Genomic DNA, 129,974 nt, shown 5'->3' with positions numbered 1-129,974 from the left:
TAACAAATGCAACAATCAAATTCATCTAGAGTTTTTCATTACGGGGGATACAACTAAAACTAATGACAAGTCCGTAAACAGCAATAAAATAGTTATAAGTAAAGAGTTAATCAAACAGCAATATAACCTTACTGATCCAAATGTTGTCTCTGAAAGTCTCTGGGCAATGTAAATTACTAATACCTCTAAGATAAAACAATATTCTTAAATCAATTCCACCTTTATAAACCTGAATGATGATTGGTCTTAGAATGTATAATACATATATCTAATATATAAAGTAGAAAGTAAGGCGTATGTATGTATGTATGTCCCCGCATAGAAAACAAAACCGTTTCACCAATCTTGATAAAACTTGGCAGAAATGTTCCTTTGGTACTAACTTAGACCGTAGTGTATGTATTGTAGCCCTAAAACTAACTTAAGACCCTCAAAAAAAAAAAAAGTTGCCCAACTCTATAAAAGTATTGTATTTTATAAATCTAGGCCATGTTTACATGCTGTGTCTTAAAGGAGAGGTCACGCATGCGCAGAGATGAAAATCTCTAGACCTAAATTAGCTCTCATTCAAGAAAACATAAATTTGTTATTTTACACATGAACATACAAATAGGTGTCTATTCATTTCATTATTTGATGCACAATTAAAATCTGAGTTTACAAAACATTTTTTTAAACATAAAATCGTTCTCTCTAAATTCGAATAACTTTAGCCGCATTGACACACTTTTCCATAGCTCGCGCGCACCATTACTCTGGCCGCGTAGTGATACGAATGAAATGAACGTCAGAGGTCATAATATCATAATATTATAATATAATAAACTACTTACATAATGCAATTTACTTTCCAATGTTTTATTAAAGCATTTAAGCCTACAGTTACCGATTCGGTTTAATTTTAAGTCTTTATTTTCAATTTACTTTTTTCTTTCAGATTTACTTATGCGCATTTAGACCTCTTAGCAACTTAGCTACGAAATGATGTAACACGGCTAATGTATCTAGGTCAATACATTACACTTAGGTCGACACAAGCTCACATCACAGTGTTTACAGTCTTTTACTTTAATAGTCTCAAAGATTTTATTTCTTGACTAGACTACTGTGGCATTCAAATTGTTTAGAGCTACATAAAATTAAACTAACAATGTTATATAAACAATTACATTCTTTGATTTGATTATAAAATATATTTTTTTGCTATTTGTCACCTATACGCCTGCAGTATTCACCGATGCAACGCGTATTGAGGTCATGAACTTTCGGTTCTATATAAAATTGATGTTTGCTTTTGACTATATAATAAATTGAATAAACTCTATTTTGCGTTATATTTAGATTATTGAGAGTTCAATATGTTACTCTCTTAAATATACGTTTGACTATACTTTTAATTAAGAATACATACACATTTTAAAAATAGATCTAAAATCTACTTCCATTTTATAAAACGTAAACAAGACAGCGAGATTTATACTAGATCTATACCTTTACTTATTATAGATCTACACTATTAATACTTATACAGAAAACATTTTAACTTCTATTGGTAGGTTCTATTTGTCTACGTATAGCTTACATAATGGAAACAAAATACAAACAAAAACTATTTATTTTATAAGTAGATCTAGGTCTAGAATATAGATCTGTACACAATCATTCTCCGCTTGGGTAAACTATCTATCTCTGTCATCAATGTAGCCTTTAGATGATACTTATCTTACTAGAAATATCTAGATCTAGAAAGTCTAGATCTACTTATAAACTTACACTTTATACATAATAATAAAAAAATATTACTTACTTATAACATTATTATTTCCTTTAATTGTTTACAAAACACTCTCAGTGACTACATCGAAAGTGGTACGCAAATTAAGACCCTCAGACCGCGGGTAACATATGGCTAGTATATATATATAGGCTTATATCTTTTCAGTAAGTTTTGAACAATTAAGTTCTTATAGTAACAGTCGCGTCAATGATTTGACAAGGGCATGTGGACTGGAATTTCATGACCTTCTATTTATTTATTTAACTATTTGCTAAATACATTAGAGTCGAATGCGGTAATTCGCGCCAAAATTGTGTTAACAAAAAAGATATAAGCCAAATTAAGATTATATTTTTAAAAATTATAATAATCTACCCAGAGCTCTCGTTGTGTGGCCAATCAAGTAGTGATTGTTTTCCCACAAAGCATGAATAAACATGACAATGACCCTATTCACTATACAAACGCAATTTTAAATAGTAAAACAACAACAATAAACAAATCACTCACTCACATCAATTTCTAGAAAATCATTACAGACGGCTTTTTTTTTTTTCTAAATTAGCCGTTCTCTCCTTTTCTATCCAAGAGTTTGTAAGCTTATTGGAGGAATTGTACAAATACATAAATACATACAGTGTCTTCTTATGGTACGACGTTGTAGTTGATTTTATTCTCATTGACTGTCCTATGTAGAGTTTGTACGTGTGCCAAATCTGGTGACCTTGGTCATTAGGTTGTGGTCACTCATGTCAACTCATTGAAGGGCCGTGACCAGAGGTCAGCATTCAACTCATCTTCTACCTGAACAACACTTGAGAGTGGACACTATCGAAACACCTTTTTTTCTCTTCTATTTCTTCCATTCCTCCACATCTGCATCAAGTTCAAGTTACCCCCCGACACGGTCGGTGGACGTTCGTCCAGGTGAACCGGATTGCTGAAGATGTTCCAAGTTGGCCCTCAAAGAAAGACTTAGTCAAAACACACCTAAAAGACTTTTGACGCTGAACAACCCTTTAAGTAGTATTCCCTCCCACCCCTGCGACTTTTAACTTACGGTAAAATAATCCAAGTTTCTTCTCTATTTCATTCGTTGTGGATCTCTGGACAGTGATGATTCTTTTATTCTCTTTTATAGCTATTTTTGACAATATTCTTTCTTCTTTTACTTCTGGAGATCGGGAGGACAAAAGAAAAAAAAAAGTTGTCCAAACATACCAATGGGATCACTGGTCCGTGACCACAAACATGCATTGATGCGTGACAAGGTTTTTTCAATTTGAGGTATCGAAAATGAGAAATGTACGTGGCGTTATTGGCCTTCAGGTATCTGGTCATTAAAATAATTTTAGAATGTTTTTAACAGTGAAATAAGAAAATGTCTATTTGAGTCTAGCACTTGTATTATTAAATAATGGCACCTTAGATCCTCTGATAAGTGCTGGAAAATGAAACAAAATTGTCCCTGGCCTTAGTGATGACTTGGGTAAATGTTATTGACTAAAATATTTTATTTAATTTCTAAAGCTTGCATACATTCACTCAACAGTTAAGTTCAAGGTTACATCCCAGTATTTTTTTAGTGGCGCCCGAAAGGGAAAAGCCGATATTAGTTTTGTGTGGTCTGTCTGTCTGTCCGTTCGTCTGTCACACTCAATTTGCAAAGTTCTGGTGAAACGGCTACTTTCATTTTCTAAAAGTATATAGAAAATCATAATGCAAGCCATTTATCCCTAACACTACACCACTATAAGCCTATAAAATAGGTCACAGACTTTTTTATTGATAGCTCTGACTTCACCCGCTTCACTGATGGATTCGTACATTGGTGCACACAAATTAACAACTAAGAAGACAATGGAAAAATATTAATGTTTTTTTTTTTTTCATTTAATGATTAATAGTAAAATACTTATTTAAATATATATGTGTGTGTGGGGGGGGGGGGGATATTTTCGATCCGAGCATTCACTTCGATCTTACGTCTAGAAAAGGGGAGATAACTTTTTTTTCGCGCACTACATGGAGCCCAGATCTAAATCATACCTAACAATTCTAAATCACTTTTTTAATTTCGATCTAAACAATGAACATTAAATAATGTAAAGATTAAACGTGTTAGAGACGCGATATGAAAAGTAATTAAGTGATTAAAGCAATTATATGTTATCATGTATATCTAGATATCGACTTAGATAGATCTAGACTCTAGACTAATCTAGAGCTATTGGGCATAGTCTAAATTTATTCCAATATGGCGGTAGCTATAACTGAAACTCCTTTACTCAAAGTCTAAATCTAGACTAGATCCAAATGTAACTTTGAATCTACAAGGAGATCCCTAGACAATCTAGATTAGATTTAGATAGATGTAACTTTGAATCTACAAGGAGATCCCTAGACAATCTAGATTAGATTTAGATAGATGTAACTAAACAAATGGGCTGTAAGCGAGGGACGCACTGGATATCCAAAACGGCCCTGGCATTTCTATAGCATTCGGCCCATAAATAGTATATTATAAGATGGACATCCAATTCTAATGTAAATGTCCTCAAAATCATTATGTTAAGTTTGAAAATGTATCGATAACAGTACAAATGCCTACCGTGAACAATGTATCCTTATAAGGAATATAGGTTTCATGTTGCTTTTTAATCGCAAAGTGTGTAGGCCCTAAATGGATGAAGCCTACTAGCAGCACTGTCTACGGATGTAGGCTATTACATTATTAGTGAAAATGTGTTAGATTCAATTAGCAGGCCCTAGTAGAGTCTGTACAAGAGTTGTTGTTTTTTTTAAATACGTCGCCCTTGAATAGAATAGGCCTGCTGTAAAACCTTGAACAATTTAATACGTGCCATAGTGGCATCCTTGCGGCCCTTATCTTTTAAAATACACACGTGATTAAAAAAAAAAGATGCTTACTGTGGTCATACCGGCCCATTTGGGTACCCGCCCAACGGACATTTGCCCGAATGCCCATATAGCCCGCCCCTGCTATAAGCTAACAAAAAAAAACACTAAAAAAGACCTTAACGATGTTTTCAATGTAGAGAATAAAGACATGAAGAACTCTTTGTTGAAAGTGACTAATATCTGTGGCTGAATTTCAAAATGCACTAGACTTCAATTTCACCAAGTTTATGCTTCCATCAAGGGGTATCAAGTATGAAACTTGATGTGATTGAGTGATTTGTTTATTGTTGTTGTTTTACTATTTAAATTGCGTTTGTATAGTGAATAGGGTCATTGTCATGTTTATTCATGCTCATTGCACTATAGTCCGAAATCTTTTGTGGACCTGTTGGAAACTGATTATCTGAGAGATCTCCGTACTGCCTCCGTGCTTGAGTTCAAATCCCGATTCCAGAAGCATCCCGTACATTGATAAGCCGCTATTAGTTTTGTGTTGTCTGTCTGTCGGTTAGATAGAAATAAACTAAAAAAGATATTAAAAAGCTGATTTCTTCTTTAGGCAGTATTGAAAATATGTTGAGTTTGTTTTCAGTTTGAACAAAAATGATACTTTGAAATCGCTCATCCATTACATTATGTTTGCTCACCGAAAAGAGCCAATAGTCTCATTATTAATAATAGATTGTCCAGTTTGTTTCCATGTGAAACTAAATTATTCTTTAAAAGTTGTTTTTTTTTTTTTTTTTTTTTTTACTTTAAACAATCAAAAACAAAAACATGACTTAAATATTCTTATCCATGGGCGGAATCGGTGGAGGCCGCCGCCACTAAGTTTATGTAATAACACTAACTCTCGTTGTTATCTTGTTGTTTTTTTTATTAAAGAGTAATCTGATAGACCTTGTTCATACATAAAAAGTAAGCTTATTTTTTGTGATAGACGTATATAGTTTTTGAATTTTGTTCACTTTTCTCTTTTCGATTTCATCCTATTTTGTAATTAGCTAACTTTAGTTTCACAGACTTCTTTCAATCTTCTGAAAGCAAACCTTTTTGTTTTAAAAATTAGTTATGAAAACTTTTTTGTATGTTAATACACATTTCTGTAACAATACGCATACGAGTTAAATAGTCTCTCCACGTTTCCATAGCTAGTTGTTGTTAAAAGCACCTGCCGCGCGCCTCTCACTAAACGTGTGTGTTCATCTAGGATCAAAACGTAACTTTATAAACTTTCACAAGACTAGACACACACACACACAGTTGAATCCACACAGTTGAATCCACCTTCGCACACACACTTACACATCCCATTGTTTAGAACATGACTTGACCAAAGAACAGATGCCCAGTGTGTGTGGTGCGCGGTCCTTCATGCTGACAGTCAACCAGAAGACACGTCAATTTTGGTATGATCCCTGTCTTCACCGCCATGTCTGGACACCCTCATTTATCAACGTTAACATTCAGAAGAACTAAACCAATCAATCCTATGGGTTGGATCACAAGCAGGGGACTTCTGCTACAGGACCGTTACAGGAATATACCTTTGGCTTACTTCATTGGAAGTCCTAATTGTCATTTGTAATGAATGTGACTAGTGTGAACTTTGTACACTAATTTGTTTCATTTACAATTTTAGTACCATTAATTCAACAAATACAATTATTATTCCTACAATTGTCATATATTTAATACCCATACCGTTCTTACTACTTACAATATAGACCCTAAGTCTTCTAAATAGCTTTTAAAAGGGTGTATTATATTTGCATAAAAATAGTTATACACCAGTTAGTTATACAAAGTTGATTCGTATTTTAATCATTGTCTAGAGTTGTAGTTCCCAAACGTATACCTTCAAACAGTAAATCTGGTCATCTGGTGTTTGATGTAGCGCTTGTCTATCCAAAGATTAAGTGTCAGCGTTCGGTCATAACTCATCTACAACTTTCATTGTATCCAATGACACGACTAACAAATGGCGTAGCGCTACTGACCAGACTCGGAGATCACTGCCCAGTGTGGTCAAAATAATTATTGGAAAAGCTATCAATCGAGAAAAGGGAAGAATCTTGTCACTTTCTTTTGATTAACAATTGGCTAGCCGCTAGTCCAACCCAAAATTACCAACCCAAGATGACCAGCCCATGATGACCAGCCCATGATGACCGGCTCGATAATAACTTTCATATTATGCAACTAGAAAAAAAAATGTCAAGAAGTTGACTCATATGTTGTAACGATTTTCCTAGAAATTGAACAGTTGATGTACATCGCTGAAGTATTTGACCTTGGCCTTGAGAACGAAAACGTATTTATCTGTCTTCTAAGTGTATATGTAAAAGCCCATAATTGGAATATTACAAAGTGTAATACCATGATCTATACATTCGCTTAACCAACATTTTTCTTGGGAGGGAGGGAGGGAGGGAGGGGGTAAAAAATATCCATTAATTTTAAATCTAACTCTCGTTATATATATATATATATATATCAGTGCATACTGTAAACGTATACGATATACTAAATTTATTTTTAGTCATATAAACCAATAGGCTAAGCATACAATCAATCATTTCTGCTCATCCATATATGTTTAATCTCAATGTCCTTCCCAAATGGCTACTTTGAATTGACTACTTGACCACTAGGGTCCAGATGTTAGGGAGGCCTACAATAAAACATATAAGGAATGAATTAGTCAGCATCAATCCTCCCAACCCACCCCCTTTCTCCCTGTCCAACCAATCTCGATGTCTTCTTTACACTTGCCAGCACAAAGTTCTCAACTATTTGCTCACTCGGACAGCCGGCCACTGCTATGATTGATAATTATATGGACGCTGTCCGTGCAATTTAGGAAATGAATATTCTTTGTAGTGACCGCCATTCAGATATGAGTAGACGTGTCGGCCAAGTACTATGAGTTCGTGAATCCATGAACCACTGGCGGATCCGGGGGGGGGGGCGGACGAATTTTAGTATAGAATTTACACAATTTGTATACGAATTTATTACTTATGTTAATAATATATACTAATTATTTATATTTCAACCTATTTATAGATTATTTCGCCCCCCCCCTCTAGTATGTTGGCCGATTTGGTGGGGTCGGAAGGGAGCGATGGTATCAATCCCGACCCCCATACACTTTCGAGGGGAGGCGGTCCAATTTATTTGTAGAAATCACAGCTTGCTAACAGAATCAATTAAATCTCTATGTGATTATAAATTGTTATTGATATTTTAACCAATCTTTATATTATGTCGTTCCCTGTTTACCGATTGGTGTGTGGGGGGGGGGGGGCGAATACCTCTACTGCCCTTCCCACCTAAACCCTTTGAGTGGGGGGGGGGGGGTGCGGGCCTACTTTTATGGAAAAATCATAGTTTGTGAACAAAATTAGTTGAGTCGCCCCTACCCTATTCTTTAATGCCAAATGCAATCTTTAGCAGAAATTATTAAAGGAGCGTTAATTCCATTATTATATAAATTTTATATTATGTCCATCCCTTTCTGGTATCTTGCCGATTCGGTGGGGTTGGGGGGAGGGCGATTGCATGTACTGCCCTCCCCACTCTAGCCCTCTAAGTGGAGGGGCGGTCCTATTTTTTATGGAGAATTATAGTTTGTGAACAAAATTAGTTGAGTCGCCCCACCCCTATTCTTTAATGCCAAATGCAATCTTTAGCAGAAATTATTAAAGGAGCGAGGATTAATCGTTTTAACTCTACCGCCCTTCCCATTTCCAGACAGAGTTTATGTAATTTCACATTAATTTATAATAATTATTTTAAGAAAGTTAGAATTCAAACGAAATGTTTCAGTATAAGAGTCACGATTGAGATGAGTTCTAAACCCAAATAACCATTTCATAGTCTCTTTTCCCAACCTTTACTTAATTTGATATTTTGCTAGTTAAATAAATTTGCGACTATAACTCACAATTTATACTTATATACTTATATTTTATTGAATATTATTTTTTCGGCGTCGATCCTCAAAGCCAAAACCTAAATATGTGGGTTATCTTATTTTTTCAAGGAAAAAATCGGTTTTATTTGCAATGTATTATGGGCTTATAAATTCATATTAGAATACTTTTCAAGTACAACATTATTTGAAAAGTCCTTTTTTAATAGTATGAATAATGAGCCTTTGGTCAGGAGAATGCGTTTCTTTTGTGAAGAATGCAAGAAATCTTTTTTGGCGTCGGAACCCCACTGATGAATAATGAGCAGTAGATGCCAGGAGAATGCATTTCTGCATTGAAGAATGCAAGAAAACGCTTTTGGCGTCGGGCCTTCGCCCCGAGCCCCACTAGGAAACCTTATAGCGCTGCCCCAGTTGTTTTGTTTTTCGCCGGAGGTGGAGAAATCCTGCTTTTTTTTATTCTCATATATATATATATATATATATATATATATATATATATATATATATATATATATATATATGTGTGTGTGTGTGTGTGTGTGTGCTGTACGCACGTTAATGCATAGGGTTAAAGTTTACTGGGCGTTAGGGTTAGGGTAAAAAAATGCCCCCCCCCCACTCCAAAGTTCTGGATCCGCCAGTGCCATGAACACAACATGGGACTTGTAAATGATCTTCCAGTCACGCTGTTTCAATACTAGACTTTGACCATCCAAAGACGTAAGTAAGTGAGAGTGTTTTAGTGGACGATGTCCAAGTCATATAAAATGGAACCAAAGTAATTAAAGTAAAAAGTCCCCATTCAATTTAATACATAATACATTTAATAGCATTTATAATACATCTAATACCCTATCTTTGATAAAACATATGCTATCCTCTCATAATATGCCTTAGAAAAATCGAAAAAATCGGCCACCCGCTCCATCAGAACTACGCCCGGTCGTCGCGAAGTGGGCGACTGCTGTCAATCAAAACAAGAACGGAGCGGTACAAAAACTCGTTCGTACCTCACTCGGTCAGACTCTATCACCGCCACTCATTGATCAGGGAACATGAAATGCACCAAGATACCTGTGTGTAGTCGCTGAATGAACTCTTCATGTTGTCTCTTGTATTTATGTGTATGTTTCTGTTGTGTTGTCTTTATATGAGAAACGAGTCCTTGTAATCACAACAAATTTCCGTAAGGATCAATAAAGCAGTCTTAGTCTTAGTCTTAGTCTTAATACATTCCATTTTCGGAACCAAAAATTAATTTTCAAAGGGTTAACAGTTGTAGTGTTGCTAATTTAGAAAACTAATAGAAAATAATTAATGACATTTGCAGTTTAGAGTTTCTTGTCAAGTGAATGAAATAAATCTTTACTAAAAAGAAAGTTTCATTTTAAGTCACAACTATGCCTTCTAGCGATACAGAATCTTTGACCGGGATTTTGACCTAGTAAACCCTATGTACACACACACACTCACAGACACACACATATATTGGTCCGACAGTTGCGCAAGATAGGGCACGTATCCCGAATGGGAGACGAACGTATGCCAAAGGCAGTCTTTTTTGGTGAGCTAAAAGGTGGTCGACGTAACAGAGGCGCCCCACGGAAACGCTTCAAACACCAGCTTAGGCGTCAACTTTCCATGGCTGACATAGAAGAGAGCACCTGGTTGCATGCGGCCTCAGAACGAGACAACTGGAGGTCACTCACGAAGGCCGCGGGATACACATATGAGACCAAAAGAAAATCTGCTGCCGAGGACAAACGCAGACGGCGAAAAAAAAATCTAAATCGACCACCTGCGGACAATGCTTGCCCTGGGTGTGGCAAAATATGTAGGTCACTGCTTGGACTGCGCAGCCACGGGAAATACTGCATTCCTCACTAATCTTCGGACTCGAAGACTAGCCTTACTATATATATACTAGTCGGCCGGCGGCGTAGCATACGCCGCTATTTTGCATGGCCGGTCTTAAGCCACTGCAACCTATGCGACCGCAGTAGGCCCCCATTTTCATAGGACCCGCACTTTCATAGGACCCGCGCTAATTCAAGGTGTATAAATTATTTAATTAAACCATTTTATAAATTAAACAGATTTACCGCGCCCTCCTGTCGATTTATCAGGAGCTCCTGGAATTCTCCCGAAATATCAAAATATACGAAAAAGTACTTAAAATAAACGGAAATATATAGACAAAAATTGTCATTTTGGGGTGTCATTCAATATGGAAAACAATTCTCAAAGATAGATTGAAACATTTGGTAATTCTTGCTATTGAGTGTGATCTATGTAGGAAACAGAATTATTATTATGTACTGTATGATTTTGCTACACGCAATGCTCGTAAAGTAATTCTGTACGTAGTAAAGAATGAATAAAATGCAAAGACGAATTTATTTTCTAATACAAACTCTTAAATTTTACTTATTATCCGCTTCCTTACCCAAACTTGCCCCGCGAAATCCGTTTCGCATAGGGCCCCACAATGGTCCGGCCCTGCTATTTACATATAGTAGATTATTTAGTTTAGTTCCTAGTTCAAACCTACCTCAGGACAAAGGGGGATGGGAGCGGGCAGAGTTTGATACATCTAAACGACAGTCAAGCGCGCAGCAAGTCATCCGTAGTGTGAATGCTACTCTTGTTTTCTCGTGGGCAGAAATACTTCTTACTACTCGACAAAACTCTTGAGGGAAGAAAAGAATTATATATATATACTAGTCGACCGGTGGTGTAGCATACGCCGCTATTTAGCAGGGCCGGCCTTAGGCCACAGCAACCTATCCGACCTCAGTTGGCCCCACACTCTGATAGTACCCGCACTAATTCTATGTGTAAATTATTAAATTAAACCATTATATAACTTATAACAGATTTCTCGCGGCCGCCTGATTTTCCAGGAGCTCCTGGAGATCTCCTGAAATTGCAAAATATGTGAAAAAGTCCTGGAAATCTCCGGAAATTATTTAAAATCTTTTGAAAACCCATACAAATCTCATGAAATATATAGACAAAAATTCTCATTTTGGGGTGTCATTCAATATGGAAAACACCTATCCTACGGGCGATAAATAAAAACGGCATTATGCATTAGCCGTAATTGTGTAATCTGGTGAAAGAAGCTTCTAGCGCCTCAACTAATGAAGAATTACTTTAGTTCAACAATTCTCATAGATAGATTGAAACATCCGTTAATTGTTGCTTTTGAGCGTTTTCTATGTAGGAAATAAAATTTTCATGATAAGACTTCGCTACACTCAAGGATCGTAAAGTTTGTGGGATAACTCTAATAAAAGAGTGATCTTTCCTTTACTTCTTCTTCTCGTCCAAACTCTTGAGCGAAGAAGAGAATTATATATATATATAGATTCATAGGACCCGCACTTTCTTAGGACCCGCTCTAATTCAAGTTGTATACATTATTAAAATAAACCATTGTATAACTTTAAAAGAGATTTCCAGGCCCTCTTGTCGATTTACCAGGAGCTCCTTCAAATCTCCCGAAATCGCAAAATATACAAAAAAGTCCTTAAAATATACGGAAATATATAGACAAAATTGTCATTTTGGGGTATCATTCAATATAGAAAACGCCAATCTTACGCGCGGCATTATGCATCAGCCGTAATTGTGTCACCTGGTGAAAGAAGCTTTTCGCGCCTCAAACTAAGGAAGAATTACTTGAGGTCAACAATTCTCAAAGATAGATTGAAATATTTGGTAATTCTTGCTATTGAGTGTGATCTATGTAGGAAACAGAATTATTATGATATTCTCTATGACTTTGCTACACGCAAGGTTCGTAAAGTAATTCTGTACGTAGTTAAGAATGGATAAAATGCATAGACGAATTTACTTTCTAATACAAACTCTTAAATTTCACTTATTGTCCGCTTCCCTACCCAAACTTGGCCCCGTGAAATCCGTTTCGCATAGGGCCCCACAATGGTTAAGTACGGCCCCTGCTTTTACATATATATACATAGTAGATTACTTAATCTCTTTCCATGTCTTTTAGGTCACAATGGTTAAGTCCGGCGCTGCTGTTTGTGTTTGTAAAATGTTTGTTTGTAAAAATTTTACAATGTTTCGAATGTTCCGTCAGAGTTAAAGATACTTTACTTTCTAGTCCAAACCTTCCACGGAACAAAGGGGAATGGGAGCGGGCAGGGTTTGATACATTTAAACGACAGTCCAGCTCTCAGGCAGCCTCCCGTAGTGTGAACACTACTCTTGTGTTTTGTCGTGGACTATCATTAGAAATAAGAGAGTGATCTTTCCTTTACATATAGTCTCAACTTTTAAGGGAAGAAGACAATTATATATATAGATAGATATTGTAACGATTCTCAGTATCCATGTACTCTGCAAGTACTGCACACGTTGACAACTCAAGGCTCCCAATAAGTACCCCTTGAAGATGATATTTAGTTCATCTCTTTCTGTGGCCCAAGGTTGACGAGGGTGTTATGTGGCCAGCACAACGATCAACCGCCTTTCCTTTTTCCCAACTAATGTCAGGACCCCGAGTTGCCCTTAAGATCTTGAATACAAAATCCCGGTCTTCACCACGATTAGAACCTGGGGCTCCCGGTTCGGAAGCCGCTTTACCACTCAGTCAGCGCGCCGCTGCAAATAGCATAACTCTTTAATGTCTAATACAGCACAGCCAATAGTGTACAATACGTATCACTGACTGTACACATGTTTCAACGTAGATAACCGTACTTCCGTGTCCAGTTTGTACTGTTGTACCTAAACTCAGCTCCAAGAAAAAAATAAAAAACAACCTCAACGTGAATTTAAAAAAAAAAATTTTTGTCTTTTTTGTGTCTTTTTTTTTACCTTACATTTTTTTTCTTTCCATCTGTTATCCCCCAACGTGAGAGGGCGGAGTAATTAATCCGCCAGGTGAAAGTGAACCTGGGGTGGCCACGATCTTCGGCCGTCTAGCGGAACGAGTAAAGCTGAATGACCCATCACTTTCTTTCATGTCTTGTCAGATTTATATAGTGTTTTACGACTCGGGGGCTTCTTTCTCTGACACTAAAGCCATTGTCATCGGCGCGGCCTCCGTCTATTAGACCCCATGTTTACAACACTTAAAAAGAGCCGCTCCTATTCAGGAGGGTCAAAATAAAAAGGGAAGGGGAAAAGGGGGAGGAAGCTGAATTCAAAACGTCACATTTCTAGAGTAGTTTATGAGTTGAACATTTCTTCACACTAAAATATTCTATTGGACAGCCTCGCTTGGTGATTTGTGATGTCCGAATGAGTTATCTGAGCATCGCTTCTGTTGTCTACGTATACAATTTACTACAACTTGATTGAAGCGTTTAGTGACGACATTTGATTCATTAATCAAAGAGAATATCAACATAGCAGTGATCTATGTATCTTCCTATCTTTGTCGTTGCACAAATGACTAGTTCGTAGAATTGAGATTTCTCTTCAAATAAACACAAACGCACACACACACACACAATGTGGATCTCTAAAAATTCGATCTATTTTGTTTGAATCATAAATGTAATTTTGTGGAATGCTTAAATTTCATTCTCATCCGCAGTGTTCACTTCTAAATTGCTGAAGGTTTTAGTTCATTTTCTTTTTTAGAGTCATACTTTTTGTGTATGTGGATATTTTGTACATAAAGATACATGGAAACTTTTGAGCTGTCAAGTAAACGAATAGCCTGTATAGTAAAAGTAAACGAATAGCCTGTAAAGTAAAAGTAAACGAATAGCCTGTATAGTAAAAGTAAACGAATAGCCTGTATAGTAAAAGTAAACGAATAGCCTGTAAAGTAAAAGTAAACGAATAGCCTGTATAGTAAAAGTAAACGAATAGCCTGTATAGTAAAAGTAAACGAATAGCCTGTATAGTAAAAGTAAACGAATAGCCTGTATAGTAAAAGTAAACGAATAGCCTGTATAGTAAAAGTAAACGAATAGCCTGTAAAGTAAAAGTAAACGAATAACCTGTAAAGTAAAAGTAAACGAATAGCCTGTAAAGTAAAAGTAAACGAATAGCCTGTAAAGTAAAAGTAAACGAATAGCCTGTAAAGTAAAAGTAAACGAATAGCCTGTAAAGTAAAAGTAAACGAATAGCCTGTAAAGTAAAAGTAAACGAATAGCCTGTAAAGTAAAAGTAAACGAATAGCCTGTATAGTAAAAGTAAACGAATAGCCTGTATAGTAAAAGTAAACGAATAGCCTGTAAAGTAAAAGTAAACGAATAGCCTGTATAGTAAAAGTAAACGAATAGCCTGTATAGTAAAAGTAAACGAATAGCCTGTATAGTAAAAGTAAACGAATAGCCTGTATAGTAAAAGTAAACGAATAGCCTGTATAGTAAAAGTAAACGAATAGCCTGTAAAGTAAAAGTAAACGAATAACCTGTAAAGTAAAAGTAAACGAATAGCCTGTAAAGTAAAAGTAAACGAATAGCCTGTAAAGTAAAAGTAAACGAATAGCCTGTAAAGTAAAAGTAAACGAATAGCCTGTAAAGTAAAAGTAAACGAATAGCCTGTAAAGTAAAAGTAAACGAATAGCCTGTATAGTATTTGGTCAAGTTGAAGTAAGAAATGATGAATTAAGGCGTTTAGTGCATGAGTGCTGATTTTGCTGGTTGAGTCTGTAGGTTACAAGGTGGAGTACAGTAGTAGAGTTTAACATTGTGGAGGCAGAGTTAAAAGTGAAAGCAGTAGAGTTTAACATTGTGGAGGAGAAGTAGAGTTAACATTGTGGAGGAAGTACAGTAGAGTTTAACATTTTGGAGGCAAGTACTGTAGAGTTTAACATTGTGGAGGCAAGTACAGTAGAGTTTAACATTGTGGAGGAAAGTACAGTAAAGTTTAACATTGTGGAGGGAAGTACAGTAGAGTTTAACATTGTGGAGGGAGGTATACTAGATTTTAACATTCTGGAGGGAAGTACAGTAGAGTTTAACATTGTGGAGGGAAGTATAGTAGAGTTTAACATTGTGGAGGGAAGTACAGTAGAGTTTAACATTGTGGTGGGAAGTACACTAGAGCTTAACAAGTGGAGGGAAGTACAGTAGAGTTTAACATTGTGAAGGGAAGTACACAAGAGTTTAACATTGTGGAGGGAAGTACAGTAGAGTTTAACATTGTGGAGGGAAGTACACTAGAGTTTAACAAGTGGAGGGAAGTACAGTAGAGTTTAACATTGTGGTGGGAAGTACACAAGAGCTTAACATTGTGGAGGGAAGTACAGTAGAGTTTAACATTGTGGAGGGAAGTACACTAGAGTTTAACAAGTGGAGGGAAGTACAGTAGAGTTTAACATTGTGGAGGGAAGTACTCTAGAGTTTAACAAGTGGAGGGAAGTACAGTAGAGTTTAAAATTGTGGAGGGAAGGGTTAGGGAGGGAGGGAAGTTCGATGGAGTGACGTATGTTGATGATAATAGAGTTAGATAATAAAATCATAAAACATCTTAAGAAAAAAAAATTCTTTTACTTGATCTTGTATAAAGAAATTCTCATAAATCTGAATGTGTATTTTCAAAGAAGTGTATATCTTTGCTACGGATGTTATATATGCTTTGTAAACTTAATTCTAAATCTTCCCATGATCCAATAGACCAGTAGCCAATCCTAAATCTCTCCCTACCCAAGTAGTGCAAGGTAGAAGAGACCATCATGAAAAACCTATTTATAATCTCGTACCCCTCAGGAAGCCATGTTTGTTGCTGTGCTGTCAACGCGATCAAAATGATGAGAGTTTATGATTCCAACTGATGAGAGAATGCTGTTGGTTAGAGTCGAAACATGTAGCACCCACTAAATGGCAGAGATTCGGTGGATTAAGACTCCTCGTCAGCGCCATCTGTGCTCAAGTTTAGCCCCATGTCAAAAGTGAGGACAAGGGAAGCAATAAAACAATATTTATTCGACTTTCTTCCCACGATCTGAAAATAATATTTATGACCCAAACTAAAGAGGATGTGTTAGTTTTGTTTGGGGAAGAGAAGACGGCAGAATAACAGATAATAATTTTCAGAATTTACACACGAGAGTTTTGATTAAAGTTACACCCAGACATACAAACCCTTTTTTTTTAAAATTAAAATGTTATTTATCTATAAACTTGTGTGGCTATAAATATCTTCAATAAATTGATGCACTAGGAGGGAGATGGAGAGACACGAGTGAGACATTTGAAAAGAGACAGATGGTCTTGAGAAATAAAAAAAAATATTGATTTTCGCATGACAAAATGTTACTGACCGTATTAATGGATAAAAAAAATAAATACATTTGCAAAAAAAAAACAAGGTTACAAAAGACAGTTTGTGTGGAAACACAAACTCAAAATCGGCCCCCGAAGTAAAATGTTTTACATAATTCGGATAATCCTTCAGAGTTGAAGATAGTTTACTTCCTAGTCCAAACCTCCCGCAGGACGACGGGGGATGGGAGCAGGCAGGGTTTGAACCTTCGATCGTCGATAAATCCAAACGACAGTCCAGCGCGCAAACCGCACGACCAGTGGTCCACCCAGGTAGGCTTCAATATTTTCAGAAAGAACATCCGAATGAAATTATATCAAAGACAAATGAGAGATAAGAATGGAGAAAGAAGGTTAACAGATCTTGTGTAGTGCCCCAACCGTCCCGCAGATCAAAGGATACGTGAAAGTGAATGTAAAGTTAGATGTGATCCTGGCCTAACTAGTTTGTGGTCTATAGGGCAGATGATGTAAAGTTCATCTTTTTTTGTGGCCTACGGTCAACGAGGGTGTCATGTAGCCAGCACAACGACCAACCGCCTTTGCTTTTCCCCAACTAATGTCAGGTACCCATTAGAGCTGGGTAGACTCAGAAGTTGAAAATCCCAGTCTTCACCAGGATTCGAACCCGGGACCCTCGGTTCGAACTAAATAAGTTAATTTCTTTGAAAAGGCTCAATCTCATTTTCGAATCCTATTTTTTTTTCTTTTTTCTTTTTTTAAAGGAAACCTCAGAATTTGCGCTATTCAGTTTTAGCTTTGTCATCATAGGAATCCTTGGGCTTTATGCCTCTTCTCTTTGCCTCTTTTATGGGCCATCTTGCCTCTTTTGTGGGCTTTTTTTAATATGTTTTTATTTCCTAAGAAAAAAAAAATTAATAAATTCCACTATATAGAAAAATGTTCACGAAAATGATGTTTATAAGATTACTATTCGTCTTACATTAGGTTTAACATTTAATGCATACTACTTAGCTTTTTGTTATAAAAAACTGCTTGCATAATTGATTTTAAAAATTATAATTTTCGCTTTCAGGAAAAAAAAAAGTAGCCGTTGCATCAGAACTTTGAATGGTCTAAAATATTGTGAAGTCGGATTTTCAATATCTCTTCTAGTTTACGAGATCTAAACGGGACGGACGGACAGTCGGACAGACGGACAGACATTTCCCACAAAACTAATAGCGTCTTTTCCCCTTTCGGGGGCCGATAAAAAGCGTAATAATTGTTTATCTTCTTACATCATTTTCTTACCAATTTAAAGTAGATTGTTCAAATCTTAGGCTCCGTTCACTGTGCAGGCTGAGGAAGACTTCAGAGTCTACAAAAGCTTTCATTTTTATCTACTTATTTTGGTGCGTTTTTTTTTTAAGTCAATTTAAACATGACAATCTGGCACACACGTTATCTCTTCTACCGGCGTCTTGTTTAGTGTTGTCAGTAATCGCCTACTCTGGTAGAGCTTACCACGTGTAAATGTAGGCTTACACATTTTTTACACATTAAGTGTAAATGTAATTATGTAAACATTAAGTGCAAATTTAGACTTACACTTTGGTAAAATCTGCGTTACTGAAAGTGTTGTTTAGTGGTTTGAGACAAACTGGCAATAAATCTATTAAAGTTCACTTGCCTAGATTTTCATGAGAAACAGAAGACCAATAGTAGTAAGCTTATTATATGATGCCTACGATGTTTTCTTTATCTCTAGGCTTTTATTTTAAAAAGATTATATTTGTCATGTACTTTATTTGTTACCGGGGCGGGGGGGGGGCTGAGTGGTTAAGCGCTTGGCTTCCAAACACGAGGTCCTGGGTGCCTCTGAGTCCACCCAACTCTAATGAGTACCTGACTTTAGTTTGGGAAAAGTCAAGGCGGTGGGTTGTCGTGCTGCTCGTTAACCGTTGGCCAAGGAAACAGATGACCTTAACACCAACTGCCCTATAGATCGCAAGGTCTGAAAGGGGAACTTTAATTACTTCACTTATTAGTTACGCTTTTAACTTCACAAAATCATCAAGTCATTAATTGAGAGGAAATGAAACTAAATTAATCGATGATGGCAATACGACATGTTGACTTCTCTTGTACGTAGAGATATATATTATAGTATTGTTTTTTTTTTAGAGTGCAAACGTCATGATTAGTTCTACTGTTTCTTAATGACACTTTATATTCTTAAATATATGTGAATTGGTTTGGAGCTATTTTTGAACTCTTTTTTTAAACAAAGTAACTGCTCTAACACCTGAAAGTAATATAATACCACACTAATCACAACATTATTGACTCAATTATTATTTAAAACAAACTAGAAAAGCAAAAGTTTAAACTACCATCTTACAGAGAAAAGGAAGATATTTGACGTTTGTTGTCTCAATAACCGAATAGCTTCCATGGTGGGACTTTGTTTGGAAAAACAAACACACACACACAAGAACCTAGGGAGATAACATGACATATGGTTGATACTAAAGTAATCAAGCCTTCTTCCAATACAAACACATACTGTGGCCCACCTTCCAAACATACTGACCTTATCAACTGGGACGACAGGTTAAGTGTTGTTGTTTATCTTTAAAACATTTCCCTTCATGTCAACTGGATGTCTGAGACATGATGATGTCTCCAAGTACTAGGAGATAACACCGACAATAGTTCTTTCCCTTCTAACCCTAACCCTTCTACCCCACAAATAGATTGTTCTTCAATGTTCCGAATCCACTGTTCTCAGTTACAGGTACTTATTGCGTTTAGTTACCTAGGATTAAAGAGATTTCAATCTTTAGAATCAGTATTTAGTTCAAAAAGCATCAAGAAAACAAGAAAAACATGTAAAAACTTTTCATTTCAAAAGACAGCATCTCCTGTATACAACTTAGAGAGCGATGTTTTTTTCTCTTAAAAACAGATGAATGTCAGGTTAAAAAACAATGGAACAATTTTTTACCCCGTCTCTTGTTCTCTAGTCAAATCTATTTCTTTTTATGTGTAAAACCATAACGGTCAAACTAGAGTTTTCCCAGTCGGACAAACGAGCTAGTCATTGTTTTCCCAGCGATATACAACAGTTGTCAAATTTCTAAGAAAATCTTTTGAGCCGTTTTCGAGATCCGTGTCCACACAGGTTCCACCCACCCACCCACGAATGTACGAGTTGAATGGAGGTATTGTAATGAAGTTATGAAGGATGCTTTTTAAACAACATTTTGTCCCGACTGTTGATCTTAGACTGTCCCAAGTAAAAATATTTACTTTATAGCCTTATGAGATGACTTCTCATTTTTGAGTTGCCCAGAAAAAGGTAAAAGCCGTTATTCGAATTGTGAAGTTTGTATGTCTGACTCTCACGTTTTGATGTGCTAAAAATAGATGCAAACATTACGTTTGGACTTTGATTTTCAGTAGTTGCATTGCACCTTGCCCAGATAAAGCTAGATCAAACCTTGCACACATAAATCTAAATCAAACCTTACACAGATAAATCTAGATCACACCTAACACAGACAAATCTAAATCAAACCTTACACTGATAAATCTAAATCACACCTTACACAGATACATCTAAATCACACCTTACACAGATAAATCTAAATCACACCTTACACAGATAAATCTAGATCACACCTAACACAGACAAATCTAAATCAAACCTTACACTGATAAATCTAAATCACACCTTACACAGATAAATCTAAATCACACCTTACACAGATAAATCTAAATCACACCTTACACAGATAAATGTAAATCACACCTAACACAGATAAATCTAAATCAAACCTTACACAGAGGCTATAAATCACACCTTACACAGATAAATCTAAATCACACCTTGCCCAGATAAAGCTAAATCAAACCTTGCACACATAAATCTAAATCAAACCTTACACAGATAAATCTAGATCACACCTAACACAGACAAATCTAAATCAAACCTTACACTGATAAATCTAAATCACACCTTACACAGATACATCTAAATCACACCTTACACAGATAAATCTAAATCACACCTTACACAGATAAATCTAGATCACACCTAACACAGACAAATCTAAATCAAACCTTACACTGATAAATCTAAATCACACCTTACACAGATAAATCTAAATCACACCTTACACAGATAAATCTAAATCACACCTTACACAGATAAATGTAAATCACACCTAACACAGATAAATCTAAATCAAACCTTACACAGAGGCTATAAATCACACCTTACACAGATAAATCTAAATCACACCTTGCTCAGATAAATCTAAATCACACCTTACACAGATAAATCTAAATCACACCTTACACAGAGGCTATAAATCACACCTTACACAGATAAATCTAAATCACACCTTGCTCAGATAAATCTAAATCACACCTTACACAGATAAATCTAAATCACACCTTACACAGATAAATCTAAATCACACCTTACACAGATAAATCTAAATCACACCTTGCTCAGATAAATCTAAATCACACCTTACACAGATAAATCTAAATCACTTCTTACACAGATAAATCTAAATCACACCTTGCTCAGAACCTTTTTGACGATGTGTAAAAGAAAAAGAAAAGCGCCACTTTCATACTTTGCGATCTGACGGGCAGATGACGTTCATCTGTTTCTTTGGCCCATGGTTAATGAGGGTGTCGTATGGCCAGCACAACGACCAACCATTTTAGTTCCCCCCCCCCAAATTATGTCAATAGGAAAGGAATATTATATATTACAAAGTATTTATGGAAGATATCCTTCTGTAGGATAAAAACACTAGGACATCGCCATAGACCCATCAAGTCAACAGTCAAACATTTTAGTATATAGTTCACACTTACTTATTTCATATTTACAGATCTTTGGGTACAACTTTTAAAAAAAATATTTTTTTTACTTTTCATATCCCTTTTTACAAATTTTATATCAACTCACTCTGTCTGTCTAGTAAAAAGTTTGTACGCGTTATTTCTCCCACACCCAATCTCGGATCAAGCTGAAATTTTGCTCAATTATTTATTTTACCTGACAACACAAGAATCATTTTAAAAAATGCAATTAGTTAATTAACTATTTGTTGATGTTTTTTTGTGTTTTTTTTTTTTTGTATCTCGAACAAGTGAAGGAAATTGTATGTATTTGACTGAAAATGTGGTATTAACTGAATCACTCCCCTTTATAGGTCGTCGTCTGAGGCCTAGTGAACACAAACATGAAATAAAAACAATAGATAACTACAAAATCTTCCATGTTCTTATGCTAGCAGAGTGGTTAGGTGTTGGCTTGAGAAGCATGAGAAGGCTTTAGTCTACAAGTTCGAATTCAGGTCGTTCATTTTTTTTTTTATAAATACATTTAAAAACTATCACCCATATACCCGGTTCTTTCTCCACCACCCCTTTCCAACTGATCCAGACAAGTGATAAGATCATAGCGTAGTGAGAAAACTAAAAGCTGATCAAGAACAATTGATAAAATTTCTAATCGCACAGTTTTATTATTGTTAGTCTAAATATATTTGTAATTCAATTACATGACTAATCCAAACAAATTGATTCACTTAATTTTTTTTTTATAAAGTATTTTTGCATTTAGCTTGTTTTAAAATCTGGGCTGTGGTGATGCAGATTATGGATTAACTGGCCAATCAATCAATAATATCTACATTTAAATTCTCAAGGCTGGGTCGCTTATGGTTTTCCTTTTTGTTTACTTCCAGGACACTTACTATGTTTTCTTTATTCTGCCGTCTTGGCTAACACAAACACTAGAATGTATGTTATTGTGAGCAGAGAGTCCTTCAATCTTCCATTGCTATTAAAATGTTAACGTCTAGTTTTTGATAAAGATACAAACAATAAGACAAAATAAAAACTAATTGCTTCCGTTTGGGATCGAATGTTTATTGAACCTCAATAGAAAACCATTACAAAAATAGTGTAAGAAATATATTTGATTTACCAGGAAATTAATTTCAAAACACATTCTAGCATACAAGCACACCATGTATCATTTGAAACTACAGTCACCCCAAACCGAGTATTTCTTGCCCCCCCCCCACCCGAGTATTTCTTTACCCCCAACCCGACCCAAACTCAAATGTCCAGACATCTTTATTGCCGTTAGAGGCCAGAAGGCTTTGAACAACGAACAACGTTGATTCCTGGAGAAGATAGTCGGTGCATATATACTTCATAGATGTTTTCTTGTCAGCGTTGAGCGAAACACAATACTTAATTTTATCCAATAGTAAACTGTATAAGACACTTGAAAATATTTTATTTCATCATTTTGCTGCATTAAATAACAGTATAAAAAAAATTGCTTGCAATTAGAAACAAACAAAAATGATAAAGCTTCAAAATAAAAGAATACAATCAAAATATGAGAATAATGTTCATTACAAGTAGGAGAATGTCATTGATTTCTACTTTACATCTTTGTTAATAGTTTAATTAATGATGATAGAATTGCAGTCAATCTTAAGACAGGACACTGTAAGTTGAATTGGAGGTCAATTCTGGTCAACAATATTGACTGTGTTTTATTTACCCAACTGTATGTAAAAGTTTATATTCAAAAGTAAAAAAAATGTCACTATTAGCTGCACTCCACTAGGATTCAAACAAGGAATGTAAGTAGAGAATGGGAAGTTCATCAAAGAGACAGATAGTGATTGATTCCATCATCGTGTCTTTGAGAACAGTGTCTTTGAGATTGGTTGAAAAGTCTGTAATCCACTTCTTGATGCATCGCAAATAATATCAGTTCAAAAAATCTGAGTTTCCTTTTTTTTTTGGAACATAAATCAAGTTTTGGCTTTTAAAGGTTTACTCACCACTCAATGTATTTATGTACATATTTACACTTGACAATTATAAATAACAGACTGTATGTACAACATTCTAATATGGTTTTACTTTGAAAGTATTAGCCAAAGTCTTTTTTGTTCGTCTGTTTTGCTATTCAGAAAATAAAATCCATTCTCTGGACATGCTGAGTATTATCTCACACAGCCAATCGGTACTGAAGATTATGAATTATCTGGCCAAGCACACAGCGGATTGGTGATGCAGATTATGGATTATCTGGCCAAGCACACAGCGGATTGGTGATGCAGATTATGGATTATCTGGCCAAGCACACAGCGGATTGGTGATGCAGATTATGGGTTATCTGGCCAAGCACACAGCGGATTGGTGATGCAGATTATGGATTATCTGGCCAAGCACATGGCCAATTGGTGATGCAGATTATGGATTATCTGGCCAAGCACAGGGCCAATTGGTGTAGAATGTTGCAGTGATTCGTGTGCTAAAGAAATGAGCTTCACCTAAGCTGCCACTGTGAATGAACATTTCATTCTATGTTCATTGCATAGTTGACTACTGCTGTGAGCAGTGACTAAACAGATTGAAGAAATATCTAGACTATGATGTCTGAGCCAACAAAAGTTTCTATTTTTAAATCGTCAGGATTTATTATGTAGCTGCCGGAAGTAGTTGTGGTTGCATCATCATCAATGGACGTCACGGACAATTGCCGAGGCGTGACAAATGGAGCCGTTTTTTGGTTGTATGCGATATTGTTATTGGAGCTTTTTGGCGCCCCCATGTAGTTAAGGCATCTACTGTCTCCACGGGGTGACCTAATAAATGGCAAGGCGCCTTCGTAGTTAATCTTTTGTTTTGGAGGTAATTCTGGTGGAGGAAACACATCAGACGATGGACTGAATCTAACATGCTGATTGGGTGGCCTTTCTGATGTAACAAATTTTCGCCCTTGAGAAGGATAATCTTGACTTTGACCGTGTAAATTGAATCTAGGCGAAAGATCTCCTAAAAAAAAAAGATATTAAAATGTTTTATGAGAGTTCAAAATGAAATTGCTTGTTACTCAACTAATAATTAAAGAACATTTCCATAGACTAATTGTGACAACAAGGGCTAAAAGAAAAATTATGCTTAGTGGATATAACACTAATGTGTTCTACATTTCTTTGGAATGCCATTTGGTTTTAAGCTCAGTAGGAAATCAGCTTCTTATTGTCAGAAAATTAAAAACACTCTTGATATCAGTTTTTAGAACCAGTGAGTAAAATCAGTGTGTCAATCATTTCTGCTAGGAAGGGAAGAGCCGTAGGTGACACTAGTGATGTCATTACTGTGTGTATACAATCCAAGACAAACTATTTCAAGTTGGATGTCAAGTATTCTCATTGTATGCCCAAATAACATGTGCAACGTTAATTGCTAACTTTAATAGATGAATATAAGAACCGATAATTTGCTCTAAGCCTATTATTTAGCCTTGATATTACTGGACATGTCCAATTGAGTTGTAGTTTCCTTCTAAATCTATTGGAATGTCAAGTAAACTAAAGCTCTCCTAAACGTATAATTAATACACAGGACATGCAGCACCCCCCCCCCCACCCCAATTTGACCCACGGGCATCCATCAATAAATACAAAATAATAATGAATACACAGGACATGCAGCACCCACACCCCAATTTAACCCACGGGCATCCGTCAATAAATAAAAAATAATAATGAATACACAGGACATGCAGCACCCACACCCCAATTTAACCCACGGGCATCCATCAATAAATAAAAAGAAAAAATTTAATACACAGGACATGCAGCTAACCCCCCCCCCCCTGGCCAATTTAACACACGTGCATCCATCAATAAATAAAAAAAAAAATATAAAAAGATTACCTTTCATAATTTGATCAAAGTTGACGTCATCTATACTGTTTCCACGTCCACTGTCACTTGTAGTGGTGTCACTGGTAGTGGTGTCAGCTGATGTATCACTGGTCACGTCATCAGTCTGCAAAAGAGAAGAAGTTGATCAAGAAATCTTCATCAATTGTTCAGACAAAGAGCTATGTAACATCGCGATTAAAATAGTAGAGTAGATCTTCATTAGAGTCACTAGTCCAAATAGTTAAATGAGAAAGAAAAGATTTATTATGTACAGGCTAGTATTGATGTATTTTAGTTTGTCGTGTTAGGACAAGAAACAAGTAACAAAACAAAGACAACTACTTGTTCAATGTTTGATCAAACTGACGTGACATAGACAGAGTCATTACTTCGCTCTAACTAATCAATGAATGTTACAAGAGAAAAGGTACATTTTTTACCCCGCCCTAATCCTCCCCCCCCCAACCCTTTTTATAAATCTACATAGATTATAGAAAGTTATAGTTGGTGATTTAGACTTTCAAGCATTAAAAGACAGTATAGTCTAAACTAGAATACAGTATCTAGTTAGAAAATAGTATTGATATTTGTGAATTTATCAGTTTTATACTTATGTAAATTGTCACAAATTCTAGCAGTCCAGCGAATGATTTCTACATAAGACTGTGCACAAATAGTTCCGGCGGGCGACTCTCGGTAGAGGAATCACACAATGTATCAAACTATTTGTGTACACAATTATTGACTTATCTTAATAATATATACTTATTATTTATATTTTAGCCAATTTAAAATAATGCCACCAGCCCCGCCCCTTTTGTATTGGAGATTTGTAGACATGGCAGAAATACTATAAACTAGCCAGCTTGTTGGTGTCTCTGGTGTGGGTGGTGGTGGTGGTGGTGGTGGTGGTGATAGGCTGGTGGTGGTGGTGGTGGTGGTGATAGGCTGGTGGTGGTGATAGGCTGCTGGTGGTGGTGGTGGTGGTGGTGATAGGCTGGTGGTGGTGGTGGTGGTGGTGATAGGCTGGTGGTGGTGGTGGTGGTGGTGATAGGCTGGTGGTGGTGGTGGTGGTGGTGATAGGCTGGTGGTGGTGGTGGTGGTGATAGGCTGGTGGTGGTGGTGGTGGTGATAGGCTGCTGGTGGTGGTGGTGGTGGTGGTGATAGGCTGGTGGTGGTGGTGGTGGTGGTGATAGGCTGGTGGTGGTGGTGGTGGTGGTGATAGGCTGGTGGTGGTGGTGGTGGTGATAGGCTGGTGGTGGTGGTGATAGGCTGGTGGTGGTGGTGGTGATAGGCTGGTGGTGGTGGTGGTGGTGATAGGCTGGTGGTGGTGGTGGTGGTGATAGGCTGGTGGTGGTGGTGGTGGTGATAGGCTGGTGGTGGTGGTGGTGGTGATAGGCTGGTGGTGGTGGTGATAGGCTGGTGGTGGTAGTGGTGGTGGTGGTGGTGATGATAGGCTGCTGGTGGTGGTGGTGGTGATAGGCTGGTGGTGGTGGTGGTGGTGGTGGTGGTGATAGGCTGCTGGTGGTGGTGGTGGTGGTGGTGGTGGTGGTGGTGGTGGTGATAGGCTGCTGGTGGTGGTGGTGGTGATAGGCTGGTGGTGGTGGTGGTGGTGGTGGTGGTGATAGGCTGCTGGTGGTGGTGGTGGTGGTGGTGGTGGTGATAGGCTGCTGGTGGTGGTGGTGGTGGTGGTGGTGGTGGTGGTGGTGGTGATAGGCTGCTGGTGGTGGTGGTGGTGGTGGTGGTGGTGGTGATAGGCTGGTGGTGGTGGTGGTGGTGGTGGTGATAGGCTGGTGGTGGTGGTGGTGGTGGTGGTGATAGGCTGGTGGTGGTGGTGGTGGTGGTGGTGATAGGCTGGTGGTGGTGGTGGTGGTGGTGGTGATAGGCTGGTGGTGGTGGTGGTGGTGATAGGCTGGTGGTGGTGGTGGTGGTGGTGATAGGCTGGTGGTGGTGGTGGTGGTGATAGGCTGGTGGTGGTGGTGGTGGTGGTGATAGGCTGGTGGTGGTGGTGGTGGTGATAGGCTGGTGGTGGTGGTGGTGGTGGTGGTGATAGGCTGGTGGTGGTGGTGGTGGTGGTGATAGGCTGGTGGTGGTGGTGGTGGTGATAGGCTGGTGGTGGTGGTGGTGGTGGTGATAGGCTGGTGGTGGTGGTGGTGGTGATAGGCTGGTGGTGGTGGTGGTGGTGGTGATAGGCTGGTGGTGGTGGTGGTGGTGGTGATAGGCTGGTGGTGGTGGTGGTGGTGGTGATAGGCTGGTGGTGGTAGTGGTGGTGGTGGTGGTGATGATAGGCTGCTGGTGGTGGTGGTGGTGATAGGCTGGTGGTGGTGGTGGTGGTGGTGGTGGTGGTGATAGGCTGCTGTTGGTGGTGGTGGTGGTGATAGGCTGCTGGTGGTGGTGATAGGCTGGTGGTGGTGGTGGTGGTGGTGATAGGCTGGTGGTGGTGGTGGTGATGGTAGGCTTGTGGTGGTGGTGGTGGTGATAGGCTGGTGGTGGTGGTGGTGATGATAGGCTGGTGGTGGTGGTGGTGGTGGTGATAGGCTGCTGGTGGTGGTGGTGGTGGTGGTGGTGATAGGCTGCTGGTGGTGGTGATAGGCTGCTGGTGGTGGTGATAGGCTGGTGGTGGTGATAGGCTGGTGGTGGTGATAGGCTGGTGGTGGTGGTGGTGGTGGTGATAGGCTGGTGGTGGTGGTGGTGGTGATAGGCTGGTGGTGGTGGTGGTGATGGTAGGCTTGTGGTGGTGGTGGTGGTGATAGGCTGGTGGTGGTGGTGGTGATGATAGGCTGGTGGTGGTGGTGGTGGTGATAGGCTGGTGGTGTTGGTGATAGGCTGGTGGTGGTGATAGGCTGGTGGTGGTGGTGATAGGCTGGTGGTGGTGATAGGCTGGTGGTGTTGGTGATAGGCTGGTGGTGGTGATAGGCTGGTGGTGTTGGTGATAGGCTGGTGGTGGTGATAGGCTGGTGGTGTTGGTGGTGGTGGTGGTGATAGGCTGGTGGTGGTGGTGGTGGTGATAGGCTGGTGGTGGTGGTGGTGGTGGTGATAGGCTGGTGGTGGTGGTGGTGGTGGTGGTGATAGGCTGGTGGTGGTGGTGGTGGTGGTGATAGGCTGGTGGTGGTGGTGGTGGTGGTGATAGGCTGGTGGTGGTGGTGGTGGTGATAGGCTGGTGGTGGTGGTGGTGGTGGTGGTGATAGGCTGGTGGTGGTGGTGGTGGTGATAGGCTGGTGGTGGTGGTGGTGGTGGTGATAGGCTGGTGGTGGTGGTGGTGGTGGTGATAGGCTGGTGGTGGTGGTGGTGGTGGTGATAGGCTGGTGGTGGTGGTGCTGATGGTAGGCTTGTGGTGGTGGTGGTGGTGATAGGCTGGTGGTGGTGGTGGTGATGGTAGGCTTGTGGTGGTGGTGGTGGTGATGATAGGCTGGTGGTGGTGGTGGTGGTGATAGGCTGGTGGTGTTGGTGATAGGCTGGTGGTGGTGATAGGCTGGTGGTGGTGATAGGCTGGTGGTGTTGGTGATAGGCTGGTGGTGGTGATAGGCTGGTGGTGGTGGTGGTGGTGGTGATAGGCTGGTGGTGGTGATAGGCTGGTGGTGGTGGTGGTGGTGGTGGTGGTGATAGGCTGCTGGTGGTGGTGGTGGTGGTGGTGGTGGTGGTGATAGGCTGCTGGTGGTGGTGGTGGTGGTGATAGGCTGGTGGTGGTGGTGGTGGTGGTGGTGGTGGTGATAGGCTGCTGGTGGTGGTGGTGGTGGTGGTGGTGGTGGTGGTGGTGGTGGTGGTGGTGGTGATAGGCTGCTGGTGGTGGTGGTGGTGGTGGTGGTGGTGGTGGTGGTGGTGGTGGTGGTGGTGATAGGCTGCTGGTGGTGGTGGTGGTGGTGGTGGTGGTGGTGGTGGTGATAGGCTGCTGGTGGTGGTGGTGGTGGTGGTGGTGGTGATAGGCTGGTGGTGGTGGTGGTGATAGGCTGGTGGTGGTGGTGGTGGTGGTGGTGATAGGCTGGTGGTGGTGGTGGTGGTGGTGGTGATAGGCTGGTGGTGGTGGTGGTGGTGATAGGCTGGTGGTGGTGGTGGTGGTGGTGATAGGCTGGTGGTGGTGGTGGTGGTGGTGGTGATAGGCTGGTGGTGGTGGTGGTGGTGGTGATAGGCTGGTGGTGGTGGTGGTGGTGATAGGCTGGTGGTGGTGGTGGTGGTGGTGGTGGTGATAGGCTGGTGGTGGTGGTGATAGGCTGGTGGTGGTGGTGGTGGTGGTGATAGGCTGGTGGTGGTGGTGGTGGTGGTGGTGATAGGCTGGTGGTGGTGGTGGTGGTGATAGGCTGGTGGTGGTGGTGGTGGTGGTGATAGGCTGGTGGTGGTGGTGGTGGTGGTGATAGGCTGGTGGTGGTGGTGGTGATGGTAGGCTTGTGGTGGTGGTGGTGGTGATAGGCTGGTGGTGGTGGTGGTGATGATAGGCTGGTGGTGGTGGTGGTGGTGATAGGCTGGTGGTGTTGGTGATAGGCTGGTGGTGGTGATAGGCTGGTGGTGGTGATAGGCTGGTGGTGTTGGTGATAGGCTGGTGGTGGTGATAGGCTGGTGGTGGTGGTGGTGGTGGTGATAGGCTGGTGGTGGTGATAGGCTGGTGGTGGTGGTGGTGGTGGTGGTGGTGGTGATAGGCTGCTGGTGGTGGTGGTGGTGGTGGTGGTGGTGGTGATAGGCTGCTGGTGGTGGTGGTGGTGATAGGCTGGTGGTGGTGGTGGTGGTGGTGGTGGTGGTGATAGGCTGCTGGTGGTGGTGGTGGTGGTGGTGGTGGTGGTGGTGGTGGTGGTGGTGATAGGCTGCTGGTGGTGGTGGTGGTGGTGGTGGTGGTGGTGGTGGTGGTGGTGGTGGTGATAGGCTGCTGGTGGTGGTGGTGGTGGTGGTGGTGGTGGTGGTGGTGGTGATAGGCTGCTGGTGGTGGTGGTGGTGGTGGTGGTGGTGGTGATAGGCTGCTGGTGGTGGTGGTGGTGGTGGTGATAGGCTGGTGGTGGTGGTGGTGGTGGTGGTGATAGGCTGGTGGTGGTGGTGGTGGTGGTGGTGATAGGCTGGTGGTGGTGGTGGTGGTGATAGGCTGGTGGTGGTGGTGGTGGTGGTGATAGGCTGGTGGTGGTGGTGGTGGTGGTGGTGATAGGCTGGTGGTGGTGGTGGTGGTGGTGATAGGCTGGTGGTGGTGGTGGTGGTGATAGGCTGGTGGTGGTGGTGGTGGTGGTGATAGGCTGGTGGTGGTGGTGGTGATAGGCTGGTGGTGGTGGTGGTGGTGATAGGCTGGTGGTGGTGGTGGTGGTGGTGGTGATAGGCTGGTGGTGGTGGTGGTGGTGATAGGCTGGTGGTGGTGGTGGTGATAGGCTGGTGGTGGTGGTGGTGGTGGTGATAGGCTGGTGGTGGTGGTGGTGGTGGTGATAGGCTGGTGGTGGTAGTGGTGGTGGTGGTGGTGATGATAGGCTGCTGGTGGTGGTGGTGGTGATAGGCTGGTGGTGGTGGTGGTGGTGGTGGTGGTGGTGATAGGCTGCTGTTGGTGGTGGTGGTGGTGATAGGCTGCTGGTGGTGGTGATAGGCTGGTGGTGGTGGTGGTGGTGGTGATAGGCTGGTGGTGGTGGTGGTGATGGTAGGCTTGTGGTGGTGGTGGTGGTGATAGGCTGGTGGTGGTGGTGGTGATGATAGGCTGGTGGTGGTGGTGGTGGTGATAGGCTGGTGGTGTTGGTGATAGGCTGGTGGTGGTGATAGGCTGGTGGTGGTGATAGGCTGGTGGTGTTGGTGATAGGCTGGTGGTGGTGATAGGCTGGTGGTGGTGGTGGTGGTGGTGATAGGCTGGTGGTGGTGATAGGCTGGTGGTGGTGATAGGCTGGTGGTGGTGGTGGTGTTTTTGTAAAGCTCTCACGAGACTTTGTGTGTGTGCACGACAGGATCCAAAATGTTCGTAGCTCTTCCATGTTCTAACACAGGATCAACTCGTAATGGAGGAAGTATTTGATTCTCATTCTAGGACAGGGGCGCAGCTCAAAACTTAGTACAAAACTAATGGACAACTACCTAGTGGTAATAAAGTTGATACGATGATCAATTGGGTTCAAACGGACACTTCTCAAATGTGTTAAATTTAGTTTCATCATTTTGTCAATAAATTAGAATTAGATTAGATCTATACTATGAAGATCTTGTCAGGCATTGACAAAAATAGAAAAATGACGTCAACAATTGATCTTGTTTACCTGCAGAAATAGCACTAATATCTCTTTCTACTTAATACTTTAGACTTATCTGAATAAAGCACAGATGTAATGATTTATTAGCAAGCTATTACAAATTATAATAGGAGTTAAGTTTCATTATATAAAATTGTGCACTATAGAACTCTAGACAAGTCACTCGTGTATTCTTAAACACTAAGAAGTTAAGCGTTTTTTGTTGTTGTTTTTTGTTTGAGTTGTCAACATTGAGGCTCGAGCTGCTTTGAGAGTTTGTACAACTTGAAATCCTCTAATGTTGGCCGATTTTTTGCATTTTGTCAAATATCTATATAATAGATAGTAATTAGCACTTATCCAGACGCTACGCCCGTTGATTTCTCCCCCCAACTCTCCGTCCTAACAAAAAGTCTTCTTTACACTGACTGTATTTCTGCTTTTCAGTTATTTTGAAAATAGTTGATCGGTTCTATGATATGTTTTTGGGGCTGATCTTTTTTTTCACTTCCTGCTTCCCTCCCCTACGGAAAACTTGTATAAACTGTTACTTCTTCTTCTTCTTGAAACTGTCAGGTAGAGTTGAGCCTTCGCCTCTTGGAACTCTAGGCCAGCAAAAATGAACAAGAGCTCCCTCTCACCGGCCTGTCTGGCGGGTGGGTCAGACTCGCGGCAAGAGGCCGCGTACACTAAGATCCCCGCCATTTTCCTTTTCTATACCAGGCTAACTGTGCGGGACACACCATTTATGTAACGGCCCCTTGAGGAACAGCGCCTGGATTGTGACAAGGTTGTGTGAGCTTTTTTACAACTCCGCACAGTGCCATGAGGATGCTCTCGCACCCCCTTAGGCACCCCCAAGGGAGTCTTGTTTACTACCCTTTAGCCTAATCGTTTCCTCCTACGATAGTTTCCACTCGGGCGCCAGTATGAGGCAGGGTAGCATGCCCTGGGTAAACTGTTACAACTTATTAGCACAGCCATCATACCCCTCCCAGCCATATACTTTATAGCCATGGATTCGATTACCGGTATCACGTATCCCCCCCCCTCCAACCTACGCCTTAGGAAATAGTTTTAGACACAATCTCTGAGTATTCATCGACTTTTCAGCTCTTTATCGAAATATAAAAAAAAACCAACTCTCTGGTGCTTTTTGGCATGAGCTTTTTTCAATATTGCATCCTGCGCATCTAGAACATACCCCCTGTCGTGCGCATCTTGGTTGGTATTTTCTTGGGTTGTTTTTAATTATGGCCGTCTGGTGCACAAAAACGTCTTCCTTTGTGTCATCACGGTAGATAAATCCGTATCCACTTTTAACGTTTAACCATTTGACTGTCCCTGTTACGTGGCCAGCAATTATTTTCTTTTCTTTTTGTTCTACTTTTTGTTCAGGTGCCGGCTTGTTTTCAACCTCAGACTGATTTTCAGTGTCGGCCATGGCAGATGGTAATTGCCGTCAGTTGGTACTACAAAAAAAAAACACCATTATATCTTACGGTCTTTCCCTTACCATGACCTTAATCTCATTGACTTAGTCGATCAGGGCTCACAACGCCCCACCCCAACGCTACGGGCAATAGTCAAATACCAAGCCTACAACTCAGACTCGACTCCAGCAGAGTCCCAAGCTTGCGTCCCCAATACTGAAGAAGAACACCACACAGAGAACTCCATCTCAAGGCAAAACAATAGAAAAATGACACCAATATAGCGCATCCTTACGAAACCTTATGGTGCTCAAAAGAAAATACCAACCAAGATGCGCACGACAACCCCCCACCCTTTCATTAAACTGTACTCTCATATAATTTTGGCTCATGATGTATAGTTTATTCAGTTAGAACGGCCCCCTTATATCGACCTCCCATATATACTTCTATATAATTCTAGTTTCAGTTTTTTAACTTTCCCCGTCACCAGCCGTAAAAAAATAAATTTCTCAAACAAATCGCTGAATTTCTTCTTAACTTCTTAATTCAATATTTAAATATGCCAAACTTTTGGTCGGACCCATATATATATATATATGTCGCAATCATTGGTAAATTTACAATGAAAGAAGGTGGTCGGTACCAGGTTAGACCGTTGGGGGGGGGGGGCGGCTATAAATGCGGTACCCCCTCCAAGACAGACTGCATTTTATTGGATTACAAAATGTGTGTTTAAAAAACAACTTGTCAATAATTTAAGTTGTATATGTAATATATTACATTCTTGTATCGTGTTCACTAAATGCAATCAAATGGAGAGAGGGCCACAACACCCCCCCCCCCTTTTTATTCTACCGCCCTATCACATTTTTCGACAACAAAGGGGGACATAAAACAGGGTAGTCAAATATGGCGACAGTTTTAATGGAATTTTATGTAATATGATTTTTATTATCGGGCATGAATGTATCCCAATTATTTGAAAAGATTTAGTTTATGAATATTTAGATTTCATAAGAAACATCTTATCTTATCTTATATAATACAGACGTTACTCCAAAAAAGAAGATGATTACGTCCTACGCGTCATGCATTTAGTCATGCATATTAACCAATGACTTAAATTCTGCCAAGTCACTGGTTTTCCTGGCTAGCTCAGGCAACCCATTCCATGCTCTAATAGCACTAGGGAAGAAGGAGTATTTGTACAAATTTGTCCTAGCATATGGGACGAGGAATGTGCCTTTATCTTTGTGTCTTTCAGAGTATTTTATTAAATTTTGTTTTTGTATTTGAAGATTGTGGTTCAGTGTTTTATGTATTATTGCTACTTTACTTTTCAGTCTTCTGTCCTGAAGACTTTCTAAATTTAGTGATTTTACTAAAGGTGTTACTCTAGTCAAATGTGAATATTCGTTTGTTATGAATCGCACTGGTCTATTGTGTGTCTGTTCTAGTTTCTTAATGTTTTCTTGAGTTGAGTGGTCCCAAACAGAGGATGCATATTCTATTATTGGCCTAACCAAGGTTAAATAACATTTTAGTTTTATGTTCTTATTTGATTTATAGAAATTTCTTTTAATAAATCCTAATGCTTTGTTTGATTTTTTTGTAGTTTCATCAATATGTGGATTCCATGACAGTTTTTCATTTATTATAACACCTAGGTATTTTGCGTTTTTAGTCTGTGTTACTGGTTTGCCATGAATAAGATAAGTGGAATTAATTTGTTTTAGTTTTTTTGTTACTCTTAACAACTGACATTTTTCTGGGTGGAAAGACATGCTCCAATTTGATTCCCATTTCTGTAATTCATCTAATTCTCTTTGTAAAATATCTGTGTCTTGTGTTGTTTTTATTGTTCTATATATTATGCAATCGTCTGCAAATAATCTGACTTTTGTTCCTGAACTAATGCAATTTGGTAAATCATTTATGTAAATTAAAAATAGTAGTGGACCCAAGACTGTTCCTTGAGGTACACCTGAGTTTACTGTTATCGGTGTTGATTTAGAGCCATTTATTATTACAGTTTGTTCTCTCCCTATCAGAAAGTCTTTAATCCACTGATGCAGTGGACCATTAATGCCGAAATATTTTAATTTTTTAAGCAAACTATGGTGGTGAACTTTGTCAAAAGCCTTAGAAAAATCTAGTAAGATAGCATCTATTTGTTCACTATTATCTAAACCTTTTGAAAAATCATCAATTAGTCCTATTAGTTGTGTTTCACATGATATATATTTCCTAAAGCCATGTTGGTATGGTGTGAGGACATTATGTTTGTCTAAGTGGTTTATGATGTTGCTACATATTATGTGTTCTAGGATTTTACATGTGATGCTGGTAAGTGATACTGGTCTGTAGTTTCCTGGGTCAGATTTTTCTCCTTTTTTAAATAGGGGGGTGACATTAGCTTCTTTCCAGTCCTTTGGTACTCTGCCCTGGTTAAGTGAAGCCTGAAAGAGTATTTTGAACACTGGGGCTAGCTCACTACTTAGTTCTTTGAGTAATCTAGCTGGAATACCATCAGGTCCAGAAGCTTTATTTGGTTTGGTGTTGGCTAATAGTTTTTGAATTCCATTTTCTTGTACTACTATATCTTCTATATTGTCTACTTGGTTCAAATTCAGTAATATGTCTTTGTCTCCTGGGGCTGAGAATGCTGATGCAAAGTATTTGTTTAGAATGTTTGCTTTAGTTTCATTATCATTATGTATTATGTTATGTTCATCTTTTAATGGCGCTACGCCTGTTGTTTCCATTTTCTTAGACTTAATGTATGACCATAGGTTTTTGTTGTTATCTTTAGATATTACATTGTTTATGTATTCACTCTGCAGCTGTCTGCTTACTTTTTGGGTTAAGTGTTTAATTTTTATATACTTTTTGTAAACTCTTTCTGCATTAGTTTCTTTAAATTTTCTATAGAGGTTTAAGTATTTTAACATTTAAGTATCAGGGGGAAGAATGGGATGAGTTTTGAACCCAATTACTTTTTTCCACAACTTTTCTTCAGATCAGATTTTTTTTTAAAAGTAACTTTGTGACTCACTTGAAATGTATGCATAGCTTAGCTTATGTTTAGCATTAAGAGTACTAGACCTACTTTTACTAGTTCGTTGGTCACACTGGGAAAACTCTAGTTTGACCGTTATAATTGTTCAAAGTATAAAAAAAAATATTTAAAGTTGGCTAAAGAACTAGACAATCTTTGTCCTGAGCAGACTATAGGTATACTGGTATTTCAGCATTTCATTCAAGATTTTAATAAAATAATGTTCAGGAATATTTTGTCTTCTAAGTCTAGATCTTAAGGCCGATCATTAGAATATTATAAAGTCTAGAAGATTTATACACTCGCTTAGCCTGGACTTTTTTCTCGGGGGGGGGGGGCGTTGTAAAAAAAAAAAAAGTTTCTTTTTTTTTAAATCTAACATTCATTAGTTGTAAAGAGCATAATAACCGCTTTTAAGTTGGTCACAACATCCCTGCTGACCCCCAACAATTTAAGACTACTGTACAACAGTGTACCTACATGCACACAAGTGCTGACTGGAGAATATTTCACACCACTGACCTGACGAGTCATCGATGACCTCTTTTGATGATACAAGTCGCCATCACAAGGCCGACCATGAGGAGGCCCAAATGTTGAGAACAGAGGCGGCGAGCTAGGCGTGGAAACTTTCTCGGTCTCCAAGTTAAAACTCACAGCTTTACCTTTTGAAGGAGGATGACATTGCTCAACAGACCATGTCCTTTCCTCCACTGGATACTTCTCAGCACTGGGAGGGGAAGATAAGTTATTCAGTGGGTAAATGTTTTGACTAGGAAACACAACGGGCTCAACTGTCTGTACCTTTTCTTCTACTGTAACACTAGTCATTGTCTGCATGTTTGGAATAACTAATTTAGAGTTTGGCTTACTGCGACCGCCTCTATCCTTCTGAAAGACCACGCATATAGCCACAATAATCAAAGTAGAGAAAATAACAGTGACAGCAGCCACGACAGCTACGATGATGATGTAATCTTCTTGTTTCTGTGGTCCAGCTTGAGCCATGTCCTTCGTCATGTTCTCGTACTGGACATCAATTTTCAACAATGTTGTGCTAAACTTGGAGGGCATGCCTCTGTCCGAGACTGTAATGGACACTTCATACGTTTTCATGTTTCTCAAATGCGACGCTTGAGAAATCTTGAATTCTCCGGAGGATTCGGAGATCTCAAAACAGTTATCTTCATTGCCGGAAATTATTGCAAATCTCAGGCTTCCGTTATCTCCAGAGTCATCATCATAAGCAATAATTCTACTGAGAATAATTCCAGAGTCTGGAAATGTTGAGATAAGAATTGTATGATTTTGAGACTTTGGGAATAGAATGGTTGGCGTGTTATCATTTATATCCAAGACCTCAATAATTACACTAGCTGTCACCGAAAGAGAAGGAACTCCTTTGTCTCTCACCATAATCGAAAATGAGTAGTTCACCCTTTCTTCTCTATCTAATTTGGAAGAACACTGAATGGAACCGTTCTGTAAAACAGTAAATGCACCATCAGCGCCATCAAGCGAACCAGTAAAGAAATATTCCAATTGACTGTTGACCCCATCGTCTGGGTCAATGGCGGTGATGTTGCCTATGATACGAGTTCCCCCTACTTCCTCGAGCGTTTGTATTCTAAATAGTGGTTGAGTAAACTCTGGCGCATTATCGTTGACATCTTCGAGAATGATGACTACTTCAGCAGAGCTAGACAAAGGGGGGAATCCTTTATCTTCAGCGAAGACATTAAATGTCATCACTGGGTAGGTTTCTCTGTCAAGGTCACCTACTGCTGTCAACGCCCCTGTTTTACTGTCAATAAAAAAGAATTTAGCATATTCAGGGTCAATAGAATAAACGATAACAGCGTTCTGTCCAATGTCTTTATCACTGGCACTGATCTGCAAAACAAACTCGCCATTTTTCTTTCCTTCTTTCACACTTCTGGTGAATTTCTTCTGCGTGAACTCAGGTGCATTGTCATTGGCGTCATCTATTTTAACAGTGAATGAAGCAGATGTGGTATACGGGGGCTCCCCACGATCAATGCAGGAGACAGTAAGATTATAAGAGTCTCTTGTTTCTCTATCCACTAGACTTTGCAAGACGATTGTATAACCTTTGTTCTGAACTGGCTCCATCTTAAACACTTCGTTGCTAATATCACACGAAACGTCATCGATTTTGTCATCATCCACAATGACAAAGGCAATGAAATAGCCTCGGGCCGCGGGCTCGAGAACTGATACCACGTTCTGATCAGAGAACCCGCTGATTGTTGTGATGGAAACACGAGGGGGCGTGTTTCCGGTATTAACAACAGTCACTCGTACTACAGTTTGTGCCTTTAGGCTTGGGTTCCCGTGATCCTGGGCCTCGACTATAAACTCAGTTGTCCCTGACCTGAGTGGCGCCACTACTGAAATGTTTCCAGTGGATGAATTGATGCGAAACAAATTTTCAACGAATGGTTTCTGGACGCTGCTGAAGTCATAGCTGACTAATGCATTATAACCTTCGTCAGCATCAGTAGCTGATACCTGCAGGACGACGGAACCGGTTGAAAGTTTTCCGTCGAGGAAAACATTGTAGGAACTGTTGACAAATACCGGTGCGTTGTCATTGACATCGGTGACTTCAACAGTGACAGATAAAACAGCTGATAGTGGAGGTGAGCCTCCATCGTAAGCAGTGATAGTAAACTGGTATTTCTGCACCTGCTCTCTATCCAGTGGCTTGTTCAATCTTATCTCTATCTCCGAGCTTCCATCTAAAGATTTGGTGGCGTTGATTTGGAATACCTCTTGTTGTGAATCCAAAGTGTAGTTCCTAACTTTATATATAGGATTATAGTCCCTGTCGTTAGCTCCACTAATCTTCAGCTCCATTGTGTTCCCTTCTGTCACTTGGAGAACTTTAGTATCTTTATCAAAATATGGTGGGTTATCATTGATATCACGAATCTTGATATTCACTGTAATAACTCTGCTTTCAATGTCGCTGTTCACTAAAATGTTGATTGTCTGCGTGCACGTCTCAAGAACCAAACACAAAGACTCTCTGTCTATTCGTTTCGCCACGTACAGCACGCCTTCTGAACGAGAAATGTTGAACAAATTTCCAGGTAAACGAGTCGAGTCTAGAATTGCAAAGACAACTTTAGTATTGGTGTAATTCCAGGATTTATTAGCTATGCTTCCAATCATGGTAGCTAGTGGTAGCTCTTCATCGATTTCGAACTCAGCGTCCGGGCTTTGTCCGAGGGTACTAATAGGGAGGTACAGAGATAAAACCAAAATATAAAATGTAAACATGATGGTACTGATGTTTTCTGAAAAATGAATGCGTTTGAAATTAGAGTACTATCATTGGCTTTTACTGTGATTGCGTCCCACACAGCTGGTAGACAATGTTGATACTTGGTCATTCAACTATGACCAGTCATTGGAAACTATCAGTTCGCATCGTTTTCTTGACTACGTGTATAGGTGATCCCTTCCACGCTTGTGCAGGTATGTACTAGTTTTGGCTACCTGACGTTCACACTTGGTTGTTCAAACAGCGTTAATTCTGGATTATCCTAAGACGTCAGAAGACAACTTTCTTGACCAAATGTTTGAAAACAATGACCAAGTGCAGACAATCGGTGGTGAACTATTATACATCAAATTGTCTTTCTTTATTGATGTTCTGGAAAAAAAAAAGGAAATATGGGATTATAAAATAAACGAAATTTGAAAAGAAAAAGAAAATTTATTGTGGGATAAATTTTAAGATGGTAAAAAGAAATGCACATTACGATTTAACACACACACACAAACACACGTTTTGAACTGAAAATGAAGAGAAATAAATGGCCAGATCAGTTTCCCACATGAATATGTGTATCTTTTGGAAGGTGAGAGTTGACATCATGACATGAGAGAATGTACTTAATAAATATAGATGTCTTAATTCCAATTGGTATAGTATATAAGTAAAATTTTTAAAAATAATCATTAAGACTCCTTTACCGTTGTTTATTGGCGAGATAATGCACCAGTGACAAATCTCTTAGACTACTTAGTCACTGTGTTTAGACAAGACCAACGTATGGGGAAGACTCCTATCTACAGGTATTTGTTTATTTTGTTGAGCCACTAAGTCAACTGACAGTGACCTACAAAACAACTATTTCTGACAATGATCTACTAAACATGACTATTTCTAACATTCCCAATGAACACACTGTACTAGGAAACTTCCTATAACATTCCCAATGAACACACTGTACTAGGAAACTTCCTATTTCTAACATTCCCAATGAACACACTGTACTAGGAAACTTCCTATTTCTAACATTCCCAATGAACACACTGTACTAGGAAACTTCCTATAATATTCCCAATGAACACACTGTACTAGGAAACGTCCTACCGTATTACAAATGCACTAAGAACTAAAACTAATGAAGAAAAGAATGAGAAGTACCGAATCTTTAGGACAGGGGCGTAGCTAGGGATTTGGAGGTCTTGGGAGCTTGACCTTTTTAGAGGTTTCTGCATTTTGACATTCGACATCATAACATGAGATAATGTACTTAATGAATATATGTCGAGATAATGCACAAGTGACACAACTCAAGTTGTGCTTTCTGTGCAGCAAAGGCATCTATAACATCATCTAGATCAACTGTGTCTAGTAGTTTGGACTCCACGTGAATAGCAAGATTATATGGCAGTGTCGTAATATTTATTATTTGATGTAAAAACTATTAAGGATATTCATTTGGGGGCCTCCACTTCGGGGGATTTTCAAATTTGGACCCCCCCCCCTTAGCTACGCCACTACTTTGGGAGCAGACTGAAAAGCAGATACATGACTTCATACAAATATCTTTATATTTTTTTTTCTTAAATCCTTTAAAATAAATACTATAGGCCATAGGCTATAAAAATGACTTAAACTCAGCTCCAATACAGGACTAATTGCCTTGAACTCAATTCCTCTCCAGTCTAAGAGTGTTAAGAGAGAGCACTATCGTCCCCCACTCCCTTCCCAACCATTAGTGTTCTAGTTGTACACTGTATGTCAAAAGCTCAATTATTGTATATGGAAAGTTTCAAGAGTATAACTAATTGGTGCTCTCTGTCTAAATTGTGAAGTGAAATTATGGAATGGATATAGTCGTTTTATAAATCAGTCCGTATCATGACCGTATGGAATTTTTTTTTTTTTTTTGGTTGGGATTGACGTCTGACACTTAGCCATGAAAAATGAGCATTTTGTTTCGGGCCCAGCACAAGAGCACATTCTCCTGATTCAATTGGCCGACATGTTGAAGAATGTCCCTTGATTAGAACAAATGTCAATTAAAGAGTTTTCTGACAACATGACATCTGAAAGACATGAGTGAATCAAGAACAGAACAGCATTTCATTTTTAGATTCCATTGGGGGAGGGGCTGGTTTCAAAGGAAAAAAAAACGTTTATTGAAATGCAATTTGTTTTATGGGAAGACATTTTGGGGTTACTGTTCATGCTACAACGCTCGCATTTATCTAAATCTTTTGAGAAAGTCACATCGATTTGTGAACAGAGATTTTCTTGTGTAGTCGCCCAGTTGCATTCATCAAATCTCTCTCAATTCTGTGTGCAACAATACTCGAATAGAACTCTATGAATTGTTTTGTAGTACATTATTTCATTGCTGTTTTGTTTTTGTTTTTAACCAAACTAGCGCCGAAGTAGAAAATAAAGAACTGAAAGGAGGGGATAACTCCATGAATAGAGATGAGAACGAACTATTGGCTCCTGACCAAGCTTCACGAGAAATTCCCATGCGTAAAGATAAGGCTGGAGCCAGCTGATAAACTGGGAAATAAGGTAATTTTTTTTTCTCTCTTTTTAAAGAAATACCCAATAGGATGAATAAATTTCTCGTAAATGAACTCTCGACTAGCCCTTTGAGAACAATTAAACACTAGCTTGAGAGGGTACATGACTTTACGCAGCTATCATAGCGAGAGAGGTTCTGACTATAATCTATAAAATAAAAAACTATTATAATAAATATTGTAGGTGAGATTTTAATGTTAAATATTCGCTTGCCCCAATGCAGCCATTGGGGGTTTGGAGTTTAAAACCCCGCGCTTCAAGAAAAAAATAATAAAGCAAACAAGTCACCAAATTCTTTAAGCGTAGCCAAGGGAGCCACAGGACATCCTGTATGGTGATCTAATTGAAGGCAGGAGAGCCGCTGGTCGCCCACTTTTACGTTATACGGATGTATGCAAACGCGACATGAAGCTCTTCAAAATCGACACTGGCAACTGGGAAGAGGTGGCACTGGACAGATCCACATGGAGAGAGAGCATAAAGGAAGGGTCACAGATTGCAGATGTCATACACAACAGAAGCAGAAAGAAGGGTGAAAATGCAATGGCGCCTGGTGATTTTATATGCCCAACCTGTGACCGCAGCTGTGTATCAGGAGATTGGCCTCTTTAGTCACACAAGAAGTTGCAAAGGGAAAAGATCGTCTCGCGAGACGTAAAATGCCACACAGCCAAGGGAGTTTTTAGTTTAAAAACAGAATTTTGACGTTAAAATCTCCCCCTTTCTTCAATAAAAAATAAAGCAATCTACAGTTATCAAATTCTTTGAGCCAAGAGGGTTTTGATTTAAAAAAAACAACAACTTAAGGTTGTTTTGAGTTTAAAACCCACAACAGGTGGTTTTGACGATAAAACGTCACTTTTCGATACAAATCTAGTTACCAAATTCCATGAGTTGTTTTGAGATAAACCCCCTTTCCAATAAAAGGAAAAGCAAAGCTACAATTACTAAATTTCATGATCTTAGTTACCCTCCCCCTCCAATAAAAAACTAAAGCAAAACTATACTTATCAATTTCTTCTGGGCTCCATAGTTTAGTGCAATGAATTGCTTAGTTGATTTGCGACCTACAATTTGTAACTAGAAGAGTAGCAGGATAATGCACTGTAGATACCTCAGAATGTGTATTTGATGTAGTCTTTAATACCAGAAATAATGCTTGTCGCAGGAGCCTTGAACACCACTGGGCGAGCTCTCAGCGCACCCCCAGACCCCCTACTTGGTATGGGCGGGACGTCAGCTGTCCAGAGGCGTAGTGAGCAAAACTTGCGCACGGGGCAAGCTTCTTTTATTGGCGCCCCCCCTCCCCATTTTCCATGAACGTCACATAGAAATATAGGCGTATAAATAAAATGTATTTAATAATAAACAGAAAAAAACTAAGAATGTATTACCTAACTAAAATATTCTTATTCTAGGTTACAAAAAGACATCCGAAAGAATGAAGGGTCAGAATGTAATAAAGATCAATAACATACACACACATATATATATATAGAAGCGGGGAGAAAAAAATCCCTCCCCCCCCAAAAAAAAAATCCTGACAGAACAAATGCTGGGTATCAGATACCAGGCAAAGCAAACAAATGCTGGGTATCAGATACCAGGCAAAGAAAACAAATGCTGGGTATCAGATACCAGGCAAAGAAAACAAATGCTGGGTATCAGATACCAGGCAAAGAAAACAAATGCTGGGTATCAGATACCAGGCAAAGAAAACAAATGCTGGGTATCAGATACCAGGCAAAGAAAACAAACGAGTTTCTACTCTTACAAGTCAACAATCTGGTTGGTAAAGGGGAGAGAGCTCTCAATAATGTAAAATAGACGAAAGCTGAGCAGGTTTGGTCATATTGTAAGACATGCCTCATTGTCAAAAGCCATCCTTTAAGTACAGTGGAAGGGTCGTCCAAAGAAAAACTGGCTGGACAATATAAAAGAATAGACCGGCCTCATTCTTGATATCATCATATCCTGTTAAGGGCAGCTACTGACCGGGAAAAGTGGAGGGATTTGGTTACGCGAGCTGTCACAGCACCCCTACGACGAAAGTCAAGGGACAGATAAAATTAGTTTTTTCGAGAACCGTGTGCACCCACCCAGGTTTTTCTCCGTTTGACCCAATGAGTAAGCAACCTAAATAGAGGAATTGTAAAAACATGTTTTATTTTGGTTCTTAAAATATACCTAGTTTCACCTAGATCTACACTGATGTTGACAAACTCTTCTATTAAAAAAATGTATTCTTCCACTATTTTGAGTGCTTCATGTAGACCTATATATAGGAAGCACCAAGGAGAATTTTTAAAAATATATTCCTTACACTCATGTTCACAATTCTCTTCTAAATATTTCCGTATCATCTCTTCTCTTATCATAACACTAGGGACGATGTCTCCTTATCAAGTGACAGCTACGTTTATAAATAATGTTTCTTAGAAATAAAAGGAGGATTTTGAATATAATGTCCAGGATTGATTTAATCACAAGTCTCTCCTAGCTTTGTGGCTCAATATAGTGTTATTTGTTGTATAGAAACATATTAATTTATATACTAAATACGTGACATTGAGGAGTGAACATTAAAGTTTCAAGTTGACAGGAAATCGGAACAAGAGAATTAAGATTTATCGGGCTCAAAATGCATAACCAATAAGATCTAAGCTGGCTATTTTTAGAAAAAAAAGTCAGAACTCAGATTTTGTTATAAACGTCTATTAAAAGCATTAAATATAATATTTATAAGCAGCTAAAAATGTCAATTAAACGAAATACTAGATTTAAGTGTTTTTATAAGCCATAAACCCTTAGGACACATTGAAATGTTGACAAAACAAGCTTCATCAAATAGTCAATTATAGATACCAGATTTGATTAAAGTATCCTAAACTAGTCAGTTCTAGATTAAAGAGTTACTTAAAATAAGGCAGTGTACAACTGTTGATCCAATTAAACAAATACCTGAACACATTGAGAAAACGGAGGACAGGTGGTATTATATTCTTTTTAACAGAGGCGGACCCTAGAAAATGGTTAGTATTTAACTGATATTTTTAGAGTTAACAATGCATTTACTTTATCTGTACACTTGTACGCTTTCTAATGTGCCTTTAGCTTAATCAACAAGCTTAATCTACAGTCACATCATTAGTTGGTCCTACACTTCACTGTTAGTGTGTCTAAAATAGGTGCGACACTCGAGAGAGCAGACACAAACTTAGATTTAAAATTCAATGGCGTCTCCATATTGAAACAACAATTTATTAGTCTCAGAACTAGGCCACGGTAAAAGACAAACTGTAACAAGGCTTCCACTTTAAGTTCTAAAGTTTGCGTTTCATTCCCATCACATTAACAACAACAAAAAAGAAAAGTTCCTTATAAAAAAGAAAGGACTCCTTAAATTTCCAGTTGTAAAAAAAAAATGACCATCGCTAATGCAAAGTAATAACTTCCCACGACAGACGAAGGTCAATTTGGTGTCACGTGAATGATTTACAGGTGAATTGCCGGGGCACCCTGGGCCAAGCAGTCAGCTAGATAGGTGCTAATGCCTCTCTTCAGCTGCGGAATTTTACAGGGTGTGACTTCCTGACGAGGATCAAAAGCTGTCCATTGAGATGACCATTAGGACCAGTTGGGGAATAAAAACTACGAAATGATAGGGGTGGAAATAAAACGGTCATGGTTCAGAAGTTCATTTTAAAAGTAAAGCTATTTTCGAATTGTTCACTTAAGTATTGAATGAATACTATCTATACATCCTCACACAAATAAATATATGTATACTAGACATATGTTACCCGCGACCCGCGGGTCTTTATTTGCGCATTACTGTCGATATAGTCACTGAGAGTGTTTTGTAAACAATTAAACGAAATAATAATGTAATAAGTAAAGCGAATGTGTCAATGTAAAAATAGTGTGAATGAAGCTATCAAATCAAAATAGCTAATAGGCTTAATTAAATCCATTTTTTTTTTCAAATTAAAACATTTGCTTGTAGGCCTACATATATTTGATTAAAATTTGAGATGAATAGACTAAATTTTGTTCATGTGTATAAAGTATAAAGTAGATCTTGAGGTAGACGTAGATCTAAATCTACACTAATCTAGAGTTCTGTGCTGCGCATGCGTGAACTTTTTTTCATGAATGAATATAGGCCTATCTCAACACGGCTACGCAGCTTTAGCGAACAGCGAACGAATGTATTAAAAATGCTTTAGAAAACAAATTTGAATGTTAATTTGATTAAAATATCAAATGAATGGACAATAATTAGTATGTTTATGTGTTAAAGCATAAAACTATCTTTGCGAAAAGAAGTTTTATCATCTTAGAGTTCAGTAAGAGTTTTAGACCTAGGCCTAGGAATAGACTCAGACCTCAGAAGAGAGATGTGTTAATGTGTAACCATTTGGTAATGTCTAATGAAAGAATGTTCGCCAGGAAATCTGTAGATATCAGGAACTAATTTATGTAAAAAATGCTTTTGAATAATCTAGTGGATTGGATTTATATGTATGTTAAACTTAGCTAATGATCCTTTCACGTTATTTCTCTTTCGCTACGAAAATAAAATTAGGTTTGCGAAAATGGGTTTACCCGAAGTCGATACATTCTTATCTATTAAAAACGAAAAGAGCGATAGCTTTGTTAAATGAATGGGATTATAAAGTGAACAATTAAACGAAATTATATTTAGTACGCGATTCATGAATGAATATAGATCTAGGCCTATCTCAACTCGGCTTCGCAGCTTTCGTAGGCGAATGTAGCTTTAGAAAACCAAATTTGAATGTTTATTTGATCAAAATATGAAATGAATGGACTTTAATTAATATGTTTATGTGTTAAAGTATAAAACTATCTGTGCGAAGAGAAGTTTTATCATCTTAGAGTTGAATTAGAGTTTTAGATCTAGGGATGGAATTATAAAGTAAACAATTAAACGAATTAATATTTAGTACGCGATTCATTACGGAATTGTCTAATGAAAGAATGTTCGTCAGGAAATCTGTAATCACAGATATAAGGAACTAATTAATGTAAAAAATGCTTTTGAAACACAAAATTGAAGGTTAATTTTATTATATAATGAAATCAATGGATCTTCTTTTGTGTTTTCATGTGTCAAAGTAAAAAACTATCTGCGCAAAGTGTATTTCTTAAAATTAGATCTAGGTCTAAATCCTTTCTATCTTTTCTCATGTCAACATTGTAGACATGGCCTAGATCCATAAAATACTATAGCTTTAATAGAGTCGGACAACTTTTTTTTTTGAGGGTCTTAAGTTTGTTTTAGGGCTACAATACATACACTACGGTCTAAGTTGGTACCCAAGGAACATTCCTGCCTAGTTTTATGAAGATTGGTCAAGCGGTTTTGATGTCTATAAGTAACATACATCCATACATACCCCTCACATTCTACTTTATAGTATAGAAGATTGATTTAAAAAAAAAAGCGTTAAATAAAAAGAATAGGGACCCGTGGTGTTATAGAACAAGTAGTAGTGTAATGTATCAACTAACAAAGAGTAGCATGAAAACAACAATACCGATTGATGAAAGTCTCATTGAAATTTGTTTCCAACACTTTTTGTTGATTGCAGCCTAGAGTAGAACAAAAGAGATTCACAAATGATGAGGACTTGATATTTTCCTCTTGACCTGAACAGTGGAAGCGGCCAGTGGATTTACTGACCATTAGACCCTTAGAACTGTTAAGTTGATTTATTTATACAGCTCCGTTGACCAGTTCTCCAATCCAAGTGGTCATTTGCTGTAAATGAGTTCCAGGAGTCAAGCTGGGTGAGTTGCACAGGAAATTGTATTTTCTGATTTCATTTTTGTCCTGGGCTATTTCTGGGAAAATGGCGGGCATGAAGCGTGATTTAGAATGACTTCCCCTGGCATAACTTAATGACTTTCACCTTAATCTAAAAGTTCTCACTAAAAGTTCTCTAAGTGACTCCGAGTCATTTAAATCTTCCGCAGTTAAAGCTGCAAGAAATGTTTCTTGGCGGTTGATTTTTTAAATCCGTAATTGTATAAAGTTAATTGAAGACAATTATATTCACTGAAAAGTATCCTTTATATATCCTATGTATCAAAGTTCGAGTAGATCCAATATTAACCTACAGTGTAGTAATCAAACTTTCTGGTGAAAGCACAGACGTACGCCATTTCTATTCGTTTTTCTAACATTTCAAATATTGTGTCAGTTTGTGCCTACTTCATTTTGAATACGAACTGTAGGCAGGTATTTGATATCAAATCTTATTATCATTTGTCACTGTTGTAGTGTTTTTAGACATGTAACTGGTGAAGATATTACAAATTTCACACACACACACATTATATATATAAACATGCGGATGTTTCGTGTGCTTTATAAAAACATATTTGTTTATCAGACTGATGTAAAGATAGTCCCTCACATTCACTCTGCAATCATCGAGATCTAGAGGAGAATAAGATTTAGATCTAGAGGAGAATAAGATTTAGATCTAGAGGAGAATAAGATTTAGATCTAGAGGAGAATAAGATTTAGATCTAGAGGAGAATAAGATTTAGATCTAGAGGAGAATAAGATTGAGATCTAGAGGAGAATAAGATTTAGATCTAGAACTGCGTAGAATTAAATATACATTTAAAAGAACTGGAACAAAATTTACCCACCAAAATAAACTTAATAAGTGCTTAAAGTGGAATGAATTATAATATTGTACCCAGGGGCGGACTGGCTAGATTGAGCATTCGGGCAAATACACTGTAGGCCGGTATCCAATCACGAAATCACGTCTGTATTTTATAAGATAAGGGCCGCTATTAATGCCACTTTTAAACTGTTAATATTTTATAGTATTCCTTTTTCAGAGGAAGGAGCCTCTGAGCGAAGTTTTTTTTTTTGAAAATCTTGTACAGACTCTACTAAGGCCTGCTCATTTAATCTAACATATTTTCTGAAATAATGTAGTAGCCTACATAAAACTTTTATTCCTTATAAGGACATAGTGTTCACTGTAAGCATGTGTACAGCTATCGATACATTATCAAATTTAACATAATGATTTTGAGGACAGGTAGACCTAGAACTGGATGTCCTTCATATAAAATACTATTTTTGGGCGGATGGTATAGAAATGCCCGGGGCGGATGATATAGAATTCCCGGGGCGGATTTTGATACTTAGTCCACCCCTGATTGTACCTATGACATTTAAATGTCGGCTTTAAAAATATATAGATTTCAAGGCCAAAGTTTTCATTGTACTAACAAGAAATCAACTATCAAATAAACCTAACACTTCTCTCTAAGTTCTGAACAAAACAAAACTCAATCAAAATCTGCGGTATTAGACCTTTCTACAATCTCTCTCTCTCCTCAAAGCGTGGCTATGTCTACTTGTGTGAACCAGATAATTCTTTCTTCCAAAAATAAACAACAGGTCTCTTTCCTTATTCACTGGTACATCAAAGAGTATCCACCCACCAAAGAAGTTTTATCACCTTTAGTTTCAGTCAATATACTTGCCCCTAATGGAGAGATTAGCCGCGGTGACAATAAACCGCAGCACTGTATTTAGAAAACAAGATCCAATGTTACAGATGTGTCACTGATACAAGGCGATTGATGTTTATCAGCCCGCCCCGAGGCTATCAAGTTTGAGGGAAGAACTGGTTGACGGCTTAACAATTATTGGAACAAAAATGTTTAGAATAAAATGTCCCACAAATGAATTGTTGTGAAACTGCATGTACATCACACATACAAGATGTGTACAGTGTACTAACTAGACCTGCTGGTACAACTTATTGATCAGTGTCCAAAAATACAGGAGAGTTGAAAAGCTTACAGAAATTGTTTATCATCTTACAATCAAAACAAAAAAAAAATATAAAAAAAAACCCCGCTAATGTCATTTGGACCTAAACTTTCTTTTTTAATTTATAAGTAGATCTCTGGATCTCTCTAATTCCACAATAGTTAGTTTCAGTTATTAAAACTAATATGTGAAAAAAATGTTTTAGTTCAATCTACACATTATTTATAAGATTTACTTGCAAGTACGAATATAAACTCTTCAAATATACTGTTATACACATAATCAAAAATAAACATGAACTATTACTTAAAAGGAAATGTTTAACATTTGACCTCTATAGTGGTCAAACCGGCTACTTTATGTCATTGTCTCTATCTCGTACAGGAAGTCAAATGTTAATTTTTTCATAATTGGCTTTAAATTCAATTTCCTATCAGTGGATCCCCCGGGAATAAATCTATCAGAAGTCGTCTCCGTGCTCTTCATTAATAGTCCTGTGAGATCAGCTGATTGAAGACAGGACTTAATGAGTTTAGTAAAGGCTAGTAGAAGGCAGTTAGTCTGTGCGTGTGGAGATAGCCAGTGGATTTAGTAAGACTTCTAAATCTAGAACTTACATAAACGAAGAAAAAAAGAGGAGCAGGAGGCACAATAAGGCCGTAACGAACTAATGTAGAGGCTAGATCTAGATAAAGATATAAATATATTGTTTCTTTTATATTATAAAGATTTTGAACAGCCATGAAACACACATCTTTAGTTGTTGTTTTAATAAAGACGTCGACGATAGCATTATTTTATATTGGCCATGTTTTGCTTAAACTGTATTCACATTGCTATTATTATTTCAGTACTATATCAATGAACTTCGGCAGGAGCGCTAGCGTCAACGTGGGTACATTTCGTGAAATTAGGGGTGGGTGGGGGTGGCTATAAGCCAAGGATGCGATGGGGGGGGGGCGGCGCTGGGCACAATGGTGGGTTTCACAAACATATAACAATATCTAAAAAGTTAAAATTGTGGGCTCTAATATTCAATAACTTAAAAGTGACTATTCAAAGTATTTAAATGATAATATATAAAAATAAACAAGACTTTTTCAAAATCGGCCCCGGAACTGGTCCACCCAGGCAGGCTTCAATATTTTCAGAAAGAACATCCAAATGAAATTATATCAAAGACAAATGAGAGATAAGAATGGAGAAAGAAGGTTAACAGATCTTATGTAGTGCCCCAACGGTCTCGCAGATCAAAGGATAGATGAAAGTGAATGTAAAGTTAGATGTGAGCCTGGCCTAACTAGTTCCTCTTTTAGACCTTGTGGTCTATAGGGCAGATGATGTAAAGCTCATCTGTTTTTGTGGCCTAGGGTTAGCGAGGGTGTCATGTAGCCAGCACAACGACCAACCGCCTTTACTTTTCCCCAACTAATGTCAGGTACCCATTAGAGCTGAGTGGACTCAGAGGCGCCCAAAGATTCCAAAGTTGAAAATTCCAGTCTTCACCAGGATTCGAACCCGGGACCCCCGCGCCTCCCCTGGCCTAACTGATGTCTTATAATTGATCTAATTGTTTTGAAAAGGCTCAATCTCTTAATCGAATCCTCAAAAGAAAAAGAAATAAAAATTTCCGCGATAAAAAAAAATGTTCAGGAAAATGAAGTTTACAAGATTACTATTCGTTTTAAATTAGGGCTAACTTATAATGCATACTAATTAGCTTTTTCTCTTTCAAAAAACTGCTTGCATAACTGATTTTAAAAATTAGATTTTTCGCTTTCAGGAAAAAAAAAAAAAAAGTAGCCGTTGCATTAGAACTTTGAATGGTCTAAAATATTGTGATGTCGGATTTTCAATCTGTTCTAGTTTACGAGATCTAAACGGGACGGACGGACAGACATTTCGCACAAAACTAATAGCGTCTTTTCCCCTTTCGGGGGGCGCTAAAAATTTGATTAAACCTAAAATTAAAATTTAAAAAAAACGTATCTCTGGCGCGCAATAGTTTTGTGAAACAAATGACGAGCAGTGTGTGTGTGACAATCTTATTGTTCAGTGAGTTGGATTTCAAAAGGGGGTTTGTTGTTGTTGTTGCTTGTTTCCTTATGCTCTTTAATACAATTTTGGATTTATTAATTTTTTTAGATCAAGAAAGATAATTCAGTTGGCGATGCCTTATAGCAGCCTAAACAAAGATTTCATTTACATGGTAGGCAACGGAATTCAATGAAAACCAACCTCCGACTGCAAGGAAAGAAACTGACTTTCATTGATTGAATCATTTTCTCTTTTAATGAGATATTAAATCTATTTTAAATGGTTTTACAATCTCATTTAACATGTTTGTCGACAAATGAAATACTGCATAAAGACGTGGATGCCAATGCAATATACACCATGCAGAGATGACGAGCTTCTCTTTTAGGATGTAATACATTTAAAAAATTAAATAACTAAATGACAATTTTTAAACATCTGTTACTGATGTTCAAATTGAGGTGCAGGAAAAAAATAGATTTATAAAATTATATTTTCAGTAAAAAGAATGTTAACATAGAAGGCACGACAGCACTAAAATGTTCATGTAAATTCCAAAACTGAGGTCGAAAATGAAATTATTTTTAGCTTTTCAATCAAATACATGGTTCAACTGGATTTAGTACGTAGCAAACGTAATGAGTAATAAAAGAAATAGTAGCCACTAGGAGAGACATTCTGAGTTCTCACAGCTTTGGCTAATTGAAAGCTTGAGATTTCTATATTGTTAATTTTAATAACTGTTTAAGACTTTTCTATCTAATGAAAAAAATAATAATTAAGGATTTTAATTAAAGATAATAAAATGACTTACCACAACAAAATTCTCTTGTCGGCTTAACATTGAAATATATCCAAAATACTTAATTTATATCAGGATATCCTCAAAACAAGACCTCATCACATGACTAATGGCAAAGGTGCCAGGTCTAGTCATTACGAGCACTAGTAATTCACGGGAGTAAATCCAACAGAAATACAAGTCAATGCGACAGAAGTGCAGTAGAGCTCCAGTCTCACATTTACCTAGTATACGAGACACTCGATCTAGTGTTATTGTAGTGAGGACAGCCAGACTACTGAACTGGTCTTCTCCTCGCTATTCCAACGTGAGAGAATGGGTGACACCTTGTCATAGCCCGCAGCCCCCTAATGTTCGTAGTGCTCCCTCCCCCTCGCGCGCGTCGCACAAGTGTCTCGCGTCAAGGTACAACTATCCACGAGGAGACGGGAGAGACGGCGGACCGACGGAGTTTGGAACTCAGTTTGACTAGCCAGGGAGACGTAAGAACTAAATGGTGATTTGACAATGAAACAAAGTATGCGACATGATAGTGACTAATGTTACAAATAAACATCATTCCTGAAGAGATAGCTAGTGCTAGATTGTACCATTAACACACACTTTAAAAACTAAACGTTTCTAGGAATTAAACTATTAACATATTACTTGATACATTTAATAGCTTCGTTTCTATACAGGCAGCGTAAACATCTCCTAAACCATACGGGCTTTCATTTAGTAAACTAACAACAACAACAACAAAGAAGGCAAATGTTATACTACATAACACAGATGTTTTTAAAATGTTACTGAAAGTAAAATTGTTTTGAAACTGGCCCACGTCCGCGCTAAAGTTCCAAATCAAGAAGTCTAAATTTACAACGAGTTTCAGAGAGTTGCATTGTAACAATGTCCGAGGTTGACCACACGATCGACTGGAAGCCAATTAAAAGTCATTATAAATGTTACTTCCCGTGACCTGTCGCTCGTCATAACTATTGGGTTGGTCATGACATCAGCACAAAGTCAAAGTATCCCCACGAAGAGGCTGGCGAGGGCAGTAGTGAATGAGTGTACTAATAGTTGACCACGCAGAACAATGTTTGCTTGATGAGTTGAAATGTCAATGCTAGAGAAAAGTGGAGACCATTTCAACTGCTTGAGTTACACAAATATCATGCTATGGGGGGGGGGGGGAGATATCGTAAATATAAAAAAATGTGGCTTTGATTTGTATTACTAAAATGTCATTCACCAGATAACTTCGGATGTGAAGCTGAATGCTTAAACAAAAACAAACAAAAATTGAATTCTTTTTTTTTCAAAGTTTATGTTTTTAGTTTATGTCATCTAAAACATTAGAATTCAGTGAAGAAATAAATTGCACACTAGATCTGAACATATATACACATCTACATTCTTGCCTCAATCAGCAGTGAAATCTGAGTACAGAGCATAGAGAAGTGAGGATTGAAACCTCTCAAAACTTTTAATAGATGGAGTTGGATGATGAATCGATGATAGCTTTAACTATATTCAGATTTAAAGTTACATGTATAGGTAGGCCTACTTACCAGTATAGTTTTACGTATATTTCTTGGTTAGTTTCTTGATGGGTTTAGTTGTAAACATGTTTTTGTATTCATGATTGTTATGTCACTACTTGATCAGTTTGAAAACATTAACAAGTGTATTGAATACTCTTTAATGTCAGTAGAGGTCAACAGGAGATCATGTAACCAGTACAACGACCAAACCAAAACTTTCTCCGCTTGAGATAGACATCTTTCGACTAATATTGATGACAATTTGCACGAAGGTGCTTTAGATGGTTACGGAGTCATAAAAAATGTTACTCCATAAACAAGTTAAATATATTTTTAAAAATAGCTTATATTGAATAAAGTTACATTAATTATTTTGAATTAATCGTAATTAACTTTTATTAAATCTTGACTAACAAAAATACATTTTTGCGATTGGAAATAATGTTTATTTAATTGTTTTTGTTTAGCATAATTTTCATGCTTCTAGCATGTTCGGAATTAAATAAATCTTGACTAACAAAAATACATTTTTGCGATTGGAAATAATATTTATTTAATTGTTTTTGTTTAGCATAATTTTCATGCTTCTAGCATGTTCGGATCTTTTGGACTAAAAAAGTAAAGGTCTATTCACTTTTTCCTGGTAGATTCTACATTCAGTTCACCTGTAGTTTCTTCGGCTCTCCCATTTCATAAACGTACCAATGTTAATGGTCATATTATCAAACCATTAGAGAAAAAGTTAGGGCTCTAACATAAGTAAGATACATTTTTCAACCTGGTATTTTTTATTAGAAAAAGGGAGGGGGGGATTTTCTACATTTTGAGCCGACGTTTCGGCAGGCCGGATGTAACCACGTCGCGGTTAATCTGGCCCGCGGGCCGTAATTTGAGCATCACTGTCTAAGAATATAATAGAGTCGAATAAGGTATTTCGATTTAATTGCCAGCAATACAAATGCAGTTGCAGTGAACACTAAAATTAACTTTTGTGTTACAACCATAAGCTTTTTAGAACTTGACTCTTTTTCTGGTAGGTTTTTGCTTTTTTTTTTTGTTAATTCTCATTACTTAACATTTTATTAATTTAATATCTACATACTTTTTGTTTACTTTCAATTGATCGTGATCTAGAATTCAACCTATGTTGTACATAAGGTGCTGTCTGATGGACCAAGACTAATTGAACACTGTTTGACACTCAGAACAAAAAAATGTTTACATGTCTTTGTAAAGGATCAAACCGAGATGTTAAAAAAAGAATGAAAAATAACCCTAGCAACGCCAGATAGCCTACAATTATTGCAAGTAGAAACATATTTCAATATGTAAGCCATTTTAAAAATAATTTTTTTAGTTTGTCAAAGATAAGTTAAGATAAGATTTGAAAGTTATCGTAGCGCAGCATGGTGTGAATGAAAAATGTTGCGATATTGAGTATTGAATGGAATGGATGTTAAAAAGAGGAAGCCCCTCCTCCCCCACCCTAGCTACGCCTCTGAGAGAGAGGGAGAGAGAGGGAGAGGGAGAGGGAGATTAGATGTGGGAATAGAAGGTCCAGTAAGTGCATACTGTGTGTGTGTTCGTGTGTGTGCACAGGTAAGACAGAGACTTATAGAGACATCAAAAGTATGTGACTTCATTAGATCAAAAGCTGCACCCAGTGGACATGAGAGGGACGGATGTCACACTATTAGGTTTAAACTGACTGTCGCAGTTACCTCGTCGTACTCATCCAGTCGGTCACGCAACAAAATACTGGCCAAAAAAAAATAAAGTAAACACTGTGTATAAACACTTTAATGGAGGGTGTTGTAGAGTGTATAGAGTAATGTAAAGTGTACAGCAACTGTATCAGTAAATATATTGGTTTCCTGGTCGCGCTTATCCCTCGGCTCGGTCTTCAGGAGTTGGTTGACAACACATATATGTCACTGCCAGAATGGTCATCCGTCTTTGTGTGACTCATTCACTAGTCAATACAATCACAAAGAGACATAGACTACCAGGAAATGCAAATTTGTTTAAATGACGTTTCAGACTATTCGTAGGTTTGCGTCGCCACAAATCTATCGCTCCCTTCCCCATTCCAACACCCCGGTCACAAAGCGACGTGTCCAGAATCTACTGATTCAATTGCGGAATGTGGTGTCCATTTTATTGTGCATTGTGCGTTACGTGGAGACCTAAGCTTTAAATGAATATGAATGTTTCGTGAGTTGTTTGTTGATTCAATATTAATGGGGGAAAAAAAAAGAAATCGTTGATTTCACAAAACGACATGGGAAATGAGAACAGTGAATAGTCAAACTGTACTTGTTAAAATGTAATAGTTGATCCTCCCTCACACGGGAGGCACCCCCCACAGTAACTGTCAATGCAAGCAGCCTTTCCTGGCATCAGCAAGTTACAGGTGTGAACCAATGTCAGACACAAAGACAACATTCACTTCCACAACTTCAGCCCAAGGTAGGCGGAGGGGGACTCGCGGGGGCGCTGCGTGTGGTGACATCAACATTTTTCCCTTTGACAGGTAACTATTGATCATTCCGGACTGATGGATTAGACTTTTCGAGGGATACACTGGTGTCACAGAGAACCGCCCCACGCTCTAGCTCTACGTAATCCCATATCTCTCTCTCCATTAGTAACTTTTTCTCCTCTAATCTTGTCCCACAGAAGGCTCGTAGACCAACCAATATGTTTCCGTGTGGCCATCAACTCACTCGAGATTATTTGTTTAGAGCAATTCGTGAACAGGATGAAAGAAGAAAGCAAATGTGTTGCACTAACGTAAACAAACGCAACAAGTGGATCAATGTCAGCATCAAGTGGATCAATAGTCTATGTCAACATAGTTATGAGTAACGCATTTTTTTTCTTTATCCCTTCAAACTTGAAACCACACCGACGCCTAGACTACATTTTAATGTCAAATTCTTAATCCGAAACATGTAAACCATTTTACAAACAAATATTTTTACAAACATTGAACACGTTACAGTAGTTATAGATTTATGTACATACCGTTTGAACAAAGAGAAGAATTAATTGTACAATCAGACACCGTGCTCAGGCGACATACTCCTAGATATTGAAATATGTCGACTAAAAAACTTGTTCTACTAGTTATTCCGTAACAACTAAATTGAGCTCAGTATCGGGACAAGTTCGTTTAGCAATTTGAAATTTCCTAACCAGTAGATCAAGGAGTTGATCTTAGAGAAACACTGTTCGGACTTTCCTGGAGAAAGGACTCAAGATAACCGGAAGTAAAATATGTGGTCGTATGCAAGGAACAAGTAACAATTTTGAGCTCGAGAATATTACTTGTACTCTGGACTAAAAGGGGACTAGGGCAGAAGTATACCAACTATTGTGTCAGATGTTATTATAAGAATATATCAGTCATTGTAAATCTTTTTTTTTTTTTTTAACTTTGACCAGAAGAATAAATATGATAGTGAATGTTGGTGTTTTATTTTTCAATTCCTTAACATTTCTCTAAATGTTTATGCGTTTATGAGTTTTTTGATGAAGGCCTTTTTTTTGGGGGGGGGAGGGGAGGTTTGGAAATATTTTATTTTTTATACAGTAGTGACAGTAGTGACAGTAGTGTTTTTCAATCTTTTACCAGGCATATATTTATAACACAATTTTCTTTCTGGAGATAGTATTGAAGAGGCAGGAGTTCCCCTTCACTTTGTAAGCCTCTATGCATTAAGGCTCCAATGCTGAGATTAATCTCTTATAGTACGGTCTAGGTATCTGGCAGTGTTCTGTAGAGTTTGCATGTCTCCTACAGGGCAAGACCGCGAATGCTTCTGAGCATCCTGCAGCCGTTGAGGATGTGTTCTACTGTCTCGTCTTCATGTAGCAGTGCCGACGTATGGGATCGTGATTCTCTCAAATCCTAGAGAAATAGGTTCCTATCGGACAGTGTCCCGTGCGTGCCTAATTGCTTGATTCTTTCTGTTTGGATGTCTTAGAAACTTCCAGACTTCCCGTCCCTTGCTAGATTGATCCCAGCTGCCCTACTATTTGGACTAGATCTATTCACAAATCCTAACTTTTGCACTCTCGTAGGCTTGCGGCTCCTTTGGTGGCTTCTGCTTCCACTGCGGGGTCAATACGGGCTCTGATGCCCCACCCCCGGAACGTAGTAGCACAGTACAGGCATATGGAGTTTGTACCTTCGTGGGCTTCGCCTCTTGTCTCGCATAGAATGTGGGAACCGTGACCCACGAAAAAACAAATGTGATTAAATGATCATCTTTTTGATGAGGTCTATAGACAAAGGGGGGTCATGAAGAATCAATTCCTCATCCTGGCCACGAGATAAAATCCATTTCCGGGTGAAAGGTTCATAAAAAAAGATTTATCTCGAACATTTTCGGACATCTGGAGGAGGTGGGTAAGCGTTGCTAGCTTCGCCAAACTGTCGGCCTTTCGTTTCATTCATCAATTCGATGGAACCCATAGCACGATAGGTACCTTACGTTTTCCTTCTAGGCGCTCCACGCACGCCATAGCCTGTTCCAGTTAGGTAAGCCACGTCTCTCTAGGCATCAAGGTGAGTTGTAAAGAGGGTCACAATGGCGGTGCCGCCGTTCTTTCCTCAATACATTGCTCTGTGTATTATAGAGCGATTCTGAGTCCTTCCATTTCGGCAACACAAGTTGATTCCACCAGCACATGGACCTACCAAATCGTAGCTATTGGTTGCACCGGGGAATCGCACCGCCTTGGACTCCCCATGTGGTGCTGTCCGTGTCCTCACCCCTCCCTCCAGCAACCAATGGAAGAGCGCTGTAAGCTCTCCCCTACGCCCTGCGCTAAGTCTTTCCTGTATTCTAAGCTTGAGAAATGCATTCTGATTGATTCTACAACGCAGTTTTGCTTATAGTAAGAAAATGATGTCAAAAAAACAAAAGTTAAAATGGGGTGGGATGGGACATTCGCATTACGTATAGCGAACGTACGTCTGTATTGAGCATAAGATCATCTTCCTTTAAGACTTCTAGTCGTGGATCTAATTTTTATTTTCTACGCAAAAGTCCATAATATGACGGTGCTCGACAGTCTGTAAAGATTGGATTGTTCGACTCGAAAAGAATCAGGGCGTGGAACCCAATTAGCCACAAAGTTTGAGAGACTACAAGTATATAGTTGAGAGGGAAGTGTCGTTTTTGTTTAATATCATCAATACTATTGAAATAAACTATTGAAACGAAAGAGCAAATAAATAAAAGAGTAAGAGAGAAACAGAGAGGGGGGAGATAAAAAAAGAAGCAAACAAAAGACAAAAAGAAAAGAGAAAAAAAAAAAGAACAATTTATAAGAAGCATTTTTTAAAAGTCCATATTTTAGTGTAGAAGGCGAAAAATTGCTATTCTCGGGTTGACGCAAGGACCAGTGCTAATTAAAAATACACATCACTGACCATGGGTGTCCGATTCATTAGCCAAAATTAGTTTCTACATGCATTCCATCTGAACTGTTTTAAATTACGTCAGTCATTGATTCAGCTGAATTTTATTCACTAATAACACAGAAGATTAACAATTTGAACACATTTATTTGTAACATGTCATCTCTCGGTTTGAATGAGACCCACAGTTTCACTAAGTTTACAAAGTTAGTTCTTGAAAGATATTTAAATTAGAAATAGCTCAAAGTTTTGTAGTTATTTGTTTTAACCCGTGGAAACTGTCCAAAAATTAGTTGTGATACTTGTCTCACGCGAGAACATTCTTTCCTCCGAGTCGCTAATCTTTCTATCTACATTCAAAACTTTCTTGTCATGCCTAAAATTTGTAATCAGTTTCTTCTAAAGTCTGTCGCCAGCCGGTGAACGTGTAGCCCAATTCTTATATCTAACTTAGGAATGTTTTGTTGGAGCTTCAGATGACAGAACAATCTTCTTTCTTCTTGGGTTCATGACAGGAAAACGTTTCCATCCAGATCTAGTGAACACACATTGGTTGAAGTGTACAGATCCAGAAGAGTAAATGAATGTACATTTCTTCATCTGGCCATGGCTCAGATTATCTGGCATAGTTAAATATAGGCCTAACAGCAGAGTTTCTCGCCAAGGTTCTACGGGAGGACTAATCCCTCCAGCCTTGCTGCCAATTGGAGTACATCTCAGGCCCCAGGCATAGTTAAATCGAAGATGCACTATGTCTCTTAACTCAGGGGCCAGGCATAGTTAAATCGAAGATGCACTATGTCTCTTAACTCAGGGGCCAGGCATAGTTAAATCGAAGATGCACTATGTGTCTTAACTCAGGGCCAGGCATAGTTAAATCGAAGATGCACTATGTCTCTTAACTCAGGGGCCAGGCATAGTTAAATTGAAGATGCACTATGTCTCTTAACTCAGGGGCCAGGCATAGTTAAATCGAAGATGCACTATGTCTCTTAAGTCATGGGCCAGGCATAGTTAAATCGAGGATGCACAATGTCTCTTAACTCAGGGGCCAGGCATAGTTAAATCGAAGATGCACTATGTCTCTTAACTCAGGGGCCAGGCATAGTTAAATCGAAGATGCACTATGTGTCTTAACTCAGGGCCAGGCATAGTTAAATCGAAGATGCACTATGTCTCTTAACTCAGGGGCCAGGCATAGTTAAATCGAAGATGCACTATGTCTCTTAACTCAGGGGCCAGGCATAGTTAAATTGAAGATGCACTATGTCTCTTAACTCAGGGGCCAGGCATAGTTAAATTGAAGATGCACTATGTCTCTTAACTCAGGGGCCAGGCATAGTTAAATCGAAGATGCACTATGTCTCTTAACTCAGGGGCCAGGCATAGTTGATTCGAAGATGCACTATGTCTCTTAATTGTTATGAAATGGTTTAGAGCCAAAATTTTAAAAATCTGCATTTACAAATTCACTCTCTAAAATAACAAATTGTAGATAATCAATAAGACAGTTGATTTCCGTGCTTGGTTTTACACTTCTTGATAGTTTAACATTGTACATATTGTCATTTTTAGCGTCTCCTTAAAAAAAAAACGCTATTGTGTTTGTTCTATTAGTCTGTCCTTTGACTGCCTCATTTAGATCTTAAAAGTATTTTTAAAAAAATAAAAATTTCACCATCACCTTAAACCTACAAACATCAATTGCACAATGAATTTTGACCTATTCAATATTCACATTTTAAAACGCATACTTATTTAAAACGGTTTAAAAAGATGGCAAAGTTTTTAAGTTATCTCGAAAATGTGATTCTCTTTTGAAGATATAGCACTAAAGCGCACTATATATAGAGAAGATATAGCACTAAAGCGCACAATATGGAGTTAAGATATAGCACTAAAGCGCACTATATATAGAGAAGATATAGCACTAAAGCGCACAATATGGAGTGAAGATATAGCACTAAAGCGCACTATATATAGAGAAGATATAGCACTAAAGCGCACAATATAGAGAGAAGATATAGCACTAAAGCGCACAATATAGAGAGAAGATATAGCACTAAAGCGCACAATATAGAGAGAAGATATAGCACTAAAGCGCACAATATGGAGTGAAGATATAGCACTAAAGCGCACAATATGGAGTGAAGATATAGCACTAAAGCGCACAATATAGAGAGAAGATATAGCACTAAAGCGAACAATATGGAGTGAAGATATAGCACTAAAGCGCACAATATAGAGTGAAGATATAGCACTAAAGCGCACAATATAGAGAGAAGATATAGCACTAAAGCGCACAATATAGAGAGAAGATATAGCACTAAAGCGCACAATATAGAGTGAAGATATAGCACTAAAGCGCACAATATAGAGAGAAGATATAGCACTAAAGCGCACAATATAGAGAGAAGATATAGCACTAAAGCGCACAATATGGAGTGAAGATATAGCACTAAAGCGCACAATATAGAGAGAAGATATAGCACTAAAGCGAACAATATGGAGTGAAGATATAGCACTAAAGCGCACAATATGGAGTGAAGATATAGCACTAAAGCGCACAATATGGAGTGAAGATATAGCACTAACTAAAGCGAACAATATGGAGTGAAGATATAGCACTAAAGCGCACAATATAGAGTGAAGATATAGCACTAAAGCGCACAATATAGAGTGAAGATATAGCACTAAAGCGCACAATATAGAGTGAAGATATAGCACTAAAGCGCACAATATAGAGTGAAGATATAGCACTAAAGCGCACAATATGGAGTGAAGATATAGCACTAAAGCGCACAAGATAGAGAGAAGATATAGCACTAAAGCGCACAATATAGAGTGAAGATATAGCACTAAAGCGAATAATATGGAGTGAAGATATAGCACTAAAGCGAACAATATGGAGTGAAGATATAGCACTAAAGCGCACAATATGGAGTGAAGATATAGCACTAAAGCGAACAATATGGAGTGAAGATATAGCACTAAAGCGAACAATATGGAGTGAAGATATAGCACTAAAGCGCACAATATAGAGTGAAGATATAGCACTAAAGCGCACAATATAGAGTGAAGATATAGCACTAAAGCGAACAATATGGAGTGAAGATATAGCACTAAAGCGAACAATATGGAGTGAAGATATAGCATTAAAGCGCACAATATGGAGTGAAGATATAGCACTAAAGCGCACAATATAGAGAGAAGATATAGCACTAAAGCGAACAATATGGAGTGAAGATATAGCACTAAAGCGCACAATATGGAGTGAAGATATAGCACTAAAGCGAACAATATGGAGTGAAGATATAGCACTAAAGCGCACAATATGGAGTGAAGATATAGCACTAAAGCGAACAATATGGAGTGAAGATATAGCACTAAAGCGCACAATATAGAGTGAAGATATAGCACTAAAGCGAACAATATGGAGTGAAGATATAGCACTAAAGCGCACAATATGGAGTGAAGATATAGCACTAACTAAAGCGAACAATATGGAGTGAAGATATAGCACTAAAGCGCACAATATAGAGTGAAGATATAGCACTAAAGCGCACAATATGGAGTGAAGATATAGCACTAACTAAAGCGAACAATATGGAGTGAAGATATAGCACTAAAGCGCACAATATGGAGTGAAGATATAGCACTAAAGCGCACAATATGGAGTGAAGATATAGCACTAACTAAAGCGAACAATATGGAGTGAAGATATAGCACTAAAGCGCACAATATGGAGTGAAGATATAGCACTAAAGCGCACAATATAGAGTGAAGATATAGCACTAAAGCGCACAATATAGAGTGAAGATATAGCACTAAAGCGCACAATATAGAGTGAAGATATAGCACTAAAGCGCACAATATAGAGTGAAGATATAGCACTAAAGCGCACAATATAGAGTGAAGATAGAGAGAAGATATAGCACTAAAGCGAACAATATAGAGTGAAGATATAGCACTAAAGCGCACAATATAGAGTGAAGATAGAGAGAAGATATAGCACTAAAGCGCACAATATAGAGAGAAGATATAGCACTAAAGCGCACAATATAGAGTGAAGATAGAGAGAAGATATAGCACTAAAGCGCACAATATAGAGTGAAGATAGAGAGAAGATATAGCACTAAAGCGCACAATATGGAGAAAAGTAACTAAACAACAAACCCGGGCAGGCAGCGGTCATCTCAGCCGACAAAGTAAAAAACCAAAACAAACAAAATAGGCTTGCTAGTAAAAGACCCTACCTCCGCATAAAAGCGAATAGTTATAAAATTGACACAGGAATTTGAGAAATAATTACTAAATACAAAGAATGGTTCAACCCTCCAAGTAAGATGTAAAGTTAAATCAACTGCCTACTATTAATTATTTTTGGTCAGACCTATCACTTCATACACTCTCCCAAGTCTCAGATTAGTGAATTTCAAGGAGGCGTAGCTTCAAAGACACCGATTTCAATAGAACAAATCTCCCCTTCTCAACAATATGTTTCCGGTATTGTCGTGTCTTTTCGGATTGGTTCAAGTGTTCCCCTGATAAACAGTTTCATTTACTCAACGGTCAACGGCTGGCGTTAATTCGCCTTGACGTCATTGGCGGTTTATTTGATTGGTTATCTTGCCCTAACACAGGGCTGGCTGGAGCTGATACATTGTCAGCTAAGAGGAATGGTCACAGGCTGGGCACTAGGTCTTACAATACACGAAGTTGGTCACTCGATGTGGACGTATTTGGCAGTTCTGGTCAGTTTATTTGTTTTAACTGGTCAGTTTATTTGTTTTTAAGTCCAGTTGACTTAACACAGTGATTGTACATTCTCACTAAGAGTCACAGCGTGAGAGAAAGTTATCTAGAAATAAACAAAGCAAAGTGTTATCGTGTTAGCCCAGTCTTGAGCCTAGTAGACATCTACAGGCTCACAATCTCAAGAAAATACTTCATGCTTGACTTGACTTTCAGATTGTCTCCTCCAGTTAGGGCTCTCCCAAGCTCACAAAGAACAAGGAGCTAACAAAAGTTGTTGTTTCAATTGATACGTACTTTATGAAGCTGATGATGGTCTATCTTTTCTAAGTGCATTTCTTGTATTTCTGAATTATTTCAAAAGAGTCATTGACTTTTGTACAATCAAATTCTTCTATTAACAGTCCAGCTCATGATATCTGCAGAAGAAATTGCGCAAAAGAAATATTCAAAATAAAAAGACTTTAACCAAATTCAAGGCGGCACGGTGGCTGAGCGGTAAGGCGCTTGGTTTCCAAATCGGGCTCCGGAGTTCGAATCCTGGTGAAGACTGATATTTTTAATTTTGCCTCTGAGTCCACCCAGCTCTAATGGTACCTGACATTAGTTGGGGAAAAGTAAAGGTCGTTGTGCTGGCTACATGTCACACTAGTTAACCGTTGGCCAAAGAAACAGATGCCCTTTACATCATCTGCCCTATAGACCGCAAGGTCTGAAAGGGAAACTTTACTTTTTTTTATCCAAATTCAAGGTGATTATATTTTGAACAATTACAAGGATCAAATCAGAGTTTTTCTGTGTGACCAAATAAGCTACTTATTTTTTTCCACAAAGATATACATGAACTGTATATCTTCTAGGAAAAATCAAAATACCGGTCCAGCCACTCTCCCAGTGTCCACCCATGAATAGTTTGCAAGCTAATAGGAGGAACCTTTATAACAAAATTACGTTCAGATCCCAGGTCTACATGTAACACTGAGTGCAACAACAATACGTTGCCTAGGAAACATGCATGGGTAATTCTAGTTGATAAAATGTCTAAGACAATAATCCCATTCAAAGACGTTTTATCATTCCGCTCATGAACATCAAGACGACAGTAAAATCCAAAGATTTCGTGCATTAAAAGGTCGCGCGAGAGATGTGTGGCCTCAGTTTCATCATAGGGAGGGCCACAGAATACAATTAACGTGACAAGCCAACCGAGAGTTAAACACCCATTTTCTTTCTCACACTGGAAAGCAGAGCGTAGAAGAAGAAGAAAAAAAAAAGCACTGCGTCATCTTATGCCCTAGCCTAAAGGTTCAAAACTTAAACGGTTGTCTTAGTAACAATCTAATGTTTGAAATACGTGTTCGCTCTCAAAGTTGTGCAGGACTCCTCGAGAGTCTATTGAAACGTGAAATCAATGAGCCACGTCACGGTTCAATTAAAAAGATTTTTTCCACACTAGATTTTGAATTCAAAGCAATGGCTATACCGTTGAAAGCAGGGGGGAAAAAGTAGTTCAGTGATTAAATGTATTACTGAGCTCATTTTAGCTAGCTTTATTGTATGAACAAGTATTTTGAGTTATATTGTGACCAAGTATTTTATGCTAGATTCTGACCAAGTATTTTATGTTATATTCTAATGCCGTTAAAGTTATATTTTATATTAAGTGCACGTTTCAGATGTCCATCAAAAGGGAACAAAGAACATGGAATCAATAATTTCATGTTTCTTCTCTTCACCCTCACATGCACCTTCCCCGCACCCCACTAAACACACACGCACACACACACAAACATTACGTTTTCAGATAATTTAGGCAGCGTTGAAGCGAGTAAAAATGTAATCAACTCCGTGAGAACTCTTTAACCCCCCCCCCCGCCTCTAGCATATTATTGACCCAGCCCTAGGAACCAGAGGGCGTATACGTGTGAGGACATCATGCCGTTTGGGAAGGTGCTGACATGGAAGGAAGGCGGACACCAAGAAAGTTAGGGCAGCTCTAATGATGCAATTGGATTCGCCCCACCCCTCCTAAGTCTGCAAAAGTAGAGATGCACTTAATGGGGTTCACTTCCCAGTTAGACCCTGGTCTTGTGTTCATTGAAAGCTTGATCATCTTATGAAATCAAAGTTTAATGTCCCGGCATCGCAAGGAGAAGGACAGAAATATTACCCTGAGGAATAATGATGATTAACAACCAGATAGAGAGAATGCTGAACTCTTGAGATAGAATATTACAGCCCAAGGAAAGAGATGCCAATATTCTAGCATCCGAATTTTTTTCCTTCTCCTTTTTATGTATGATTGCAATATGGCATCTGACTGGAATAATCATAATCATTGTATATAGTTCATATGGTGGTTCGAGATTTCTTTTAATGATGCGGAGGAGTGGCAGTCCTGCACATTAACAGAATGTTTATAAGTACGACATTTCAACGTTTTTGGTTTGGTTTACATATGGAAGAATATATAGAACATTTTCATTTATAAATAATTGGCCTACACCTCAAAATTATTATAATTACCTCTTTTTATATATAAGCAGATATTAAAACAATAATATAACAATAATCTAACGAATAATAGGCTTATATCTAAATAAAAAAACAACTTAATTGTCCCTTTCTATATATAAGCCAAAGTTCTTACTCAATCACCTATATGGCCATACTGTCATTTTATAGAAATAAAAGATGTAGTACTTGGATTTTGGATATTATTTTTTTTAGTCACTAAAAAACTGTAGGGGCCGAAGGGCTAATTTAAACCTTGTGTGCGCTACGAACTACTCTCTATTTGAAGACGTAGGGCCTAGTTCGGTAGAAAAAAGGACTCCAAATCCTTTGTTAAAATGTGAATAATTAAATAATAAAAATGTTTCTTTTGCATTTCTAATATGACTTCAATACACAATGTAAGGATTGGCTTGTTTAGTGAAAACATTTTTTTAAAGTGATTTGAGAAACCAATATAATTTAAGATCAACATTAAATATTTTAGATGTTAACAATTTTCACTTCATTCCAGCAGTAACATGAACGTCAGAACTCTAGAGGTATCTAATGGTTAGTTACAGTGTAGAGTAAATCAAAACAAGTTTGATTTGCCTGACGTCGTCTGACAATGGGAAACCCCTCACGTCTAACATTTCATTAGAGTGAAGACATACAAATGCTCGATGCTAATGTCTGCAAATGAGAAACCCGAATAGTGATGGGGCATTGGAACAAGACGTCAACTTGATGTGCATGTTCTATTAATTCATTGAATTAATGACAACATTTAATACTATTCAAATCTTAGAAACCAGTCTGTGCCATATAACGACACGAAAGAGCAGCTACTCTCACTACAAGATGAACAAAGAATATAGACCAGTCACATAGAAAGGCCGCACTATAGCTAGTTTGTACATAAGCAAAATTCGACTGTTCTCTTAATTTAAAAAAAAAATAGTCATACTTTGAGTTGTTTGTTTCCTAAATATGTTGCCTAATAGTGAATTTTTTTTTAGCGATGTTTCAAGGCAGACCTTTAATACAGATACATTATCTGCGTCAGTGCAAGTCTCACAAGGTCATCTCGCGTGAATTGTCAACTGTTGGGAATTCTTAGTGACATGCGCTAATGCAGATGTGGGTGCCTTTAGCCACGGGCTAATGGATGGGAAGAAACACGTTCGTGCAGAAGGAAGGACCGTGAAAGAAAGAGGGTCAAGAATCCACTCAGGACCTGGCTGCTATCCGCAGGACCCACATGTTACCGGACAAATTGAAGAGGGGAAAGGGGCGCGAGAGCAAGGGATGGGTGTAGAACTAGGAAACAGCGTTGAAATGTATTTCTCGTTTAATGTGCTTGTCACACTTGTCTGAGGGCTGAGACAAAAAGTGGTGTCATTTGATGTGTGTCTGTTCCCTGGAGAAATGTAGGAACTTAACGAGATAGTTTGAGTAATGTTTGCAGTTCATGTTTTTTTTTTTTTCTTTGTTATTGAAATGTTTAAAAACATTGGACATTAAAGTGACAATGTTTGTGTGAGAAAAGAACATACGGAGAGATAGCTTCGTGTTTCACCCTCCACAAGTCCTGGAGCTGTTTTGATTCAGGTGTACATACAAATTGATTGCTTATGTGTTTATAACAAATCAGTAATGAGCTAACGTTAGGAATAGGACCAAAATTGAAAATGAACAATTGTTGATGGACCAAAAAAAAATTGTTATACCTATTAAGCGAGTAAGACATTCTTATGAATATTAAAATTCAACAAATGCGATGTTTGAAGCTGCGAATGTTTTGACAATAATTCGTCATAACTTTGTTGAAATTTAGACAGGTTCTTCAAGAGAGTAAATTGAGATGTTCTTCAGACTTTCTATTTCCTGTCAACTTTTTGTTACTTTCATTATTAAAAACTAGCTGCTCACAAATATACGAAGCTGCCAAATAGTGCACAAGTTCTTTGAGTACCAGGGATTACTATGGAAAATTTTGTTTCAGACAAATCACTGTGGAGCATTAATGTTGTTTAATATTTCGAAATAATTATTTGAGATAATAAATAAATTTCGGCTCAATGGCTGGTTTCATTATTTTACTGTAGACTTGAATGGCTGAAAATTGAAAAGATCTTTTCGCGATAAAGCAAAAGTAATGCTTACACAAGTCATGTGACCACTATACCAATAACTAGAGACATCATTCATTACAATTGAGCTGCGAGCTTGTAAGGTGAGATATTTGAAGGCAATATTTGATAGTATTCACAGGCTGACTGACCACACTGGCCAACGATAGCCCGTCGCAATGATCACTGAGCTAGACCAATTCGCTGCGTAGTGTTTACATAGACTTAGAATAGTATAATACAATTGGCGATCGTCCTCCAAACGTCCAGTTATTCTGGATGTTTCCGTCGTATGTTTTTTGTTCCCTTTTGGATTTTGACCGCTTCAGCCAGGTCATTAACTGGACCACCTGTACGTCACACGATCTTCTCTGGTCTTCCCAAGCCAATGTTTGAAATCTCGTTACCAGTCTCAGTCATACCTGGATCCGGTTTGGGAGCCCGTTGAAGCCCGAGTAAAATTGATCAAATAAAAGAATGCCACTATATGACCAGTCACGAGGCTTGTGTATGGGATTGGCTACTGCAATAAAAGCACAACAGACTAAATTTAGATTTTTTCAATGAACTAAAACATCTTTTTCTTGTTACTATGGTAGGAAATTAAAAAGAAAGGGACTAAATAGGAAGGGAGGCATTTGATCTGAAGAAGACAGTCCCGTACGCGTACTTGATTTATACTGGAGTTATAAAGAAATTGTTCAATTTTCATTTATCTTATACCACTGTTAGCCCCAGTACCATTAAATATACACAATTTTATGAGTAGCTAGCCGGATATGACCCGCGGCCTGTGGGTCTTAGTTTTGTGTATTACTGATCTAGTGGATTGGATTTAGATCTGTCAAACATTAACATTTTTTAAAAATATTTTGCCACAAAAAAAAACAAAAAAACTAGAGTGATATCAAGTAAAAAATACTGTGAAAACGGGTTTACGAGATTTGTTAAAAAGTTTCGTTCATCGTGATAAATTTAGTGGGTTTTTTTTTTAATTATTTTTAGGGCCTTCCGGTTTTGATAGGGATATTAAACACATACAACGGTCTCCGCCTTGATCTAAGGAATATTTATGTCAAGTTTTATCAAAATTGGTCAAAAGATTTTGACGTCTATGAGGGACATATCTACTCCTTATTAGATAATTATTAAAAAGATGCCGAACTTATACCAAGATGATATAAAATCAAAATGATTATTTTAAATTAATCTATTTATGAAAAATGGTCTATTAGAACTGTTAATAAAATACAAAAATAAAAAAGGCAATGAGAAAATTAAGCGAAAAAGAATGTTTAACAAATAGATTTTTGGCCTATATGAAAAAAATAATTATAAATTGTAAAGCAGTCTTCCTCCTCCGTTTCTGCTGTAAAATCGCGACAATGAAATGCATACCTGCCTTCAATCCATAGTAGAAATGTGCAGTGATTCTATGCTACAATTATTAACTTAAAACGGTCTAAGTCTATATAAACAGACAGGGGGGAACAAGGGATTAGCTGTGGACTAGAGTTATGTCAATAGTTTTCCTGTTTAGAAGACTCTCTTTGTCTTCCTGATTTTTGAACGAATGTTTTCTTGTTGCACTAGAAGTGAGAAGTTTTCAAACAAGAAACAACTAGAAGTTGACTATCTAACATTGAACACACATTAGGAACACTAAATGTTCTCTTCTAAAGTTAGGTTCGTGTCTAACGCTAGCAGCGTTTAAGGTCTTGGTTACAGTTGAGTGCTGAAATTAATTGCTGGACTGGACACGCTACATTGACGCTACCACAACAAAGATTAGTTGGTGATTGGTCTCCTTGTTCGTGACAAAATTGAAATTAAGCTAAACTACCTGCGTCCCCCCCCCCTTTTTTTTTACCATCAAACTAGAAATTAAGTGGGAAATTACCCGCGTATACACGCCAGTAACAAAGAACTCTTACAGGTGACTAATGATGAAATAACCCACACTATACATTGAAGTCTTAACTACATTAGAACTATATAACATTCAAGGTTTAGGGTAACTTTAGGGTAGGCCTTTTCAGTGTCATCAAGATATTCATGTCAAGTAAATATAGCCCGGAAATAGATTGAAGTCTTTCAAAAATCAAAGGGCTTCATCGTGTTCTCACGTTGTATACATAAACATAAACTCCCTTTGCTGAGCTCTGCGTCTTCTGATCAGCCCTGGGATTGTTAATACCATGTGTTTCTTTATACTATGTGAGCCAAAGCTACTGCATTTTGGTTGACAAAGTGTTTTACAGGCCACATGACACCTTAGTAAATCTTAGAAACAAAAGAGATAAACTTTATATCTTGTGCTTAATACAGAACTTGGTTGTTGTGGTTTTTTTTTATTCACTTTTAAAAGCAGAGAAGTTAAAAAAAAAACGGCATACAATTTTCACCAAGTTTTATCTAGGGGGAAAAAAAACTTTGAAAAATCTGTAAATCATGATGATTACAAATAAGATTTGCTCGCTTTTTAGCAGCCACAGAGCGTGGTAAAGCAACCATTAGAATGGTATGTCCGTCCGTCTGTCTGTCCCATTTAGATCTCAAAAACTAGAAAAGATATTGAAAATCTGATATCATGATGTTTCAGATCTTTCAAAGTTCTGATGCGACGGCTACTTTTTTCTTTTCTGAAATAAAAAATTTCAATTTTCAAAATTAACTATGCAAGTAATCTTTTTCATTCAAATAATCCATTTTTACAAGTATTCACTAATACTAGTTTAAAAAAACGGGAGACTTCTTAGTAAGAAAGGACAGTGTTCAGCACTTTTTTTTTTTTACACATTCATGTAAATGTTGTTGTTTTTTTTTTGTTTTTTTCAAAATAAGTTGTTGCTTTTTTAAATAGTTTTTTTTTATTTGTATTACATACAAGCTACTTAAATTTTAAACAAATAATGTTAACTTTTGTTTTAACAGTGAGACAATCTATTCATATGCATGTAAGTCAAATATAATTGAAAATAACAATTAGTAGTGTTTTAGACTACACACGTAAGGTACAATCGATACTATCTTATCTTATCTTATATGATACAGACGTTACTTCAAAAAAGAAGATAATTACGTCCTACGCGTCATGCTTTTAGTCATGCATATAAACCAATGACTTAAATAAATGTTTTTTAAATTGTGGTTTTTATTTAATCCTACTTTTTTGTTTAACCAAAGGGTAAAGTTACTTCCTAATACTAAAACTAATAATTTAAATGTCTTCTATTGTACGATCTAGTAAAGATTAGCCAAAAACTATTTTAGAAGTAAAAACGCATAGTGTATGGTTTTGAAATGTACAGATTTTTTTGAAACATTATCTAATAAGAAGTTACTTGAATAAGCTATGGCCAATGTCTAACAAAAGACAATTAGACAGTGTACCAAAGGGAAAGATTTCTTCCAGAGACCAAGAAATTGGCCATTCATAAAACCCTTTGTCCGAAAGTTCAGCAAATCAACTAGAAAATCATTTTTAAAAAATTATCGCTTCCGATTGGCGTGGACCTACATACACTTTCAAATATTGACACATGTTCATGTTTAAATATGCAAATGAAAAGCATTATAAATTAAAACTAGCAAATATAAATACAAGATTACAAAGACAGTTTGTGTGGAAACACAAACTCAAATTTGTCTCCCAAAGTGGCCAACCCAGGCAGGTAAAAAGGCAGGTTTCAAAAATAATATCAGAATGGAATTTTATCAAAGGCTAATGACAGAGAAGAATCGAGAAAGAAGGTTGACAGATCTTGTGTGATGCCCCAAGGGTTCAGTAGACCAAGAAATTGAAAATAAATGCCTAATTGGGTATGAACATGGCCTAACTGTTGTCTTATAATGATTATCTAATTGTTTTGTAAAGGGTCAATCTTTTATTGAAAGCCTCATTGGATAAAAAAAATTCCATTAGTTGGGTTTGTTGCTGTACTGTTTCACAGTTCCGCAACATACGTGATAATACGAAAAACTACTTATTAATTGTTGTTTTAAATTATGTTACACTTATATGCGTACTAAATAAATTTTTTTCTTAAAAAAATTTTTTTTTTTATGAAATAGTTATTATGATAGAACTTACTAATTTTAACAATACAATTGTAAAAAAAAAATTGATTAAAAAATCTTAAATCGTTTACATAATTGTGTTAACAATGTGGTAATTGGTCATCTCCCTTAATAAATAGCTACAAAGTATTTGTTACTATTAATAGTTAATAGTTGTAAAAATGGTGTAGGCCTATTTTTATGAAAACACTGCTTGCATAATTGATTTAAAAATGAGACTTTTCGCTTTTCAGATAAGAAAAAAAGTAGCTGTTGCATCAGAACTTTGAATGGTCTAAAATATTATGATGTCGGATTTTTCCTATCTTTTCTAGTTTACGAGATCTAAACGGGACGGACGAACAGACATTCCACACAAAACTAATAGCGGCTTTTCCCTTTTCGGGGGCCGCTAAAAAAAAAGACAATTCCTGCTTTATGACGCTGATGAATGTTTTGAAAGAGCGAATACTTTACTCTTAATAATTAATGAAGGAAAGATTTAAACAAAAATAAAATATTCTTTATCCCGCCACGATTTCACCTCCCCATAAAAAATAAAATCCTTGTTAAGCGTCTATATAAATCTACTCAGACTCCAAGTATAAATAATAGAATGATAGGTCTGTAGATCTAGATTTGAGGGTTGGCCAAATGTTGCTTAACGTCTTTTAATGTATTCAACTCTTAAATGAATAGGGAATACCCGAAGTTAAAGTCTGCTCAACATAGAAAGATTTTCTAGTTCTCTAGCCAAATTTTTTTTTTTTTATACTTTGAAAAATTATAACGGTCATACTAGAGTTTTCCCAGATGGGCCTAATGGCTAGTAATTCTTTGTCCAAACATATACATCAACTTTCCAATGTTCCATTTTCCTTTTTTTTTAATCTAACATTTATTAGTTATTAAATCACCTTAGAATGTATAAGGGAGTTGTTTTTTTTAATATTATTTATGTTTTTCTTGTTATATTAAGTCTTAGAGATTAATGGGACCGCCTAATACTTTAATACGGCCCTAATAGTAACTCAAATTAGAAGCGAAATATTTTCTTTTCAATCTTTGTTATCGTTAAGCTCATTTCTATCCCCACTGATGGAAGTTTTAATTTGTATTCAGAGAGTATACTGATTATTTGTACTCTTAGTTTTACAACACATCAAATGGAGAGGCTACCAAAACCAAGTCCCCACATGCCATGTGGTAGATCTAGTACATCCAACAAAGTGCAGAGGAGTCTCCACACATCCACACGGTAGATCTAGTACATCCAACAAAGTGCAGAGGAGTCTCCACACATCCACACGGTAGATCTAGTACATCCAACAAAGTGCAGAGGAGTCTCCACACATCCACACGGTAGATCTAGTACATCCAACAAAGTGCAGAGGAGTCTCCACACATCCACACGGTAGATCTAGTACATCCAACAAAGTCCCCAGAAAAGACATCGCGGAAATCTTGCGGGACCTAATGGGTGAACACTAAGTGGAACTAGCAGTCCACCAAAGCCCCTAATTATTAGACACGACACGAGTTTTACGAGCCATCACCTACGATACCCGTCACTAGGTCATCTTTTAGTCAAGGAAGGTGCGAGGCTGGTTTTGTGTGTTGGTGAAAGGATAATCACAGCATAGAGGAGAAGAGGTCGTCCGAGCAGGTAGGGATACATAATCATACATTCCACTCTAGTTCACTGGAGTCTGTGTCTTGATAACGGGGTGGGCTTTTTAAAAGGTACTTGTCGTTTCTTTTTAAATATCTGTGATCATCGGCCACAATGCTGGATGATAGACTGGTCAAGTCTTCCGGGTGTTTGATTAATGGTTCCCTTACTGCCATTTCAAGTGAACATTACAAAGAAAAGATCCTAATACCTGTTCAAGCCAAGAGTGTGTTACTAGAGATTAGATGTAAATCTTGTTCCGGTAGTCAGTTGTGAGAATTAAGAAGGCAGGGGAAAGAAACTAGTAAAACTATGATGGGGAGAAGGTCAGAGGTAAGACATTCTATACAATTGATTTTGTTCTATATCAGAAACTCACTACATCAATAGACATTTACGAATTTTAAGAAACAAAGAATTAACTAACAAAACTAAATGTCCATCATCAATTATAGCATAAAGTATAAACATTTTACACGGCTATAGTCTTTCAACACCAAATTTCGTTCTATTGTGCATTCAGTATTAAGTATTTCAAGTAAAGTAATGAACAAGGAAAAAAAAACGCAATAAAAATGAGAACATTAAAAAAAAATTTTTTTAACAAGTCAATAGTAAAATTTAGTTTAAATTGAATTTTGGTATTAAAAAGAACTCATAACCTTTAGTTACAAAATAAAATGTAGTTCTTTATTTAGATCTAAGATTCTTACCAGACAGATTTCTTGACTTAGTCACCGCATCTTTCACCTGGCACAGTTTACACTAAAACATACATTGGACCCTTCCGTGACGATGTCAATTTAGATTTTAGAACTCTATTAAGGCTCGATTGCAGGGTTGACACCATCTGGAACAGAAAAGAAACTCGTGTTGAATGAGTTGAATCAACTACGTGAAACCCATCGGTTCTAGAGCGAAACGGTGTTGCGGTTTAATTGCCTTAGTGAAGGAATTGAAGACCTTTATTTTTCTTTCTAAAGACATTATCAGAAATAAGATAGTGGGGATCAATACATATGTTTGTCACTATGCTCTGCTCACCAATATTTACAAAGTATATCTTGCGCACCATCACACCGTTCAGAAAAGGCATAGAGCAAAAAAGAGACGCACCTTTTTTAAGAGAAAAGTCTTAAGGTTAGAGTTCTTACATGAGTTGGTCGCCGTTAAGAAGTTACGTATTAGGAGTTCAAGAAGAGCGTGTCGCTGTATTTGGAAAGTCAGTCCATGGGAGAGCAACACTTTAATCGGTGTGTAACGTGTAGCAGTGAGGGTCAACCGTCAACAACAAGCTTTCATGGGAAGACCACCTTGGAACTCTGATAAAGAAAACAGCTCAGCGACTCTTTTTTTCTATACAAACTCAATAGCTTTAAACTAAAGAAGAAGATCCTTGATACTTTTTACAGCGCGACTATACAAAATCTGCTAACATACGGAATAACTTGGCAAGGCAACGCCTCATCTAAACTGTTGCGACGTCTAGAAAACATCCTTAAAAAAGCATCAACAATGACACACACACCATGACACTCACACCATGACACACACACCATGACACTCACACCATGACACTCACACCATGACACTCACACCATGACCACATTTAAAGGAACTTTCTGAACAAACGTGCCTAAGAAAAGTCGAAAAAACTCTTGGAAGACAACGGCCACCCGCTCCATCAGAACTACGTCTTGGAAGACAACGGCCACCCGCTCCATCAGAACTACGTCTTGGAAGACAACGGCCACCCGCTCCATCAGAACTACGTCTTGGAAGACAACGGCCACCCGCTCCATCAGAACTACGTCTTGGAAGACAACGGCCACCCGCTCCATCAGAACTACGTCTTGGAAGACAACGGCCACCCGCTCCATCAGAACTACGTCTTGGAAGACAACGGCCACCCGCTCCATCAGAACTACGTCTTGGAAGACAACGGCCACCCGCTCCATCAGAACTACGTCTTGGAAGACAACGGCCACCCGCTCCATCAGAACTACGTCTTGGAAGACAACGGCCACCCGCTCCATCAGAACTACGTCTTGGAAGACATCGGCCACCCGCTCCATCAGAACTACGTCTTGGAAGACAACGGCCACCCGCTCCATCAGAACTACGTCTTGGAAGACAACGGCCACCCGCTCCATCAGAACTATGTCTTGGAAGACATCGGCCACCCGCTCCATCAGAACTACGTCTTGGAAGACAACGGCCACCCGCTCCATCAGAACTACGTCTTGGAAGACAACGGCCACCCGCTCCATCAGAACTACGTCTTGGAAGACAACGGCCACCCGCTCCATCAGAACTACGTCTTGGAAGACAACGGCCACCCGCTCCATCAGAACTACGTCTTGGAAGACAACGGCCACCCGCTCCATCAGAACTACGTCTTGGAAGACAACGGCCACCCGCTCCATCAGAACTACGTCTTGGAAGACAACGGCCACCCGCTCCATCAGAACTACGTCTTGGAAGACAACGGCCACCCGCTCCATCAGAACTACGTCTTGGAAGACAACGGCCACCCGCTCCATCAGAACTACGTCAGGTCGTCGCGAAGTGGGCGACTGCTGTCAATCAAAACAAGAACGGAGCGGTACAAAAACTCGTTCGTACCTCACTCGGTCAGACTCTAACACCGCCACTCATTGATCAGGGAACATGAAATGCACCAAGATACCTGTGTGTAGTCGCTGAATGAACTCTTTATGTTGTCTGTTGTTTTTATGTGTATTTTTCTGTTGGAGAGTCCTTGTAATCACAACACATTTCCGTAAGGATTAATAAAGCAGTCTTAGTCTTAGACAACTGCTCAACCAGCAGATAATTGTGACCTGGAGTTAGTCCAAGACTACATCAGATTGGGGTTCGGGCGTGGAAACGAAAGGACCAGACGACTTGTGTGTGTGTTTGTCATCTCATCCCAATTCTCATTGTATAAATAAACATCCACATTCATCTCGGCACCTCGTCGTTGATATGCTTGCCTAGATTCACAATAATATAGTTTACGTGAATTATTGTAGTAACCCTTGCACACTACCATCATGCACGATATAGCGCACCATTAAGATTGGGACATGAACACATTGATTAGAGACAGAGCTTGTTCCTCTGGGCGCTGACTGTTTTTTTATGTTTGTGTATTCAACGTTTTGTTTTCATTAGGTCCTCATCGTCTTTAGCTCTCTTTCGTTGATTGCCCTTGAATGATTACAATACGACTACTCTCTGGGTCACTTCAAAAACAACTCTCATAAAAACCGTTCTTTCCTACACGACAGTAGCAAGATATCGGAGACTTACGTGAATTATGAGGCATCGCAACATTCTAAATAGACATTGAATCTTTGTTTCATTTTTTTTTATTTTAGATGTAATATCTTAGAACCTCTCTCTGTCTGTCTCTCTCTCTCTCTGTGTGTGTGTGTGTGTCTCACACAAACTCTCTTGTCGATTTCTCCATTACTTTAAATCCAAAAGTTAAAACAGTAGCCTGACATAGATGCGCATTTAAATTCATTTTTTATACAGTTTTTCTAAAAGCCCCCTAAGCCTAATATTATACCCTGTGTTGCTCCTCTAATTCCAGTTTTAAGAAGTTAATTCTCTCCGCTATCGTCTAGAGAAGAAATTCATCCACTAAATGCAATCAACGTTGAACAAGTCACGTCCAATATAAAACATGTTTTTTTAACACACTTTGTTTTGCTTCCGTGTCTGTTGCTCCGTCAAAAAATAATTAAAAGTGTAAAGGTTATAGACATTAGAGTCCAACCCACGACAAGACAGGCTCTGGAGCTTCCATTAGTGCCAAGGGTGAGCTATACAAAAATATTTGTATGGTCAATAAATCGCGTGACTGTTTTAGGCTAAGATAAAAAAAGTATCAAATACTAATAAGTATATATCGTTTAAACCTTCTTTTAGTTGAGTATTTTAAAAATGAAAAAAAAGCAAACAAGCTATAAATTGTTAAGGAGAGAGAAAAGTTAAGGGCATTGAGCCCCTCACACTTCTGTTCATTCATTCCAAATAATTTGTACATTTTACTTTTCCACTTTTTTAAGTGCTATCAAACGTTTATCAATTGTTGTTTGTTTTTTTCGTAAATTATTTCAAAGTTTTTTTTATTGTTGTTGTTTTTTTTTTAACAAATAATTTCTAATCTTTTCCCATAGTCTGAGTCTTTCAGGAACAAAGTGTAGTATTTGTGAAGCTGACATCTTGGTTTGCAAGCCAAACCAATGAAGTGCAGCCCGCTATGACTTGCATACAGTTCAAATCAAAGTTCGACTTTGTTTAGATACACTTCTAACCTTTAACCTCATTGGAGTTTCATATCCAGGAAAAGTGCTACGTTTGTTTACTTAGTCAGTTAGTGAAACGTACGGAGCAAATACAATGTTCTGAATAAAACATGAAGTTAGTTACACTATAGAAAACACCAGAGGTTCTGATTTTCTTTTAGGAAGATTCTACAAAGGAGGGGTAGCTTATATCAAGAGGAGGAGCAGGGCCGGCCTTGGTTAGGTGAAGTGAATAGGAAGGACCTAGGCGAAGTAACTAGGGTGGTCCCAAATGAAAGGAAAAAAAAAGGACCAAAACAATTAGCTAAGAACTATAAACCGTCCTGTCTCTAAATCAGTTCAATTCACAGAGCGCCGATAGCAGGATTGTGCTTCATGGACGATTAATCATCACCAGACTAGAAATAACGTTTTGACATTTCACCAAAAGGAAGAAACAATGGTCTTCTTACATTTTAGGCATAGTACCAGGTGACACTGATATTTATAGGAGTGACAGCGAGAATTCATTTTACAGAAATTTAAAGTCAAAATTTATTTTAAGATAAACGAAACATGTTTAAACCAATATAACGGTCGACCTGAATTTTCTCTATGTGGCCAATAAGTTGAGAATTTATACATATATCTTGAACTTTTTTTAGCAGTATACTAGAGGAAGCCGAGAGGACCGGAAAGAGCTGGGAAACCATCTAAAAACTAGCAAGAGACCGTGGAGAGTGGCGTGTTTTTGCTGAGGCCATATGTTCCATGAGGAACGCAAAGGAAAGATGATGATGATGACCTTGAAATTTCAATGAAAATCTTTTGAGCCATTTTCGAAATAAAATTTACTTCTTTACTTTATATATAGATATACATAGAAGATACATAGGATATACATAGAAGAATCATGGTAGAGACTTGGAGCTAGGCTAGTAGACATAGAGGTCTGCTATCTTGTAGAATTGATTCATGTCCTCTGCAAGGCCCCCACCAATCGGAGGCCCTAGGCAGCTGCCTAGTTTGCTTATGCCTAAGGCCGAAACTGTGAAGATACTGGTCGGGGCAAAGTAACAGGTTGGACTTTTTAAGATATGAGGTCTTATTGATTTTCAAACTCAGTTTTTTTTAATTGAGTGTAACTTGTCTTAATCTCCCAATTGACCTTTGATGTGAAGGACCAGCACTGGTATCCATTCATCATTTATTAAAACAGACTTTATAGTATAGGGTTCTTAAAGAATAAAAAGTCAAAGGAAAAAAAGGTCGTACAATAGTATGTTTATTATAGACATCTCATTACAAAGAACGACATAGGTTTTTTATCGTGTATCTGTTTCGGCTAGCTTTCTCCCAATTTTAACTAACTTTTTAATGACATAAATATTTGTAAACAAGTTTTTTAATTGAACTTTTAAAAAATCAATTCCTACTATATGTTCATATGCCATCGGATAGGATCGGATCGAATTTGTTTGGAGCGGCATTGATCAAATTGGATCTGATCAAATAGTCATTGAAAAAAAAAAAGATAAGTATGGAGATTGAACCCACACATTCGCGTTATTAGCGCGACACACTATCTACTTCGTTGCCAGTTTCGGAAATGTTCCTACTTCCCCATAGCCAACTTTTTCTAGAACACATTAAGAGAGTGTAAGCTGATAGGAGACATTCTAAAGGTGAATGAAAACAAGTTTTAGAAAAGTTTTTGTTATTAGAATTTCTATTATCAGGTTGCAAATTCTTCATTAGAAAAAAAAAGGTCGGAAACAAAACCTGCGTGGACACGATTCTCGAAATGGGCTAGAACGATTTTCCTAGAAATTTGATAGTTAATAAATATATCTTTTGGAATTAATTAGCCACACTGGGAAATATCTAATTGGACCGCTGTATTCTTCGAAATATTATCTTCTAAAATTAAATTTGGTCTTATCTTCAACTCAGACATATTATTCCCGTGTCTTCATTAAAGAATGAAAGAAAGAAACAGACGTTCAAGAGCCTTTATTAGTCTTGTAAGTCTAGATCACCTATAGGCCTAGAATCAAGCTAGAATAGACTCTCATAAAGTCTTGTAAGTCTAGATCACCTATAGGCCTAGAATCAAGCTAGAATAGACTCTCATAAAGTCTTGTAAGTCTAGATCACCTATAGGCCTAGAATCAAGCTAGAATAGACTCTCATAAAGTCTTGTAAGTCTAGATCACCTATAGGCCTAGAATCAAGCTAGAATAGACTCTCATAAAGTCTTGTAAGTCTAGATCACCTATAGGCCTAGAATCAAGCTATAATAGACTCTCATAAAGTCTTGTAAGTCTAGATCACCTATAGGCCTAGAATCAAGCTAGAATAGACTCTCATAAAGTCTTGTAAGTCTAGATCATCTATAGGCCTAGAATCAAGCTAGAATAAACTCTCATAAAGTCTTGTAAGTCTAAATCATCTATAGGCCTAGAATCAAACTAGAATCTCCTAAACCATAGATGTAAATCTAGAAATTTTGGTCTACACTGCCTAGACTACTGTCTTATAATGTTGTCATTGTTGGATCTGGATCACCAAACAACATTGTATATAGGTGCCTACCCTCAATAGATTGACCTGGATATTTTTTTCGGGGGTGGGGGGTAAAAGAATTAAATTTTTTTCTCTTTCATTCACTGGTTAATAAGAGTCGAGTCATTGCTCTTACAAACAGTTATCGTCTCAATAAAGGAGGAATTGTTGGTTAATTTTATATTTTTTATGTGACTTCTTTTAAATAAATTCTTACTATATGTTCAAATAATTTTGTTATAATTATTAAACTAACCCATGAGTCCATCTCTTGAATTGTTGAGATTAATGAATGTTCAGTGACCAGTACATATAATTGTCAGTCCCTCCAGTTGGAATGGCCGTGAGGTACTTAACGTACAGCGATTACCGCGCAAACTAGAAGTCAAATGTCAGCACTTAACCGGTTGAGCCTTCAGGCCATATTTCACCACAATTCAGTGTTCGTACTGTGTGGGAGTATGACCACTGGCTAGTGTCATTCACTTTGATTTATTCTTCAGTTCCCCGGATGGTAATAGCGCACCGGATGACAGAGATGAAGACAGTGTTGCGTTGACCTGGGTCTTTGTTATGAACCTTCTCGTCAAGAAATAACTCTAGCACGTCACCAAGAACTGTATAGGCCAGTGTTCTAGGCCTTTAGCTGAGCATGTATTGACTAGAAACTTTATAGCAACTCACTACGCCTGTCTAGTACAAGTTTTGTACACCTTATTTCTCCCACTTCACATTTTCGAATCATGTTCAAACTTTGCACAATCATTGATTAATCCTAACAAAGTATGAATGAATAAAGAAAAATTAACCAATTAATTAATTAATAAGAGGTAGTTAAGTAATCTAGTTTGTTGCTCATCAAGGGAAAGAAATCTCAGAGTTATGATCTATATATATATATATACATATATTTACCTTTTACCTATCCCTTAGTCTATTGGACCGTTGGGGCACCATGCAAGATTCGTCGACCGTCTTTCACCAATCCTCTCTGTCTTTTGTCTTAGTTAGAACCTCTTTCGATGGCCGGCCCTCCATTCTTTTATGTTGTCCTTTCATTGCTTTCTCTGTCTGCCTCTTCTCCTTTTTCCTGTTACTGTTCCCTGAAGGACCCGGGCATGCTACCCTGCCTCATAGTGGCACCCGGGTGGAAACGATCGTAGGAGGAAACGATTAGGCTAAAGGGTAGCTAAACAAGACTTCCGTGGGAGTGCCTAAGGGGGTGCGAGAGCATCCTCATTGCACTGTGCGCAGTTGTAAAAAAGCTCCCACAACCTTGTCACAATCCAGGCGCCGTTCCTCAAGGAGCCGTTACATAAATGGCGTGTCCTGCACGGTTAGCCTGGTATAGAAAAAGGAAAATGGCAGGGGTCCCGGTGCACGCGGTTTCTGGCCGTGAGTTTGACACCCCGCCAGACAGAACAGTGTACACTGTTCCCATTGAGGCCGGTGAAAGGGAGCTCTTGTTCACTTTTGCTGGCCTGGAGTTCCAAGAGCCGAAGGCTCAACTCTACCTGACAGTTTCAAGAAGAAGAAGAAGAAGTTCCCTGAAGGTAGGTCTTTGAGAGCACCGAAGATCTTGTAATATGGCCATAGATTTTTAGCTTGCGTGTTTTTACGATAGTTAGCAGGTCATCATGGGGTCCAATCGCTACAGTAACCCTGTCTCTAATCTCTTGGTTTGTGATGTGGTCTTCAAATGTGATACATTGGATCCTTCTGTAGTATCTCAATCCCATTGCTAGGATCTTCCTCTCAAGCAGTCAGCCTCCAAGACTCACAAGCATATAAAAATGTGGCCATGACCAGTCTGATTTTGGTGCCGAGGGATAAGCCTTTGTCTTTCCATATTATTTTAAGTTTTGAAAGGGCTACACAGTTCTTCCCTTTGATAAGCTTTGTTATTATTTTTTTTTTATTTTGCCTGTGTCATGATTTAGTTACAGTGAGCTACTACCGTTTGATTTCTGTTTGTTCTTTATCTTAAAACGTTTATTTGAGTGTTTTTCATATGCTCTCTGCAACAGTGCACACTCCTTCAATTGTGACGTAATTACTTGAGAGCTGGATAACTTTATCTCCTTTTGTAGTTGTAGTCTCTTGAGGAAGATTTCCATAACACTCCAGAACACATCTTGCAGTTAGCTTATTTATTCATTGAAAAGTATAACTTTGTAATCACACAGAATTATGTCCATTATTTTTAACGTCGGTACTATAGGCTAGTAGTTGTCATTCCACTCCGAGCAGTTAGATATATAGGCTTATTACTTTATATTTAATTATTAATTTTTAATGATATGTTAAGCACTAGCGAATCCAGAACTTTTGAGTTGGGGGGGGGGCGATTTTTTTCCAAACCCTAACTCTAAAGCCTAGTAAACCCTAACCCTAAGCATAAACGCGCGCATTTATATATATATATATATATATATATATATATATATATATATATATATATATATATATATATATATATATATATATATATATATATTAGAATTTTTTTAAAGCAGTGGTTCTCAACCTTTGTCGAAAAAACAAAAACAAAAAAAAACAAAAAAACAGCCATGTTAAGGCCTTTCTCTTGACAGCTAGGGGCTCTGGGGAGCACTGTAAGCTTCCCCAGTGGGGTCCGCGGCGAAGCCCCAGCGCCAAAAGCGTTTTCTTGCTTTCTTCACTGCAGAAACGCATTCTCCTGACATCTACAGCTCATTATTCATTGAACATTGAATAATGTTTTAATTAAAAAATATTCTAATATGAATTTACAGGCCCTTACTACATTGCAAATACAACGGATTTGTTCCTTGAAAAGATAAGATACCCCACATATGTAGATTAAGACTTTAAGGACTTTATGGATCACCGCCGCACAAACTTATTCGAAAAAAAATATTTTTAAAAAAAGCTCATTTGTAAGTGATACATTTTGTTCAATCGGCATGTAAGTGATACATTTTGTTCAATCGGCATGTTTGTAACTTTGTTTTGTTACAGAACTACAATTCAAAGCTCTAAACAAAAAATTTCGGAAATAGAAGGAGAAATTAAGTGGGCCAATTAGATTCTACTCTAAATTTTTTGCATTTTTAGGATTTAAGTATATATTGTGAGTTATAGTCTCGAATTTTTTTTATATAATACAAAAATATCAGGTTGGAAAATGTGACTAGGAAAATAATATATGGGTTCCGAACTCATCTCAATTGTTACTCTTATATTAAATCTTAAATTTCGTATGATTTTTAAATTTTCCGAAACAAAGTATTTCTTCTTCACTAAAATACAAAAAGAAAGAAGTATTCGTTTGTCCGATGGGCGGAAGGCGATTGCATGTATCGCTCCTCCCACCTGGTATAACCCTTTTTCATTTTATATTTACTAAAGATTTGAGATCAGAGTCTGTGTGCGACATATTGTACAAATGGGTTAAAACATCAATATGTAGCTTATATTATATAGATATTCAACTAATTTTGTTCACAATCTATAATTTCTCCATAAAAATAGGACCGCTCCCCCCCCATACAGAGGGCTAGGGTGGGAAGGGCAGTAGAAGCAATCACCCCCCCCCCCAACCTAACCGAATCAGCTAAGATACCAGAAGTGTAGCGATATAATAAAAAAATCTGTATATATATAATTCTCTTTATGGCTCAAGAGTTTGGACACGCAAGCAAGAAGTAAAGGAAAGATCACTCTTTTATTTCTGCAAGTCGGAAGAACTAGAGTTATCCTACGAAAAAAAAGAGGGGGGGGGAGAACAAGTAGTATTCACCCGTCACAAAGTAAATGGGCCGAACTGTTGTGACCAAGAAAGATCACTCTTTTTTTTATTTCTACCTCAAGAGCTACGAAAAAAGAGGGAGGGGGGAGAACAAGTAATCTACTCTGTATTCACCCGTCACTAAAAAGCAGGTCCTGACTCAACCGTTGTGGAGCCCAATGCGAAACGGATTTCGCGGGGCCAAGTTTGGGCAGGGATACGGATAATAAGTGAAATTTAAGAGTTTGTATTAGAAAATAAATTCGTCTTTGCATTTTATTCATTCTTTACTACGTACTAAACTACTTTACGAGCCTTGCGTGTAGCGAAGTCATAAGTATATCATAAAAATTTTATTTCCTACATAGATCACACTCAATAGCAGGAATTGTCAAATGTTTCAATCTAGCTACGAGAATTATTGACCTCAAATAATTCTTCATTAGTTTGAGGCGTGAGAAGCTTCTTTCACCAGATTACACAATTACGGCTAATGCATAATGCAGTTTTTATTCATCGAGCGTAGGATTGGCGTTTTCCATATTCTTCTTCTTCTTCTTCTTCTAGCCAGCTTTATTGCTGCTGAGCTGTGAGCTCTTTTGCAGACTGTGCCAAGGAAAAAAAGTGTGCTGTTTTCTTCAGCTGTTCAGCACTGCCGTAAAGGGTGTTGGTTATGTTGGGCTGTAGTGGAAGTAGGGTCTGCCTAAGGTGGATTAGGGAGGGGCATTCAAAGAGGATATGGTTTACGGTTTCAAAGGGGTGGGCGCAATGTCTGCAAAGGGGTAGTTGTGTGGAGTTTATTTTGTTCAGGTGGTAATTTAATAGTGGTGTGTGCCCTGTTCTTAGTTGGAAGATTGTAGATTGTTCTTTGCGGGGGAGGAAGTTAATACTGTCCAGTTTGTTAGGCGTAGTCATTTCTCTGTACATGGCTCTGCCTGTGTTTCCTGATGCCCATTGGTTGAGCCACTCCTCTTTGTGATTGTTGACTAACATTGACCTTAGGGTGAGGTAGCTAACAGGTCTATCTGGTTGTTCCATAGATGAACCTGCCTTTGATAGCTTATCTGCATTTCATTTCCCATGATGCCAATGTGTCCAAGGATCCACTGGAGTGTAATATTGATATTTAATTTTGATATCATCTGGTGGATTATCACAATGAGTGTTGTCAACTCTCTTGGGCTGTTTGAGGTGCTGCTGTTAAGTGCTTGCAGAGTAGATTGGGAGTCTGTAAAGACAACAATATCTGATGGTGGTTGCACTCCTTCATATAATTTGTTTTCCACTGTCTGGAGTGCTATGGTAATTGCCTCAATTTCGGCTTGGAAGTTTGAGCAGTAATCACCACAGGGTGCGCTTATATCAAAGTGTTTATTTTTAGGGAAGACCAGGAAGGCACCAAGACCAGCATTGATGGTAGCTTTGAAAGCCGATCCGTCTGTATAAATATGGATAGCTGTTTTTTGATAGCTTTCGATTGTTTCAAGCGTGCCTACTTTGAGCTCCAGTGGATTTGATTCTTTTGTTAAGGTGTTATTTAGTAAATGTGTTTTGATGGTTGGTTGTTTGTAGTTTAGTCCGGGTGTAATGTTTGAAAACCTGGTAATTTTTTCTCTGTTATTGGGTAGGTGGTGTTTTAGGGCTAGTTCGTCAGTAAGCTGGATCAGAGTCCTTTGCTTTCTTTGGTTGTGTTTCCTATTTCTCTGTGTTAGTAATTTATTTGGATGATCGTCCTCCAACCTTCTGTATCTCTCAATAGCTTCTAATGTTGCTCTGTTGCGCCTTAACTTAAGAGGTTCAATATTGGAGTCTATTTCACAGGCTGCTGTGGGAGTAGTTCTCATACCTCCACTAATTAACCGCAAGGCTTGGTTTTGGATTGTATCTAATGATGATTGATAGGTTTTGTTGGCAGCTACTTGTATGGAGAGACAGTTATCCATTACAGATCTGACATATCCAGTGTATAACTGTCTTAAGGTTTTCTTTTCAGCTCCCCAGGATGTTCCTGCTAGGTGTTTTATTATGTTTAATCTTTGTGATGCCTTTTCTTTTAAATCTGCCATAAAGTGTTTTAGAGACAGTCTTTGGTCTAGTTTTACACCAAGATATGTTGGATTTTCTTCTTTATTTATTGGCTGAGAGTCTATTTTTAGGATGTAGTTTCTTTTTGCTGTTTTGTTGCTGTGGCTAAAGATTGAATAAACTGACTTTTCTTTGTTTATTTCCATTTTCCATAATTTTGAATATGTGGAGATAGTTGTGAGGGCTCTATTTAGTTTGGATCTAGTCAGCACTGGATATTTCTCTGTAGTCCAAATTAAAAGGTCGTCTGCGTAAAGTGCCTTATTGACCGAAATGAGGTCCGGGAGGTCATTCATGAAGATTAGAAAGAGAGTGCAGCTAAGGGCTGAACCTTGTGGTAGTCCTTCTTCCAAACTTTTTTTTACTAGAGATGGCACCTTCGAATCGGGTTTGGATGGTTCTATTTTTTAAGAATGCCCTGATCCAGCTGTACATTTTTCCATGGATGCCCATTTTTTTCATCTTCAAAAATAGACCTTTTCTCCACACTCTATCATACTGCTGTAGTGTGCTTGTTTTCATGAAACCCTTCTACTGTGTCCTGGATAAAACGAAAGAGGTGGTCTTCTGTTCTACTTGCTTTCCTGAAGCCAGCTTGTGCATTGTGGAGTGAGCAAGTACTTTCTAGCCACCAATAAAATCGGTTATTGAACATTTTTTCTGCCATTTTGCCAATGTTGGATGTTAGAGATATTGGTCTATAACTTTTTGGGTCTCCAGGTGGTTTATTTTTCTTTAAGATGGGTATTATGTTTGCGGTTCTCCATTCCCGTGGTATGTCTCCAGTTTTCCATGTATGGTTGACAAAGTTAAGTATACAGTTTTGGGCCTGTGGTCCTAGTCCCCGAATCATTTCATTTGTTATTTTATCGGGTCCAGGGGATTTTCTTGACTTGAGGCTTTTTAGGGCAGTATTGAGCTCATGTAGAGTTGACTGTTGGAGCTTTTTCTTCTTTCTTTAAGATATTACTGAAGGCCTGGTCCAGTTGTTTTCTTGGCTTTGACTTGTTAATGTTTTCCATATTTAATGACACCCCAAAATGAGAATTTTTGTCTATATATTTCATGAGATTTGTATGAGATTTTAAAAGATTTTTAATAATTTCCGGAGATTTCGATGACTTTTTCATGTATTTTGCAATTTCAGGAGATTTCCAGGAGCTCCTGGTAAATCGACAGGAGGCCGCGAAAAATCTATTATAAGTTATACAACGGTTTAATTTAATAATTTATACATCTAGATTTAGCGCGGGTCCTATGAAAGTGCGGGGCCCACTGCGGTCGCATAAGTTCGGTTACCTAATGCCAGCCCTGCAAAATAGTGGCGTATGCTACGCCGCCGGTCGACTAGTTATTTAGTAATTCAACTAATTTTTTTTCACATACTATGATTTCTAAATAAAAGTAGGACCGCCCCCGCACTCAAAGGGTTTAGGTGGAAAGGGCAGTAGATGTATTCGCCCCACCCCCAACCCCACCCAATCGGCTAACAGGGGAGCGACATAATATAAAGATCGGTTAAAATATCAATAACAAGTTTTAATTACCGTACATAGATATTTAATTTATTCTGTTAACAAACTGTGATTTCTACAAATAAATTTGACCGCCCCCCCCCCACTCGCCACTCCCCATCCCACCAACTCGGCTAACATGCTATAGGGGCGGGGGGGGAATAATCTAAAAATAGGTTTAAATATAAATAATTAGTATATATATTGTATATATTATTACAATAACTAATAAATTCGTATACAAATAGTGTGATTTCTTTACTAAAATTCGTCCGCCCCGCCTTTCGGGGGGTGGGGGTAGGCCGAGGAGGGGGGGGGCGAACGCCCCTACTGCCCATACCCCCGGATCCGCCAGTGATGATAAGGCATTTGTAGTGGCATTATAATAAGTACTAATGTAGACATAGTTTCCATAGAGTTTTGTAGCCAACATAATTGTATTTCTGTTTCTATGTCCGACGGTTAACGAAAGTGTCATGTGGCCAGCACAATGACAACGTTTTAACTTTCCTCAATTAATGTCAGGTACCCATTAGAGATTGCTAGACAAGGGCGTCGTAAAAATCCCGAAGTTTAAGTGTACTTGGCGGCTTTCCACTACTACTAGATCTAGAACAAGTTTGTCACAAGCACATTGGAACAGGCTAGTAAATCAACAACAAAAAAAAATACTTTTTTTTAAACAAAACTTATACTTGTAACTGTATCAATTAGTTTGGATCAGTCATGTAATTACATTTGTAATAGATACCCATCAACAGCAATAAATCTGTACTATTAATAATATTTTTATCACTTGTTTTTGTTTAGCTCTATTTCATGCTTTTTGCATTCTCAATACGCTATGATTCTTTCACTTATATGGACCAGGAAAAGGAGGGGCAGGAAACAAAGGGATATCTAGGTGGATTTTACCGTAACTGGTTTTTAAAAGCATTTACGACAAAACCAAAATAGGGGAACGATCTTAATTTGAACGCTTCCTCGGGCCGACGGGCTAACCACTCTGTTAGTAAGGTACTTATGACTAGAGAAGATTGTATACATTGTTTCAATTTAGAGCGACCTATAAAGGGGACTAATTAAGCTTATACTACCACTTCAGTCCAGTACAATTTGTTTCCTAGTTGGAGATAACAAACAAAATAAGTAATAACCATAAGTTACTAATCAAATTGTTGCTTTTTTTTGTTTTTAATTGATTCTTGTATTGTCAGGTAAAAGAAATAATTGTGCAAAATTTCATCTTGATCCGAGTTTGGGTGTGGAAGAAATAAAGTGTACAAACTTTTGACCAGACAGACAGACTTACTGTAAGTTTTGTACATAAAACCTGTATAATAATGTTTCCAAAAGACGAAGCTGAAACGGATTGAAGGTATTTGATTGGTTTAAAATTTTCAACAAGACAGATTGGAAGGTCAAGGAGAAAGTATTAATTAGTGGCAATAATTGTTTGTGGGGACAAGGAAACAGACCAAAGAATAATACACAGCTGGATCAGGATTCGGTCAAAACATAATGTCTGTAACAACATCTTCAAAGTAGAGTTTCTCTTTAGCAAGTTCAATAAAGTAAGCAATGGGATGGTCGCAAATGTGTTATCTCGTTTAACACGTACTTGTTGACTAACTTGACTACCAACCAATGCACTACCCAGAAAGACGTAGAAATTTGACACTATGTTGGAGCCAGTAGTATAATTGCAATATGAGCTAAGTGCGACTGTGTGTCCATCCCTATGAACATTTTTTGAGCAAATAATTATCTGCCTCTGATAAGAGACACCCAACACTAAGAAATATTTGATAACTTGATTGATGGGGCATTGGTTTGAGTAGTGAGATAGAGGTATCAGACATATATTGCTTAATGCCAGATACGAATTCTTTATCCGAACAGTGGATTTTTATGTGCTTTCGAACACCTGCCAATTTTCAAATCCATGATTCCATTTCCAATTTATTCTCAAACTAATGGTTAATGGGGCGAGACAGTGCATTCAGACGTCATACTAGGGATAGGTCAGTTCACAAAACGGATGGTGTTCTAGTAAGAAAGAAGTCCGTTATTTTCTTGTAGGATATTGACTTAACACAAGAACCAACCTTCATACAATGTGAGAAAAAAAAGAACCCAGCACACAATGAGACTAGCAGCTCCTCGAACTCTCCCTCTACCGGAGTCTACCCTCCTCCCTCACTTGTATTACTCCTCTCCTCTCTCTACTTAATTATTCTGCGTGAGTCCTGGCCCAAAGTCTTGTACTGAACTGAAAGAAAAGCGTGACTTTGGTGATCTGTCCAAACTTAGTAGATTCGTCATCGCAGACTAGTATCAGCTACATGCCAGATCACAAGAGGGATGGAGGGGGGAGGGAGGTAAGGATCTATGCAGATAAGTTCTCTTATGACAAGGACTAGAAGTCCATTAAAATGAATAGGCCGGCTAGTGAGCTGTAGGCCATTTAAAAGGAGTGCTCTGGTCTTCGCAAGACAGAGATGGAGATATGGAGTGTCACTACTTGTTTCTCTTCAATGTTATAGATAGAGGCAGATGTTGCTGTGTTATAACGGCATGATAGTGTGTGTGTGTGTGTAATAGAGTCACCTTTTTAGTAGCTAGTCAATTTGAAATTGATATGCTTTGTATTTTAATTGCAAAATTAACATAATGATAAAATTGGTAAGAAGGGACAGGTATAATTAACTCTTTCTCTCCTAACTGACGATACCAGCGTTGTTTCCACCAGAATGTGGTAAATAATTACGGTGAGAAAGAGTTAAAGAGAGATTTCTTCGTCAAAAAGAAACTATTGTTTGAATATAGAGTTTTGTTCTTTACCCCCCTCTTATCGTCACTGAAACAACCAAGGAGTGCTAGAAGTGACTTCCTCTAATATGAAGTAGCCCAAGTTGCCTTCATTCGTTTCTATTTCATGACTAACAGATCAGAACTTTTTCTTTCCAAGTGACATTCGAATATATAACAGGAATCTACTGACTTGAAAATTAGATTAATAAATATATTTATATAAAGTAATGCACTTTCTTATTGGAACGTTTATATAAGATTTAAAATAAACAAATAAAATCATGTTATATTTGTGAGTGAATTTCAATTAGCTATGTTTGTAATTACAAATAGACTTCTATGGGCTGTACATTATTAATAAGTTAACCATGGCTATAATATAATTCAAATGAATACATTGGACAAGCAAGTATTTAGTTCAACTTGCGATACAGGATTTGTAGTCATTACAATAGGACCATCAAGGTAGAAAATTGTTTCCACATGAAGTTTCACTAACGGAATGTAGGGATCAAGTTTTCTCTTGAGCACTTTTCATTGTATAAGCAGGAAAAAAGACAAATAATTGATGCTTGGGGTTACATTGGTAGAGTTTTTCTTTCAAGCTTCTATGTATTTTAATGCCATCAGAAATGGTAACAATTTTATGATCAATTGGTATTAGTTTTCAAAGAAACTTATGTGTACATTTAAAGAGTTTGTTATCTGTGAATGTCCATTTGTCATGACCATTACAACTCTTTATTCAGTTTGTTCTAATTTTGTTTTTCTTGATTTGAGGGAATCCACCAAAGTAACATTGTCATTGTAGGTTTTGTTCGATTAATATATGTCTTGTTTGTGATTTTGTTATTTAGACACTTTATCAATATGGTGGGGGGTGGGATGTTTCCTAGTTGTTTCATTTATTTTAACATCGAATTATTTTATTTTATATTGTTACATATCATTCTATCTAACGCCCACACTATTACATCTACTATTAAGCGTGACCAGTGGTGTTCGAGATCAGTACATGTGTCAACAGTTGTTGTCATGGTGAACTAATTGTGTTTGTGACTGACTTAATTAACTTCAGTGTCGTCGTAAAGAGGGGCGATGGGGCATTGCCATTGTTAACAAACATTTGCTCACATTTATTGGAGACATTCGTTGTGTAGTTGTGTTCTAGTCAAAGACTGGAAGTGAATATCTCTCCCTATTATGTTTCCACCAACAACAGATTTAAGCAAAAAAAAATGTATTTATTATGGAAAGGAATGAGGCGGAGGGGACACCAATATAAGCAAATCTCACCAGGTGGCACCATCGCAAACGATCATCTACTGCTTATACAGAAAGTAGCGTCAAACATGAATATATATATATATATATATATATATATATATATATATATATATATATATATATATATATATATATATATATATATATATATATATATATATGAAAATACTTTTTAAAAACTAAAATCAAAGCTTATATTAAGCGTAGTTGTATCAATTACTTTGGATCAGTCATGTAATTAAATGTGTATAAATCTAAAATAACAATAATAAATCTGTGTCACCAGTCAAGTACAATTTCTTTCTCTTGTTCGTTACCAAACAAAATAATTAATTACCAAATGGAACTGATTGGTGAATTTTTTAAATTGATTTTTGTTTTGTCAGGTAAAAGAATTAAGTGTGCGAAATGTCAGCTTGATCCGAGATTGGGTGTGGGAGAAATAACGCCTACAAACTTTTTAGCAGACAGAGTGAGCTTTGTAAAAATGACTGAGTAATAAAGTAACCTATGTAGTTACACAGGTATTTGGCTATTAGCCCAATTAAATACAGCTTACAGCCTACAACTAGCATTCATTTCTTTTTTCATAACAATGCAGAGTAGAAGTTGATGCATGAATGAAGAAACATTATAGATATATATAAGTACAAAATAGCATTTCATTGTACGTTGTGACGTTGTTGTTTTTTTTTATCTACCAGTACATCAATTGAAAAAAAAATTACCTTCAGATAATGTTCTCCTATTTCCTACATGACGGAATCCTAAATTTTGGTTACTAAAGATAGGGTCTAATATTAACACAGTTCACTCTGATGAGCTATATAGAAACATCTATTTTGAGTGACGAGTTTTCAATGCTAAAACCTTGAAACCAATTCCCTTAGCACTGGGGCCTGCGTGAGACAGTTTCCGGTGCAATGTTTGCACACCACTTTCTTTTCCGTTACCTTTTTTTTACACTTCCATGTCTCCAGGCCTCGCCCAGGATGGAGCAAACTTACACATGTCTTAGTGTCTCGCGCTACCTTCATTGCTATTGGATAGACGCGCGCTAAACAGAATGGACGAGGGGCGGTGCTCTGCATTTTTCAAGCGTACTCAAAGCTCGTTGAATCGATGCACATACATAATGGGATCTCATTAAAACGGCCAACAGAATGATATTGTTCCGTGTGACCTCAATATCACCGGATTATATCTCGCTACTTCTGATTGCTACACACTACAACGTGAGAATAAATAGAGGGTTTTGTTTTCTTGGAACCACACGTGCACATGGTATTTCTTTGTAGACGAAACTATCTCTGATTGTAAATCCTAAATCCTAAACGAACAGACTTCAATCCTACGAAACAATAAATCTGTGCATTTGTACACTTTTTAATGTACAGTTATTTTCAATTGCATTTAGTTATTTCAACTGCGCTTAGTTATGTTAAAAGTTAGTGTTATTTCTCTTTTATAAAAAGTATCACAGACCTATATAGACCTACATATTATAGCTAGACTGGAAAACGGAAACACATTCTTATCCGATAATGATCAGGGACATATATCTATATGTATATCTCTATAAATATAAATATATATATCATGGGCGTAGCCAGTATTTTTTTCGGGGGGGTTTGGGGGGGGATTTTTTTTCTCCCCCACCTCGCGAAAAAAATTTTTTATATAAGACGTTTATTGTGCCCTAGAATAGGTTCATTCTGGAGTTAGTGGGAAAATTATGGATTCCCCGACAATGCCAGCAAAGGGGTCTACTCCCCCAGCGCGTGGCGAGCCCCGCCGCCAACTACTATTTCTGTTATTGAAAGCCAACAAAATGCATATTCTGAGGTATCAACAGTGCATTTTCCTGCTATTAAAAAGTTTTATTTCAGAAAACTAATGACTTAGACCCTCCGCGCCGTCAAGCTGTTTCCTCAAAAATCTGTCACTGGTAATGTCTGAAGCCTCTTCCCACCTGCTCTGAGGACCTCCATGAATGTGTTGCGCCAAGTTGTACTAGGATGTCATCCCAACCCTCATGCTACGCTCTGTCACAATCTTACTAAGGGGTCGACTCCCATTTCGACATAGGATTTCCTTGATTTAGACCCGATCTCTATAACTGACTCCTAAAATCTATCTTAGCCATCTTTGTTGAGCCACATTTAGTGTTTTTCAATTTCGGCAGATGACTATTCACTGCACTTTATTAATGGAGCCCCGCCACTGGTAGAAATGTGTAACCTCTCTTGAATACGCTCTTGGAATTAAGTGACAGTAGTTTGCTTTAGATTTTATATCGAAAACGAAAGTTTTATCGTCAAAATCATCTGTTGGGGAGTTTTAAACTAAAAAATCTCTGGAGTTGTTTTTTCTTTTAAATTCAAAACCCCATTTAGCTACGGTAAGATAATTTAGTAACTGTAGTTTGCTTAAGAATAATATTGAAGATAGAGGATATCCACCTCAAAACGTTCTGTAGGGGGATTTTAAACTCAAAACCATCTGGAGGGGTTTTAAACTTTAAAAAAAAAAGCCTTCTGTAGGAGAGGGGCTTAAACTCAATACCCCCAATTGGATTGGCTACGCTAAAATAATTTTAGTGTGAAATTAGCTTTATTTATATTCAAGAGGTATTTTTTTAGCATCAAACCCCTCTGAAGGAAAGTTTAAACACAAAACCCTTTTTGGCAAAGCTCATAGCATTTTGAGTGCGTAATTTGCTTTTTTTCTTACACTGAAGATGTATTTTTTAGCTTCAAGTCCCGCTGGCGGGGGGTTTAAACTTGAAACTTCTTTGGCTACGCTCATAGATTTTAGAGTGAGTAATTTGCTTTTTTTATATTGAAGAGGTTATGTTTTAGCTTCAAACTCCACTGGAGGGGAGTTTAATCTCAAAACCCCTTTGACTACACTAATAACATTTTGAGTGTATAATTTGTTTTTTTTTTTATTATTATCCGCTGCCGAGGACAAACGCAGACGGCAAAAAGAAAATCTAAATCAAATACCTGCGGACAATAGTTATGCTTGCCATGGATGTGGCAAATTATGTAGGTCACAGCTGGGTCTGCGCAGCCACATGAAATACTGCACTCGTCTCTAATCTTCGGACTCGAAGACAAGCCTTATTATTATTACTATTATTAAAGAGGTATTTTTTTACCTTCAAACCCCGCTGAAGGGTGGTTTAAACTCAAAACTGAGTCAAAACCCATTTAGCTACGCTCATAACATTTTGAGTGCGTAATTTGCTTTTTTTTTTATATTGAAGAGGTATTTTTTTTAGCTTCAAACCCTACTGAAGGGGGGGGGGTAAACTCAAAACCCCTTTAGCTACGCTCATAGAATTTTGAGTGTGAAATTTGCTTTTTTTATATTATCGTAAATTTTGGAGGGGGTTTTAAAATAAAAAATCTTCCTTAACTGTGCTCTTGGAATTTGGGGATTGTCGTTTGCATTTTTTTTTGTTTTATAGAAGAGAGGGATTTAAACTCAAACACACCTGGTAGGGGGTTTTAAAATCAAAATCCCCTGGTAGGGGGTTTTAAACTCAAAACCCTATTTGGTTGTGCTGGGGCAAGTGATGGTTTAGTATTAAAATCTCATCTAAAATAAACAAAATCAAAGCAAAAAAATTAGTCACTAAATTCCAACCCCCCCCCTCGACTCGAGTTGAGCTGTGTTTACTGGGCACCTAAAGGCAGCACGGAAACAAGTGTGGATGGACAATAGCGCTCTGAGCATTCTATACGCATTAAAGTAGCACTATATAAAAGTTATAGTAATAATTACAAACAATTAAGCAAAATAATAATGTTATAAGTAAAGCGAATGCGTGAATGTAAAAATAGTAAGAATAGTGCTATTAAAATAGGTAATCGACCTAAATCCATTTTTGTTACAAAATATTTGCTTGCAAATATATTAAGATCTCTGATCTAGAGTCTAATATAGTTTTTGAGCTAGATTAAACTTAGATTCATTTGTTTAAATTAAGTAAAATACATCTACTTTCACTAAACATTCTTGATTTGTCAGTTTAAGGTTGAATTTAAGGTTCAATAAGCTTATTATTTTATGTTAGTATATAAATATCATCTAAATAGAGCCTTATTTTTCCTGTCCAATGACAGCGTGTTTTCACTGCGCATGTAAGGTTTGCGCGACACATGAATGAAAATATTAAAATGTCTACATTCAATGGATTAATAATAATAATACACTGTCGTAAAGTATTTAGTGGACAATCGAAGAGCAGGACCATGTGTTCATAATTGCAAGGTTAGCAGATGCTACAGATTTAAAGGTTATACAAGATAATTTTCTTTTAATTAGGAATTACATTTTGATGGCAATAAAAGAAAAGGGAAATGAAATAATTCTAACTTCTATTAAAAGAAGCTTTTTGGTCACCATTATTTGTTGAATAATATAAAATGACAATCTTTCTCAAATGGCATTAGGTGTAACCTAAAACAAACAACAGATGGCAGTTATAATGTGAAAACCTTTAGTTACTAAAGAAGAATATTTTTTGTAAATAACATTAGATGTAACCAAAATGTAAAAAAACAGAGCAATTGTATAGTATAAAAGCTTAAATGATTTTAATTCATTGAGGAACGTTAAATATATTGAATATAAATATTTATAGAATATTTTTATTTCTACCATTTTACTTTCACTTCAAGACATTAACTTGTATAGAAACTTGCTTACACAAATTCATCTCATTGTGAGACAGACACACTAACAAAATATAATGTCAGCTATGTAGTCATCAATTTATAAAGTACAATTATATTAAGCATGGGCGTAGCCAGGATTTTTTTTGGGGGGGGGGATTTTTTTCTCGCCCCCCCCCCCACCGCAAAAAATATATTTATATATATGTATGTGTGTGCGTGTGTGTACATAATTTTTATTACATTCTGACCCTTCATTCTTTCGTGCCCTAGAATATGTTCTTCCTGGAGTTAGTGGAAAAATTATATTCCCCGCCCTTGCCAACAAGGGGGTCTGGGGGAGCGCTGGGAGCCCCGAAACACTATTTCTGGTATTGAAAGACAAAAAAATGCATATTTTGAGGTATCTACAGTGCATTTTTCTTGCTATTAAAAACTTTCAGAAACCTAATGCGCTATTCTTTCTGACTTAGACCCTCCCGTGCCGTTCAGCGCATTTGCCGTCAAGCTGTTTCCACAAAAATCTGTCACTGGTATTGTCTGAAGCTTCTTCCCACCTGCTCTGAAGACCTCCATGAATGTGTGGCGCCAAGTTGTACTTAATAGGATGTCATCGCAACTCTTATTATGCGTAATTCATATTGTCGGAGACCATGTCCCGCAATTCTCATGCGACGCTCTGTCATATCTTATCTTATATAATACAGACGTTAATTCAAAAAAAGAATATGATTACGTCCTACGCGTCATGCATTTAGTCATGCATATTAACCAATGACTTAAATTCAGCCAAGTCACTGGTTTTCCTGGCTAGCTCAGGCAACCCATTCCATGCTCTAATAGCACTAGGGAAGGAGTATTTGTACAAATTTGTCCTAGCATATGGGACGAGGAATGTGCCTTTATCTTTGTGTCTTTCAGAGTATTTTATTAAATTTTGTTTTTGTACTTGAAGATTATTGTTCAGTGTTTTATGTATGATTGCTACTTTACTTTTGAGCCTTCTGTCCTGAAGGCTTTCTAAATTTAGTGATTTTACTAAAGGTGTTACTCTGGTCAAATGTGAATATTCGTTTGTTATGAATCTCACTGTTCTATTTTGTGTCTGTTCCAGTTTCTTAATATTTTCTTGAGTTGAGGGATCCCAAACGGAGGATGCATATTCTATTATTGGTTAAATCTTATAATATTATGGGGATTGGAGTTTAAGCCCCTCTCCTCCTGATGGTTTTGAGTTTAAAATCCCCTTACAGAGCGTTTTGAGGTGGAAAACCTCTATCTTCAATCATAATCTTACTAAGCAGTCGACTCCCAGTTCGGCAAAGGATTTCCTCGATTTAGACCCGATCTCTATAACTGACTCCTAAAATCTGTCATAGCCATCTTTGTTGAGCCACATTTAGTGTTTTTACAATTTCGGCAGATGACTATTCACTGCACTTTATTAATGGAGCCCAGCCACTGGTAGAAATATGTTATCTCTCTCTTGAATACGCTCTTGGAAGTGACTGTAGTTTGCTTTAGATGTTATATCGAAAAGAGAAGTTTTATTGTCAAAATCATCTGTTGGGGGTTTTAAACTAAAAAAATCTCTCGAGTTTGTTTTTTTTTAAATTCAGAACCCCATTTAGCTACGGTCATCGAATTTGGTAACTCTAGTTTGCTTTAGAATAATATTGAAGATAGAGGTTTTCCACCTCAAAACGCTCTGTAAGGGGATTTATACCAGACTGTTCTTATTTAATGATTTGATTGCCAGGGGAACAAAAGAGTATTTGTGTCTGTTTGTCTTTGCTATCGGTGTCTTGTATCTCTTTTGTGATGGTAAAATCACAAAATCCTGACACAAAGGGTGATTCTTTATTTCGAGGATCTTGTTAGCTTTTTTATAGATGTTTGTCTCAAACAACTGCCCAAATGGGATTTGTTTTTTGCCAATGACTACATTCATAGAATTTTGAGTATATAATTAACTTTGTTTTTCATATTAAAGAGATTTTTTACCTTCAAACCCCGCTGAAGGGGGGTTTAAACTCAAAACTGAGTCAAAACCCATTTAGGTACGCTCATAACATTTTGAGTGTGTAATTTGCTTTTTTTATATTGAAGAGGGGGTTTATCGTAAATTTTGGAGGGGGGGGGGGTTAAAATCAAAATCTTCCTTAACTGTGCTCTTGGCATTTTGGGATAGTCGTTTGCATTTTTTTTTTTTTGGTTTTGGTTTATAGAAGAGGGGGATTTAACTGCTAAAACCCCTGGTAGGTAGTTTTGAGCTCAAAACCCCCTGGTACGGTGTTTTAAACTCAAACCCCCCTGGTAGGGGTTTTAAACTCAAAACGATTTCATTTCGGGGGGGGGTAGAACCCCAACCCCCCCCCCGGCTACGCCCATGATATTAAGCATTACTGTAAAAGTCCTAATGATATTACTCACACATTTGACTACTTTATACAATGTTTAGAATTTAGCCCTTTAGTAATAGTGAATATAAGCCTAGAAAAAGAACTGAACTTGCACAGCTTAAGATTTTTTTTTTCTATATTTAAATGACATTTCATTTCTTTACTTAGAAATGCTAGCAATCTACTGGATTGCTTAACTTTTATCTCATTCCCATTACTTAATAAAAATCAGTTAATGCATGATCAATGCCTTTCAAACAAATATCATAAATAACATTTTTTTGTGGCTAAGAAGGCAAAAGAACTAATGGCACAAAGAGATACATAGCATTATTAAAAAGAACATATAATAAATGTAATAGTCATACATAAACCATTTTTTCTTTTCTTTTCGTCGTCTGCGTTTGTCCTCGGCAGCAGATTTTCTTTTGGTCTCAAATGTGTATCCCGCGGCCTTCGTGAGTGACCTCCAACTGTCTCCGACGCAGCATGCAGCCAGGTGCTCTCTTCTATGTCAGCCAAGGAAAGTTGACGCCTAAGCTGGTCTTGGAAGCGTTTCCGTGGGGCGCCTCACCAAAAAAACTGCCTTTGGCATACGTTCGTCTCCCATACGGGATACGTGCCCTGCCCAGCGTAGTTGTCGGACCATAAGAAGTCCCACTATACTGTACATACCGGCGTTCGCAAGGACATCGTTGTTTGTATGCTTTTTAGGTGTGGTATGGTAATGAGAACTGCAGTTCACGCGGTAATATGAAAAACACTTATTAATTGTTGTTATAAATTATGTCCAACTTATATGCATACAAAATAGATTTTTTCGCTTTAAAAAAATAAAACATTTTTAACTTATTTAACTTAACAATACATTTTAAAAAATAATTTTTGGACAAAAAATCTAAAACCATATGCGTAAATGTGTTAAAAATAGGGTATATAGGTGCCACCCCTACTAAAGAGACTCCAATCTTTGTTACTATTAATAGTGAATAGTTGTAAAAGTGGTGTATTTTTATGGAAAAACTGTTTGCATAAGTGATTTTAAAAATTAGATATTTAGCTTTCAGAAAAGAAAAAAGTAGCCGTTGCGTCAGAACTTTGAATGGTCTAAAATATTATGATGTCGGATTTTCACTATCTTTTCTAGTTTCTGAGATCTAAACCGGACAGACGGAGGGACAGACAGGCCACACAAAACTAATAGCGTCTTTTCCCCTTTTCGGAGCCGCTAAAAAACTGAAGCTTGGAGATTAATGGACTCTAACTAAAGTAATAATGTACCCTGAATATCAGCTGAGGGAATAGTGACTACTGAACATGCCTCAGTCTCGTCACCTGTCAGAAGGCAGTTCTGCTGCAGACCTACCTCATCACTAGAAAATTCCTCAGTGGACACTGTTAAGGCATAGAGCTATATATTGCGCATATCTTCTTTAATACAGACGTTAATTAAAATAAAAAAGTACGTCCTACGCGACACTATGGGTAAGGGGAGACTACTATGAATATGTTTCACTCTTACTAATCTCGACCCTGACAGTGCCAGAGAAGGAATATCAGTATTAGTATTATTACTATTATTATTAATGAAAATGCACAATTAACTCCGCACAACTTAAATCTGCTACAAACAATAAAGAAAACGTCTGTGATTCAGCTTTCCCAACGACCTCGCTAAGTAAGACTACTTGTTGATTTTTGTACACATTTAAGTTTCAATATATCATCTAGTATATAAATTCTCATTGGCAATCGCACACAGATTTTCATCAATTTGATAGCTCTGAGTGAACACGGCAATGATACAATCTATTCACTGTATAATGTATACAGAGTTATTTTTCTATTCGTCCATTGAAAAGGTTCGCTTCTTAAGTGGAAACTTACTTTTCAAGTGAAGAATCTAGTCTACAAGTGGAGAACTGAACCAAAAGCTCCCAATAATGAACTTGTCCGCACGACACTCACGTTGAATCAGATAACGGTGCGTGCGCCCAGTGGCTTGTGACACGATACATGGCTGCGTGACAATGTTCCAGTCCTGTGACAAGTCAAACGTACAGCTACGAGCTATTCACAACTCTCTTTGTGGCTTCTCTGAACAAGGCAAGCGGAGTGGAACGGAGATATGAATATAGACATTTTTAGCCCCCCCCCCCTTACACACCATTCCACACACACTGGAACTCCTACAAAGGGGATACACACTTAAAAGTCTATAGAAAACATGGACCGAATACACTCACTGGCTACAATGGTCAATAGCTCTTTTATGGGAATTTTTATAACTGCTAGAAATACAATGTAATAGTTAACAACATTAAAGTCGATTCGATTATCATAACTTTATGTATTCAAAGACATTCAAAGACCAGCAGTGCATAAAAGACGCTGGTTTTAATGTCAAGCTGACATTTCAAGTTGAAATATTGACCAAAATCAATCTGGTCTCTAATAAGACATTATTATTGTATTTTTTTAAATGTCGTCTTGAATGTATTATTATACATAAACAATTATCTGGACTATAGAACACAATTATTTTTATTTTATAATGTGATCGTTACATAATCATGTCATCATGATATATATATTAAGTTATAATTTGTGAATATATTTATATATAATAATATATATATATGAGCAGGTCAGGAGGCGTTGAGTGAGACCTTTTCTCTGCTCAACATTAAATTATTAACAGTAGGCAGATGTTAGCACTACTGGGTGGGTTTCATCTGTGACACCTCAGTCTACGACCAAGGGGCTAGAGTCGCCTAAGTCAGGGGTCGGCAACCTTTTGAGTCGGAAGAGCCAAAAATTACAATTTACAAAATTTGAACGTTTTTAAAGAGCCACAGGATTTTTATCTTCCAAACAATAAATAGTAGGCCTACTCGCACTAATAAAGTTTTTAGATTCAAAAAACGAATCTATTTATTCATAAGAAAAAATTTTAATTTATCTTTATATAAATGCACAACAAATTAGATTGTATATAGGACCTATATATGGTATTATTAGATAATTACTAATTATTTAATTATAACATTTAAACATTTAAATACAACACTAACTTGTACTTCAATAACAATTAATTGAGCAAACGAATTCGGTGGTAACTGTAGCTATTTGCATGGTTTTAGAGAGTTTAGATAAATTTTGCTCATAGTTTGTTTTTAGTTTCAAACCCAACTCTAAATTTTCATTTGTTTGTTGGCTTCTTACTTTACTTTTAATTATATTCATGCAAGAGAACACTTGCTCGCATCCGACGATAGTCAGCCTTCCAAATGCAAACTTTTTCACCTGACTGTAGCAATCTGGAAGGCTATTCCATGCGTCGAAGATAATGCCTAATCTCGCGTCATTTCTTTCAAAGCTGTCCACTTTTGTTACTTACATACATTTCTGGACCTTCAACTCTTCCAACCTGATTTTCAACTCTGTACATTTTCCACTACACAAAGCTTTACTTTTTAAGTCGATCAATTGCATGTCTAGAGATCCAGTATCAATTCCTAATAGCTCATGTGGATTTCGGTACTATTAGTGTTGAGAAGATTTTTTTTATAAATGCTACTATCGTTTTGTTTGTTTTGAATTGCTCAAATTGTCAATAAATTAATCTTTAATTTTTCTTTCTAACTGTGCTGAATTAACTTGTGTAAACAGTTGTACTGGTTTTATCGCAATATTGCTTTACAAATTGAAAATGAAATAATTGGCTTCTCCGAATAATTTCTGCAAATGAATATTTTCTTTCTTCAAAACAAACTAATTCTTCTACCAAAACATAGACTAGGTATCCCTTTCCTTGCAGTTTTAGATTCAGCTCATTTAATTTCACTGTTATTTACATCATAAAGTAAAATGCTTGCAACCATTTGTCGATCTCTAATTGAGGGGATTAATGCCTTTATCATTTGGAATGTATTTAATGTATTAAAAGCAAAACGTTTCCAACACCTTTGGAAAGCCATCGTACTTTGTTCTAAAGAAGGAGCTCGGAATACTGAGTCTCCCTTTCGTTAAGAATTCTTTAAACTGAGGATGGTAAGGTGCTTTTGGCAAGATGCTTTTAAAAATCAACTATTTCGGCCCGAAAAATTTTGGACATAAAACGCTTCTTGGTGTATTATACAGGGAAACGTAAGAATTTCGTGGTTTATTTTGCGCCAAAGAATCGTAGTTGTCCCTTTATTTTTTCCTGTCATACTTCTGGCTCCATCAGTTGCTATTGAAACGATTTTATTTATATCGATTATATTGTCTTTAAAATATTTTTGCAAGACATTAGCTGTATCTTCTCCTCTGGTTGTCACGAGAGCGGTAGCAATCCTAGAAGCTCTTCTTTTAGACCTTGAGAAGACATATCTGACAAAAAGATCAAATTGTGCCGTGTCTTTTTGTGAATCATATATCGAGTGAATTGAATATCTTCCACCTGCAAATATGTTACATTTCAAAACATGGGGGAGGGGGTGCGCTGAAAAGCGAGTACAAGTGGCTGAGTGATAGAATCGAATCATTACGATTTTTAAATGTTTTTTTTTTTAGATAAAATAAGTAATATTTGCAAATGGAACGAAAGCTTAGCATCCAATGAGCCGCAGGTTGCCGACCCCTAGCCTAAGTAACCAGACATACTAACCTAAACTAACCTAAACTAAATGAAAGCACCAACGAAACTTTACTTGAAATTAAATGATAAAATGAAACTTTATTTACATATACAAAACCATTAATCAATAATAAAATATAATATCTATATTATAAAGTAGAATGTGAGGTGTATGTATGTATGTATGTATGTATGTATGGATGGATGTATGTTACTTATAGACATCAAAACCGCTTGACCAATCTTGATAAAACTAGGCAGGAATGTTCCTTGGGTACCAACTTAGACCGTAGTGTATGTATTGTAGCCCTAAAACAAACTTAAGACCCTCAAAAAAAATAAAGTTGTCCGACTCTATTAAAGCTATAGTATTTTATGGATCTAGGCCATGTCTACAATGTTGACATGAGAAAAGATAGAAAGGATTTAGACCTAGATCTAATTTTAAGAAATACACTTTGCGCAGATAGTTTTTTACTTTGACACATGAAAATACAAAAGAAGATCCATTGATTTCATTATATAATAAAATTAACCTTCAATTTTGTGTTTCAAAAGCATTTTTTACATTAATTAGTTCCTTATATCTGTGACTACAGATTTCCTGACGAACATTCTTTCATTAGACAATACCGTAATGAATCGCGTACTAAATATTAATTCGTTTAATTGTTTACTTTATAATCCCATCCCTAGATCTAAAACTCTAAGATGATAAAACTTATCTTCGCACAGATAGTTTTAACTTTATCACATTAACATATTAATTAAAGTCCATTCATTTCATATTTTGATCAAATAAACATTCAAATTTGGTTTTCTAAAGCTACATTTGTTTATAAAAGCTGCGAAGCCGAGTTGAGATAAGCCTAGATCTCTATTCATTCACGAATCGCGTATTAAAAATTATTTCGTTTAATTGTTCACTTTATAATCCCATTCATTTAACAAAGCTATCGCTCTTTTCGTTTTTAATAGATAAGAATGTATCGACTTCGGGTAAACCGATTTTCGCAAAACTAATTTTATTTTCGTAGCGAAAGAGAAATAACGTGAAAGGATCATTAGCTACGTTTAACATACATCTAAATCCAATCCACTAGATTATTCAAAAGCATTTTTTACATAAATTAGTTCCTGATATCTGTGACTACAGATTTCCTGGCGAACATTCTTTCATTAGACATTACCAAATGGTTACAATATAACACATCTCTCTACTGAGTCTATTCCTAGGCCTAGGTCTAAAACTCTTATTGAACTCTAAGATGATAAAACTTCTTTTCGCAAAGATAGTTTTATGCTTTAACACATAAACATACTAATTATTGTCCATTCATTTCATATTTTAATCAAATTAACATTCAAATTTGTTTTTCTAAAGCATTTTTAATACATTCGTTCGCTGTTCGTTAAAGCTGCGTAGCCGTGTTGAGATAGGTCTATATTCATTCATGAAAAAAGTTCACGCATGCACAGCACAGAATGAACTCTATAAAAGCCAATTTTTAACTCTAGATTAGTGTAGATTTAGATCTATGTCTACCTCAAGATCTACTTTATACTTTTTACACATGAACATACAAAATTTAGTCTATTCATCTCAAATTTTAATCAAATATATGTAGGCCTACATGCACATGTTTTAATTTGAAAAAAAAATGGGTTTAAGCCTATTAGCTATTTTGATTTGATAGCTTCATTCACACTATTTTTACATTGACACATTCGCTTTACTTATTACATTATTATTTCGTTTAATTGTGAGTATATCGACAGTAATGCGCAAATAAAGACCCGCGGGTCGCGGGTAACATATGTCTAGTATATATATATACACTAACCACTACAACTGAACCCAGCTACTAACTAAAACCCTCTAAAACTACGCCACTACAAACTAACCAAACAACTAAAGCAAACTGATAAAACCAACTATCTAACTAAATCACTACAACTACTACACTAGACCTAGATCTACACAAACACACTACAATAAACTAGTCTAGGTCTACAATATTCTACTACTACAACCAACCCATAACTAAAACTAAAACAAGAACACCTTAGTACCTTACTATTCACTAAGAACAGATTAAGCCACTAGATCTAAGCCGACTAAGGCAACACTACAAAAACAAAATAGCACTAGTCTAGATCTACAGCAACAGCTTAAAGCAGCAATATTAGATACAGCAGAGTAATAGCAGTAAAAATAGCAGCATGTATTTCAGCAGCTATCTTCAGCAGTAACACAGCAGTAAAAATAGCCTGCAATACATAAATGCAAAACTATAAATACAAAATCATATTTTCTATTAGATCTAGAACATGAACAACATATTCATATGGGCGCCGCCATGTTCAATACAGCAAGTTGGACACAACTGTCAACTCTTTTGAAAAATATTCCAAAAAACTCAATTAAGATATATCTAGCATATTTACACATAGAGTGACAATAGATCTAGTAAAAGAAAATATAAAATAGTTATAAACTTACAGATAGTCCCAGGTACAGAAATATAGAAATGATCAATTGTCACACAGACAGCGATATACTTTACCGACCGCTGGTCAACTGTACAGGATGTAGCATGGGTTTAACTATTTATACTACCTGCCCTAACCCATATAAAAATATGCGGAAGTACAATTAAAAAATCTGACACTAACCTATAAAAATAAAATATATAAAAATAGCTCTATCCTATACAACAAATATACATATAAAAATAGCTTCGGGAGCGCAAGCTCACATATATATATATATATATATATATATATATATATATATATATATATATATATATTTAAAGAGAGAGTGAGAGAGAGAGAGAGAGAATACAGTCAAATAATCCAACGATAGAAATACTCTGATGTTTTGAAAATGCAAGTGGAATCCTTACCTTGACTTTCTTGCCAGATTGGACACTAAGATAACTTTATTCAAGACTCAAATATCCAGCAGAGTTCTCCCCCTCACCATTGACTCAAACGTACAGCAAGAGAACAGTAAAGAATAAATTGTCTCTTGTATTATATAAAGCAGAATGTTTGGCGTATGTATGTATGTATGTATGTATGTATGTATGTATGTATGTATGTATGTATGTATGTATGTATATATGTATATATGTATGTATGTATATCCCCGTATAGAAATAAAAACCGCTTGACCAATCTTGATAAAACTTGGCAGAAATGTTCCTTGGGTACCAACTTAGACCGTAGTGTATGTATTGTGGCCCTAAAAGAAACTTAAGACCCTAAAAAAAAAGACCAACTCTATTACAGCTATAGTATTTTATAGATCTAGGCCATGTTTACAATGTTGACATGAGAAAAGATCGAAAGGATTTATATCTAGATCTAATTTTAAAAACTAAACTTATAGTTTATTTTTTTTGACACATGAAAATACAAAATATAGTTTATTGTTTTCATTATTTAATAAAATTAACCTTCAAATGTGTGTTTCAAAAGCATTTTTACATTAATTCGTTATTTATATCTGCGAATTTAGATATCCCGATGCACATTCTTTCATAGGACATTAACAAATGGTTACACATTAACGCATCTCTCTACTTAGTCTATTCCTAGGCCTAGGTCTAAAACTCTAATTGAACTCTAAGATGATAAATCTTCTTTTCGCAAAGATAGTTCTATGCTTGAACACATGACATACTAACTATAGTCCATTCATTTCATATTTTAATCAAATTAACATTCAATTTTTTTTTCTAAAGCATTTTAAATACATTCGTTCGCTGTTCGCTAAAGATGCGTAGCCGTATTGAGATAGGCCTATATTCATTCGTGAAAAAAGGTCACGCATGCGCAGAGCAAAGCCTTTACGCAGCACAGAATGAACTCTATAAAAGCCAATATTTAACTGTAGATTTGTCTAAATCTAGATCTATGTCTACCTCAAGATCTACTTTATCCTTTAACACATGAACACACAAAATTGAGTCTATTCATTTCAAATTATAATCAAATTTATGTAGGCTTACAAGCAAATGTTTTTATTTGAAAAAATGGATTTAAGTAGATTAGCTATTTTGATTTGATGGCTTCATTCATACTATTTTTACATTTACACATTCGCTTTATTTATTACATTATTATTTCGTTTAAATGTTTTAAAAACTCTCTCAGTGACTATATCGACAGTAATACGCAAATAAAGACCCGCGGGTCGCGTGTAAAATATGTCTAGTATATCTAGTATATGTATATATATATATATATATCATGGGCGTAGCCAGGATTTTTTTCGGGGGTGTGTGTTGCGGGGGGGGGGGGGCTTTTTCTCCCCCCCCCTTAAAAATTATATATATATATATATATATATATATATATATATATATATATATATATATATATATATATATATATATATATATATATATATTTGTATGCATGGATGTGTGTGTGTATGTATATATATATATATATATATATATATATATATATATATATATATATATATATATATCATGGGCGTAGCCAGGATTTTTTTCGGGGGGGGGGGGCTTGGGGGGGGGGGCTTTTTAATATATATACTTTAAAGTAGAATTGAGGTGTATGTATGTTACATATATACATCAAAACTGCTTGACCAATCTTGATAAAACTTGGCAGGAATGTTTCTTAGGTACCATCTTAGACCTTAGTGTATGTATTGTAGCCCTAAAAAAAACTTAAGACCCTAAAAAAAATAAAGTTGTCCGACTCTATTATGGATCTAGGCCACTGGCGGATCCAGGGGGGTCGGGGGCGGTAGGGGTTATCGCCCCCCCCCCCCAACTCGGCCGACACCCCCCCCCCAGGGGCGAATATTAGTAAAGAAGTCACACAATTTGTATATGAATTTATTACTTATGTTAATAATATATACTAATTATTTATATTTCAAACTATTTTTAGATTATTTCGCCCCCCCCCTCTAGTATGTTGGTTGATTTGGTGGGGGTCGGGAGGGGGCGATAGCATCAATCCGCCCCCCCCCCAACCATAAACTTTTGAGTGGGGGGGGCGGTCCAATTTATTTGTAGAAATCAGAGCTTGCTAACAGAATCAATTAAATATCTATATGATTAAAACTTGTTATTGATATTTTAACCGATCTTTATATTATGTCGTTCCCCTGTTGTCCGATTGGTGGGGTGGGGGGCGGCGGCGATCCTCAAAGCCTTAATCTGAATATGTGGGGTATCTGATCTTTTCAAGGAACAATCGGTTTTATTTGCAAGGTATCAGGGGCCTATAAATTCATATTAGAATATTTTTCAAGTACAATATTATTCAAAAGGTCCTTTTTTAATAGGATGAATAATGAGCTTTAGGTAAGGAGAATGCGTTTCTTTAGTGCAGAATGCAGGAAAACACTTTTAGCGTCGGGGATTCGCCCCGAAACTCACTGATGAATAGTGAGCTTTAGTTGTCAGAAGCAGGCGTTTCTGCATTGAAGAATGCAAGAAAACGCTTTTGGCGTCGGGGCTACGCCCCGAAATCCACTGATGAATAATGAGCTGTAGATGTCAGGAGAATGCGTTTCTTCAGTGCAGAATGCAAGAAAACGCTTTTAGCGTCGGGGCTTCGCCCCGAAACTCACTGATGAATAGTGAGCTGTAGTTGTATGGAGCAGGCGTTTCTGCAGTGAAAAATGCAAGTAAACGCTTTTGGCGTGGTGTATATATATATATATATGCTGTACGCGCACGTTTATGCATAGGGTTAGGGTTTACTGGGTGTTAGGTTAGGGTTTGGAAAAAAATCGCCCCCCCCCCACTCCAAAGTTCTGGAAACTTTACTTGAAATTAAATGATAAAATGAAACTTTATTTACATATACAAAACCATTAATCAATAATAAAATATAATATCTATATTATAAAGTAGAATGTGAGGTGTATGTATGTATGTATGTATGTATGTATGTATGTATGTATGTATGGATGGATGGATGGATGTTACTTATAGACATCAAAACCGCTTGACCAATCTTGATAAAACTAGGCAGGAATGTTCCTTGGGTACCAACTTAGACCGTAGTGTATGTATTGTAGCCCTAAAACAAACTTAAGACCCTCAAAAAAAAATAAAGTTGTCCGACTCTATTAAAGCTATAGTATTTTATGGATCTAGGCCATGTCTACAATGTTGACATAGAAAAGATCGAAAGGATTTAGACCTAGATCTAATTTTTAGAAATACACTTTGCGCAAATAGTTTTTTACTTTGACACATGAAAATACAAAAGAAGATCCATTGATTTTATTATATAATAAAATTAACCTTCAATTTTGTGTTTCAAAAGCATTTTTTTGAATTAATTAGTTCGTTATATCTGTGACTGCAAATTTCCTGACAAACATTCTTTCATTAGACAATACCGTAATGAATCGCTTACAAAAAAATTAATTCGTTTAATGGGGTTTGTTGGACTAGTCCGTTTCGTTTCTTTGATTAAAAAGTATTGGGCCGGAAGTCGCTTTTTTCCCTATATATCTTTGTATTTATCAGTTTTCTTTTTAAATTAAACTGACATTATTATGCTATAATTTTAAGTGTACCTGATAGAGAAAAAAATTCTGCACAAAAATACGGGTAGTTGGGATAAAACCCGATAGAGGCTATAAAAAGAAAAGACCTGAAACTAGCGCGTGAAACTACACATTTACAGTACTTTATTTGATGAGTATTTTACCCAAGATCTGTGTTATTTTTTTAGGACTAGCTTATTTCATGTACCCGGCATTTTCCGATACACAATTTCATGCACAAAATAATTGTTGAAAAAATTGTAATGATTTTTAACTTTAAATGATTACTTAAAAAGGTGTTACTCTAATCAATTTGAATATTCTTTTGTTATGAATGTCACTGTTTATTTTGTGTCTGTTCTAGTTTTTTAAATTTTTCTTGAGTAAAGGGGTCGTTTTTCTCCTAATGGGTATACCTGATTTCTCCAAGCAGCCTTTGTAAAATATTGGTCCTAAATAATGCTATGTTTAAAAACGAAAAATCGCATGGCTGCATTATGATGAATGTACGTGTTAGTTAAATATATTTTATATTACTAGGTAACTATAAATAACCGCATAAATAGACGTAAGTTTAATTTTTTTTTCTATTAGATAAAGTCATATGGCAAATTTTTGTTTATATCCTAATTCTAAAAAGGAATAATAATAGAATTATACAGTAAAAATAATCACTAAGCTTTTCTTTTAATAGTTTTGAAAGTCTAACTGAGTTTGTGTTTTTGCAGATGTACACAAGCTACACTATGAGTCAGTCCATCTCTTCTAATTGTTTAGAAATGAGTGTAAAAATTTAGGCTTCGATATTTTTAGCCTTAATTTAAGAAATTACAATCTTCAAACAACTAATATATTGCCTCTTCCATAAAACTTTGTACTTAGAAAATAAATTTATCCAATGCTCGAAATCCTGCTTGTATACTTAGGCCCTATTTAAATCGATCCGGTATCAATGTATTAAGTAGCAATAACCCCGCAAAAAATTAAATGAAAGAAGATTGAGATATACATATATTTTTATGACGTACGCACCGGTACGGGGTACCGGCACCTTTTTTCAATGTCGGGAAAAATGATTACTTTTCTTGTAATTCAACGTTAATTGTTAATTTATTATTAGTTGAAAGTTAGGCAATCTATCACTGAGTACCGGAGCCTCCTTTTTATTTTTACAAAAAAAAAGCACTTTATATACTTTCAGCCGACATGCCGTATTATTAAAAACACCTCTATGTGAACTTCTCAATCATCTAGAGTCTTAGACAGTCATTATCTTAGACTAGATTTAAGTAGAGTCTAGACCTAGATTTAGTAGGCCTATTATTATAAAAAAATAATAATAATCAGTCATTATAGACATCATTAGCAATTTTATTATTAGGTCTAGGCATTGAAAAGTAAATCTATTAATAAACTATAATAGATCTAAGTCTAAGTACTAACTTATTAAATAAGTCATTATAAGTAGAAGTATTATAATGAATATTGTATAGATCTAGATTGACTAGATTATAGATAGATAGATCTCTAGTTTAGTAGATTAAGTATAGAGTATAGAAAACGTATTACAGTATTATTAGATCTATGTCTTATGTCTATATCTAATAATCTAATAATTAAAAAAAAACTTGAGTCTTTATTAATATCTAGACTTTTTTCTAATAAAAACTGACTATAGGCATAGCATAGGCTAGACTCGGCAATGTAGTCTCAAGATAGAATCTATACTATTACTAGATCTATTCGATTTTTATATATAGATCTAGAATAGAATTAGATTATAGATCTAAATATAGCCTACTAATGGAGAGATGATATGAGGTGTTAGCTAATAGCGTTGCACAAGAAACAAACCTGGGTTTTTCTAAACTCTAATACTTGCTATGTAATAGTAAAACAGCACCTACCTGAATAAATCGTAACTAGCAATCAAAAACCTATATTTATTGTAGTATATATAGGTCTGTGGTTGTATTTTATATAGCCTTAGTAACTTCTTCTATAGAGAAATGACTTTTTGTAATTTCTTTTACTGAAAATTGGGCTATTCGCGTCAGACACATATAATTTTTATGTTCAGCAACAAACCCTATGGTTTACTTTATAATCCCATCCCTAGATCTAAAACTCTTATTCAACTCTAAGATGATAAAACTTCTCTTCGCACAGATAGTTTTATACTTTAACACATGAACATACTAATTATAGTCCATTCATTTCATATTTTGATCAAATAAACATTCAAATTTGGTTTTCTAAAGCATTATTTTTAAGAGACTACATTCGTTTACAAAAGCTGCGAAGCCGAGTTGAGATAGGTCTAGATCAGGGGTGGGCAACCTTTTTGTATCGAGGGCCGCATTTTAAAAAAATTGGGAATGGCGGGCCGCATATGTATATACAATTTAGATACTCTACCTAACTGTGTAGAAAGTCTTTTAATTCATATTTAAGCTGTATTATATTTACGTTTCTTTTTTTTTCCACACTCCACGTTAAGGAATTACAACAATTTTTGAAACCGATTTTGCGATTTTCTTTTCAAATTACTGTTGTCTTTTTATATTAAAATATCCTCACATATATACAGTTGTACTTAATGAGCAGTATTTTATTTTTTATACTCGTGCATAATGTTCCGGAACTGTGGAACTAGCATACTAGTTGTTATCCTTGTGACTGCTGTCAAATTACAGTCAGTCAAAATCGACCAGTAATAATATTTGTTTAGTTTTCACACACAAAAAATGCTTGTTCACTGAATGAGACAATATATGTTCCGGAAGTTAAATGTCGGGACGAGGGAAACTTGCCTTTTTGGAGCATCACCAGAGAATGCTGACTATGTCCTTCAATGGTGCGTTCTAAATCAAGAGACCCGAACATAGAACCAAAACTATTCAGATATAGGATTACTGATCTGAACCCTCCAACATGTAAAAGAAGAACGAAGAAGAAGAAAAACAGATGTATGTGTACACAAATAGTGTGAACAGCAGCATTTTTTTTAAAGTGTGGAAATACAGCTTCTGGCACCCATAAGACTCCCGTGGCAGTACTGACTGGAACTTCTCTTTGCTTGGAGATATGTCCTCTGGAGATGAATCAGCTTCTGCGTTAAATGGTGAGCTGACGGTTCTTGACGTTTTAAAATTTGCTTTTATAAATTGCACAATAAAGGAATCTTTATAAGTGTTGTACTTTTAATCATTTCACTAGAAATAATTTCACCTTTCAGCAAAGGAAAATGACAAAACCTGTTATATTTTGCTTGCTTGTAGAAATGGGAAAGCTTTGTTAGATAAGATTTAATATGCATTTACATTTCATATGCAAAAAAAAAAAAAAAAAATTAAAAAAACAACAACATAACAATTGCAATTATAAAACACATGAATAATCTGTCTTCATTATAAATATTGGTAACAAAGTCACAGTCAATGTCCTTTAAGAAACTTTCCCATGCTAATATAGCGGATACATTGGATTATTTTGTTCCTAAATCAGAATTACCTGTGGTTAAAAACCTTAGCTCTAATAAATTTGATTAATATTTTATTTTGAACAATTACTTGTTGAAATTTTATGCAGCTTTGTGCAAACTTTCTTGTTTAGAGTTTATGGTTGGGGTGTTTTTTTATTTAAAAAAAAAAAAAAAAAACTATTTTACTCAGTCAAAGATCGAGCTCCATCAGTTATTACACTTGCCCTCTTGTTCCAAGCCTACCCAACATTCAACACAGTTCTTCATAGCGTTGAATAAATACTGATTAGAGATTGTTTCTTGAATTGAGTGTATTGATGTATAGCCAATAAGCATAATCTTCGTTTACTTGAAACTTTTTATAATAGACAGTTTCAATAATTTATATAGATATTATTTTTAATATATTTGCTTTTTAATCTGTATATACTGTGGGCACACCTGATTTCTCTATGTGTCGGCGGGCCGCATAAAACACTCCGGCGGCCCGCATGTGGCCCGCGTTCCGTAATTTGCCCACCCCATGTCTAGATCTATATTCATTCATGAATCGCCTACTAAAAATTATTTCGTTTAATTGTTCACTTTATAATCCCATTCATTTAACAAAGCTATCGCTCTTTTCTTTTTTAATAGATAAGAATGTATCGACTTCGGGTAAACCCATTTTCGCCAAATAATTTTATGTTCGTAGCGAAAGAGAAATAACGTGAAAGGATCATTAGCTAAATTAAACATACATCTAAATCCAATCCATTACATTAGTAAACACAAACTTAGACTTAGACTTAGGCCGCGGGTAATGCCAGGCTAGTATATATATATATATATATATATATTTCTATGCATGGATGTGTGTGTGTGTACATAATTACTTTCTATTACATTCTGACCCTACATTCTTTTGGAAGACGTTTATTGTGCCCTAGAATAGGTTCTTCCTGGAGTTAGTGGAAAAAATTGTAGCCTCCTCGCCCTTGTCAGCAAGTTGTCTGGGGGAGCGCTAAGAGCTTTTTCTGGTATTGACAGCCAACTAAATGCATTTTCTGAGGTACCTACAGTGCATTATTTTGCTATTAAAAAGTTTTATTTCAAAAACCTAATGTGCTATTCTTACTGACTTAGACCCTTCCACGCCTTTCGACGCATTTGCTGGCAAACTGTTTCCACAAAAATCTGGTAATGTCTGAAGCCTCTTCCCACCTGCTCTGAGGACCTCCATGAAAGTGTGGCGCAAAGTTGTACTAGGATGTCATCGCAACTCTTATTATGCGTAATTCATTTTGTCGGAGAACATGTCCCACAAACCTCATGCGACGCTCTGTCAGAACCTTACTAAGGGGTCGACTCCCGATTCGGCAAAATCATCTGTTGGGGGGATTTAAACCAAAATATATCTGGAGTTTTTTTGTTGTTGTTTTTTTTTATTCAAGACCACATTTAGCTACGGTCATAGAATTTGGTGACTGTAGTTTGCTTTAGGAATAATATTGAAGAGAGAGGATTTCAACCTTCAAACGCTCTGTACGGGGATTTTAAACTCAAAACTATCTTGAGGGGTTTTAAACTTTTAAAAAGCCATTTGGAGGAGAGGGATTGAAACTCTAAACCCACCATTGGCTTGGCTACGCTCAAAGAATTCTATGTGTAATTTGCTATTTTTTCTATACTGAAGAGGTATTTTTTAGCATCAAAGCCCTCTGAAGGGAAATTTAAACTCAAAACACCTAATAGGCTTGGCTACGCTCATACCATTTTGATTGCGAAATTTATTTTTTTTTATTTTGAAGTTTATTTTTTAGCTTCAAAACCCGCTGGCGGGGGTTTAAACTAAAAACCCCTTTGGCAATGTTCATAGCATTTTGAGTGCGTAATTTGCTTTTTTTTATATTGAAGAGGCATTTTTAGCTTCAAACCCAGCTGAAGAGGGGTTTAAACTCAAAACCCCTTTGGCTACGCTCATACAATTTTGAGTGTGTAATTTGCTTTTTTGTATTGAAGAGGGGTTTATCGTAAATTTTGGAGAGGGGTTTAAAATCAAAATCTTTAGTAATAAAAATTCACCTAAAATAAACAAAATTAAAGCAAAAAATCAGTCACTAAACTCCCTGGCTACGCCCATGAAATATATATATATATATATATATATATATATATATATATATATATATATATATATATATATATATATATATATATATATATATATATATTAATTTCCGGTATTGAAAGCCAACAAAATGCATATTCTGATGTATCTACAGTGCATTATCCTGCTATTAAAAGTTTTATTTAAAAAAAAACTTGTGTGATATGCTTACTGCATTGGATCCTCCCGCGTCGTTCGGCGCTTTCCTCGCAACTATTATTACGCGTAATTCATTTTGTTGGAGAACATGTCCCGCAAACCTCATGCGACGCTCTGTCACAACCTTACTAAGGGGTCGACTCCCAGTTCGGCATAGGATTTCCTTGATTGAGACCCGATCTCTATAACTGACTTCTAAAATCAGTCTAAGACATCTTTGTTGAGCTACATTTAGTCTTTTTCATTTTCGGCAGATGACTATTAACTGCACTTTATTAATTGAGCCCAGCCAATGGTAGAAATGTGTAACCTCTCTTGGCTACGTTCTTGGAATTAGGTGACTGTAGTTGCTTTAGATTTTATATCGAAAAGGGAAGTTGTATTGTCAAAATCAAAATCTCTGGAAATGTTTTTTTTTAAACAAATTTATAACCCCTTTAGCTACGTTCATAGAATTTGGTGACTGTAGTTTGCTTTAGAATAAAATTGAAGAGAGAGGTTTTCAACCTCAAAACTCTCTGTATGTGGGTATTTAAACTAAACCATCTGGAGGGGTTTTGAACTTTTAAAAAAAGCCCTCTGGAGAAGAGGGGTTTAAACTCAAAATCACCCTTGGCTTGGTTACGCTCATATAATTTTGAGTGCATAATTTGCTATCCTTTTATATTGAAGAGTGTTTTTTTTAGCTTCAAAACCCGCTGAAGGGGAGTTTAAACTAAAGAATCCCTTTGGCTACGGTCATAGAATTTTGAGGGTGTAATTTGCTTTTTTATATATTGAAGAGGTATTTTTTAGATTCAAACCCCGCTGGAGGGGGTTTAAACTCAAAACCCCCTTTGGCTACGATCATAACATTTTGAGTAATTTTCTTTTTTTTTTTGTTATATTTAAGAAGTATTTTTTTACCTTCAAACCCCGCTGAAGGGGAGGGGGATTTAAACTCAAAACCCCTCTGGTTACGCTCATAGCATTTTAAATGCTTAATTTGCTTTTTTTAAATTTTAAAGTTTTTTTTTTAGTTTCAAACCTGCTGAATGGGGGTTTAAACTTAACAATTCCTTTGGCTACGCTCATTGAATTTTGAGTGTGTAATTTGCTTTTTTTTTTATATTGAAGAGGTAGTTCTTAGCTGCAAACCCCGCTGGAAGGGGGGGGGGTAAACAGAAAACTCCTCTTGGCTAGAATCTGGTGGCTGATGTATGGATAGTCTTATATTGAAAAAGGAATTTTTATCGTAGATTTCGGAGGGGGGTTTTAAATCAAAATCTTCCTTAGCTATGCTCTTGGAATTTGGGGATTGTCGTTTGCATTTTTTTTGTTTTGTTTTATAGAAGAGGGGGTTTTGACTGCAGAACCCCCCTGTTAGGGGTTTTATAATCAAAACCCCGTTGGCTGCGCTGTGGCAAGTGATGGTTGAGTATTAAATTATCAACTAAAATAAACAAAATCAATATCAACACCAACATTGCATTTGAAAGGCATCGAAGAACTGAACTCTGCCTCCCTTTATAAATATCTTGGAATAAACCAGAATGTCAAAATAAACCATACAAAATTAAAAGAGGACTTTCTTGGAAAATACAAGCAGAGAGTAAATAAAATTCTCAACACAAAACTGTCTGGCAGTAGCCTCATCACGGCAATAAATAGCTGGGCCATCCCAGTGCTCCTTTACATAATCAGCATCATCAAATGGACACACACCGACCTACAAGACATTGACAGACTCACAAGGAAATTATTAACCAAATTTTGATGTTTACACCCCAAGTCCTCCACCTGCCCCGGAAGGATGGAGGCCGTGGATTGCAGAACATCTTCAAACTGTGTAAGACGCAAGTTTCAAAAATACGATCAAAACTGCACGCCTCCAGCAATGAACTAGTTTCCTTCCTACGCAAATACGACTATGATGCAACCCCTCTGAACCTAAACAATGTTGATGTTAATGTCGGTTTGGACGTCGTAGGGCATGAGATTCGCCAATGGGAAGAAAAAACACTCCACGGAAACTTCCCGGCTTTATTAGATGGGGACAACATTGACAAGGCTTCTTCCTTAACATGGCTCAAAGCAGGTCATCTCTACCCTGAAACTGAAGGTTTTGTCACAGCAATACATGACAGAGTAATTGGGACAAAAAATTACGAGAAACATATCCTAAAACTCAATATTGTTGACAAATGCCGAAAATGTGGAAATTTGGGTGAGTCAATAGAACACATAATGTCAGGATGTTCAGCCCTATCGGAATCTGCCTACCTAGGTCGCCATAACCAAGTTGCAAAGCTAATACACCAACAATTGGCTTTGACACACAATTTGATCGGTAAGGAAACTCCTCCTTATTACAAATACTCACCACAAGAGGTTCTCGAATCTACGGATCATCTACTGTACAGGGATATGCCTATTTTGACCGACAAAACGGTAGATTTTAATCGCCCTGATTTGCTGCTCATCGATAAAAAAGAAAAGACGCTACCATTATTGACATCGCCGTAACACTATCTCATAATAAAACAAGATTACAAAGAGAGTTTGTGTTGCCACACAAACTCAGAGGCGGCCCCCGTGGGAGACGGATCCCTGTCGGATCCGCATATTCACTGGTCGACTGAGGATGGCATCGAGCAGGGTATGAAGCCGAGACCGTAGAGATAATCAGTCCTGCGCGCTAACCGCACGACAAGGCATTGCTCTTAATCTAATGACAAACTGGTTACAAACTAATAGCCTACTATTGATAATATATCTACACATTACGGAATGACAACTACCGGATATGTACAATATGTCAGAAGAGCGATTTTAGATAATCTTTTGGTATTGAGCATTTTCCTTTAAATGGAACTAGAATGAGGATGTAAATCTACCTAAATTAAACTACTAATTTAGCACTCTCAATATCTATATCTACTAGATCTAGATCTAAAATATATATTTGGGATAATGTAGATGTAATGTAGATAAGATTTTTATTTAAAAAAACACTAGATAATTAATTAATAGACTAATTGCGATATGAAATATTAAAATAGTAGATTAGTTTTAGTATTTTATAACATTGTAATATTGACATATTGACAATCTAGACTTTAGAAATAAAAATCTACACTTTAAGCCTAGAAATTAAAATTATAGATCTTGATCTAGTCTAAATCATGGCTGTCTGGTAGTGTGGTTTGAGCGCTGGACTGTCGTTTGGATTCATCGATGGTCCCAGGTTCAAACCCTGCCCGCTCCCATCCCCCGTCGTCCTACGAAGGTTTGGACTACAACTCTGAAGGAACATCCGAAACATGTAAAACAACAAACAGGCGCAAGTGGGAGGACCTATTCTCTGCTGCTCAACATTAAAATTTACCAACAGTAGGCAGATGTTAGCGCTACTGGTGGGCTCAATCTGTGACACCTCAGTCTACGACCAAGGGGCTAGAGTCGCCTAAGCAACCAGACATACTAAACTATACTAACTAACTAAGAAGAAGCAATAACAAAACTTTACTTCAAATTAAATAAAACAAAAAGATACTTTATTTACATAAAAATAAATCAATCAAGAATAAAATATAATATATACACTAACTTGACTAACCACTACTACTGAAACAAACTGACACTAGATTCACTAAGATTCCCTAACTCTACAGCAGCAATTATAGCAAGGCAGCAATAACAATAGCATCTATAGCAGTTTAAAACAGCAGTGTAATTGCAGCAACTAAAAGCAGTAACAATAGCCTGCAAAACATAAATGCAAAACTATATTATATTCTATTAGGACTGATGGACGCCGCCATCTTTAATACAGCATGTTGCAACTATTATGACAAATAGTCCAAGTAGAAAATAAAATAACTACCTTACACATAGTGTGACATAGATCTAGTAAAAAAATAAATAGTTACAAACTTACAGGCCGTCCCAGGTACAGAATAAAAATATAATTAGACGATAGACCACAAAGATCTTCAGATGTCACACAGACAGATATGGTACTGACCACTGGTCAAATGTACATTCAACTGTTTTAAGACAGCATGTAGTACATCCCTTTTATACTATCCCGCACTAACCTATATAAATATGCGGAAGTACAATTATAAAATCTAACACTAACCTATAAAAATAAAATATATAAAAATAGCTCTAACCTATACAACACAAATACATTTAAAAAATAGCTAAAATTGCATATAAAACTAGCTCTGGTAGCGCAAGCTCACACTAGATTCTATAATGATTTTAATTAGAACTTAAATCTAAATCTTGTTTTAAAAATCAAGCTCTTGTGTAAGAAAAAAAATCTAGATCTAGTGTAAAAAAAAAATCTAGATCTAGTGTAAAAAAAATCTAGATCTAGTGTAAAAAATCTAGATTAGATCTAAATCTAGCTATTATGTCTTTTTAAAATGCGAGTCACATTATGAGGTTTAATAAACAATATCAGGTGGCCGAGCCTCACTCGGTAAATAATTTACTAAGAAAGGTTATGCCTGAAGTCATTTTGGGAATATTTTTGTAAATACAAAAATGAACGATCAGATAAAGACTACTAATCTGAAGAGTTCTGTTAGTTCTAAATGTAATTGTACATGGTGATTAAATATAAAGTCTCTTAAGTCCTCCTACAGTCTAGACAAACCACAGCTCACGTCCGTATTATAGTTTTGCAATCCATTTTTTGAATAAAACTAGTTTAGGGCTACTATTATTGGCTTGGAAGAAAGTCTTTGCAGTGTAACTTCTCAGATGGTTACGTTCAGACATTATATTATGGAATTAGTATATTCATAATGGCTTTAGGACGAAACATCAAGTGACGCAAATCTCTACTTTATATGATAAAACAGGCACTTTGTGACAAAGTAAAATGGTGCATTTTTTTAACAGACTTAAATCATTGCATTAGTTTTCTAAAGAAACGTTTCCGTGGGGCACCTCTCTTACGCCAAACAAAATGTTCGTTACCCATACGTGATACGTGCCCTGCCCAGCCTGACTGTCGGACTATAAGAAGTTCATACCGGCTTTTGTCATCCATTTATCCCAGTGGTGCTACAGCCCGTGGAGGGATATGGCCTGCTTTTACACATCCCTCCATTCAGATCTCTCCTAGGCCTTTCGTCAACACGCCCTAACCCTAAGCTTTTTACCGACGTTTATAGTTACATCAAAAGAGGCTGAAGCGTACGCAAACTCAATAACCGCTAGCTAGATATCATGTTTAGTGTGAGCAACTAAGGCGTAGAGAAGCTGTGTTATGACCATTTCCTTTGATTTAGTACGGGACAGTACACACCGAAGCATGAACACATGGTAATAATTCAGCAGCAAAATAATAATAATTTTAAGGTTTGTCTTCGAGTCCGAAGATTAATAAGGATTGCAGTATTTCCCGTGGATACGCAGCCCCAGCTGTGACCTATATATTTTGCCACATCCAGGGCAAGCATAACCATTGTCCGCAGGTGGTCGATTATGATTTTCTTTTGGTCTCAAATGTGTATCCGCGGCCTTTGTATAGATGGAATACTTTAAGTAATAACTTAATAGGTAATAACAATAACTAATCATACATAAAGATATTTAATTTCATTATTTTTCTTCCATAGTTTCATAATGGATCAATGTACAATAAGATGGTGCGCAAATGTTTAATTACGCCAATAGAATCATTAAAACTTTTTCTTGTTTACGAAGAAATGTCTTAGTGTACTGCTGTGAGCCTAGTGACGTAAGCAGTGTCAAGTTTTTTCCCCATTGACGTCATATAGAAAATTTCATCCATAAAACATTCTAGCCAAAATTATGTTTTTGATAATGAGGCATTTTCAAACCGATATAACGGTCGACTTAGTTAGACTAAAAAATATCATCTATACGAGCAGCTTGTTGAGGGTTCATAGACATTGGTGCACCGAGTGATTTCTTTTAGTATTTCATTTAAAGAATTAACTCCATATGACGTCAAAGGAAAAAAAATCCACTACGTCAGACTAAAAAATGTCATCTATACGAGCAGCTTCTCGAGGATTCATAGACATTGGTGCACCGAGTGAGTTCTTTTAGCGTTTCATTTGATGGGCTAGTTAGACTTAATATATAAATACAAGGATTAAAGACGCTTTTTTTTTGTTTTGTCTGTCAGTCTGTCTGTTCTTCATGTTAGTAGCGAAAAAAAAAAGACTAAAAGCTATTGAAAATCTGATTAAAATTTAATTTCCCTTCCGAAACATCGCATTAGCTTTAAGTTTCTATAATAGATTGTACCGGATGTTTATATATTTATAGTGAGAGAAAAGAAGAATTCCAGATTAATCAAACGCCGTTAATTAAATTTGTGGGATGAACTGTTATGAAAATTAGATGGACCATAGCCTTATGGAGATTTTTTCAAACCATACTTTGATGTTAGGAAGTTGTTTTCCTTAAAAAATCGGAGCATAATATTAACGATAATTAGATTTTCTAACGTTTTAGCTAGAAAGTTAAATGTAGTGTAAGAGAGAAGTGCGATTTTACATAAATAGAGTTAAATATTTTTTTATAAAAAATCCGGAACAACCAATTTTCGTAAATGAGAAAAGTATTTGTTTTATTTATTAGAAGAGGGATTTCAAACATTTATTAGCGTTATTAGATTTTTCATATAAAATTTGGATCTTTTTTGGCGACCATTTGAAAGAAAATTAAGATAATGTAGGTCGATTTCTTTTTCGAAACAAAATCCGGAACATCTTTACCGATTAAATCAATATAGATATTTTTATTTAGCATTTATATGCTATTTACATTAAAAACCGGAACAATATATAAAAGATCATGTGTTTCTTACAACGTTTAAGCAAGGAAATAAAATCTAATATAAGTTAGAAGAGCAAACAAATATTCATTGGCATTGATTTGTTTTTCACAAAACATCCGGAACAATCTATTATAGATACTTAAAACTTTTGCAATATTTCTGAATGAAAAATTAAAGGTTAAATCAGATTTACAATAGCCTCTAGTCTTATTTGTTAATCTAATCGTGACGGACAGACCGACCAACAGACAAAACGCATAAAAATAATTTTGTTTTATTCAGGTGGGGGGCACTAAACAAAATATAAATAAAATGTGATTTTTAAAAAAGTTTAAGGAATTGGTTTAGCACCGTTGCATGTTGCGATGTTACGCTACTGCACGAAAGTCGCTGCATAAAAAGTCCATTTTAAAAAATGTGCGTGATATTTACATACAAAGTGCATTATTAGCCTTTATAAACAAAAAGAAATGTTTTCTTTTAATTTTAGCAGCTAGTTGGCCAGAAAAAACATCTTTAACTATTATTTATATTTGTTGTAAACATTTCTTGTACATTTTATAAATATATTTGACTTATGAAAATACACAAAAGCTGGACACCCTTGTTAGCATATTGTAACATTGCATCCCTTATATTTATGTAATTGTTTTAGAATTGGTGTATTTTTATGAAAAAATCGCTTGCATAATTAATTTTATAAATTAAACGGTTTGCTTTTAGAAAACCAAAAGTAGCAGTTGCACCTAAACTTTTCAAGCCACATTTAATGATGAAATAATATTTTTCATATCTCTTCTAGTTTTCGAGATCTGAGTGTGACAGACGGACAGACGGACATACGGACATTTTGCACAAACCTAATAGCGGCTTTTTCTCCTTACGGGGGCCGCTAAAAAAACTGAGCTGGAAAAACAACGAAAATATGGGAACCTTAGCTTGGAGATTAAGCGTTTATGTACCCCATTGTTATATCAACCGAGGGGATAATAACAACTGACCTCACAGATACCTTCAAGGCCCTTGGCATTTCAAGAAACATTCTCGTTGCCTGTCAGAGGGCGGTACTTCTGCAGACCTGCCACATTACCAGAAAATTCCTCGGTGGAAACTGATAAAGGGACTACGATTAATTTTGTTTCGACCTTGGCTTCGCCAGAGAATGAATACTCGTTCTTTTCTAAAATAATAATAAGGCGTGTCTTCAAGTCCGAAAATTAGTGTGGAATGCAGTATTTCCCGTGGCTGCGCAGCCCCAGCTGTGAGCTACATATTTTATAATATATATATATGTATATATATAAACTTTTGTAAAGCCATTTTAACAAATATAATGTAGCCTCAAAGCCAACAATCCATCTTCACGATCGAAACCACAGCGGTAAAATTTACCGGAAACTCCAATACCTCTATAGAAGTCGGTAGTTTGGGTTAGGTCCAGGAACCTGGACAGCTGATTTTAAAAACGCCTTTAACGATTTCCCTTGAAATTTATTGATGCATATCGCTGAGAACAGAATTACTAGCTCGTTAGCAACACGGGGAAAACTCTAGTTTGTCAGAAGTAAAAAGATATAAATCTAAATTTGGCTTGACTAGACAGAAAATAAAAGCAGGGCATAGTCTGCCATAGTGTTCCAAAGTTATGCTATTGAAAGAAAAACTAAACGTTACTAATATTTTTTACATAAATCTAATATAGAAAATATTTAGAGTTTGGGTTTAGAACTCACTACGACGTTTAGATGTAAGTATTTTATTTCTTCTATACGTCTGTATGCAAAGCTTTTAGGCTCTAAAAAAAGTTGTGGAGAAGGAATAAAACGAACCAGGGCCCATTACTCTTTTCTGCATTTTAAGCATAAACTGATAAGTGGGTTATAAACCCAAACTTCTTTAAAAAAAATAGATGCATTTAGGGTCTATATATTCATATTTTAATATTTATTAAGTAAAAACATTATTTAAAAGGTTCTTATAAATTATGCAATGTAATATGTACCCGCTAACCGCTAAACACATTCAACCGGTTTTGAGCGCATTAAAACGGTCAAACTTCCCCATCGTTCTACTACAACAGGTAATGCTGAAAGTAAAGATAATAGAGTCATACTTACTCTACTTGGAGGCGTGGTGGCCGAGCGGTAAAGCGCTTGGCTTCTGAACCGGGGGTCTGTCACAGTCTTAGTTGACATTGCATGATCTAAAGTTCACGTCTTGTTAAGAGCTTAAAAGACACGTGGAATTCATGATGTAGAAAAACAGGAAGTAGAATGAATAAAGTTGACTTTGAGTTCAGTCAAGTCACGTTAGTAAGGTCTTGCTCCCGGTCCAGGAAGGTTGGACGTTGCTTCCTGGACTGGTGTATATATATGTATATAGCATGAAAGTCGATGGACTAATGATTGTTGATTAATTATATTTGAGAGTTGATTTCATCATGTGCTTATTGAATATTAAAGTATTATTCGTATTTCAATGGGTATCTATAGTTGGAGCTCCAGTGTCACTAGTAGTAATTGTTCTTATTGTTATCGGCTGAGATGCGGACGTGATTAGTAACTAACATATTGGATACTTTTGATACCGCTGTTATGCGGATAGGATTGTTTATTATTTCTTGACTTGTAGCACTAACAAGGAGTGCAGTGTATTATTATTATTATTATTATTATTGTAGTAAAATAAACTTCATGTTTGTCTGCTGAACGGACTTGAGTCAGTCATATAGTGTTTGTCTTGTCACGTGTCTAGAGTACTTCAGGAAGCAAGAACCCAGTATTACACCATTCAACGTTCATTGACAGGGTCCCGGGTTCGAATCTTGGTGAAGATTGGGATTTTTAATTTCGGGATCTTTGGGCGCCTCTGAGTCCACCCATCTCTAATGGGTACCTGACATTAGTTGGGGAAAAATAAAGGCTGTTGGTTGTTGTGCTGGCCACATGACACCATGGCCACAAGACACGCGTAGTCACAAAATAGCAACCAAGAAATAGCACTCTTTTTTAAATTTATTTCTACCTCCGTTTAAAAAAAAAAAGGGGGGGGGGAGTAATCCACTCTGTTGTAACTAAAAAGGGGAGGGGGCCGAAAAGCACGGCTCAGGAAAAAAAAAGAGGGCCGGGAGGGGGGAAAGAACAACAAATCTTTCTCTTTATACATTCTATACACTTGACTATATTTATGTGTGTATTTTTTTTACACACGTCAATATCTGGTGTCAAAATAGTAGATTTTTTTTCTGTACCTTTGTTTTGATTTTTCTCCTTCGTATTGCCTTTAATTCCTAACCTGGCCACCGCTTCACATATATTACGTGGAGTCAAAAGGTCTTTCAATGTAGTCGAATATATATAATTCACTTTTTCCCTCAACATTTTATACGAGAAGTAAAGGAAAGATCACTCTCATATTTCTGCGGATAGTCACCCCACGAAAAAAAACAAGCCGGGGGGGGGGGGGGGAGGGGGAGAACACGTTTTCACAGCTCGCTACGGATAGCTGCGCGATGGACTGTCAAACCATGCCCGCTCCCATCCCCCTTCGTCTTGCGGGAGGTTTGGACTAGGAAGTAAACTATCGTCAACTCTGAAGTAACATCCGAAACATGTAAAACATTTTACAAACAAACATTTTACAAACACTAAATAGAAAGGCCGGACTTAAGCATTGTGGGGTCCTATTCGAAACGGATTTCGCGGGGCCAAGTTTTGGTAGGGAAGCGGATAATAAGTGAAATTTAAGAGTTTGTATTAGAAAATATGCATTTTACTACGTACAGAATTACTTTACGAGCCTTGCGCGTAGCAAAGTCATACAGTATATCATAATAATTCAGTTTCCTACATAGACCACGCTCAATAGCAAGAATTACCAAATGTTTCAATCTGTTTTTGTGAATTGTTGACCTCAAGTAATTCTTCATTAGTTTGAGGCAAGAAGCTTCTTTCACCAGATTACACAATTACGGCTAATGCATAATGCCTTTTTTATGTATCGCGCGTAGGATTGGCGTTTTTCATATTAAATGACACCCCAAAATGAAAATTTTTGTCTAAATATTTCCGAATATTTTAAGGATTTTTTCGTGTATTTTGTAATTTCTGGAGATTCCAGGAGCTCCTGGTAAATCGACAGGAGGGCGCGGGAAATCTGTTTTAAGTTAAAATACGGTTTAATTTAATAATTTATACACCTTGAATTAGAGCGGGTCCTATGAAAGTGCGGGGACACCTGCGGTCGCATAGGTTGCAGTAGCCTAAGGCCGGCTCTTCAAAATCGCGGCGTATGCTACGCCGCCGGTCGACTAGTATATATATATAATTCTCTTCTTCCCTCAACGGTTTAAACAAGTAGTAAGGAGTAAAGGAAAGATCACTCTGCGGATAGTCCACGAGAAAACAAGAGGGGGGAAAGAACACGTAGTCACAACATAGCAGGGCAGGACCGTTGCAATATCACTCTTTTGTTTTATTTCTACCTCACGTTAAAATAAAAAGGGGGAGGGAGGGAGTAATCTACTCTGTAGTAACTATCGAAGCGACAGAGCACTCTCAAGAGTTTAGACACAATGGAAAGATCACTCTTTTATTTTTGCAACTCGGACGGAGGGAGTTATCCTATGTAATTTAAGAGTGAAACAAAAAGACAATTTTCGTCTGTATATTTCAGGAGATTGGTATGAGTTTTCAAAATATTTCAATAATTTCCGGATATTTCCAGGACTTTTTCGTATATTTTGCAATTTCAGGAGATTTTCAGGACCTCCTGTTAAATCGACAGGAGGCCGCAGGAAATCTGTTATAAGTTATAGAATGGTTTAATTTAATAATTTATGCACCTAAAATTAGCGCGGGTCCTATAAAAGTGCTGGGTCCACTGCAGTCGCATAGGTTGCAGTGGCCTAAGGTTGGCCCTGCAAAATAGCGGCGTATGCTACGCCGCCGGTCGACTAGCATTTTATATTTATGATGTTTTAAATGAACGAGCCACATTTTAACGGTCAACCTAATAGGGCCTATACTTTTTTTAGCCCGTGAATGAGTTTGTATCTGTTAGCAAGAAATTTCAAGTCTTGCTTTCTCTTTCCTGAACACCCCTTTCTTGTCTTTTTTTTGAATATTATTAATTTTTTAAATTTTAATTAACGGGCCTTATTTTAACGTTCAAAATGCGCCCCCAACACATACACGCTCTCATATTTTGGACTTGTTCATTCTAGTAGCACTTTCACTTATACGCTCCCCCCCCCCCCCCGGACAAAACAAAAAATTATTCCTCCATACACTCTTATGTTTTTTTCTTCGTCTTATCAATTTAATCTCTCTCTGTCTAAATATAGATTGCAACCTATATCTTAACGCAGGCAATGTAGGGTATTTAACACGCATACATTTCTTTATACCATCAGTTTCAGGCCTAGAAAGAACAAGATTACAAAGAGAGTTTGTGTTGCCACACAAACTCAGAGGCGGCCCCCGTGGGAGACGGATCCCTGTCGGATCCGCATATTCACTGGTCGACTGAGGATGGCATCGAGCAGGGTATGAAACCGAGACCGTAGAGATAATCAGTCCTGCGCGCTACCGGCACGATCAGGCATTGCTCTTAATCTAATGACAAACTGGTTACAAACTAATAGCCTACTATTGATAATATACCTACACATTACGGAATGACAACTACCGGATATGTACAATATGTCAGAAGAGCGATTTTAGATAATTGAGCATTTTCATTGAAATGGAACTAGAATGAGGATAAAGATCTACCTAAATTAAACTACTAATTTAACACTCTTAATATCTATATCTACTAGATCTAGATCTAAAATATATGTTTGGGATAATGTAGATGTAATTTAGATAAGATTTATATAAAA

At 37.1% G+C, this 129,974-nt stretch overlaps 1 protein-coding gene across 3 annotated transcripts; it reads right to left on the bottom strand.

Annotated features, from left to right (window-relative positions):
* Positions 1–22,779: 22,779 nt before the first annotated feature.
* LOC106066132 (protocadherin alpha-7-like) lies at positions 22,780–94,162 on the bottom strand. 3 transcript variants are annotated; one of them, XM_056038821.1, is made up of 4 exons: positions 93,955–94,162; positions 36,759–39,960; positions 25,618–25,732; positions 22,780–24,730 (listed from the first exon to the last, which is right to left on the bottom strand). In XM_056038821.1, the coding sequence occupies exons 2-4, from the start codon at positions 39,582–39,584 to the stop codon at positions 24,318–24,320; spliced, it is 3,354 nt and encodes a 1,117-aa protein (XP_055894796.1). In that variant the 5' UTR covers positions 39,585–39,960; positions 93,955–94,162; the 3' UTR covers positions 22,780–24,317. The 3 variants fall into 3 exon arrangements, with proteins under 3 accessions (XP_055894796.1, XP_013080549.2, XP_013080550.2); XM_013225095.2 differs by lacking the exon at positions 93,955–94,162 and adding an exon at positions 52,833–53,168; XM_013225096.2 differs by lacking the exon at positions 93,955–94,162 and adding an exon at positions 52,833–53,167 and having other exon boundaries at positions 36,801–39,960.
* Positions 94,163–129,974: the final 35,812 nt, after the last annotated feature.

Source organism: Biomphalaria glabrata, chromosome 8 (assembly GCF_947242115.1).
Source record: "Biomphalaria glabrata chromosome 8, xgBioGlab47.1, whole genome shotgun sequence".
NCBI lineage: Eukaryota > Metazoa > Mollusca > Gastropoda > Planorbidae > Biomphalaria > Biomphalaria glabrata.
Note: the sequence above shows the minus strand (reverse complement) of the source record. Positions and strands in the feature narration are given on the sequence as shown.

Coding starts and splice junctions, on each gene's coding strand:
- LOC106066132 (XM_056038821.1), bottom strand. CDS start 39,584: ATGTTTACATTTTATATTTTGGTTTTATCTCTGTACCTCCCTATTAGT. Junction 25,733..36,758: donor CAGTCAGCACTTGTGTGCAT/GTAGGTACACTG, acceptor TCTCTTTTGCAG/ACTGATGACGTGACCAGTGA. Junction 24,731..25,617: donor CTTTGATCAAATTATGAAAG/GTAATCTTTTTA, acceptor TTTTTTTTTTAG/GAGATCTTTCGCCTAGATTC.